Here is a 144,038-nt window from a genome sequence, read left to right as displayed (position 1 = left end):
TTCATGGCCTTCTCACAACTTAACATTCCGGACTTGAAGTGTGTTGATTGCTTATATGCTATGAAAGCTACTGGGTTGAAAAACTACGGAAAAAAAAAAAGTCAAAATGTGGTCTAGTAGACATTCAAACAGATAATTAAAATGCAAATAAGTGTTATAATCAAAGGGAGCAACAGAGTTCTAACCCAATTCTGCCTTGAGAAGGTAATACATTTCCCAGAGCTATAGGGACATGTAACTGATCCTTCTTTACTTCTCTCCAGCAGACTTCGCACATCAGGTTGAAAGCAGTAAACATTCAATACTCAACTTGCTTAGCCAATGCCATATTATCCACGTCCTTGCTCAAAGAAACCTAAGGTTTACTTTTGATATTTTCCTCTCCCTTGACTGCTACAGTCAATCCATCATTAAGCCCTCTTGAATACCCTTTAAAAACACCACTTGTATCTCCACTACCACCACTCTAATCCAAACTACCATCAATAATCTCCAATTACATAATCAATAATAACCCAAGTTACATACAGTTTCTAAAGAACCCCCGGGCCTATCAGGCGTGTCCCTTTCTTATAAGCTTTCAATGTTTTCTACAAATGGCAACTGAAATTTTCCCACTGTAGAGAAATAAAACCTAAATGCCCACCATGGGCTGCAAAACCTAAAGAAACTCGTCACACTGCATCCTGTACTGTAATACCCCCAGTTCACTACATTGGTCCCCTTTCCACAGCTCCCACCTCAGGGATTTAGAACAAGTTTAAAGTGGTTTTCCCTGGGCTTCCAGGTGTTGGAGTTGCCGCTCTTCAATGTTTTTGGCCTCGCCTTAAAGATGACTTCGTCAGACGCCCCTCTCCTCTCTCAGCTGTTTCCTACCCAGCACTCGTTACAACTATACGTTCAGGCTGTAAACTTGGCACTGAGCACTGATGAACACGTGGCTATCTCTCAAACCAACCACAGAGAGGCTTGACGGAAGCAGCAGGGATAACCTGTAAGTACTCTCAGAGCAAAGTGGTAGGAAGAGCAGCTTAAATCAGCCCTCGTCGCCAGACCCCTGCGAATCCACAAACTCGCGGAATTCAAATGGCCACCGAAGACCGCCCAGCGGCTGACAGGTCTGCACAGCTCTACCCTCTCCGAGGTCCGAAGAAACCCTCCCGCCCCAGGGCAGAGCCGGGGTGAGAATATCTACAGGAGCGGAGGCTTGGTCCGCGGCACTCACCTCACACGTGGGGCCCATGCAAGCACGGATCCCAAATCCGCCGCCGCCGCTTCCGCTTCCGCAGTTTGGCCCGCCCCCGGATCCACGTTTTCCTTTTCCGCAGCGGGGCTAGCAGGGAGCAACGGAAATGCGGCATTTCTATTGGTCCGCCTGTGTTTATCTCATCTAGAGGCGCGAGGGCTGAGCCGCAGGCAAATTTGTCCCTCGGAAGGATCCGTCGGACAAGGACGTGTTAGCGGCTCCTGAAAGTGACGTCATTAACCCTGTCGCTTCTGGGCGTGGGAAAGGCCCGATTCTTACCGCGAGGGCTGGCTGGCTGGTTTGTGAACCGAGACCTCTCTGGTGCGTTTAATAAGAGGCAGTTAATCCTGTGTCCGGTACTGAGTGGCCCATTAGTGTCTTTTCTGGGAAACTAGAGTGGCGGATATAAGGGATCTCTCGGGGTCGCTCTGAGTTGTAATCCCGACTTTTTCGCTTGCCAGCTGCGTGGCTTTGGGCAAAGTACTAAATTTCTCTGTGCCTTGGTTTCCTGACCTCCATAGTAGAGAGAGCTAGAGCATATGTGAAAGGTGCTGGGCACAGTGGATGACCAAAATGTGTTGAGTAAATATTTGCTGTTTTTAATGTGTGCGCATTCGTCCCGACTGTAGTAATCCCATTTTCCACTTGAGGTGAGACTGTAGTTAGGATGTCATTCTCATTTTACATTTGAAGAAACTGTAAAACAGCACCCAAACTTGGTGTTGTCAAATAACAGAAACTTATTCTCTAGCAGCTCTGGAGTTTAGGAGTATCAACTCAAGTTGTTGGCAAGGCTGTGCACCTTCCAAGGCCTCAAGGGGAGAATCCTATGCCTGGCCAGCATTTGGTGATTCGTGATTCCTTGGTGTGTTGCTGCCATGACTTCAACCTCTGCCTCTGTCTCCACAAGGCCTTCTGTGTTGTGTCCTAAGGACAGTTGTTGGGACCCTCCAGGATGATTTTATCTGGAAATTCTTAATAACGCCTTTAAAAACGCATTTCCCAAATAAGAGTTTCACAAGTTCTGGTTAGAACGGACATCCCTTTGAAGGGCCACCGCTCAACTCAATATGAGGAGTAAAGAACTGGGAATTAATCTCAGTGTGTCATGCTTTAGATTTTACTGTCTTCTAGTTGGCTGTTTCTTGCTTTTTAAGGTTTGAAACCAGTCATATATCAGACTGGATGCTTCTTGAGGGGAGAGGCCATTATTACTTCTCAGGCACCTATCTCACTATTCACATAGATTTCGATAAGTATTTATTGTCTGCCTTAAGTCAAAGTATGTTTGCATTTCAGCTCTCTCATAAGGGCAGCTTAAGTAGATCTTCTCCTCTGATTTTATTGAGAAGAAAATGTGTAATAGCTTTGGGTGAGCCTGACTCTAATTCAGCATGGCTGGATATGAACTACTTTTCCTAACCCTTCTCCAGTAAATGCTTACAGAAGAGAATACAGAACAGGAACTGCAGGAAGTCCATCAGCGATGTCTACTGGGCAAATAGTATGGTAAGTGCTAGCCAAAAGCAACATCTTGACAAAATAGCACAATACCTGGAAGGGACAACATCTGTGTTCAACTCCACAGAAAACAGCACCCTGCATCCTTGCGAACACATTCCCATAGCTGTAGCTGTCTTAAACATATACATCAAAACTCTACTATTTGCCTTTCACCAGGGAGGAAAAAAGTTATCACATACCAAAGTCCTGGATTATTATAAATAATTAACTCTCTTTGCTGTAAAATAATGCATTGACTTGAGTGTTTTGTTTGAAGTGAATTGAAAATATCTTGTGATTTTGCAGAAGAGTGACAAAAGAGGTTTATCCTGTAATATTACAGGTAATCAAGCTAAGCCCATTCTACTAATTTCTAATAATCCGATGTCAAACATTATATGCACTCCTAGAAACATAAGATGCTCTTCCTAAGTAATACAGCATTCAATTCAATCAGAGCCCCTAGACTCACACATCCAAGAGGTGAGTAACAGTATCACGGCAGTGCATTAGTGCATTAATCTCAGAACTAATTATTTCATAATAATACATTAATCACCCGGAGGAAAAGATCATTGGTGTTGGATTCTGGCTTCGAATATAAGGTCTGTATGACATTGAACAAGACAGTTCATTTGTATGGGTCTGTTTTTGCATATGTAAAATGGAAAGAATAGCACTTATCTTTTGGTGTTGCTGTGGCTCAAAAGTGATAACTGTACAGTTATTAACCAGTAGTAAATGTTGATTGATACATAACAAGTTGTAGCCATTAGAAATACTTTCAGTTGCAAATAATGGAAAGTTCAGCTAATAGTGGCTTAGGCAATATATTTCTTCATGCAATAAAAACTGAAGATAGTGGCTGTAGTTCTGTGACTTGACAATGTCATCAGTGATCCAAGTTCCTTCAGTTTATACTCCACCAGTGCATTGGCTTTTCCTTCTCATACTTACTGATTTTTGACTTTGTTTTTGTAATTTTCAACCATCTTCATTCATTTTCCCACTCCCTCATCCCCAATTCTGACAACCACTAATCTGTTCTAAGAATTAAGCATTTTAGATTCCACCTATAAATGAGCTCATACAGTATTTGTCTTTAATTTCTTTCATTGCTGCTTTCTAATTGAAAGATGTATTTGTGTTTCAGTATTTGTATCAGAGTTCAGGAAGAAGACAATAGTGAAAGGGATGAAATTCACTTTCCCCTTTCTCCCAAGATCTCTGTCCTTTTATTCCAGGTGAAGACCTTGCAGGGTCCCTCCCTTCTATTTCAGTGCCCAGAACTGGGTCACAGGGCTTCCCCCACAACTGGAAGACCATCAGACATAATGTTAACCAGGAATTTGGATTTTGTTCTTTTTGCAGTACTCTATTAAAATTAAAGGTCCGTTGTCAAAAATGTTTCCATTCAGTAGTAGAGATTTAATTTGTAATTTAATAGGGTTTAACAGTTAAAATAATTGTAGTTTCCAAAGTGGGGGACCTCAATCTTGACCACACATCAGAATTACCTGTGGAGTTCAACAACAACACAGTAATTCTGATTTTATTAGTCTGATTTTTATTAGTGGGATTTGGGCATTAAGAGTTTGGAAAATTCCTCAGATCATGCTAATGTCCAGCTAAGATTAAGAGCCACTTGTTTAAGGGATAGAATTGTTGATTTGATTTTCTAGTTAACTGAGGATTAAACCCTATAATCTTCTGGTCCCTCTTTTTGTACTTACCCATTACCCGGTTAAAGAATTAGATGCATAATATAGTTGTTTCTGTAAATAGAATGTCGGAGACATATAACTAGCGATTTACCCTCACTAGATATTGAAAGTAGTTTAAATTTGCACTATATACACTTACAAATGTATTCTGGAGAATATTTGCTTTTTTCCTAATTCCTCATGATTTTTGTGCAATTTTTCTCCTTTTCATAAAAAATAAAGTGTGTTAGGTCTCAGTCCCCATCTGTCTCCCCCCACCAATTAGTTCTTTCGCGTTTTAATTAATGGATTTTTAACTAATCAGTGTTATTTCTCTGTTTTCCAAGCATATAAATAGGGATAAAGGGCATGTTATTGATATAAAGCATAAATAAGATTTTGGCAAAGATTCGGTTTTATTTTCAGGACCTATTAGTATCATAAATCCATGGAAACAGAGCAGTTGCCAGCATATTTTTCTTTAGTAAAAAAGAACTCTTTCTGAGAAGGGTGGATTATGTTTTTCTATACCATAAATTTGCTAAAACGTACACAAATTTAGCCTAAACATGAATTGCACATTCTTAATGTTCTTATTGCTGTTCCATAAACACAAAGTCACCCTTGTCCTAGTTTACTTATTTGGTGCCATGCCAAGGAGCAGCAGAAAAATCATATGACCAACATGAAAGTTTACATGATTATAGCATAAAGTACCACCTTTAATGAGAGATCATGTCAATATGTGATGGAGAAATAAAAACAGATTAATTAACATCATTGAAAGTGCATGAATTGTCACTTTTAGAGCACTTCCAATACACTAGGGTTTTGTAAAACAAAACTCAAGCATCAGGTTTTAGCTTTCATGAGAGCAATGAACATGTTTTTGGTTTAAGCTTTTATATTAAATTTTCTTCTTATGCCAACAATAGATATTTCCTTTGGAAAGTAGTGAATGGTTTTGGCTTGTCATTTCCTTGACTTATGAGCAATAAAGACTTGATAAAGAAGCACACTAATAATACTTTTCTAATTATTCTTCCCATTTACTTTTAAAACATATAGAAAGGCTAAGTCAGGACTTATAATGATGACCTAGCTCTACCCACCTACCCAGCTTTCCTCTCATTTAAGATGAAAAACAGATTAACCAACTAGAATGAACTTATTATGTCAGTTTGAATTTTTTGGGAAGCAGATTCTAAGATAGAATTAAGAGGCCAATATATTTATTGTGAGACATCTATGAAAGGCAAAGAGATACCGGAGTAAGTGGGAAGAACCTCAGCTCACAATAGCGACCTGATACCTGTGAAGGGAGAGGCAGGAGGAGGATGTGGTGGAAAGTTTTTAGATTGTAATACAGCTCTGAGAAAATCTTGGCCAAGCCTACATGGTACTCCAGAGCAAAGACTGCCCATTAAAGGGCACCCAAATTCGGTAGGAATGGCCTGATCACCTTTTCAGTCATTGGAGAATATGACCTCAATGTGGTTCTGTGTGGAGCCTCAGGTGTGGTGGCTGTAAGATGCCAGCTCACTATATTGCTTGCTGCAGTTCTCTCTTGAAGGAGACTGGTGCAGCACTCTGGTGGCCACCTTCATTCCTGAGGGGTCTGCTACCCAAAGGTTGCTACCCAAGTCTCTTTGCAGTTATACTGGGGGCCAAGGAGCACCGAGACACCTTAGTGGATCACCTGGGGTCTACATTTCTCCTCACATCCCCACTGTAGGCAAGCAGCCCTGCCTCCACCTATGAATGAGGGTAAATCATACCTGCATTAGGATGGCTTCTTTTCTCACTGTTAGTCTTGGATAAAATAGTCCAAGTGTCTCGGAGGCATCTATAGTTCAACAGAACTTTCACTGTGTTTCCTCACCAAAACAGTTCCCTTTGGGGACAAGGACTTGTAACCCAGTTACTTAGGGAGCAGAAAACACAAATTCCTACAGAAGGTAATTGAGGATGATGATAAGAGGAGCCATTCCTGCTTCTGCCCCTTAGTTTTCAGGCCTACATATCTTACAGCACCATATTGAGATCCCTGATTGAGATTTAATATTGTCCGCATTCTCGAGGTTAGCACCTCAGTTTTGCAGATTATTGTCTCTGATCTGGTGCTTCCTTTTGCATTCGACGGGGCAGTATGTGCCATGGCTTGTGGATTGCATGGCCACTCCTGCAGCCCCTTTGCTGTGAAGTGTGCCCCTGTTCAGATGCTATGTTAGGTAGGATTCTGTGTCCCTAGGTCTGGCACTTCATAAGCTTGTGCTCAGTGGTGCTGGCTGAGGCTTTGTGGATAGGAAAGGGAAGCACATACTTGGACTGGGCCTCTATCCTTATGGGGAGAAACTGCTGACCCTTCCAGAATGAAAGGAGCCCAATGATGTCAACGTACTACCAGTTGACCTGTTGGTTTCTTTGGAAAGTAGTGCCATATAGGGACTAGCATTAGTTTCTATTGCTGTCAGTTTTTACATTCAGAAGTAGTAGTTAGATTGGCCGTGGGAAGCAGAAGTTCATTGTGTGGTTGCTGGTTCCATATATAGCCTCCATCCACCATCCTGGTCTCTTCACTGATGTGTCCTTCATGCCCAAGACAAAAATTAATGTCCACTGGTTGAGTCATTTTGTCTACCTGGTTCAGTATTCATGGTAGATGTTTATAAATAGGTATGTGTGCAAAAATGTGGACACATGTTTTGTGTCCACTCCTGTAAGTCCATCTGCATGTCTTTACCCTGGGCCATCTTAGCTTCCATTGTCCTTTCCTTCCAGGCTCCTGGCTGGGCTACTGACCAGTGATTAGGAAGCTCTATATGTTCTACCTTGGGCCACTTCTTCCACATGAACTGAGTGCCACATGCAATGCTTGCCTGTTGGAAGATCTCCTCTCTTTGTGAATTGCAGCCTGAATGGGGCTATCTTCTGCTGTCTAGTTTCACTTTGAACCTACAAACCAAGTAAGCTCATCCATATACTATGCTTGGGCATTTTACTCCAGCTGTTGGTATGGCCACCTGCCATTTGGGTCATAGGTGAGAGCTGAGGAAGGGAGGCTGCTGCAACCATGGGGGTGACATGGGCATCCTGGCTCTCTGTTCATGCAACCAACTCATGCTGTATGATCTTCAATCCCTGATACACCAGTTCCTTCTTTTTTTTAAAGATTTATTTATTTATTTATACAAGTGCCAGGGTACAGTCAGAAGCGTGGGAGGGTGAAAGAATTCACCAGAGCCAGAGCAGGGAACAGAACAGGCAGACTGACAAAATACACTGCTGAGGGGAGCAACGGGCATGGCAAGAGAGGTCTGCTTTGCCATGTGGACCCTCGCCAGTGGCCAGGGATCGAACCAGCACTGCAGAGGCTGCGGGCAGCTTTACAGCCCAGTGCTCAACCGCTGCACCACCGGGGAGGCCCCCTGATACACCAGTTCCTTCTTATAATGATGGGCCCATCTGACTTGTGAGGTAGGGCTCAGTTGATAATGGGCAGTAATCAATACATTGTCACTGGCACCTGTAGATGATACTAGCTCTGACAGGGCACAGAGCAAGAAAACAGCTCTTGAGAAGCATAATATTACCATTACAGATGGCATCACCTTGCCCCAGAACCCCAAGGTCTTGGATTGGGATCTTCCTACTTGGGTCTACCATGAACTCTTCATGCATCCTTTTTTCACCACTCATACTACCCTCACCAAAAGGTGAGGATCTGCAAAGGATCTGCAAGACATTCTTACCTAAGTGGGCAAGGCTGCTTTCCCTGCAGCCTAGATCTGCTAGCCAGCTCTCTCCTAATGCAGGCCCCACTTAGAGCTGGCAGCCTTGCATGTCCTCTGGTGTATGGACCAGAGCAAGAGTCCTGGGTGTGGAATGTGTTACCTCCGGAATCTAGAGAGACTTACCAAGTATTGCACTTCCTTTTTTGTCAAAGGGAATACAAGATGCAGCAATGTGTCTTCCCTTTGGGGAGATGTCCTGGCATGCTCCTGACCTAAAAATGGGCACTTTCTTCTGTTCAGTCCTAGCTTTTAGGGTTCTTGAAAGCTTTACTGAGGTGGCCCGATCCTGAATCTTCATAGTTTGTCTTCAGTCTTCTGCAACACATGTTTCTTACCAAGATCCCTAGCACATTATACATGCCTTTATTTTATTGATGTAATGGATCAATGTGATATTCTGTGGGATGTCCAGATGGTCCAGATCTCTTCAGACTATATTAAGACAGAAGGTGGGCGAGCTAACATAGCCCTAGAGCAAAACTGTAAATGAATATTGTTGTTCATTCCAAGGAATGTGAACGGATCCTATTTTCCTTCTACTTGTTCGCTTCTATCTTGCCATCTGCTATGGTAGCAGGCATTTCACCTGTGCTGTCTAGGTTCAGAAAACCACATAGTAATGTATTTTTCCATCTCCCTTGATCCTCACCAGGGTGTTTAATCTCATGTCCCAGATTGTGACCCCAAGTCAGTGTTTTCCTGTTTGTTCATTGTTACCTTCCAGCCCCTTGCTTAAGCACCCCCATAATCCAGTCCCTGGGTGCTGTCCTGCTCTTGGCAGTACATGCTTGCCAATTCTTCTGTGTCCTTTGGGGTGTAGTATCTTTTCCCTCACCAGGCCCAGCATATCCCCAACTGGGTTATGCTGGGATTAACCTGAGTTATTGACCCGGCAGCCAGGAGAGAAAGTGTGGGGAGCTCCTGAGGGGGGAGGGCAGCAGTGGGGAGCAGGTGTAGTCTGGCGGAGAGGCCTCTACAGTGTTTTCTTGCACAAAGGGAAGCCAAGCTCTGAATAAGGACTGGGCTACTGCTGCATGATCTGCATCCTCAAGACATTCAGTGCAGCCAAAGTCTTTAGGGGGCACCTTCCCATGTCCCCATCGTGTATTTTTGGGTCTCAAATTTTCTGTGGGGTCACTGGCTTCAGTCTAACAGATGACCGTGGCTGAGCATTTCAATAATTCTAGGCATTTATAACTGAAATCTTGCACTTGCTCTGCACATTGGCTTCTTCCTCTGCAGAAGACAGAAGCCCTTTATAAGCTACCAGAGTGGCCTCAGACTCTTCCACTGGCATTTAGGTTTCTAACTGCTTATAATTCTTACTGTCACTTTACAAGGAATCATAGAACTTCTCCGTCCCTATATGCATTGCACTCGTGGCTTTCACATGCCTCAGCTATGGCACTAGGAAGAGCATCCTCTCCAGCAGATGTCCCCTGGATAGCAGAGATGATTTTTCACTAGTTGAGCAACCATCTTGCACTAAGAACTAGTTTACCACACATACCTGTTGGGTTAGGACCCTCCTTGGCCTTTTAGGATGAATGATCCATTCTCAAGACCAAATCTTAATGTCAACTTTTCTGGCACCACTTCAGGTACCAATTATATTACTTTAAGTTTTCTGGGAAGCAAAACCAAAGAGAGAAATGTAAGAGATTTCTGTGGGGAATAGCCTGTGAAAGATAACAGGGAAAGGGGATGGGAATTTGGGAGAGACTCTGACTAGCTATGAGATGGTAGGAGTGTGAAGGGTGGGGCCCAGTTAGGGCTCTGACCTGCAGCCAAGCCATGGGGAGCCCCAAAGTCTTTCTCATGGCACCAAAAGACTGAAGATTCTATATTAGTAAATCAAGAAACACTACCTAGGAATAGCTGAGATAAAAAATAAGGTAAGCATGATCTAACAGTTTGTTCAAAGATTTCACACAGAAACTTTTGAGGACTCATGCAAAATGGAGGCACGAGAATCATTTACTGAAATAATAATTCAGTCTCTTTCTCATAACTAAATGAATAAGAGGCATTTCTCCCCCTTTCTCCTGAACTACCCCCCCCCACTTGAAAATAAAACAGACTTAAACAAAGAAGAAGAACCAGGCTCCTGGAAGAATGAAGCTAAAGAATGAAGATGGAACGCCCTGCAGGCCTAGAAGGCAGTAGCAGATGAGAGGTGAAGTGGAGGCAGGATCTGGGAGGGGGGCTCCTGGAATGTGGTCCCCTAACTTTAAATGGCACATACTTGCAATGGACAAGGAGAATGGAGAACGAGAAAGCCCAGAAAGAAAAAAAAAAAAAAAAAAAAACACAGAAGAGAGGAGAAGAATGGCAAAGGGAACTGGAGAAAAAGGCAAAGAGCAGAAAGGCTCAGGAGGAAGAGGGAGAAGAAAGAAGATTGTGGACCCTCTGAGTGTAGCAAATACCATATATGCTTGAATATATGTGCACCTTCCGCTCAACAAGAGAATCCTAGTAGTGCCTTTGGGCCAACTTGATTCATTAAACTTTTACAGCTATAGGTGAACTAGCCAACATCTCCTTGTAATACTTATTTAGTGACATGTACCTATTTAAAGTCACATTTAAAATAATATACAAGTTTAGGGATTTTGTTCTTACTCTCATATTTCATTTTCATATTCATTTTTGAAGGAAGTATCATTGTCGTCAATAGAGGCACTTGTGGAGTGACCCATACTGTTTTAATGTAAGAAAGAACTTATTAAAGATTACAACTCAGGAATAATGACTATCATTTCTCTTTGCCTCTCTTTTTTAAAATCTAGTATAGGTGTCCTCCATAAACATCCAAAATCTGCATGGACCGAGCTAGTTTATGGCTCCTCTTCTACAATCAATATGGTAATTTTCAACTAATTAAGAGAGAACTCTCTGAAAAAGAGGGTTTGTGAGGATTGGATTCAAAGGTGATTCACCTTCATTTTTCTTTGAAGTAAAATTCAGGTATATATGATACATTTTTTTCTACGTGGCAGAATCTTGCAACTCAAAGCTAGATCTGATTAGTTTCAGCTTAAGAAGTCCAGGACCTTAGGACCTCTGCTGAGAGGGTAGGCTTGGGACAAGCCCTAACAGAATCACACATCCTCCCAGGGGACACTTTTAGCTCCCACTAGGTTTGCACTATTCTCACCATGTTCGGGTCCTCTAGGAACATGGCCTGAGAGAACACCAGCTTCACTGTCCACACTGCTGATGCGCCACTGAGACAGCCTTGGCCCTCCTTCCCTTGCCCTCCATGCAGTCACCTAGCAATGCCTAGGGAGTTCTGGGTTGTTACTACTGGGGTGTATTAATCAAAGTTCCCAGAAACAAATCAATAGGGTCTGTGTGTATATAGAGAGACTGATTATATTATATAAACCCACAGAGAGATTGGTTCTAAAGAACTGGCTCACACAATTATGGTGGCTGGCAAGTCCAAAATCAAAAGTCCATGAGGTTGGGGACCTGGGGGAGGGGTGCAGATAAAGTCCAAAGGGTGCAGATAAAGTCCAAAGGCCATCTGTTGGCCAAAGTCCTCTTGCTTTGGGAGATCAGTCTTTTATTCTATTCCACTTTTCAACTGATGAGTCCTACCCACAGGATGGACAGCCATTAGCTTTATTCAAAATCCACCAATTTAAATCTTAATCTGATCCCAAATCACCCTCAGAGAAATGTCCAAAATAATATTTGACAACATAGCTAGGCATTGTGGCCCAGCCACGTTGACAGAAAATTAACTACCATCAGGAGGTGGTGTGCTTACTGGCATGTCATGGGTAAAGCTGGAGATGCTGCTACAATCCTACAATGCACAGGACAGTCCCTTTCCCCCCCATCACCATCCAGCCCCAAATGTCAATTGGGCCGAGAACCCCTGGTTCACAGGCTCCATTCACAGACTTGGTAACGTGACTATGACATTATCACCAGCAGGTGGAAGGACCTTTCCAGTTTGTGGGGAGCCATTAGATTCATCTGGAAAGAAACTGATCAGTAAAAACATCTTAATAAATATCATTCTTCCCTTCCATCCTGGCCTCCTGGGAAAGAATTATTCCACTGAGACCTACTTACTTATGACAATCTGCTGCGTGGGGATTACTGAGCAGTTATACATTTATGTTCTTCAAACCAGTGATTAGGTCAATTTTTCAGTGCAGAAATGTTAAGGATAAAAGGTTTGTGTTATGGATAAAAAGTTCCCGGTGGCTCCTGTGACCTGAGGAAAAGGTGAGCATTTGGGCATTTGAGCATGACACTCACTGGGCAGTGTAGCCACTAACGCAGGACAAGAAAGCCAAACTTGCAATGAATATGCTGAGTACAATAAAGCAAATGGGCCAAAGACAAGACTGTACTCACTTGTACATTCATTCATTCACTCAATAAAAAATTTAGGGTGAGGATGGGGCTAGAATGTGCTAGGGTGGGAGGACAGATGGCAGCCTAGTTTCTGCTTTTAAGTTCTGCAGTGATAGAAAAGACACAGTGAAATGCAATCAGAAATACATTATTAAGGAGCAGTAGAGGCTGTCATATATGTCTGTACAATCCCAGTGTGAAAAGACTTTCATTCTGCCCCACTGGAGCAGAGGTTTTTGTTTTTTTTTTTAAGATTTATTTTATTTATGCACACAAGAACTGGAGTACAGGCCAGAGGTTGGGGGTATGGGTGGGTGGTGAGAGGATTCACCAAAGACAGAGTGGGGCACAGAACAGGCAGAATGACTGAAATACACTGCTGAGTGTGTAGGTCTGCTGCGCCATGTGGGTTGCTCCCTGGCTGGCCGGGGATCAAACTCATGCTGCAGTGGCTACGGACCGCTTCATAGGTTGTGCCTTAAACCCTTGCGCCACCAGGGAGGCCACTGGGGCAGAGGTTTTGAGGGCTGGCTTTGAGGCCTGAACTGAGTTAGGTTCACTAGCTCCAGTAAATAGGGACAATCTCACCTGTCACGTGGACTTGTGAGAAGCAAATGTGACAAAGCATCCAAGGGCTTTGCCAGTTGTGAAGTACTGAACTAGTGTCTCTCATCTCTGCTGGTACATTACAATCACCTAGTAGCTTTTAAAAAATAAGGTAAATACAATCTAACCGTTTGTTCAAATATTTCAAGTAGGAGCTTTTGAGAAAATTTAACCACTGTCTGAAAATCAGAAGTGAGTGGCATGGAAGAGTAATTTACTGAGGCATTAATTCAGTCTCATTACTGCATTTCAATATGCTTTGAAGAACAAGAGGTATTTTCTTCTTTGGGGAATGCCTGAACACTAATTCAGACTAATGGAGTCAGAAAGTCTTAGCAGAGGGGTCTATGTTGATATTTTTAAAAGTCCCCACAAAAATTCAAATGCAGCAATTCTATACAAACATTGTCAATGTATATAGTTGCTTTTCCCAGACTAATATGTCAAAACTTATAATTTAGTGATCTTTGTGCTCCGAGTTTGATTCAAATTTGACATGAAAAGTAGATTTGGTTCATTCTACTTTTCAAGGGCTTGCTTTAATGCCATCAAGGAAAGCTGCTATAGCTCTTGAGGGTCATTGGATGACCCTCAGGAAAGCCTGGGTGAGGCTAGGGAGCAGATTTTGCTGCAGGTGTCGCTTGAGAGACAGTCCACCCACCAGGTAGTGTGATCTCCTGATGGCAGGAAATATGACTCTTTCATCCAACACATTGGGTTTTCTGCTTTGGGACTAGTGCCCTTTTAGACACTAGGATACCAAAATAAACTGAAGAGAACAATCACTACCCTCACGGAAATGGTGTCCTAGCAGGAGGAGGAAAATAAAAGATTAATAAGTAAAATATATGTAGAATGTTAGATGGTAACAAGCATATGGAGAAAAAATATGGAAGGGTTACAGGTCTCTGACCCTGTGAAAGAATTGAGGGAATGAACCCTGTTGGTATCTGGAGGAAAGCTAGTTTAGGCAAAGGAATAGCAAGTGCAAATGTCCTGAGGTAGAGGCATCCCTAATTTGCCAAGGAATGGTAAGGAGACCAATATTGTTGGTAAGGGTGAGTGCAGTAGGAGATTACATATGAGAATTATCTGCAAGCCTGTTTACATGACATTATAATTACTTTCTCTGCCATGGTGAGAAAAAATTGTGGGGAGGGGACAAAATTAAACAAGGGAGATTAATCAGGAAGTTGGTGGGAGAATCTGAGAAGATCTGAGATGGGTAGAGATGGAAGTGGTGAGAAGTAGCAAAGTCCAGTGAAGGAGCCAGCATTACAGCAGAGGATTCAAGGACACATTAATGGAGATATGGAAATAAATCCAGGGTATGTCAGAAACAGACTCTACTAAGAGCACCATCACCTGAAGCCTCCAGACAATCTGCAATGACTTCCCTCCAAACCCTCCTATCTCTTTGTGCACCTTTCATTTGAAACGCTCCAGGCACTACCACAAGTGAAAATATGTTTTTGAGATGAGAGGGACCTTCACTGTTTTTGCAGCTTTGTGAGAAGTGGAATTCAAACACTGCCAATCACTTCTCCCTGCCAAACAATTCTAAAGAGGAGACGTCAAATTTGCTTTTGCAGAACTTTGCAAGAGTATTATTGAGCCTTGAAGCTGTAAAACTGGGATCTGGCAAGACTGAACACTTGCATTGGGAAGAGAAGGTCTAGGGCTTTGCACTGACCATTCTAAAAGCCAATGTGTGTTACATTCCTATCTTTACAGGATGAATAGCCAGCCGCATGCAGCAGAGAATCACATGCCACCAGATGGCACCATTTCCCCTAAAATGCCTGACAATGACAGCCCCACACCATCAATTACTCCCCAGGATTCTTAGCAAGTTAGAAAGCAGAGTCCTGGTTATTATTAATCTCTCCAAAAGTCAAGAGCCTGGAGCCGTTTGAATGTGGTTCTATCTGTTCTTAGGCAATTCTGCAGGCTCCCCTCCCCTGGCATAGAATAACTTGAAGGATTCTGTTCTTTCCAATCGGCTCTTGACAGAGTTTACAGGGTTCTCAGTCCCTTAGGCAGTCTGCTTTCTCAGCAATGCATTTTTATTTATTTATTTTTTTTACATTTTAAATGTAAAGGTTTATTAGGAAAAGGAGAAAGAAAAAGAGAGGTACCTGCATAGTCAGGTGGGCAGGAAAGCTGTGTGTTTCAGCAATGTGTTTATAAATGCATAAAACAGAATTTAAAGTATTACCAAGGAGGGCCTCCCCAGTGGCGCAGTGGTTGAGCGCTGGGTTGCGAAGCTGCCCGCCGCCTCTGCGGTGCCGGTTCGATCCCCGGCTGCTCCCCGGCCACCGGAGGAGGGTCCCACATGGTGCGCAGACCTCTCCTGCCGCCCGCTGCTCCCCTCAGCAGTGTACTTTGGTCCTTCTGCCTGCTCTGCTCCCCGCTCTGGCTCTGGTGAATTCTCTCACCCTCCCACGCTTCTGACTGTACCCAGTGCATGTATAAACCAAACAAACAAACAAATAATAAATAAATAAATAAGACATGCCTCTAGAAAATTAAAATTAAAAAAAAAATAAAGTATTACCAAGGAAACCAATTATGTTGAAATGTAGTTATCAGAATATTTAAGAAAATGTGAAATATAGTAATATATGTGCTTCCTTATTAATTCAGTAAATAATAAGATCCAGGGGTAAAATAGTAAGGAGCAAAATATTATTTTAAGAAATCTACAATTGTAATGTGGCATTTGTAGCTTGCAATCATGTTTGTTCACATTGCTTAATTTTCACTTAGAAGTTAATAAAAATAAAGAAGTAGTTTATTTTCTTTTTTACCATTACGATTCATGGATCTCTTGAATTCAGTCCAAGAACATTTTGGAGACTGGAAGACCTCAGGTTAATAATCCTTGGCTTGATGCCTCTTTCACAAGTCTTTCAAACATTTTACCAACTGAATGGAGCAACACACACACACACACACACACACACACACACACACACACACACACACACACACACACACTAGCCAGGCTCAAGTTAAAGAAGAAATGAGTTTGTTTCAGAGATCTAGCATTCCCTTTTCCTTCGCACCTCTCCTTGCTATCACCCTACCCCTACCCCACCAAATCTTCCTCTCCTGCTCCTTCTTTTTGTCATACTGCTGAAGCACTAAGATTTCTCTATTACCTTCTCGAAAAATAGAAATATTGAATGGTTTCACTTATATGTGGAATATAGAGGATATGAACAAAGGATCAGCAAAAAGACAAAACTTGTAAGCTGACCATAGATCTGCGGCATATAGCAAGGAAGAGGTGTCAAAACAGGGAAGGGAGGAACATAAGGGACAGGGGAGATGGATCCTGGTGCTGTGGTGGTGAAAGAACTATGGGGACTACACCTGATGGGAGAAATCAAATACTTCTCCCAAATGAACAATGCTGTAAGAAAATAAACTTAAAAAAAAAAAGATTTATCTACTACCTTCTATAGATAATACACTACGTATGAGTATCTTAATTTTATGGAATGCAAACACATTTTGCCTCTGATATAGGCTAGAAAATATTTAATAAAAACAAATGTGTCCTTATTTTGAATTATGGAAATAGAAAACCTGTATTTCACATTATTACTCTGCAAAACACTTGTTTTGTGTCATGAGTGAATTATGTGATAAGGGTATATAGAATAGTACAAATTAAAGTTGATGCTTTATTAATAATTTCTTTGCACATTTTCTTTCTCATCATGTGCAAAATGGGTATGGATGTTGAATTATTTTGCCTTTGTTTGTGCTTCCCAGCCCAGGCAAATCAAGGTGTAGTTTACAGAAATGGAAATGCTGCTGGCAGGGCTTTTGTAACTTCATGGGTAATGTGAGTAACAGAGGTCAATAAGTGGGAAATGTGCACCATGCAAGTTTTCTAAGAGATACAATTAATTCTGCAAACTACAGACTTGGTTCCAGGAACCAAGTATCATTTAATAGGGTTGAAATCTAAGCCAGCCCTGAGAAACTGTAAAAGACACTGACGCCAGTAGGTGGAGCAAGCAAGCAGTGATCAAGGAGAAATGGCCAGACAGACATTTTCTTTTCTATTTCCTGGAGTTTTGAGAGCCTGGACCAGCATACCAAAGCCTCGCTATTATCCTACCCCTGCCCCACCAAAGACGCTTGAGGACCTCACAAATGGTGTATTTTCAGACTAGTGGTGACTGTAGACTAACCCCATTTAAAAAATAACTGGCCATTCTCATATCCAATTAAGTTATAAACCTGCTATCCTTCCATGACCAACCAATTTCTAGATACACACTGGCACATAAACTTGTTGTCATCTAATGGATTGAAAATTGCCAGGCTGATTTTGACATTTTTAGGTTAGATTAAGTGAAATGGTATAATATCTAGAATGAGAGCAATAACGGGTTTACTGTGTTTTGGGCAAGGCAGATCTCTGTAAAGTTGTAATCAGTTCACAGTATCACATTTTTAAAGTGGATACAGACAAACTGGAGTTATATAAGCAGAGTGACGCGGATGCTGAGGGCCTGGGATGTAGATGTCAAGCACACAGAAACACCTGGGGATGTTTAAACACGCGGAGCAGCGGGGCTCCTGGAGCTGGGAGGGGCTGAGTGTGCTGCTCCCGCCTTGAGGCTGCCAGGCTGAGACTGGACAGTGTGAACATGGTGCAGTCGCTGAGCTAGGATCAGGAAGTGACAGAGAAAGAACTGGAATTAGGTTCAAAAAACAGAACAGTCACAGATGTTGAAAGATGAAGCAACGTCACTGACAGCAGTGACTTCCCATCACCAGAGGTGTTCAAGCATAGAAGATTCTAATAATACTTCCTCGGATTTGAGGGAGAAGACCCAAGTATTAGATGAGAGGTACATGAAGTGAAGTCTCACCCTATGCCAGGGGGGACTGGTGACAGTTCAGTATTTTAAAAAGTGCCTGGAATGATACAGATAATATAGCTCATAAATCTTACTCAATTTACAGCATTATCATTTATTCCAATTTTCTTTCAGAAAATTGGAATATTTTATTTATTATGTTAAAAAAGACAGGATCTTGTCAATATGAAAAAGAATATGAAGAATATATAAGCAGATTTTTAAAAATTTATATATTTTAATGAATTACTGTTTTCTTACTTCCTTGTTAATTTTTTGACAGTATAGGATTTCTCCCCTAAGGTGTGGTCACCATAGTCTCCCACCACCAAAGCACCCATGTGCTCTCTGTTCTGTTCAACAGATTATGAGATGATGAATATATTCTACTTGATTGTTTTCTGAAAATGTTATTGCTTTACCTTTCACATTTAGATCTTTAATCCTCTGGAGCTCATTTCTGTATATCGTTGGGAGTAGGAATCAAGACCCTTCCTCACTCTCCCCTTCTCTCCCTCCTTCCCTTCTTCCTTTCCTTCCTTTCTTATCCCTTTCTACCTTCTTTCATTTAATATTCAATTGCTATAGCACATTTTATTTAAAAAAGACATCCTTCCCCTGTGACTTTGCAGTGGTTCTTTAGTTATAAATTGAGTGATGATTTATGCATGGATCTATGTCTGGGTTTTCTACTTTGTACCACTGTCTACTTGTCTATTCTTGCACAGATACCTCACTGTTTTAATGTGTATAGTACTATAATTAATCTTGGCTCTGTTAGAGCAAATTCTCCCATCGTGTTCCTCCTTAAGAGTGTCCTGGCTATTCCGCACTCTCTTCTCCCTCTTCCCACTAATTGTTTGCTTTTAGGAAACATTTTCATCCAAATCTATTTTATAAGACTCTACTTGCTAACATAATCCTTGTTACTTTTATTTAGACTCAGCAGAGTGGGGAGCACCTACACAGGGAAGAGATTTGGTGAAGGATACAGTGAAGCTGTCAAGAGGGACATGTGAGGCTAGTAACCATCAATTTCAGAGCTGCAGCTTTTTGAGTAGAAGTACACTCCTTTTCAAATTCCTCAGATTTGTGGAGTGGGTTTTAGTAACAAGGATACTCTCTAAGCGTCCCTAACAATCTGAATCTTTTCTTTCCAGCTCTTTCCCAACAAGGATCTAATTCATGGAAGGAAGTCCAGGCATCTCTGTTGCCTGTGTTACCTGAGAGGAAGCTACAGTCTTCCTGGTGTTGCTGAAGCTGTGTCACAACAGGCGCACTCCTGAGGACCACTGCCTGATACTTTGTGTTTAGGTAATCGTGTGTTTTGGTCACTGATACTGATTGGCCTGCCCTTATTTTTTATCAGTTGTTTCCTTTGCCTACATTTGGAGACCAGTAAGAGTCATCAGGGGGAGGTTGAGTTACATTTAAAAAACCAGGCAAAATACATTTTACAGATGTTCTTTCCATTTTAACTTAAAGCCCACATCTGCTCACTCTTGTGTATTACTTGGACAGGACCTCACCATGCATCATCGACTACCTGCTCCAGAATTGCTACAGAACAACCTGCTCTGAAAAACTTAACTAGAAAATGAACTACTGGGTGATTAATGAAAGTTTCATAGTATTTCAGGAAATGAGTGTCAGACTCACCCAAATGCTGCAACCAAAGAGAAATTCATGGCAAGTGTGCTGGTGAATGGAGCTGACGACGTTCAAAGCTTTTATTAAAAGCTTTTAGCTTTAAATTACATTTGACAGCTGGTAATCAGGGATGTGATCTAAGTGACTTAAACAGAAGAGGCCTATGGTTTTTGATATTCAAAGAAGCTCCAGAGGCAGGCAGTGCAAGTCTGGTACTGCCAGAGGAAGGTAGGATCCTTTTTTATGCCTCACCAACTTGGGGCAAGGCTTGCATCCTTAAGGTGCTACTTCATCCTTCAAGATGATGCCAGAACACAATTGCCCTTCTTGTAGTTTTAGCAAAACCTGAATGAAGGTTACTATTGGTCCCAGAATGGGTCGATGGAGAGACTTTGCCAATGAGAGCAAGAAGAAGGGAGAAGAGGTGAAGAAAATCTCCCCTGACAGAGCAGAGGTGGGAAAGTCAATAGATATCACAAATCTTTACCTGTATTGCTGTATAGATCTCTAGCTACTAGATCAAGGGGATCTTTATTCATGTTTTAAAATTGCTGCCCACAGATTTTGTAAGCCAGCAATTTATAAGAGTGCCTGAGTCAATGCCCCTCCTTCGTAATACTTGGTCTCATCTCTAGGAACCCAGTGTATTCGTACTCTGTCTTCTAAGTTTTCGATCAAGTCTCCATTTCAGGCATTATACTAAAATCTGTATCACTGATAAAACCCAAAATTCCTAGTGAGATTTCTATTTAAACCTCCATCAAAGATGTCACTTGAAGATAACGTGGACTTAAGTATGTTTATACTGTACTGCAGTCTATTAAGCATGCTATGACATTATGTCTAAAAAATACTGCACAAGCCTTAATTAAAAAATACCTTATTGCTAAAAAATGCTAACCATCTGATCCAGCTGAAAAATGGTGCCAATAGCCTTGCTCAATGCAGGGTGCCACAAACCCTCAATTTGTGAGAAACACAGTACCTGCAAAGCACAATAAAGCGAGACATAATAGAATGGTGTGCCTGCAATTGCCTTACATCTTTTCCAAATTGAGTTTAAAGCAGTATTTCATTGCTTTATTTTATTTACTACTAGCAAGCTTGACTTTTTCATGTTTCTTGGCTTTTTCTATTTCCATTGGTTATTTTTGCTCATATCCTTTGAATATTTAAAAATTGTAGGGTTAAGGGGTTTTATTTTCAATTTACATAGGTGTTTTTTATCTGTGAAAGCTATCAGCTCATTTTCTATGTGTTGCCACCTGCTCTTCCAGTTCATGGATTCATTCATTAGCTATCTCTGCCCCATTATTCATGCCATCTATTATATTTTCTATTTAATATATTAGGATTTTTTAGCTGGTTCTTTTTTGATTTCTAGTTTCATACTTGTAACATCCTTCCTCACAGATATTTTTCACGTTCATTTTAACTGTCTATTCCAGCAATCCTGCTTTGGATGGAATCTGAAGAGCTCATCTGTGTGAGTTCCGCTGAGTTTGAAAGAAAGATGAGACCCACGGTGCAGTCCTGGGCACCACAAAACCACGTGGATCTTTGTTATTTACCACCATCTTACTAGGCAATACTCTGGTCAGGAAAGCAACCTCAAGAACTTGAGGAGCAGCACTGTGGGGAAGGAGTCTTCTCTCTAGGTTATAAGCAATAGCTTTGGGGTAGAAGGAGGAGGAGAGGAGTGAACCCTCTAAGACTATGCTGACCTATGCCTCCTTTCATTCAGTACCCTCCTCCTCAAGGATTTTGTCCCCATGTCCATGTTATACAGAAAATCTGGCAATTACAAAGATTTTTGCAATGAAGAGTCAGTCACTGATTTCTCCAAGTTATGGGGGGAGAGGCAAGTGCAGAATTTAATAGACTCCTGCAACTTCTCTTTTCACTATTGCCTCTGGCCACCCTTCTGGCTGTAGCCACCCACCTGTGCAGCCACGAAACAAGACAACTTTCAGTCCTCAGGGACAGCTCACACTTTTTTGTATCAATAGTGTCTGTCCTTTTTTTTTTTTAAGCAAGAGCACATCTTTGCTCTTGGTTGTCGAGTTTCTCTGGGGTTGATTTGGGAGAAGGGAACCAGCAGCCTGAGGAGTCAGTTAGTATATAGTTTCCATGGGTTGCTGTAATAAATCACAACAAACACAGACCTAAAACAACAGCAAGAGTTCTCTCACCATTCCAGAAGCCAGAAGTCCAAAATCAAGCTGTGAGCAGGACGGGTACCTTCTGGAGACTGTCAGGGAAATTCTGTTCCATGTTTCTCTTCTAACTTGGGGTTTGGGGTGATTTGGAAATTCTGGCCTTGCAGATGCTTCACTCTGATCTGCCTCCTTCACAAAACCTTTCTTCCTTGTCTGTGTCCTCTGCTCTTGTTATAAGAACAATTTGTTATGATTTAGAGGCCACTTGGCTAATCCAGGAAGGTTACTTCTAGAGATAATTACATTTGCAAGACCCTTTTCCAAATCAGGTGACATGCACAGTTTCCAGGGAGACCTTTTATGGGACCACCTTTTAACCCACTAAACCCATCTTGGCAAAAGCTAAACGCTCCTAGGGCAGTTGGTTCAACTGTATTTGTTTTCATCAGCTCATCCTAGCAAGGTATTTGTGCTACTCTGCCCCTCTTGAGAAATGTATTCTTGAGCTCACAGGCCAGATTCCACCAACTGCCACCATTCCTCTCTCTCGTTCAATCTTCAGGACATCATAAGAATTCTTGTTAAGGAGACATTTCTCAGCTTGGCTTGGAGGAAAGCCAGGCATTTGTCCCAGGACCTTTGACCTTCTCACTCCTCTGTCAACCTTAATAGAGACTTAATAGACATGCCTAGTGGAGCCAGACTATATAAAAATCTATAAGCCATTAACCATAGCTATATTAAACCAATAAGAATCAATTCCCCTACTTGCCTCCAAAGCACGCAAGGTTTCAGAAGTGACCTGAAAAGTGACAGTCTGCAGCTGGGCCTTGATCGGAGGGGGCTGGCCAGGAACAGTCATGGCTTCACAATTTACAAATTGTCTGACTCTCAGGAGAAGGCTCTCTGGCTTAACCTTAAGAGAACGATTCATCAGGAGTTGAGAAGGCCATTCCTTAACACAGGGAATGACGGCCTGGGAAGGATTTAACAGGGAATTAGTAATGGCCAAGCTTCTGAAATAATTGGGCTTTGAAAATCCTGAGTTTTGCTTTTCTAAATGACTCCGGGTTGCATTATGCCTATTGATCTTCCTGAGCTTTCGCAGCCTGTAAATGATGAGCCTTTTACTGCGCTCCATGACTGAAGGGCACACAACTGTGAGAACAGCTCATTTCATTTTTTTCGATTTATACAAAAGATGCTGTGGCCCAAGCCCTCTAGGCACCCATCTCAATACATAAATATGCCAATTAAGCTAAATGGAAATCCTGCAGGTTATAAGTGCCTCAGAAAAGAAGGCTTTTTCCAAAGCCAGAAAGTTTATCCACAGAGGAAATACCAAGTCAACAAAAGTGGGCTTGTGCCAAACCATTAAGGTAAAAAAAAAAAAAAATCAGAGTCCAGGATCCAGAAATGAAGAAAAACATCTCCCTTACCCCCACCAAAGCAAACAAAGAGAAAAAAAATCCTTAAGCTGTGAACTCAGCATTATAAGCAACTATTCTATTTACTGCATTTTCCCAGGGCAGGGAGTGGGTAGAGGTAGCGGGTTAGAGAAGGGGAGGAGAAAGCTGAATTGACTCAAATACAGTCTCAAGTGTTCACCAAATGTCACGATGGTGGATGTGGACAGACCAGCATCAGAAAAGCCTCAGCCTTGCTATTCAGAGGAAGGTGATAGCTGTGTAAACATCAGCACCACTTAGGAAGTTGTTAAAAATAGCCACTTTCAGGTCCCATTCTAGATGAACTTGGGCAAAATCTGCATTTTGGCCAAATCCCTGGGGGATCCCGTACCCAGGAAGGTGTAGAAAGTTCCGATCTGCAGTCACTGATCTGGCTGGTACTCACCACTGCCCTGCAAAGCTCAGGTCTCTTCTGCCTACCTGGCCAACAGCACTCATGGCGTCCCCATTCTCTGCGGCAGAGAATGGGCTGTGAGAACAGAAAATGGTTTTCAATTGGCCTCACTCAATTTGAGTGTAAGAATTTCAAGACACTCCTGAATGGATTTCAATTCTCAGACTCACATTTCTGCATTTCCCAATTCTTGATGAGCAGCTTCCAACATTAATCTGGCATTCTTGGGTCTTCACTGACTGGCATGTTATTTCAGATCTCAAATTGGAGGCCTTCAGAAAAAGTTTGGCAGTTTGGAGAGCCACAGGGGTAGCAGAGGAAAGGATTTTTACTAATGCTTCGTGTAAATGATTTTTTTGGACTGAAAATATTGTATAAACCTCTCAATTTTCTCCTATCACAATTACCAAAAAGCCATACAGATGCCACAGACCCAACAATGTCAATATTATCAAAATCTTTTCATCAAATCCCAAACATCTTCTTCACTCAGTTGCTCTTTCAGCCACTAATCACTGAACACTTACCAACCATCTACTTGACATAAACCCATCACCCTCGGATTGCCCTCTAACTTTTCTTTCTGCTAACTTGACTAAAAGTCATAAAAAATTGCCACTATTTCCTTTAGACCTTGCTCTGTTTCTCTGCCTTCTGTCTTGATCTCCACTTCTATACAGAAACACATCCTGAAAATCTCTTGTAACTTTACCAAATACAAGACACTCTTAGACATCACTAGGAAATAGGATCTGAAGATAACACTTTCCATGGCTTCCATGACACTGAATTTTATTTGTTCTCTTAAAACTCCATGACTTCTTTCTTGGATGCCTCCATTTCCTCCAATTGCTCATGTTGTCCAAGTAAAAACGGTAATCAGTTTTCAATTCCCATCACAGACTGACAATAGCTACTAGAGTGGACCCTTGCACAGTGCCCGATCCTTACCCCCAGTTTAAAATGTGCATATGACTTCTAGTTGGTGCCCCAGAGCCTGGGGTTTTCTGCAACTGGAGAGTCAACCAATCAACATTCATCAGAACTTGGTTTCATTTATGAATGTGAAATGGCTGGTAAAAAAAAAAAAATCCACATATAAGTGAACCAAAATCAAACCTGTTTTGTTCAAGGACCAGCTGTATTTCTGAGTAGAAATGAGATGGGGCAGACTCTGCCCTGAGCACTTAATTTATACTCCCAGTTAAACTCACAAAACATTATCATGGACTCATTCTCTTTTTAAAGTTAAGAAACTTGAGACTAACAGAGTTAAGTAACTTACACAAGGTAAGTAGGGAGCCAATTACATCTGAAAAATGTCCAGCAGACAACGGTTTTCCTGTCAAGGAACAAGAATAACAGAAGCTGAAAGTAGTGACGGAGGCTTTTGGACAACAGGAGTCCTACCTGACTGTCGCGTTTAGTGGAGAGGGCTGAAGGGAGTCTGCTCTGCAGGTGGCGTCAAGCAGGAGTCCTCATGGGATTGCTACGCTGCTGGAATGAACCTGGGAAGTGGAGCTACTTCATGCAAACCTACGCTGGGATAAGAAGTCAGTAATGTCAGCTGAGAAGCTTTATCTCTATCACACAGTTTTACCCATTTCCAGGTAGGCGTCATCACATTTTGTTTCAGTCCAGTGCATGCCACTGTGGCCATTTTCTGTACTAACTGATGTGTAGGGACAAAACAGGTAGATCACATACATTAAAGTGCCCAAGCTTTGGTATCAGAGAGACATGGATTCCAAGCCAGAATCTATTACATACTTGCTCTGTGACTTTTTACATGGTATGTATATCTCTGAGCCTCAGTCTCCTCATCTGTAAATAGGGATAATAATGGTGCCTAGTTCAGTTATTTGATGCAATATCCAAAGGGATCACACCCACAGAGCACTTAGTATATAGAAAGTCCTCCTGGAATATTAGTAGGCTGGAAATTGGGAAGGGCAGGGAATGAGGCATAGTCTTTGTTCTCAAGGGACTGTAGTGGGGTGGGAGAGGGGAAGAAATAGACCTTGAACTGAACAATTTGGGCATTTATTCAAATTTGTCTTGTGGGATTCTCATGGGGAAGCATTTGTTGAGTTCACAAGTAAAGGTGACCAAGCCTGTATCACACAGAATGGTGGAATGAATAAAAAAAAAGATCTGGACATGGTGGAAAAGCAGATTTTAGATCTAAGTAATAACTTTCTAACATTAAGGCTGCCAAACAATTCTCAACAATTGAGTGAGTTTCCCAACACTGGGATTATACCAGCCAAAGATGGAAGGCTCCCAGGAGAGACTGCTGTAAGAGGGTCTTCAGAGGAATGAATGACAGAATTTCTGCTTTTTGCTCCCATATCTCTGCCTGGCCTTTATGTTGAGAGACCCTCAAGGTGAGAGCACTCACCTCCCCCTCTCCTCTTCTCTTTCATCCACTCCTACCGACCACTCTGCCAGTTCTCTTTGGCTGCGGTCTCTCTTCTGAGCTCCAGACCGCGCTGCCCACTGAACGTGCATGGCTCCCATTCTCCAAGTCCCAAACACAGCCGATGACCCTCCCCCCAGTGCTCCTCCAGTCTGTGAGCAGGGACTCAAAGGCATTTCACAGCCATGGCACTTTCAAAGGACTTCCCTGCTGGGCTGCCACGGGATAGTGAGAAGCCAGCAGTGTCAGTAGAGGGAGATGTCAGACAAGGAAAGGATCTCACAGACCCTGTCAGTGCACTTTTAAATCTTTTTTCCTTTAATTAAAAAAAAAAACAAACTTTAAAATTTGCTAGTTTTTGAGCTCTAAAAAAATCGTGGCTTTAAGACTGACAATGTATTTTCTATCGATGGGTGGGTTCTTCCTGCTAACTTGCCTTGTACAAGTGAAGCAATACTTGCATTTGTGTTTTAACATGTACAGCACAAACTCAGTTTGCCTTTCCTGCCATTCCTTGGATCCCATAAGACCACTTGTGTGCCAAGTCCATGCAAGACTCAGCCAGAGAGAGATGTGCAGAGGAAGTCACAGGTCACAGGCCGGAGTCCCGGGTTTAGCAAGATGCCTTCTGTGGCTTTGTGTGTGTCACTGTCTCTCGTTGCCACCAGCAGTTCCTCAGAGCAGCACAGAATCCAGCCTTGGCAAGCATGTGTGGTCAGCTTTACCTTTGGCTCCATTTTGTTGCCATCCTTGTGTTCTTTTGTTATTCTTCCCAACTATAATTTTCACTATATCAGCATATAGTTTCTCCTTGGAAACTAATTTAAATCCTTTTGGGAAAAGGTAGGGATAGGCTAGAGAAGAGAGAGACTGACTGATACAGATACTCTTTAAACCTTTGTACTCCGCTGTCCCCTCTCAGGGGACATGGGAATTCTAGCATATCACTCGGATGTCCCCTCTCAGGGGACATTGCAATTTATTAGTGATTACGGGGAATTGAGGTTATTTCAACACAACTTTTTGAGACATGCATGTTTCCCTGAAGTTTTATCTTGAAATGGCACAAGAAATTAAATCAAAATATCGTAAAATGGTTCGGAGTGCAAAGGGTTAATTGCCACTTAGGAAAAAGATGTTGATGAATGCTTACTATTTCCACTTTCTCTAATTTAACCTCTCTTTGTACTTACTTTCCTCTCCTGTCTCCTGCACTCCATCCTTGTTCCATTATATCTCCAGGCCAGGGTAAAACTTTCCAGAAAAAGCCCCTTCAGTGTGTTTCAGAAATGCTCACTTGAAAGGCAAGGCCTGTACTAAACTGTCAACTTTTCCACTCTTCCATTCTGGTCTTCTGGAGAGCTCACCTCCACCTTGTGTGCTGGCCAGGATGGCCTCAGTTTGGTTTGCTCCAAGAACTGAGATCAATTTTTACTTGTAGCATTTGGGTAACCACTGTCATAAGGTAGATAGGAATTCTGGAAGGAGGGAGTCTTAAGAACTGTCAGAGAAGAACAAATTCTAAGTGTTTGCTTCTGGTGTGAAGGATTACATGTGGGGATGTTCCTCAGTCCGGGAATAAATTAAAATTCCTAAGCACAAGCCTACAGGAATAAATTATAATTCCTAAGCACAAGTCAGACTCACCACATTTCAGTCATGCCATTAATCCTCACACATTTCTACACCTTCACTCCCAAGGGGGAGAATCACCTCTCACTTTCTCATCAGAAGAGTGGCTTCATACGGGAGGCTTCTGTGTGAAACACCCAAGGAGTCAGGAAAACAAAGCAGCCTCATAGAATTTTGACCTCCTTCAGTGGAGGCAGCTCCCTCAAGGCCACCCGCCTGCAACCATGCAGGCCTCTCTTAGCCAACCTGTCCCTTTCAGGGCAGCTCTTCCTGCCTGCTTATGTCTATGCAAGTGTCTTTTACTCTGCTGTCCCTTTCCCTAATAAACCTGTTCTTTAAATATATATTAAAAAAAAGAGAGAGAACTTTCATTCTGTAAACATGCATTGAGTACCCACTGTATGCAAAGTAACCGAACAGGCAAATGAAGTAAGGGTCAGGAGTGGAAGTACAAAGGTGTGCTTGAGCCAGTTGGGGAACACGTTTTAGGGAGAGGACCATAAAGAAAACGTCCATTCAAAGTTGGCATATGGAAATGACTCAGTGTAGAGAATCATGATTTTGCTGGGTATGCACTGTCGTGATATTAACAGATAGTTATAGTAAGGAGAATTCTTTCACAGCTAATGTAGACATATTGCGCAATTTGGCATGGTATATAAAGGTAACTATGAGTACCAACTCTCCTGGAAAAGCAGTTATGCTCAATTACTGAGTTATCAATGGCTAGGGAAAAGTTTATTCCCAAACCAGTGGAAAATGGGACAGGCTGAACAGCAAGGCAGTCAGTAGGTTTCAGGAAAAGCAGCAGCAAACTAGGTGGTGTCAGAGGCAACTCTCCAAAAATGTGGCCTTAAAGAGGCTGGACAGGGAAGTCTAAAAATGATGGCTTATTCTCTTTTGGTTTATCTGCAGTTATGATACTTTAATACAGAGCTATGTATTACCTAGGTAATAAATAAAAGAACACACAATGTACTTGACTGACAGTTGTTCAACAGTTTCCACCTTAGACACTTGATTACAGACTTCAGCCTGGCTGACCTGCCCCATGGCATGTCTCTCTCGTATTGGCACTGCTTTCACCTTAGCCTCTCTGGGTTTGGTACTGGCCATGCTTACTTTTTTGCACTTAGCTCTGCGGTCTGCTTTGGATGTTTCCTTTTGTAAGAACCTGTCTGTTTTCTTCCTACTCCTAAGCTTTAGCAGCAAAATCATTCAGTTTTGTTCTCTCCTTAGAGCTACCATCATTCTCTAACATATTATGACAGTGTGCAGAAAACCGCTGTATACACAGTAAAGCAATGTACAGATGTTAATTAATGTGATTATAAGTAGCTGTTCTAAGTATCTCAAGTTGATTTCCAATCACAATTCCTGTTAGCAGGTCAAATAGGAAATAAAATTGCTCTCCTTGCCTCTGTGATGGCGAAACCATCCAGGCACAATGCTGTTATGACAGCCAGGGATCATCTGAAAATGAGCTTCATTTAATCACTTAGCATGTCAGATGGTAATTTTTAAAAACTGGATCTTTTTTTTTTTTTTAACATTAGAATTGTTCACATTCAAGACGCCCATGTCCCGTGTGAGGAGAGGGGCTCGGTCATGCAGCTGGTGGTGGGACTTCAAACCAGGAGCATGGGGACCTGGTGACACAATAAATCCCAATGGGAGCCCTGCAAGGATGGCCCACCAAGAGGGAGGCATTTGCAATACAAGGCCAGATTTGACAGGAGACAGGTGGTGATCTTGGCAGCCTGACTGACTTCAGAGAGAGCCAAGCCAAGGATCCCTGTGGTATGCTGGCAGGAGGGCAGAGCCTTCCCCGAAGTGTAGGAGGGGATGGGGTGAAGGCGCAAACACATCAGTGATGACAAGGTTCCTTCAGTCCCTGGCAACTTGTGTAAGAAGGCCTCCGCACACTTCCTCCCCCTGTTCTCCCAGGTACCTCTGTCTCCTCACAGGGCCACAAGCTTCAATGGACACTCTGAGACAGTGAGAACTCAATTTAAATGTCATTTGTCATGTCTATCACCTAATAAATACCTGCTTTCCTAAAAATATTCATGAATTCAATAGCTGTTAGCTGAAGCCACAAAATTCCACTTCTTTCCATATTGCCAAATTCTTGGCTTTGTCCATGCAAGAGAGTATTTAGGGCATAACAGCACTTCTGCCAAAGGGTGGAGAGAGGGAAGAAGGGATATGCATTTAAACGTGCATTTGGTAGACTGGACAAGGAACGCATAATGTTATTTTGCTTTGGGGATCTGAAGTGCAAGGATGGGGACACAGGTCAGGTGGAGACTTCATTGCATATCCTCTCTACCTTTTTGAATTTTGAGCCATGGGAATGTATTGACAATTAAAAAAATTAAATTTAAATACACCTTTTCTTATCTTGGGAATACTGAATTTTTCTTTATTTTTTTGTCCAGATCTGTCCTGGGTATGTGGTTTACTCTTACTGTGAATAGAGATCCTGGCAGCGGATGCTTGTTCTTGGCATGTTCTGGTGAAGAGCGGCACCTTCCCAGGCTGGGATGAAGATTCGGAAAAGGAGTCCGGCCCACTTGTGATCTATATGAAGTCAAGGCCCACATCTAAGCAAAGCTGGAGAGAGTGAGGGGTTATACATTTTGTCAGGCAGAGATTCAAATCCAGAGATTCAAAACCCAGCTCCCACTTCATTTTTCTGCCATTCTTCACATCAAAACTCCTGTGAAGAGTAGTCTAGATAAATTGTCTCCATTTTATCATTATCCCTTCACTCCTCATCCCTAAAATGGCTCGTATCACTTCCATGTTACTTATTCCAATGGCCAATTCCCTCTTTTTAATCATATTTGACTTCATGGGCACATGTGACACAAATCGGTCATCCTTCCTCCTTGAAGCAATTTCTTCTTTGTGTCACTGCATTCCTCTTACCTCACAGGGCAAAGTACTCTGGATCTTTCTTGCTGTCCATTTTCTGTCCTGCCTCCCCCCTCCTCTCTTCTCCCTCTCCTCTTTGCTATGCTCCAAGGAATCTCATTCAGGCCTGTGCTTTAGCAGCCATTTGTCAATTCCCTGTCTCTCCAACCCCCATCTCCTGATTCTGCAACACCTGAGTCCCTGATGCACCTGTCTAACTGCAGTGCCTGTTCCCACTTGGGGACTGAGTTCAGTGGGCAAATGTGTGAGGCCCTCTCACTCATTGCCAACCCAGGGACTGGGAGGTTACAATTTTGGGGGGTCTGCCTATCCATTGGTGTTGGAGCGATAGACTGATGAAAGGAGAGACTGACGTATCACCCAGGCAGAGTCTCTGCTTGTTCTTTTTGCACAGGGTGGTGAAATAAATGTAGCCTGCTGACTTATGCTCTCTGATGCATTTATTTAAATATAGTGAAAATGTCAAGTCATAATAAGAGTGTGACATTAATGTTACCTCCAAGGGTACTGAGTGCAAGACACTAACAATTTAATAAGTTGGACTTTTGCATTGACCTATGTTAATGTGTGATTTAATGCTATTTTGCATGGCAATAGAAGTTTCTCAGAATTCATTTGATTGTTAGATCAATGTGAAAATGCATTATCTGCCTGCCTTGAGCATGGCCAATTGTTGACCTCTCCAATTAAGAAGACTTGAGAATAAAAATTCAATTACAATGAGCAAATGTTTCTTGAACACTTTCTATGTGCAAGGCCCTATGACAGACCCAGTGGGGAATGTGCAGATTTGTGGCATTTGCTCCTGACTCCAGTGCGCTTGTAGTAAATGTGGGGAAGAGGGCTACATGCATGGGTCACTAAAGGTAACATGCTATCTCACCTTATGAAAGCAGAGGAAATGCACTTAGCAATGCAGCTGGATGTATGTAGGCAGTCCCTCTAAGCAGGTGATACTGGTTCCTTGCTTTGTCCATTTCCTCCTTTGAAAATATACCCCTGCTTTTTTTCCAGGGTCTTTCTCTTGGGAAAGATGAATCTATCTCCAGCCTAGACATAGATCTTGCTTGGTTTACCACCCACTGGTGATTGGTTTAGATGTGGGCACATAACTCATTTCTAGTCATGGTCCTTGGCATAAATCATGCCAAGTCTCTAGGTTGCTTTTGAAAAGGTTTTCAGACTTTTGCAGCCAAGGGCACAGATTCTAGAGTGGATTACCTGGTTCTACCACCTGGTAGCTGTGTCCTTGAGAGAGTTCCTTGACCTTCCTGCCTTTATTTCATCATCTGTTAAGTATAATTAATAATACACACCTAAAAGCGTTGTTGTAAGGATATAAAGTAGTCAACATTTGCAAAGCATTTAGAATAGCATGTGGGACATAACAAGTGCAATTAACAATTAACTGCACTAACTATCATTGTTATTTTAAGAGAAGACATCAAAAGCGAAAACCTCATTTTATGACTCTAGACATTGGTTTGTCTGGATGTGACTCCTGTAACTTCCATGGTCACCTTTAAAGGGGACTGGTCTATGAGGGAGGGTGGCAGAGCAAAAGGAGGGGAAAAATCATTGGATCACTGAACCTTCAACCCCGGAGTTGATGCTATTGTGGACATCTTGTTACTTGGATATAAATTTCATTATTTTAATGTATTTTCAGTCTGGTAGTCAAAGATGCACTTTAACCTCCATAGTGACTTCTGGTCTGTGTCCTGGACTCTCAACTTGCGCGACTCCAAGTTTAACACCAGTCCTGGCTCCTGACATCAGTTCTTGCCCAACATGAGTCTTCAGAGTCCCAGTCTTATCTTAATTATGGTGACAAAGTTTCATGAAGGACTCAGATTTCCCAGATTTTCCTAAATTCAGAATCTACTCTTGGTACTCACAAGAGGCATGCCATGAGATCCCTTCCAAATTTGCAATTACTATAGTGATATAATTTCCCCACAAAACACAATAAATTACATTAAGCAATCCCTTTTGATTTCCTTTCTATAAATACAGGACTGAATAGTAAAGTTACTACATTCCTCCACTAAAGTAAACTCTATCTTATTTTACATCTTATCATTTAAAAAGCAACACTTACTAAGAATTTACCCAAATTTACCCAATTCTTACTATGAATTTACCTAATTTACTAGGAATGCACTTTAAATTGCCAAAATTAAGATGAAGAAGATGAAAAACCATTGTTACAATATCTATCAACAGGGATATTGATCACATGGAGCTGTATGCTCTGAATGACTGACAAAGAGACATCTTCCACACCTGCTTGCAGCAGATATCTGTATCAAATTTGTGCTCCAGCAAAACTATAGATATAAATTCATAAATATCACAGATCTTTGGGATTGTTCATGGATTGAGAAATAATATTTTTTGGGAATCCTTAAAAGGAGTGGGTTTCATCTCTTGTGTCTACTACTATAGACAGATAAAGGTTTCCTGCAGGGCAATGAGAAGGGTTCTGAAAGACCCTAGAGTGTCTGCCCAGGGTGTGGGTTGAGGCAGAGGTGGCAGCCATGTTGTTTTTGCAACCCAAGGTTTACAGATTCCACCTAATGTGACTGAAAGGCAAATAGGATACTGTCAGGCTGGAGTCCGTAATTCCAGTTCCTCTTATCTTCATGATAAATTTAATTAATGTACATTTATTGAGCATCTTCCACACATCAGGTTACTTTTAGGCATTATGAAAAATTAAAAAATGAATCAAACTCAGATCCAAATAGCTAATGGGAGAGAAATACATGTGCATATTTAAGGGACAAAGTGATAAAATGCTGCAAGAAAGGATTAGATAAGTGTAGGGACAGGAGGTATGTTAAAGATGGGGAAGGGTACTTCTAGTGAGAATGGGAGATTGTTATCCAGGCAGGCTGGTGAGGGGGTATAGGAATGGAGCCTTGCAGCAATGAGAATGACTGCTAGAATGAAAAGAAGGGGAAGGCGATTTCAAATTGAGTGACCAGAATGAATGAAAGCACCAGGGTAGAAAGCTGAGAGCTGTGGGTGACTGACTGACTGATGAGAATATGTAGTTGCTGTTTATTCCAGTTTCCCCCACCGAGTGAGCAGGTTGCCTATTGGGCTTCAATAAATAGTCTCCCTGATGTGACATCCATTTTTATGAGGGTTGTCTGGGCCAAGGGAAAACCTGCTCTTTGGAAAGATCATCTTTCATCACCAGTTGATGTGTGACATATAACAAATGTCTTAAAGGAGAGGCCTCACTGGTATCTCATACTGTACATTTTTATCGTAAACTTACGAGAACTGACAAAGGGTCCACCTTTCTTTCCTTAACTACATATAGAGTCATCAGATATTGCCAATGAAGAACATTCCTGACATTGTATTATTTCATTATATGAATAAGGGAAACTTTTTTTTAACACATTGCTGAGCTAAGTAGTAGTTGATTTGTTAAAAAATATTTGCAAAGAAAGTCATTAAAATTGCAAGTAAAAGATCATTGCTAACATGTTCTTATGTTATGTCATACATACACATACATGTAAACATAAGGTAGGGGTTTGTTAAATTTCTTTTTTAAAGTACTTCAAAAAATTTAAGCAATGCTTCTGACTTTCCTTAAAACAATAAAAATTGAGTGTTTGCTTCGGCAGCACATATACTAAAATAATAAAAATTGAGAGAAATCAAAAATTAAAAAAATATTTTCAACTATATGCAGAAAATTGTAAGGAGCCAGTCCAAGAAGTATGAAGGAAGAGATTTGTCAATAAAATTATGATGCACATTTTAGAGTTAGAAAAAAATTTAAACATCTTTGCAAAAATGAAAACGCATATTTGGAACATGAAGTATGAACTTGAATGTCAAGAGACTTCTCAGGCCTTCATTTTACGTATTGCTTTGGCTTGTCACTATCTTCTAAGCAAACCTAAAACAGAGAAGACGATTTGATGACACCAACATAATTACGTTCTATCCACATCCAAAGCTAGAGGCAAGCTGGCTTGGAGTTCACGTCCTCTCCTTCCCTCCTCGCCCCCTCCCCGATCCCTCTTCCCATTCTGATGCCCTTCTCTGGAGGTTTTATGGGCAGCCTTAGATCTATATTTACCCGCTATATTTAGTAAGTTTGATTATGCATAGCCTAAATTCAGATCTGAGATGATGATCTAGATTTTTGTTCACTGAAATAACTTTTTCTTTTTCTTTTTTATAGATTTATAACAAAGACTAAGCACTGACTTATTTCTCTCTCTTCTTGCTATCAATAGGCTCATTTGGCCTCAGGCCTCTGCCCTTAGTGTTCTCTTGTAGAAGATTCTGCTTACACATCTGCCGGCATAGTTCCCTTCTGACATTTAAATCTCTCTGCACTCTTCAGAGAGGCCTCCCAGACCACTCAAAGTAAATAACACCCACCACCAGCCCTGGCCTTGTCTCTGTCTAGCGTATAATGCAGACTGCTTCCTGCTATCCCTTGATGTAGTTCATTTCTTATTTTGATAACTTTTTATATATTTAAAACATTTCTTACATACAGTAAAATTCATCTTTTCTGGAGTACAGTTCTGCAACTTTTCAAAGCCATGTACTGTCACCACTACAATCAAGATAAAGTTCTATCACCTGAAAAATGTTCTATCACCCAGAAGCCCTATCTCCCAGGTATGCAGGAGGCACTGCCATGTTGGTTAGTGTAATGACACTCTGTGATGTTCACACAATGATGAAGTCTCCTAACTCTGTGATGCATTTCTCAGTATGTCATTAAGCGATGCATAACTATAGTTTTTATTTCACTCTGTAAATACCTAAGAATGTGATTACTGGATCTTATGGTCACTGCATGTATTGTTATTTATCTTAGTTTTCTCCAACACACACACACACACACACACACACACACACACCCTTTTGTGCTTCCTCTGAATTGCTGCCATAGCAAATTGGAATTGAATGCCAGGAAAAAAGAGAATTGTTGAACACCTTCACTGAGCATCTACTATATGCTAAGCAGTCTTCAAAGATTCTATAATTTAACTACCATGTGCATTAAGGAAACTGAGGGGTAGACATCAGGAAAGAAATGATCAAGAAATACAACCAAGATCTGGAATTCCTAAGGGAGAAACATTTTTAAACACTCTCATCTGCTTAGTTACATATGTCAGCTAAATATGCCGCTGAAAGAAAATGGGAGAAAGCATCTGCCTGCACTCAACAGCCTTGCTGTTTTGACAGGGTGATCAATGGCCATGTGATGTGGCACCAGACCTTTGACAAGTTCTCACTCTGCCTTTGTGGGCACTATGTTTTGCCTTCATGGGAAGAAGGGACTGGTTAAGGCAAAGGCCAAAGACCTCTCTGGGTGGTTTTCTGGTGAAGACTTTGTTCTTGTAAGGTGAGGAGGGATTCAAATGTTACTAGTTTATTTGGTTCTTGCATGTGAAAGTTTTGTTCCCTCTCCCCAGGCAATTTTTTGGTCCAAAAATCCAAATGATTCTGTTTAGAATGAACCACAAATCATTATCTACTTATTGAGGGAGTAAGAGGGGACAGGAAGAAATGGGAGGAAGAAAGAAAAGCAGCATTTATTGAGCACTAGTTATGTAAACTGTTAAGTCCTTGAACATGGCATGGAAATGCCTGACATCTCCCAGTGAGTATGCGTTATTTATCTCATTTTGCAGATGAGAAAACTGAGGCCTAGGCAGGTCAAATAGTACTAGTGAACAGTCAGCCTGTTTTTAATGAGGTCAGAACCTCATTTGCTTTACATGGCCTGACTGAGTACAGGAGGGATGGGAGTGAAAATTCCTTCCTTGTCTCAGCATTAAAAATGAGCTCTATTTCCCTAATTGGCAATGCGTTTCAAAGATCCCCACCAGGCAGAAAAATTCGCACAAAACATACATAATTGCAGCTTTGTCTGTTTTTTACTCCTTTTCTTTAATATCAAATTTAATTTTCCCATTTCTGCCAAAGAATTCTTGGTTTGGTTGCCTGTGTTTGCTCTTCAAGCTTTTCAATGTGGTATAGACAGGAGGCTTCAGGCAAAAGCCTTGAGGAGACATTATCTTATGAGAAAAGTTTTTTTAATAAAGAACTCAAGAGTGACAATGTCCAGAAGTTTTTTTCTGCATAGCTGATTTCACATACATATTTTTAATTGTCTCATACTGACTAGGTGTAAGGTTGGGGAGTTTTCCAGAAACACATGTTGTAGCCATCTCACTGGGCAAGTTTTTGTATCAGACAAAATCTGCATAGCTTCTCAAGAGAGGTATGTCCTGACTCAACATGATCTACACATCTCCAAAATGTACTTTAATGGATTCATGTTTTAGATGTATTGGAGTAACTGTTACATAAAATCATTCCTTTGTGAATGAAGGTGACAAGAGGTCATCTTCAAGCTCCACATCTTACAGATGAGAAAACCAAATGCCAGAAGGAGAGTCACTTTGCCTGAGGTCACACAACTGTTAATAGCCTAGTTGGGATGGAAATTCACTTTGTAGGACTGCCCAGTATCCACTGTCTCAGTATCAGGTTACTACCTATAGAATTCTTTTTTTTTTAAAGATTTATTTATTTATACAAGAACAGGGGCATAGGCCAGATGTGCGGGAGGGTGAGAGGATTCACCAGAGACAGAGTGGGGAGCAGAACAGACAGATTGACTGAAGGAAGCAGCAGGCAAGACAGGAAGAGGTCTGCTGCACTATGTGGGTTGCTCCGCAGCCAGTTGGGATTGAACTGGCACTGCAGAGGCTGCGGACAGCTTCGCAGCTCAACCGCCTGAGACACCAGTGAGGTCCCTGCCTACAGAATTCTGTTAAAAGGAATGTGAAGCACTCAAGTCCATCAGGATCCAAGTCTCCTCAGTAAAAGCATCTACTCTTCTTTTTTTTCCTCTTAGAAAAGGCGGAATTATTCTGAACCTCTCTATCTTGTCAGTTGGTCAATTGAGATTTTATATACATAAAAATGGACGACAGTATCTCTTACCTAAAAAAAGGATTCTTTAAATCGAGGATGTTCCCAGATCTGAAACCCGTCTGGTTAACCAGCGCCACGATCTGAATGTCATAGCTCTGTCTGTATGGAGGGGGGGAGGGGAGGGAAACAAAAAAAACAAACATGTATATATACTGCATCTTCTTTAGCTACTCAACTGTTCTGGGGCATGTAGGTTGTTTTCATAATTTGCACTGCAATAAATATGGGAATGCATGTTTCCTTTCAAATTAGTTTTTTTGACTCTTTTCAGTAGATGCCTAGGGGTGGTATATATACAAAATGGAGTATCATGCATCTATCAAAAAAGTAACTTCATGCCATTTATGGCAACATGGATGGAGTTGGAAGGGATAATGCTAAGTGAAATAAGTCAGAACGAGAAAGATAAATACTGGATGGTGTCACTATTATTTGGAATATAAAGTAACTAAATTAAGAGATAAATACTAATTTAAACCCTAACCCTTGATAGCTAACTACTGAACTGAAGAACCAAGGTGGGGAGGAGGTAGAAGAGGGAAGAAAGCACAATGAACTATGGTGGTGACTATGGGTGAGCTGTTGGTGGGTGCCCGATGGTGGTGGTAAGTGACGAAGGTATTCAAATATTGTCTCAATTAAAAAGTATTTCCTCTGATTATAAAAGTGCTACATATTCACAAAGGAAAAATTGAAAAAATAAGGAAAAATGGAATGAAAATAAATAATTCCTAATGCCACTAGACAAAGATTCTTTCAGCTAACATTATAAAGCATTTCTCTTCTAGGTTCTTTCCCTCTATTTATAGATATAAATCCTTAACAAAATGATGCTTAAGTCTTTTTTTGTAAATTCTTATTTTATTTAGCACTAGCAAGTGTTTATCCTTTATCATAAGATAATTCTTTTTTTTTTTTTTTTTTTTATAGAGGCATGCTTTATTTATTTGTTTGCTGGTTTGTTTGTTTGTTTGTTTTTACATGCACTGGGTACAGTCAGAAGCGCGGGAGGGTGAGAGAATTCACCAGAGCCAGAGCGGGGAGCAGAGCAGGCAGAAGGTCCGAAGTACACTGCTGAGGGGAGCAGCGGGCGGCAGGAGAGGTCTGCACGCCATGTGGGACCCTCCTCTGGTGGCCGGGGAGCAGCCGGGGATCGAACCGGCGCCGCAGAGGCCGCGCGCAGTTTCGCAACCCAGCGCTCAACCGCTGCGCCACCGGGGAGGCCCATAAGATAATTCTTAAAAATATAGTTTCCAATAGTAGTATATGAATACAGCATTTATTTAATAATTCTCCACTGTTAAATACATTTTTAACATTATTACTTATTATAACAAAAATCTAGTTTTATGACAGAAATTCAGCTGCAAAAGGACATTCTTTTAACAGATATGTTGTCCTATTTGTGATTATTTCCCTGAAATAAATTCTTTGAAGTAGACTTACTGAGTTAAAGGATACAGACATATTTAAATTTCCCAGTACCTATTTCTAAAATGCCTTCCAGAAAGTATACCAAAATACTTCCTCACCTAAAAAGTATAAAAGTGCTAATTTTACTATACCTTTACCAATTCAACATTTAAATTCGGGGGTTTAAGATATTATTAATTTCATTTGAATTTCTTTGTTTTTCTAGCCTTCTTTTTTAAGTTCCAGAAATAGGGTATAACACAAATTTCTCTACTCCTACTCTCCACTCTGTAATTGCTGGTAGCCTGGGCAGGCTTAAAAATAAGTTCAGATTGGATGAAACCAGTAACTCAATGCTAGATTTTATTGGGCCCAAACAAAGACGGAAAAAATGTCATTCATTGAAACATGAAGATTATGTCTCTTGATCTTCAACTCATTTAATTGACTCAAAGCTCTTTGTTTTAAACTTTTTTCTTCTATCATATACAAATGCCATAGTTTACTGCATTTGTGCTATTCAAAGGTAGACAGCAGAACCAGACATTGACAGTGAGCTCATGAGAAATAATCATACACAAAAATTAATTCAAAATGGTCAAAAGAGTTGAATATAACACCTGGAGTCATAAAATACTTACAATATACTCCAGGATGCCAACCATAGAAATGTATTTAGGGAACAAGCCCAATGGCAAGGGAAACAAGAGCAAAAATAAACAAACAGGACTATATCAAAGTAAAAAGCATTTGTATCTTGAAAGAAACCACCGTCAAAACAAAAAGGCAGCCTATGGATTGGGTGAAGATGTTTGCATATCACATTTCTAACCAGGGATTAATTTCCAAGATATATAAAGAATCCATGCAACCCAACAAAAAAACCAAACAACCCAATCAAAAAAGGGGCAAAAGACCTAAACAGACTCTAATGCAAACAATGGACTCCCAAAATACAGACTGCCAACAGGCACATGAAAAAAATGCTCATCATTACTTATTATAGAGCAAAAGAAAACCATAGTGAAATATCTCCTCACTATTGTGAGAATGGCCTGTATCAAAGGGACTGGAAGCAACAAATGTTAGTGATCAGAAGCAACAGATTTTGCACAGCCTCTATGTAAAATGGTAAGAAGAGTCCTTAAAAAAAGGAAAATATCATATGAATGAGCAATACCACTGCTAGGCATTTACATAAAGAATACGCAAACTGGAAATATGAAAAGGTTTAAATTTTCCTATGTTCATGGCAACATGATTCACAACAACCAGGTCATAGAACCAAACTAACTGTCCAATGACAGATGGTAGGATAAAGAAATTGTGGAGTATATACTCAATGGAATAAACTCAGCTCTTAAAAATGATGAAACAGTGTCTTTGGGGACAACACTGATGGATCTTGATGGATGCTACGTGAAATAAGTCAGAAAGTGAGAGACAGTTACCAGATGAATTCACTCATTTGTGGAATAAAAATAACCAAGAGAACAAATTGGTCAAGTGCAGCAAAAATAATTCTTAGACTCTGTGAAAAATACACCAGTTGCCAGTGGGAATGGGGGGGAAGGGGAGAAAGACGGAAGGGAAATCAGACCTTGGCAAGGGAACTTTGGTGAAGAGTGAGTGAGGTATGTGCACATATGGAGGTGTGAAGTTGTACTCCCAAAATTATACAGTATGTATACAACTGAAAAATTAATAAAATTTGAGAAAAAAGTAAGATACGTGAATATCAATCCAATTTTTGGTATACAATCTTTTTGTTTTTTTAAAAAAAACTTTTTTTCCTTAAAGATTTATGTATTTATGCATACAAGAACTGAGGTACAGGCCAGAGGTGAGGGGGTGAGAGGATTTACCAGAGACAGAGTGGGAAACAGAACAGGCAGATTGACTGAAATACACTGCTGAGGGGAGCAGCAGGAGAGTCAGAGAGGTCTGCTGCGCCGTGTGGGTAGTTCCCTGGCCAGGGATTGAACTCGTGCTGCAGTGGCTGTGGATAGCTTCATAAGTTGCGTCTTAACCCCTTGCGCCACCAGGTAGGCCCCAATTTTTGGTATACATTCTGATGCTGAATAAAAGGTGCTATTTATTATTGTTCAAAACCAAAAAACTCATAACAATGTTTCCTGTTGTGGTTAGGAAGAAGAATTAGTAAGTTCTTGCTATAGGATCCTCAGCAAGTCTTTCTCTGAATGCTATTTATGATCACATTGTCACTTTACACTCACTTTTCACAACCCATCATTCTTCTTTCACCTATCTTCAAAGTCCTACTTCCCCTATGGGAAAGAGAAAAAGAGTTTCATGTCATGACATGGATGTTTGCTCAGTGAAAAGCTGAGATTTTTTTCGTGTGTGTGTGTGTGTGTGTGTGTGTGTGTGTGTGTGTGTGTGTGTGGTGGGGAAGCAGCTAGGGGGTAAGGGAAGGGCACAGTTAAATTCACTCTATTGATAGTGATTCTTCTCACCAAGGGAAAATGTGTCCTCACCTAAAATTTCCAGAGAATAATGCACTTTTCTATTCCAGGAGTAGCATCATACTAGTGCCAAGAGATCCAGGATGCTAGCTCCAAATCCAATAATGAATGTGCAGTGTTCATAAAGCCAGCAGTAAGTCATAATGTTCCAAAGTTGTGTCTACAGGACCTTAAATAACTGCTAATGTTTTGGAAACCAGTTATTTAGTGATGTGTATTAAAAACTGACTGAAATCTTAGACTTACTCAAACTCTGACAGAGAAAACAGGAGAATACAAGTGTGGATGTACCTTAGTTCAAGGTTGAATACAAAATAATTTGTCCACCAACAATTCTTTTATAATATTAAAGAATTAGACAGTTGGAAACAACACATGTAGGATGTCTTTCTGGGGAATGTGGTAATGGATGATAATTTCATCTTGGAGAATCCCAATCTTGGGATTGGCTTAGTGCTGATCACCAAGGCAGAACAGGATGGAGAAGCAGAAGTGGCAGAAAGCATGGGAAATTTGGCCCCAGTCACTGAGGATTTACTGGAAGATAAATGAAAGAATAAGATTCTCAGCAGGTGTGGAGGCTAGACCAGTGTTTTTCAATTTTTCAAAAGAGTTTAAATGTGCCCGAGAGAGGCATACACTGGTTTATAGAAGAAAATCTGAATGAATATTTTACACATTTTCAGTTAGTTTGTGTGGAGGATTTAACCACTTGCTGTCAAAATTTTTCCTCCTGTCTAAACCTGGGTACCTGTGAATGTGACCTTATTTGTGACCTTTGTACACATAATAAAGTTTAGATAAAGTCATACTGGACTACAGTGAGACTCAAATACAATGACTGGTGTCCTGCTAGGAAGTAAATCCGAGTAAAGACAGAGGCAGAGACTGGAAAAGTGCAGCTACAACTCCACCAGGATTTCAGAAGCTGAAAGACATGGGAACACTTCTTTTCTGGAGTCAACAGAGTCAACATGACTGTGCTGATACCTGGATTTCGTACTTCTAGTCTCCAAAACTGTGACAGAAGCCACTCAGGCAATGGTTGTCACAGAAGCCTTAGGAAATTAATATAGTTATTGATCAAATGTATATTAGACACTAGTAATTCACTAAGTAAACGAGAGTTCTAAGCACCAACTAAGAGTTAAGATATTTACTGCCTTAACCAAGTTCCTCAGGTTATACCTTAAGTAATATGGTACAACATAACTGAGTAAACACGAATTAGCTGATGGGCACATGGATCAGAGCTAAAAGATTCTGAGTAGCAAGGTAAAGTGAAGAAATGTCCCAGAAAGCTGCACCAGCACGCACTGTTACTCCGCCGCATCATGCACAACAGCTTCACTTTAGAATTCCTTCTGCTGCAGCTGTTCAAATACATAGTTGCTGAAAGATTTCCACTTAGGGGAAGTCCAAGGCACAACATTTTATTTTATTTTATTTTTTTAAAGATTTATTTTTTATTTATATAAGCACTGGGTACAGTCAGAAGCGTGGGAGGGTGAGGGAATTCACCAGAGCCAGAGCGGGGAGCACAACAGGCAGAAGGACCGAAGTACACTGCTGAGGGGAGCAGCAGGCGGCAGGAGAGGTCTGTGGGCCATGTGGGACCCTCACCAGTGGCCGGGGATCGAACCGGTGCTGCAGAGGCTGCGGGCAGCTTCGCAGCCCAGCACTCAACTGCTGTGCCACCAGGGGAGGCCCCAAGGCACAACATTTTAAAGATGACCACTAGGAGCAGAACTTGAAGCTCCCCAAACTTTAATTATTTGATCAGGACTTTTCCTACTTTATAAAATATGAAGCTCATCAAACTCTCTGGAAACCAAATCCTCTGAAAATCTTGGGCACAGACTCCAAATTTTAAGTTATGTTTCAAAACATAGTATAAGGAATCTAGGTTAATATAACAGTTATGTTTCATAGTACAGGATATGTGGTTGAGCTAGATCCAATAATCAGCCTATATATTTTTCCAATGATTTTTATATCTGTTTTCATGCCTTATAAAATACAGATTTCATGAATTTCTAGATATGTATATATACACAGAAATGTGCATACATAGAGAGACTAGAGTACGTAGTAAAGTATAGGAGTGAGGACTTATTTTTGTGCTTCATATTATTATTGTTATTGTTATTTCTATAGTACAGGAATATAATTAAAAGATCAACATTAGTATTCTTGGGGGACACGAGATAAAATATTTTTACTCATAGATGCACATGATCAAAAAGCCTTGGAGACCACTTCTGTGAACTTTAGGGATATAAATTTCACAAAGTTCATGAAAATGATAACTTCTATTTTATTGTTTGGAGCAATAAAATTAATGACAGCCCAAGAATGATGGGAGGTTGTCAAAAATAAAATGCTAACTATACAACCACAAATGATCTTGGCAGGGAAGGAAAGGGCAGTGATTGTCACACCTATGTGGTTGCTCAGGGAGTTCTCCCCGGAGGTCAGAGTTGAAAAGAACATTTGACAATAAGGGAGGGGAAGAGCCTATCCAAGGCAGAATAAAGAGGTTGCACCTTACTGGAAAAAAAAAGAAAGAACATGAAAACACAAACACTGACCTTCAAAAAGCACTGAGGTTTGTAGAAAATAACAAGTAAAATCAGAATTTTATTTTTTTCAGGGAACAACAACAATGGGATTTGTTTTAAAATCAGAATTTTAAAACACATTAGCTGATGAGGTATGATCGCAGGAAAGAGAAATGGAATTAAGTTTCAGTGTGAACCTATTCTGTATTATTTACTATCCTCCTGTACTCTTTCTTTTAATATTTGCAAAAGCTTGGCAAGACAATCATTATAAATTCTACTTTACAGATAATGAAGTAAGCAAAATGAGGCGCGAGAGAGATTCATTAGCTTGCCCAAGGTCATTCATGTCCAGAAGAGATAGGTACCGAACCAGGGTACATTAGAACCCAAATTCTGGTCTCCTGTCTCTACCCAAGGACGCTGCTGTAATATAAACATCTTCCTCCCTCTCTTTCTCCCTTTCTTCTTTCTCTATCCTTTGCCAATGATTTCTTCTTTCAATTCTGCCAAACTAAGTTTTTTTGTTTGTTTACATATTTTTTACATCATTCTTCATTTTGTACAAAGTATGCTTTCTCCTCTCCGGTGTAGTCCCTGTGAAATTCCCACCACCAGTTCACCCAGGCACCATCACCACAGTCCCTTGTGCTCTTCCCTCCCCTGTCTTTTTTTTTTTTTTTAAAGGTTAACAAAAGGTTTATTTACAAGGGAAGGGGAATGAGGAGATGTGCAACTCAGGGAGAAAAGAGGGAGATAAATTCTTAAATGGTCCTACCTGTTCCGCCGACCTGGAATCCTAAATGACCTGCGGAGACCAAACCTGCCTGGCCAAGAGCATGAGCCAAGTGTGCCCAACCCCACTAACATGGCTGGTTTTTATTTACAAACAGAGAAAATGGCTGCTTAACTCTGCCCTTAGGTCCTCACCACTTCCCTCTGGGGATCCTGGGATTTGTAGTTCCTGGTGTCTTGATGGAGTCCCTCCCCTGTCTTGATCCTTCTCCCTCCTTCTCTCCTGCAGAATGTCTCTGATTTATAGCTCCCTGGTGATTCTGATTTTTAATTTATTATAACGACTTTTTTTTTTGCCAAGCTAAGTTCTTAACAAGAGAGGGATCATCCACTCATGCCTCCTTCATCCACTCAGTCATTCCACAACATTGCTGAGTCTCTGAATTATATTAAATGAGGAGGGATCCACCAGCCAATAAGGCCCTCTTTATAAGGATGCTCACACCCAGGCAAATAATAACCACACAGTGTTGGTGTATAATGAAGGCATGGAGGGCTACAGGAGCCCTGGGGATCATGAAGAAGGAGCATTAAAGGTGATAGTTTGCTTTCTTTTTAGCTATCAGAGGAACAATAGAGAGAAGGATATGAAAACATGACTGATAAGGATGAGACCCAATATATGTCAGAGGATATAAAGGAAAAATATGACCTAAATTAATTCACTCACCTATTACATTCCAAGATACCTTAAAATATAAGTATTTGAAAACAAAGCAATGTTACCCTGGCTTGCAAAAAGCAGAAAAGGCAACATTCAAAAACATCAGGCAGATGTGGGCTATTGCTCCTTAGCACTTCTTTTCTTTTTTAGAACTGGTCATTAAACAGATGGTTTATGAGGAAGAAAGTGGTAGCTTCCTGGATGAACATGACACAAGTCAGCATTTTCCATTTTTCCTCCTGGAAGTCATCCAAAATCAGGGAAAACAGAAAGACACTGCAGACCATAGACCTCATGTTCTGCAAAATCAGGAGAAAAATAAATCTGCCGTCTCCAACGTACATGGAAAGGCTGCAAAAGCACTTGAGATTGGTTGGGAGCCACATGGGAAGAAGTAGAGAAGAAGTGCAAAGGTTGTTATGAGAACCCAGGGGAGAGCTCAGAAAGTGCTGGCAACAACACACTACCTGAAAGTGAGGGGCATTTTCTGAAATGTAAGCAGCTTAAACAGGATTGCTTGTAAATCTTGTGTAGGCATTGGGGTGAGCTAGGCTATAGAGGTGGAAGTGCTCCTGGAGCTGGAACGTGCTGGAGCAATCTAAAGCCTCAGGAGGGGAGCACTATTTTTAGGAAGCAGAATGATACATAGGAAAAAGAGCTGGCAAAACAGCATGGAGACTCCTGAAATTGCTCTCTAGGAATTTATCACCCATTAACTGGATGGTAAACACCAAGGACATCAATACAAGGACACTATTAGAAGAAGAGCAGAACTGCCATTTGGAAGTTGGAAAAGACTTATTTCCTTTTAACTGAATTCAGAAACACAACTAAGGACAATGAATAGAATATATAGGAATGTAAAGGATCAATGGCAAGAATAATCTTTTAATAATTGAGATGTCTATACTAGAAATCATCAACAGCTGATGACCATATGAAAAGTTACCTAGCTTTACCAACATTTTAGGAAATGTAAATCAAAACAACTAGATGCAACCTTGAAAAATTGTTTTGGGGCTGATTAGACTGGTTAAAAAAAAACATGGGGACTGATAAGTTCCAGTTTAGAGAAAAATGTGGAGAAACAAGCTCGTTATCCATGGCTGGCATGGCCACTGAGAGAGGTGGTATCTATCAGACTGTGACATGTACAGTCCCTTTGAACCCTGTCACCATTTCTAGCCATCTCATTTAAAATATTCATGTCACTATGCAAGCTATATGTTTAAGGATATTTAGTAAAGAATTGTTTGCAATGGTGAAAATAAAAAATTAGAAGCAAAAAAAATATTGATCAGGGTTTTTTAGAAGATACTATCATATATCCATACTCTTGACCAGTATACTTCTATTAAAAAGAGCACAGCAGATGTGTCTGCAGCCAGGACTTATTACTAAGTGAAAACTTGGCAGTACAGACTGCCTTGTGAAAAACGATAGCAACAAAAACAACACAGAGAACTAAACACCCTAAAATGATGTTATTTGTTGGTATCTGTACAGAAAATAATACGAAAGGCTGCACACCAAGAAGTCACATCTGGGAGTAAGGTGAGGGATGGGAGTGTGAGTAGACTTAGATTACCAACCTCAGAGTTTGGTAGCTTTGAATGTATATGTGAGCATGTTAGGTTTTAATAATGAAAGAGATGAAGACTCTCAAAAGTGAAGGGTTCATTTTTGAGGTGGTGAGCTCTCCATCCTTGGTGTGTTTAAGTTCTGGACCAAGGAAGGGAGGGAGGTAGGAGGGCAGAAGCCTGAATGAGATGACTTCTGAGTATCCCTGATGTCCCAGAAGTCAGTGAACCACTCTGCTACTCCTTGCTTCTCTATCAAACTCAGGTGAAGCTCCAACAAGGTGAAAGAGAGCGAGCATTTTTAAAACGAGATAAATCAAAGTAATTACTGCAGAGAACTCATGAAATTCATTATGAGAAGGAAGCAGCCAGTTCTGACACTGTCCCTGCAATGCCTTTCCCCTGCAGTACAGATCAATTCTGCTCTTCTAAATTAGGGGTGTGTGGCTAGATATAGGTAAGGGAGGCCAGGAAGGTGATGTGGGATATAAAATGCTTGGTAATTAAAGCCTTTGGCAAGCTCCCACGAGCTGATGGATTGATTTCCTTCCTTCTTCCATGGCCTCATGGAGAACACTGACCTTGAGTTATCTGAAGCTCCTCTTCCTTGCCACATTCAATCTGAGGCTTTACAGCTGAGGACACCTGTGCAAATTGGGGCACACCTTTACAAAGCCTGCTGTCCACTTCTAGTGATGGAGTCTCAGGGGTTTGCTGCCTTCCCCCAACTAACTCCTAGCTGTCAGGGCTTGAGAGGAAGAGGTGGGATGGTGTCATACTTTCCTGCTTACCGTTTGTTGGCTACAAACAGCACTTTCCCTGAGAGTGTCTCCCCTTCCTTGGCAAAGAGAGGAGTCTGAAGAAGGCACCGCACCTGATACCAATGGGTCAGAGGTTCAGTTGGGGCTGTTGACAGCCAAACTGTTACCCTATGGGACAAGAAAAGAGTTAAAATCCAATTTTATTTCAGGCCCATATTAATGGATTGGACTGGAGACCTAGGTTGTGAAGTGGTTTCATTGCATTTGACTCATGAAATCTTTTTCAGATAAGGATAGCTCAATTTATCAAGCAATTATTATGTGCTGGGTACTACACTGAGAGTATTATGCATATTATTCTGTTAAATCTGTACAGCCTATAATATAAGCCCAGAGTGATTAAAGGACCTGCCCATTGTGACACAGAGGATTGCTGGAGAGTCAGGCTTCAAAACCATGAACTTGCCCAATCTGTCTGTCTATATTTCTGAATCAAGCATCATTAGAGTCTAATGGATAAATTAGGAACTGATCTGTTTGAAATTTTGGCAGCATGAGAATTCTGGAGTCTGGATTCTTATTGTCTCATGCTAACTTGTTTAACACAGTTTCTGGAAGCAATAAAAGCTACTGGAGCACATGGCCTTTGCTGGTCTTCCAGCTTGGGTTCCTGTATTGGTAAATGTGTGTGTTTGTGTGTGTGTGGTTAAACTGAAGTTCTTCATTTTATATGGCAAAGTGAGAATGTCTTTCTGTGCTTTGAACACAGAGGGGACGTGTCCAGGGGTCAGGCAGTGGTCACTGGCTTACAGGGGAATAAGGCACATATTAAGCATGGGGCCAGTTCCTAAAGGGTCAGTTATGACTTGAAGTTTCTTGGGAAAAAATTTATATAATGTAACCACCAAGTAAAATAAACCACTTTTATGCAGAAATATACTCTGCTATATTATGGAGTAGAAAGCAACGTTCTACGGATTTTAGGATAAAACATTTAACTACAAAGAAATGTCCCCTCTTGAAGCTTATTTCACTCCTACAGGACAAAACGCCTTTCCTTGTGATATTACTGGGGGAAAGCAGAGATTCCTTGCACAAACATGATATGCGGAGTAAGAATCATTTACACGCATCATCTTCTTTCCTTCTGATTGTCAGCCCAGACAAGGCTTCTGAAAATTCCCTCCTCCCCTGAGGCCCTCAAATCCCCAGAGCTTCATCATGGACCATGGGCACTTCTTTTGCAGCAGGTGTAATGATAAGCCTGGATATTTTTATAAGGATATTTTATACTAGAAAAGTATGAATGAACTTTTTTTAAATATATGAACCAGCTTAAACTTCTTTACTACTTGGAGATATGGGGATCATGGAACAGGTGCTATCCTTACAAAGATACCAAATGTTGACAGCCAACTTGAAGGTGCTGGTCTTTCTACTCTTTTCTCTGAAACTTTCAAATTCTTAAGGAGAGAATGGAGAGTACATGGCTGGAGAAGAAACCTAACGTTACAATTAGCATTAGCAACACATGCCTTCTGATCATGCAAAAGGGATTCCAGCTTGTGAAACGGAAGACTGTGAGGGAAACGGAAGATGGTAGAGGAAAGTGAAGTCCAGGTACCACTCAGACACAAGAGGCTCTATAATCAGGTGAGAGGGAAATCAAGCTGGGACTTGGGGGCTCCCAACTATTCTGGAAGAGATCAAAGAGATAAAGCACAAATCCATTCTCATTTCTCCAGATTCCAATCCAACTGGTTTAAAAGGATTTACAGTATTTTAGCCAGGGCTAATATGTCACTTTGGAAAACTGTCTCATGTTCCTTTCACCTGAAAATCTAGAAGAATAATTGATATCAGTGCTTATTTTTCTGAAATGTGAGAAGCAAATTTTGTTGTAAAAATTAATTCTTTTTTTTTAAAGATTTAGTTTTATTTATACAGTAGCTGGGGTACAAGCCAGGGACGCGGGAGGGTGAGAGGATTCACCAGAGACAGAACAGGAAGCAGAACAGGCAGATGGACCAAAAACACTGCTGAGGGGAGCAGTGGGCGCGACAGGAGAGGTCTGCTGCGCCATGTGGGAATCTCCCTGGCTGGCTGGGTATCGAACCCATGCTGCAGAGGCTGTGGACAGCTTCACAGCACTGTGCTCAACCCGCAGCACCACCAGGGAGGCCCTCTGTAGAAATTAATTCTTAAAACTTTCAGGTTGTTGTTAGAAACAGTAAGGATAGCCTGGGATAGAGTAGGCAAAGAAAGGTGGTGATACCTACAGAGATCCAACAAAGGCCACGTCAAACCAGAAGGCCAGGCCGTGGACGAGGCCAGACTGTGCCATCTGAAACACAAAGGGGATTTCTACTCTGCAAGGAAATAAAAAAGGAAAGAAAGAAGAAACACTTGGAGTCATTTTTTTTTTTGGTTCTTGACACTAGATACATTTGTGAGAATGGTGGGTACATTTACAGAACATTTCCTTTTTCTCTTAAGCACTTTTGCCTTGGCAGCAAGGTTCTTTTGGTATGTGATTAATGCTTGGGTGATGCCATACATTTGAGAATGGTGCTTCTTGGCAGTTCTGCAAGGCTCACACGGCTGTGCTGCAATGACCCTGAACTCCACAGGGTGAGTGCAGCCTCCAGAGCTGGGTTTGACTACTGAGGAGCAAACGACACAGGACAGGTGACAACCATCCTTCAAGAAGTGAAAACATGGGCTGTGGCAGCTCCCTCACACAGTTGTTCAGAGGGGAAAGGCTTTTCTGCCTCTAAAAAATGAAGTGGATCACAAGGGGGGACATCAAGCTCAGAAGGTCATGGTCATGGTTCATTAGTTGTTCCAGGGAGGCAATATAACTGTCTTCCCTCACCTCAGGTTACAGCTAGACTCTTACAGAAGCAGTCATGGTTTATGCCAAATGCAGAATCACTGCGAATAGAAAACATATTGGAAAAGATGCACTAAAATATAGATGCTGGACCTGTTTTAGGCATGGAACCTTGGTAAAACAATTATCTGAACCCTAGTTTCCTCATTTATTGAAGGGTTACAAAGTTTTTCCTTTCTTCATAAGATCCTTCAGCAAGTCAAATGGAAAAAAATTTGTATATGGTTTGTAAGGTTTAACGTGTTTCATAATTAAAAGGGGCCTTGATTAGTTCATTGCTAGGGCTTCATTGCTGTAAGGAGACTTATTTTAGCAAGTGTTCCAGGGATTTTCATAGGAAGTTGTGTATTATTTATATTTATGTGTCTCCAAATGCCTGACTTCTACCCTACAACAATCAGAGTATTTCTAATGTTTTCCTATTGTAGTTGTGGAATCAAATTTACTGGTATTGCATTGTAATGACTTCTTCCCATTTTTGCATTCCTTTCAATGGACCATGAGTTCCTCAAGAGCATACTTAAAGAAATAACTTATTGTACTTGTGCCTGTGCCAGCAAAGTACCTGTCACACAGCAAAATTTCAATAAACACTTGCTGAATCAATGCACAAGTGAAATGGATGTTATCTCTGGAAAGCCAACATAGATGCAATTTAAAAAAAAAATACCTGGTTCCCAAAAACAGCCATGAAGTCAGTGGAAGTCAACATTGTCTGGATCTATGGTCATTATTAAGAATTGTTTCCAAACCCCAGTTAACTTCCTCTGAGCATATATTAGGATTGCATTTCCCTTTCACTGGAACTCAGGCACTGACACACGGTTTACACTGAGCAATTAAATGTAAACATAAATGAACTGTACTGGGGCTTATTGCTAGTACACTTTGCCTTGCTACTTCTGTTGCCTCAGTGATCAGTGTTGTTCCAAATAGAGGCTGTTGCACCAGCCTGAGTGCTGGGTGTGTGATGCTGCGCAGAAGTAAAACTGGTGCACAATCAATAAATGGTGGAGAGCATAATAAAGACACTTGAAATTATTATATGCCACGAGTTTTCTTTTTGTTACACAACACGTTCTAGCCTGTGCTCAGTGATATAGCTTCCTCAATCCATTGTGGTCTTAATACAGATGATGGTTTGAGTTAGTCAGTTGCACCTTCCAAAGTCAGCCTGTGCTTCCTCAGTACCTTAGGCATATTTTAACCTGGTTGGGTCCTAAGTTTTTGCCTACAAAAAAAATTTTGACTATAGACCTTCTCAGGGATAAAAGAGCAAAATACTAGTGAAAAAACACCTAAAGGGGATTCACATCACCATCTGAGAAATGAATCTTTACTTCAGAGTCTCTTCAAGTGGAGGGCAAGAAGATAAAAAGTAACATTTATCAAGTGTCCTCTCAGGATAGAGCCAGTGCCTTATAACACCTAGCACAGTATCGTACCTGGTATGTGCAAAAGCACTCAACAAGTTGCAGCTCTTCCTCATGTCATTATTTCAGCCACTGGCCTTGGTGAGTGATTAATATGTCCAGGCTCTGCGGGGTTCTGAATGGAGAAAATCCTAGTTCTAACATCCTTATTAATTCTGTGACCTCATGCACCTTACTTCTCCATTCTGCCTCATATTTGTCATTGGTAAAATGGGGATAACAACAGTACCAATTGCACATATTTGTTGTGGGGATTAAATGTGACATGACAGGTAAAGGGCTCAGAACAGTGTCTGACTATAAAAGAAAAAGCTACTACTATTTTTTTCACTTGTTTCTTAAAAGAATCCAGTGAAGGAGGCATTATTATCTTCAATTTGTGATAAATGGAATGAGTACTGACGAAATCATTTGTGTGTGCAACTTACACCTAAAATCTCTCCCTTGTGTGAGCAGTAAAATTCTGCATGAAGTTTTGGGGATGGGAGAGGTGGAGAGGAGATTTTAAAACTCAAGAGTAACATTGATTTGTACAAACCTTTGGAGGTCTGCTTCCTTGGCGTCCATAAAGTTTACTGTGTACTTGACTGTCCGAGCCATCAAAATCCTAATGTCAAATGTGTCCTTGGGGGGGAAAAAGGCAACATTATCCTTTTGTCAGGGTAAACTGAACTCAAGCAAGATCATGGTCTAGCATTCCTCCTGAAACAGTAGGTTGGTAAGAGGATTTAGAAGACGTGAGCTTAATAGTAAAAGCTAGCACTTATTAAGTACTTACTATCTGCCAAGTATTAAGTGTTTTGTGCTTTATGAAGTGCTAAGTGCTTTATGAGGTTATATCACGAAATCCTCATGATGTCTCTGCATCAGGTATCTGATGTTCTTTCAACTATATAGAATTTACCTCTTCTCCATATTCCAAGAAGTTCCTTAGGAATTTAGTCCCCCTTCAACTCCAGGTGTGGCATGTGGCTCTAGATTGGCCAATCAGAGCATTAACTTCCCCCTGAAGACAGTGATTGGTTCACAGATAGACACATGAGCCAAAGTAGGGAAATCAGACTCTAAACTAATTACAGGGTGTTTGCCCAAGTTATTAGGAAAGGTAGGCACTCTTTAGAACCTAGAAGTGTGAGCATCTGAGTTTGGAACCCTTTGCTACCAGGAGAGAAGAAAGTTAAGTCAGAGTAAACTGAAATAAATGATGAGAATAGAAAAGTAAGCTTTCAGTGACACTGTCTGAACTTCTGCCACAGGTCCCTGAAGCAAGCTCTATTTCAAGGCTTGGCAAATTTTGAGGATCTGTAATTTCATTTTAGTAAATGCCATTTGGGGTTGAGATTTCTTTCACTTACAATGGAAAGAGTTTGAGATAATGCAAACTTAAAGTTCTCCAAGGTTACACAGTTAGGCGGAGCCATAATTGAAACCCAAATCTGTTTGACAGCTGTTTATTATACAATGCCTCCTATTCTCTTATGCCTTGAGCCAATAGAATCAACAGATGATGTGAATTACTGAACATGGATGAGGGCTGAGTGTGTACATGGGGTGAGTCAGGGTAGTAGGGGAATCAGACATTACTTGGGGTGAGTCAGGGTAGTAGGGGAATCAGACATTACTTAAATCTCCTTGCTCTTGACAGTATAATTCTCTGAGAATTTTCTTAACTGACTGGAATATCAGAGCTGGAAGAATTCAAAATCCAGTGTTCTAAGGAGCTTTTTCTTGTCTTTATGATGAATCAGCAAAATCTGGCAGCACAGTGCATCCCATGTACGTTAGTGAATGAATGAATGAATCAACAGAAAAACATGTGGGGGGAAAACTGTAAAAAAATGCACTTACTACTATTGGCTGTCTGAAGTATTCATCCACTGCAGCACCTCGGAGACTGGACAGGTTAACCCCATAGAAGCACTGCTGATACCTAGAATAGGCAGGACAAAGAAACACCTTTCATCTTCTCTTTCACCTCAGACCCCAAGTCCCTTAAAGCTGTGAAGAGCTGTGAGGTACTTTAAGTCAACCCTGGAGTGAGAACAGGTGAAGGGCAAATGGTCTGTAAGGAATGGCAGAGGAGTACCTGGGAATTCAAACTCTCTAGAGAATCTATACACCTGTACTTAATCTGAGGTGGAGAAAGAGAAGGTGGGTGGCAAGCTAGTCAAGGTGAAGGAAATTATTTGTGGTGAGATGACTAAGAATGGTATTTAGAGCCAGGCAATTCTTTGGGTTCTCACCCTTGACCTCAAGCTTTGTGACAAATTGTCCAAGTTCCAACATATAATTCCTTGGCCCACTTACCATCCCAACCCAGGGTATGACTTCAGATCTCCAGAGCCTCTGGCTACTCCTGCTGCTTTAGGAAACAGATTTCCCCTTTCTGTTCTTCCCTGGCACTAACTTGCACCTTTGCTTTGGTGGCTGATACCAGGCAGAGTCACAAGTGAGGAAGGACTGAATCTTCTGGTGAACTTGAACTGTCTCATCACAGTCCATTGTGCACATTTCTTTCTGATTCTATGGTCAGTAACATCTGAACCACAGAAACCGGCAAACTCTACAAATCACATATCCTTCCCTCAGTGAGCCAGACATAAAGCATTTACCTTCATACCTGGCTATTTGTTACCTTTACATACCTATTGCAATTCAGGCCTGGACAATTCAGGATACGTCTGGAGCATATCAGGCATACTGGATCATCCTGACTAATGGTTTTGACTATTTAGAGCAGAGACCTAAAGTATTAAGAGGACCTTTATTCACAGGGCCATTGACAAGCTGTGCACCCTGGCAAAGTAACCTAAACTGTGCCTCAGTTTCTTGTCTCTAAAATGGAAATGATTATAAGCTCACTCTGTAGCATTAGAGTAAGGGTTAAATGATTTAATACAAAACAAAGCAAAGCACTCTGAGCAATGCTTGGTACTTTTGTTACTACTAGTATAGGCTATTATTTTCTGAACTTCATCTCAGATCCACACCAGAGACTAGGGCAGTGTTTCCCAATCTGACTGTGCCTGGGATTTCTTGGGGGAGGTTGTTAAAAACTCAAATTCCTAGGTCCAATTCCAGAGAGGCTTGGGGTCTTACCACTAGAGACTGAAAAACCTTATTCTGAAATTGAAAAGAGACTTCCTTAATAAGTGTAGGGGTGTGTGTGTGTGCCTCTCTGTGTGTAAGCACATGCACTACATAGCCTGTGAATCAGATAGTAATTCAATTCATCAGTGCCTTTTCTCTCTCAAGCCACATCTGCAAACCTACAGGGAGAAGAGAAAAAACCAACATGGAATAATCAAACAAAATTTGGGTACAGTTAGATTTTGGTGCAGTTGAGCAGACAAACAAACTGAGGCTCTAAATCAGAAATCAAAGCCTCAAATACCCTCTGGGAAGAAGTGAGGCCGGATGTCCTAATGCTGTTAAGTCAACAGTTGGTCCCGCACACTAAATGCACACTACTGACTGATGTATGGATTCTAAAGGGCTGTCCATTTCTCTTCTCTGAGTCTTTGGTTATTGTCCTCACTACCTAGAAGACCCCTTCCCTTTTTTTGCCCTGTTAATTCCTACTCAGTTTTTAAGACACAACTCAGATATTTCCATTGAAAGTTTTAAAACTTGGTGTTACATTTAAACAGTTAAGTTTTATCCACGTAAAACAAATACCAAGTCTTACCCAGACATATTTTCTTACTCATCATTGTATATTAAGCACTGAGCATGGACCTAACACACTGTTAAAGCTAAAATATCTACCTATATGCATTTATTTAATTAATGAATTGAGAACTTGGTGCCCTAAGTGTGGGCACAGGTGCCAATAAGGATAATGGAGAAACCAAAAGTAATTCACCCAAGTTTTGGGACATTATTACTTGTTTCCTATTCTTTTTCTACCGAGCGTTTGAGCCAAGCTGACTCACAGGTAAAGCCAGGAGACTGTTGTATATAATTTTATAAATATACATATTAAAAACAATTTTCCAATCCCAAGGCTGAATGGACCATTTAGCCCCAATCAGCTCATAGCTTGCACAGGATTGGTCCATTCTATGATCCTGGTATGTAGTATAAAAAACAGGCTGCTGGGCACTGAGGAAACAGACAGAGGTGGCCTGTGGTGGAGCAATAGGATCAGACACTGCCCCTGCTGCTGCACTCTGGTTTCAGAATGGCAGATCCATTTTTAATCCTTCCATAAAGTCTGGACAAATCTGCATTCCAACCAGCAGCATGGGTTTCCTTTTCTCTACATCCTCGCCAGCACTTGTAGTTTCTGGTATTTTTGATACAGGTCATTCTCAACGGTATAAAGTTATATCTCACCGTGATCTTGATTTTCATTTCCCTGCTATAATGAACATTTTTTCTTAAGACTGTTGGCCATCTGTGTCTTCTTTAGAGAAGCACCTATTTGACTCTTCTGCCCATTTTTTGATTGCATTATTTGGAGGTTTTTTTGTTGAGTTATATGAGTTCTTTGTAGATCTTTGATATTGCAGTGCTATGTCCAATAGCCAAATTATGGAAACAAATGCTCAAAAACAGATAAGTGCATCAAGAAGATATTTATAAATACACACTGGAATATTACTCAGTGATTAAAAAAAGATACTCATGCCATTTATGGTAACATGAATAGAGCTGGAGGCAAAATGCTAAGTGAAGTAAGTCAGAAGGAGGAAAATAAACACCAGATGGTGTCACTAATATGTGGAATATAGAGGAACCAAACTTACGATCAGAGAAAGACAAACTTAAAAACAAACCCCTGAAAGCTGGTCATAGAACTGAAGCATCCAGAGGTAGTAGGGGTGGGGGAAGGGCATGAACAAAGAGCGAAGGAAGCAAAATGGACTGTGGTAGAGGACTATGAGTTATTTGGTGGTGGATGCACTATTGTGATGTCTGATGTGGGGATCCAGTGTTACCTCAATTAAAAAAATATTAAGAAAAGGAACCTCAAAAAATAAAAAAAAGTTCTAATGCCTAAATTCCATTCCCCAATTGTAATGTATTTGATTTATGGTGTAGCTCTGTGCTTGTTTGTTTCTAAACAGGTGATTCTAATGTGCAACCAGGGTTGAATAATACTAAGTTAGCTGTTCCAGAATCCTTGCCAAGTAGATGAAAGAGAAAACCTCAAGGGCAAAGATATCCCTCTGCCCAGTATGAATGAAGTAGAAAACTTCTCTCTATTCTTTGCATACAACCTCAGCTCTCAGAGGGGATGATTCTGTGCCATTGGCTTTGTGTGTTTGGTACCAATTAAAACCTATCAGTGTGGTGTAACTGGGCACCATTCCTGGGGCAGACGGAGAGCTGTGGGCAAAGAGCCCAGTGGCTGGGTTATAGAAACTTTCTGGCTGAACCATATTTCTAATTCTTTGAAATCCCAAATCTCCTTCTGAAATGCATCACAAAATAATTAAAGCAGATGGGAGCTGGCATCGCTCTGGGTCTCCTAAGATGCACTGTGGGGGAATGGATTAGGAAATGAATCTGTTGACTTGGAAACTGGGGATCATTTCCATTGTTTTTATCATATGTGGTTTTATTTTCTAAGTTTACTTATGGCCTCTTTATGACTACATAAGGCTGTCTGTGTACATGCTGCTTCCTCCTGGCTTTAAATTTCCAATTATACTCTTCTTTCCCCTTTCCCTTTCCCCTCTGTCTCCACTATAATATATGCAACATGTGGCAAGTCTAGAAGGAATGCAATCTTACCATCAGCTATGCGTATATATATCCAGAGTACAGAAAGAAGTCCCCCATTTCCCATCACATTAGCTTCTCCACATAGAGGTCAGCTTCAAAAGGCATCCAGGAGAATCTTTCCTCTGTTTTCTCTCCTCTCGCCCACCACGGTCTTTTCTCATGCCCTCTCCTTAGCATATCTCCTCTCTCCACTATGTGCTCCACCTGTCTGAGAAGAATGGTGGCACCGCCTATGGTTCTTTTGTAGCATTCGTCAATCCGATTAAACAGAGAGGAGCTTCTCTAATGCAAGAACATCTTTCTTTTGCTAATATGAACATGTTCTTTCACAGCATAACTCAATTACTTTAATAAAAATCTTTGCATCTTCATTCCATTATAACAAAAAATAATCCACTTCCATTAAGAATGTTTCTTCCTTGGGCCTCCCTGGTGGTGCAGGCGGTTGAGCGCAGCGCCGCAAAGCTGTCCACAGCCTCTGCAGCGCTGGTTCCATCCCGGCCAGCCTCAGAGCAACCTATATAGTGTGGCAGACCTCTCCTGCCTCGCCCGCTGCTCCCCTCGGCAGTGTATTTCGTCAGTCTGCCTGTTTTGCTCCCCGTTCTGTCTCTGGTGAATCCTGTCACCCTCCCGCACCTCTGGCCCATAACCCAGTTCTTGTATAAATAAATAAATCTTTAAAAAAAAAAAAAAAGAATGTTTCTTCCTTTGAAAAGACCAAAGGAAGAAAGAGATAAAAGAGAGGTAAAATCTTTTTCTGCTGTTTGACATTTACAAAATGTTGAGTATCTTAATGGATTACAGAATTTACAGAATTAACAGTCAAGGCTAAGCCAACCAGATGACATATATCTATACCTGTTATCTACAGCTATGACTATATCTTTATCTCTAGGAAGCATTTCTACTAAAGAAAGGATCCAAGAATGTCACCAGTGGCACACATAGTGCTGAGGATGGCACAGCAAAAGTGCCAAAGAGGAGTAGGATACACATCTAGAAATATATTGCATCTGTATTTTATTTCTTTTACATTCCATCTATATAACAGAGCTTGAGATTTAGTTATTTTTGGTAAGTTTTATGTATGAGCAGAATGTCGACACACCATGGGGCAAAGTGCTATCTTTGTAAAGATGCTCAGTTAATCCTATCTCTAGTTTTACTGCATTAAACCTCAGCAAATTAATGTAACATATTTGACATATGCTATATTAAATACTTTCTGTATCTGTAAAAATGTTTTTTACTATGAAAAAGAGGGAGAAATGGTACACAGTCTTTAATAAAAATCAAGTGTCTAACTGTGCCTCTTTTGTAAGAAGGGAAATACCATGCTTCTATAAAGAAATCCATGGAGCACCACAGGTGAGCCAATGTATAGATAGATATTGCTGGTTTGTATAAGAAGTGCACCTATGAAAGCATGTATCAGAAAGAAAACTAGATCACTCAAGACAACAAGATATCTGATGGACATCTTTTGCTTGTTCTATCCAGCAAATAGCTGTTCTGAATCTTCTGCTAACAGTTTTGGTACTGTTTTCTACTGGGAGGCACCTCTTCCCCAGTGTAAGTTCTTGTACTTTGGGAGATCCTGACTTTGTTTTTGGCTCTATAGATTGGCATGTGGCTCAGTCACAGCCAATCAAGCGTCTTATCACTCACGCCTTGATAACTGCCACAGGGGTAAGCATTTGATCAAATGAGAGTAAAGTCTAAGACTTTTGTTCAAACCTGCAAAAGAGAAGTAGACATGAAACTATGAATCTATAAATATGGATTTGCTGGGAACACATTGCTTCTACAAGGGGAAAGTCCATTCAAGAGCCGAACTGAGCTAAGGGATAGAGAGACCAGGACCCAATGACAATGTCTGTGTCCTGGAATCCATTTGTGCCTGAGAAGTTGAATCTACTCTTGGGTTTTTAAAATACATTAGTCAAAAATATTCTTTTTCTTAAGTCTTTCTTCAATGGAATTGGGCACTTAACACCAAAGTGATAACTGAAAAGAAAACAGTTAATAAATTGAGTCTGCCCACATATGTGCTATAAACATAACTCTGAGAAACTAGTTTAGCCTAATTCAGTGAAGTCCTAATTCTACAAGGATTGAGCTAAATTGCTTTAGACTAGCATGTACAGAACAAGATCGGTGGGTAGTGAGGTGGATGTCTGCTGGACTTAGCAATTCTGTCTGGAAATGGATCTCTTTGTGTCAGGTCAGTAATGCACCTTTGCATTAGCTCTCTCTTCTTCCCTGCCTCTCTCTTGTTTCTCCTCATTCTTATTTTACTGGGATTGCTTCTGTAATAAAGTTGTAGCTTCTAGGTTTACAGGGGAAACCAAGCTAAGTCAATCAATATGAGGTTTGGCCCTATAATCCAGACTCTCAAAATGGAATTACTCACAGGTTTAATGACCAGAGGATCTTCAATGCTAGTGGGGGTGGGAAGTGAAACCCTTAGAGTAGTTTCCTCACAATTACTCATGGTCTCGCTGATCATTAATTACAGTGCAGTCAAGGTAGAAGGTGAAGTAATAGGGTCAATGATGTCTGGGTATTTGAAGTTTGAGAGCAATGATAACTGTATTGAGGAGTAGGCAAGTGTCTATTGAGGAGTAGGCAAGTGTCTATTAACAGCATTGAAAGCTTTGCAAAAAGAATTATAATCGCAAAACAGCAAATTGTCAAATTAAGATATATTATGAAATCCAGAGGACTTCTTAAGCAGAATCTAAGGAAATTTCAATCTCTTTGGCACTCCAAGTTCTGTTCTATCAGAGCAAACTGAGATGCAGAATTTGACAAGTAGAAGCCATATTCCTAAAACTGTTGTGCCTCCCCAACCTAAGCAAGGTAGTTCAACATTAATAGCAAAAGAGCTGCAAATGAGATTGGATGTGCAACCTTCACAGTTCTTATGAATCAAAGCTGGACCTGACAGGGAACAAGCAGGGTTCTGAGACCTGGGATTGGTACTGGGAATGGACAAGGTAGAGAATACTGGAAACAGCTTCCCAACTCACCTGAATCCTTCAGGCCTGCAAAAACAGAATTCTTTTCATCTTGTCAGAGGAGAATAGCTTTCCCTTGCTTAGAGACTACGCAATTTCTCCTGAAGTGCATGCCTCATAAGATAATTCTGTTCTCATGGTCTGCCTCACTGCCCTTTGTCTTCGAAATAATGGTCCCTTACTGCTGTCAGACAGATAACTCAAGCAGAGTCTGAGCAGAAATTATAAGTCCTATTCCAGGAGGAGTTAACTTACATACCTAAGGAAATGCAGAAAGTGGGTATTTTTTGCTAAGAAGCAGGGAAATAGGTACAGAAATAAATTTTAAGGGTGTTGAACAAGGGAGGGTAATATAAGTAGGACAGGATATGGGGCACTCAGGACACTAGGATGTCACTTTGAAACTGGGTCATCATGATGGTTTCTACAGTCAATGAGATAGAGATTGCAGGATTTCTGGGAAAATGGTATTGAGGAAATGGTCAGAAGGCTCAGGAGGTAGAGATGCTACATGGATTTATGCTGCAAGACTTAACAACATTTCATCTGACTGTTCATAGAAAGGCCCAGGAAACTGTCCTTTCATAAAGGTAACAGAGAATGAGCCAGTGAGAAAGAAGTGGCCCCTTCTGCATCTGCACAGCAGAGATGGTGATACTGCCATTAAAACTCTGCTCCCATGAACACAATCTGGATGGAATTTCAGAATGTCAGAAGGAAGAAAGCTGTAATTAACTTAGACAGGAATGACATAATCACAGTGTTGGGAAGTAAGGTTGCAGTGGCAATCAGTATACCTTGACCTACAGGGATCAGTGGGGGCTGCTTATAGATTCTCGTGCTATCGGAGGTGAAACAGATGCGCAGTCAACTAGGATAGTCTCAACATGTACAACAAAAATGTTAGTTAGTGATCAGCATGTTGTCAGCTGTCAAATGGAAAGATTAGTTCCGCCCCCCACACTCCCTTTCCAGAACTAGTTTTCCAGATCTGATTTATGGATACAGATACCACAGGTCCATGACCAAAGTAGAGGCCCTGACCCTTGAGGAAATTCTACCACAAGCACATATGGTAAATATTTCCCAGTTCTTCTCCAGAGGGACCTGTTTCTATGACAAAGCAACTGTGTTGGAGGAAGAACACCTTGATTTTTTGAGGTGTATTAGCTAAGAAGTTTGATACCAGGGAATTCTGAATACCGTAGTTAGTGAGGACTTGTAGAGGTTAGGGAGTAAATGAAGTTTTGAATCAAATACGTCTTACATGCTATCCTACTGGGTTCATATTTATCCTGTGGTTAGTTGCTCAGTCCCTGATCTATAATTAGGATAGATGCATTTAACATCTGGCAGAACTCTTACACTAGCCTGTGAAGAAAGGGGTATTATAGTAGGAAGGTTTAAGTAGAGGACCTATCTCTCAAACTAAAACTTCCCCTTCTCCTGGAAAGATACTATTGAATGTTATATCTACATTACAATTAGGAAAATTGTATCTCAAAGAGATTAGATAAACTTGTCTAAGGTTTTACAGCTAGTAGCTGACAGAAGCAAGAACTGAATACTGTTCAGTCTGGCCCCTAGCAACTGATTCATCCAGATTTTAATTATTGCCTGACTTGGTCATGCTTTTATGTTCTATAAACATTATATATGACGTATAGCAAACTAGTCCATCTCAAGCTTCTTGAGAATAGGACTTCAGGAAGAAAGAGATGATCATTTTTAATTAATGTCTTGGAGGTAAGGACACACCACAGGCTATCTGTGTTTCAAGCAGTGAGGTGGGATCAAGCATGGTATGGACAAGAGAACTAACTAAGGAAACCACTGTGAAAGATAAAGGGAAGAGTAGGAGATGATGGAAAAAAAAAACAGGAAAAAAAAAAAAGAGTAGGAGATGATGATGTCAGGGGAGTATCAGGATGGAACTAGATCATGTAGACCCTCACTGTTCTTTGTAGGAGCTTTGGCTTTTATTATGCATAAAATTGGAAGCCCCTGGAAAGTTTTGAGCTGAAGAAGTTGAATAATGTGTCATCAATAGCATTTTAATTATTTAAAAAGAGAAAATGGATTAGGAGGCTATTGCAAGACTGGTAGAATAGCAGGGTATTTTGTTTTTCTTATTTTGTCTTTGTTTTGTCTTGCAGGGGTAGTCAGGGGGTGATGGTGAAGAACAGGAGTTTGCCTTTGGATATGTCAAATTTAAGATGCCCAAAATATATCTAAGTAGACCTGTCAATAAGCAGCTGGACCTCCAAGTCTATGGTTTGAGGAGAGGTCTGGGCTGGGAGTGAGCAACATAAAGATTATTTGTAGTACGAGACTGATTGAGATCAGTAAGGAGGTGAAGGGGACAAAAAAGGGAAGACATCTAACAACAAAACCTGGAGTCAATCCAAGGTTAAAGATTTGGGTCATGAAGAAGGATCAGCAAAGGAGACTGAGAAGTAGGGGCCAGGAAGGAAGGAAAAAAACCAGTTTAGGCTTCAGAAGGGAAGTGAAGAGTCAACAGTGTCAGGTGCTGCAGGAAAGTCAGGAGAGGACTGACACCTCATCATATCTGATCATTTTATTCATTTAGCCCATTACTTATTCCTCTAGTCTCTTATCTCATTGCTTCAGAATACAGCCAAGTCATTTTTTTAGCCTCTCTTTCTCCTCTCAGCCATATCTACTTTACCTCTTCTAATGGAAATCATACAATTTTTGCGTATGTTCTCTGTTGTGTATGCAACAAAGGCCCATGTGCTAGTAGTCTAGGTAGAAAGCTCATTATAAAGGGAGGGAAATTAGGAAAGTAAAGGCTGTGAATTTTGATAACTATATATATTTAAAACATTTTTTGTGTTTGTTGACTAAAAATAAAACCATTCAAATACACCAGCTATCAAAGAAATAAAGATTAAAAATAAATTGGCCACCATTTTTTTTTTTTTGCAAATCAAATTGGCATTTAAAAAAACATATCCCGTATGGGCAAGACTCAGCAGACAGTCTCATAGACCACTGGTAGAAGTGTTAATTGGCAAAACTTTCTACAGGGCAATTTGGCAATATATAAGAAAAATTTTTTTAAAGTTCTTTCTTCACACCTTTTGGTCTAGTAACTCTACTAGTAATTTATTGTAAAGAAATAATCAAAATGCACACCAAGTTTTTCACAAAAGAATGTTCACTTTAGCATTATTTCTTGCAGAATAGGGAGAACACAGTTTTATAAAATTTTATTGCCTTTTAAAACATAAATAATACCTGAATATTGCTTCTTAAAGAATTTATAGAATTAAAATAGTAATTAACTAGAAAATAATAGCAAAAAAAAGATTAAATATAAGAAACGTGCAAAATCTGAGAGGAAAAATCATTAAAATGCTTCTAAGGAAAAAAAAAGTGTATGAATAATATCCTTGGTTGGGAAAAGTAACATTATAAAAGTACCCACTGTCCCCCAGATAATTTAGAATTTACTAATAATCTTAATAAAAATGAAGACTTTTTTATTGTTATTTAGACAAACTGATTTTCAAGATCATATAGAAAAATAAATAAGTGCTGAGAGACAATAATTAATTAACCTCTTGTGTTTCTGGATGACCTCCTCACCCCTCCCTGGTTTTGAAAAGTACATTCAGCCACTGCTCCTACAGTCAGAGTAATTTTCAAGGATATAGAACTGAGAGAGCAACCTGTTGTTGAGACCATCGGGACAGTCTATGGGACCAAAGGCCTCTATGAACTTTTTTTTTAAATATTTTTCTTTTTTTTTTTTTTTTGCTAAAGATTTATTTTTTATTTATACAACAGCTGGGGTACAGGCCAGAGGCGTGGAGGGTGAAAGGATTCACCAGAGACAGAATGGGAGCAGAACAGGCAGACAAACTGAAAGCACTGCTGAGGGGAGCAGCAGGCAAGACAGGAGAGGTCTGCTGCGCCACATGGGAATCTCCCGGGCTGGGCGTGTTATCAAACCCGCACTGCAGAAGCTGCGAACAGCTTCACAGCGCTGCACTCAACCCGTTGCACTATCAGGGAGGCCCTCTCTATGAACATTTTTAAGATTCTGGTGGGAAGATGTAGAGATCTGTTAATTTTGTAGCCCCCAAAATAAGTCTTATATCTAAATTCACTTGCTTATTAAAATTGCTGCCTACTAGTCTGGGGTGGTCTGCTTTTTCTTCAGTCACTCCTGGCCCTCTCTATATAAGGGTCAGTTTGCAAACCAACAAATGGTATTTGTGTTTTGCTTGTGATTTTGTAAAGAAAAACTGAACATATATGAAACAAAATTCTTAATAATAATTATTTCTGCACAAGCTTGAGATTACTGGAGTCTTTGCTTCTTGAAAAATATTTTATGAGAACCTACCATGTCTCAGGCCCTGTTCTGGGTTCTTGGGATATATTAGTGAAAACAGATAAAATTCTGGCCCTTGTGGTAATTATATTCTATGGTGGGTGGGGTAGGGAGCAAGTATAGTAGGGATACAAATAATAAACAGTAAAAAATAAAGAAACTGTTCATCTTTTCTATATAGGAGATATGGTAGGATTACAAAGAGAAAAAAAACAGAAATCAACTTTGGATATACTTGAGTTGGAGGGCTCTGTAGACCTCAGCAGGAACTACCAGTTTACAATTTAGTATCCATCCTCACCCATCTGCCAGCAGATGCCCATGCTCCTGCCACATGTAGCATTCTACTCAATGCTATTTGTTTTGTTTTGCCCTCCCAAGAGTTCACTATCTTCCAATATCTCCTTCCCAAGGGTCCAATTTTCCTTCTTTCTTTCTTATAATAGCAGTTCTTAGAAAACAATGTCCGAAGGAATGCAATTTTAGAACTGTCAGAGGTTTTGTATTAGCTGTCATTTTACAAACGAAGAAACCAAGTCTCAGAGGGAGAAGTAAACTGCCCCAGAGTTAAGTCAATTAGTGTAAAACCTCCTCCAAATCTGATCAATTCAACCACATCAACATAAATTGATTGATATGTTCTCTGACAAAGGCACATTCCAGTAGAAGTCATAGATATGAACCAAAGGAATGAATGGTGCAAAGTGGAAAGGGAGGGACAGCGGGGGTGGGGGTAGGGAGGGTAGCTGTCATGTTAGTAGCAGGGTAGACTTTTCGATGTTTGATATTAAATACATGGTTCTCCAATTTGTCTACTCAAGGCAGGGAGGTTTTGATCCTAAAGGGGAAGTTTGGCAATGTCTGGAGACATTTTTGTTGTCACAACTGGGGGGAAGGTGCTACTAGTTAGTAGAAGTTGGGTATGCTATGCAGTAATATCCTAGTACACAGGACAGGTTCCTTTTGAGCCCCCATTATATGACCTAAATGTGAGTAGGTTGAGAAGCTCTGGTTTACTCTAAAGGAAAAGGAAGTGAAGAGAGAAGAGAACATTACCAGAAGTTGGCTCTGGAGTAGTGCTCCATGTAGAGCTGTTCATCAGAAAAGGGGGCCAAGTGGATATCACTGAACGTCGGAAACATCATTCCTAATGAGAAAAAGGCAACAGTTGACACCAAACATCTTCTGATTGAAGGTACATTCACTTGTCACTTAATCAACCCCACTGTTTAATTTTATTTCATCTATTATACAACAGGTTAAAATATGATTTTACCTCAAAGCAAAGTTGAGAAAATGAGGCAGAAGACTGGAGGAGATATGAAAAGGAATATCAAAGCAAATAACAAAGCTATGTACTGAGAAAAGCTTGTAGTCTTAGGTAAGGCTTCTGACCTGACATATCGATGTTTATCATCTCAGCTTTTGGCTTTTTTTCCTTTCTTGATATCCTGTGCTTGGAATCTTGGATATTTTATTTGTTCTTTTACACATTGTAAAATCACTTACTTTCGAAAATAAACAACATTCCATCATCCTATAACATTATTTTTATTCTTAGGCGTTGAATTCATTACTTGCCTTTTTAAGCACTGTTACAATCTATGCATATAGAGAGGTTCACCATCCTCCATGCTGAGAAACCCACATTTGTCTCTTGTTCCTGAAATTTACACCAGAGAAAAGGCAGATTCTTTAGTGGGCAAATAAACACCTATACTTGCATGCCTGAAATTCAGCCTTTTTGAGTATGTAGTCTGGTGATCAACATTATCATCAAAGGGCAACTTTTTTGTAATCATTTACTAAATTGCACATGAAAGAAAGATGGAATTTAACCCAAATCAGAAATGAGGATTGCCTATGAAACTGGAGATACTATTATCATATAACAACAATTATAACAATAACAGGAATAACAATAGCTAACATTTTTTGATTATGTTAACTCTGCCATGAACTGTTTTTGGGAGCTTTTCATGTATTAACTCAATTAGTTCTCTTAATAATATAAATTGTGTTCTATCTTTATACCCATTTTGTAAGTGGGAAAACTGAGGAACAGGGAAATTTAAATGACTAGATCACAATCACAGAATTAATAAGTGAGAGAGCAAAATCCAAAGGTGTAATCTCATCCACTGGTCAATAACCTCATACTTTATGCTTTCAATGTCTATTAAAATAGAATAATTTTTTTAAATTTAGGATCTTTTCAGAGGTGCTCAGAGAAGGAGCATGATAGTTACACTATTTGCAGGTCCCTTTCTAAATCTCTAGTATTGGTGTCAAAACAATGATTGCTTGGTAGTTTTTCAATATCAAGATAGAAGGATATTGAATAATCTTAGAAAAGTAGTAAGTATTACTGCTTAAATAAATTTGGGAAGCTTCAGAGGAGGATATTCGGAGCATCAAGGAAATGCAGAAATATCTGATAAATGGAAGGGAAAAAAATCATAAAAAGTAAAATACAAGAAAAATTCAGAGTTGAGGAAATGAGACTTCTGATTTAACATTCCGAATGCCCAGCACAAGAATTTAAAATGTTTTATACTAAAAACACTGGAAATAGAGAAGATACTAAAAGTGTCCAGAGATAAAAACTTGGTACACTCAAGGATCAGGAGTGAGTATGTGACGGGACTTCTCCAATAGATGTAGTGGAAACCAGAAATCCCAAAAAAGATATCTTAAAAATATTGAGGAAAATGTCAGAAGAGATATTAGGGATAATGGGGATGAAGGTGGGTGTGACCATAGAAAAGTAGTATGAGAAAGATCTCTTGGTACTAGAATAGTTCTGTATCTTGACTGCTGTCATGCAAAAACTACATGTGATAAAATGGTACAAAAGTACACATACTCATTTTACTGATGTCAATTTCACAGCTCTGATAGTATAGTTATATAAGATACAAGCATTGAAGGATACTAGAGACACTTGTCTTTGTAAATTCCACTGGATGTTTATTTAAAAATAAACAGTTGAAAAAATAATGGACGAAAAAATTTTGCAAGTTAAATGCCTTACCCAACAAAATGATAATACAACAATTCAATAAAAAGCAAATCTCAAGCACCCTTTCTCTAAAAGCTATGAGAGAACATACTTTACTGAAATGATGGTGTAAACAAGAAAAGAAGATAAAAGAATGATGATGGAAAGTCAAAGTAAAGTAGCCAGGCAATAGGACTGGAGACCCACCTTTCATATATGGTAGAAGAGGACAGAGAATTATAAAGGGAAAATTTATAAAGAATAAACACTAATCTGGCAGTCATGTTAGCTCATGGAACCCTTAGTCATAAGTGCATAGAAAACTCAGCTAATGAAAAAGCCAGGCAAACAACATTGTACAAAAATAAACAATGATGTAAAATATATTAATTAATTAAAAAAAAGAAAAAGAAAGAAAAAAAAAAGCCAGGCAATAAACTCCAAGAAGGAAAAATGAAGAGGAAAATACACAATCACATGTACTTAGTATACCACCTCACTCAGCATGGGACAATATTTACATTGTCATAATAATGTAAGTATTAACTGACTTAAAAAATGATCTAAGTTCATCTTTCCTTATATTAAATTCTGAAATTCAAAAAATTCTGAAAAGCAACAGATTTTTGCACGTATGCAATACCATCACTTGATAGTTAAATATGACCTGAACTGATGTGAAGTGTCTTTTCGTCTTTTTTAATTCTACTTGGTATCCACATTCACATGTTTTGTTGCAGAAATATGTGTTTCATTTGGGAGTGTTGCCTTGGATCCCACTGGAGATGTTAAGTAATACATAGGAGAAGACTGTATTACATTTCCAAAGTCCTTCATATTCTAAATTCTGAAATGTATCTGGCCCTAAGGGTTTGCATTGAGGACCTGCATAAATATATTGAGATGAGGGTGATTCAGAAAAGGAAGAAGCTGCTATGTAAGAGAGCTTACTTCTCAGAGAGTGACAAGAATAGCAATATAATTTTATACAGAAATATGTAGGTAAATAATAGAAAAAACAGCAAATAGGAAGGGATAGTATTTGGAGTGCAGTCCCAGTTTAGGAAGAACTGTGACTGAGGGTTACTATTTTTCATTACAAGCCTTTTTTACTTTATTTGATGCTGTCAACTATGTCTTATTTTGATGGAAAACACAAATAATTAGAAAAGAATCAATCATCCTTCCCTCAGGAACACACAGGCTAGAAAACTGATAAAATCAGTATTCATTTCTATTGTCTAGTTAAAGATGCATAGCCCAACATAAAATTTCATATTCATTTTATATCTGTGGGGAATTGGATGCCCAGATATTAAGTCTAAATATTCAGTATTCAGTTTAGAGGAACTTAAATGGATGCACATTAACTATGCTTAAAATCTCATACAGAAGAATTTAACCATTTGGAAAAAAATCTAGAAAAATAAAAATTCTTTCCAGGGGCATTAGAGAAGAAATTCAAGCAGCTTTGTTGTTTACTTTTTCTTTTCAATTTTATCACAAGAACACAAGGTTTTCAAGATCATCCCTGGTTGTTGTACAAGAGAATGCTAATGAGGTTCTTTGCATTAGGCATACTTGGTCTGTATATTTATTTACTTTTGCATGAGTTCTTTTTTTTTTTTAAGTGCCCATTTCTGAGCCTCTAGATGTTTAAGCATGTAGGAAATTATACATGAGCCTTCAGCTTTACTTAAATACATAAACATATGTGTATACACATGTGTAATTTGGTGAGCAGGAGCTGAACTCTTCACAATTTTGCCTTCATTGGGTATCAAGGTAGGGTGCTACCTGGTAATTTCAATAAAACTGGGGTAAGAAGCTGCAATTCACATGAAAAGGGCAACTTTCTTTTTAACCGATTATTACCTTTTGTGCCTTAATTGGAAACAAAGTGCTGATGAAATGTGTCCACTCTGGTGCAGAGTAGAAAGTTGCAGTGGATGCAGGAGTTGTGAGTGTGGGCTTCAAGGTCAGGGTTAAATTCCTAGTCACTCATTAGAGTTGCGGCCTTACCAAGTTGCTTTCCCCCAATGAGTTTCAGTTTTATCTTTAAGTGAGCATTCTGATAGTACCTCCCACTAACTCAAGTCTCAGCCAAGGCATTATTAACATTTTGGGCTAAATAACTCTTTGATATCCAGTGTACTAAAAGAAATTTAGCAGCATCCAAGGGCTTTATCTACTAGATGCCAGTGTACCCCTTTCTCCAATTATGATAACCAAAAATGTCTCCAGACATTGCCAATGTGCCCTGCATGAGGGATACAAAATCATTGAGAGCCTCAGTATCAACCCTTCAAATACATTTAACACCTTTATCATTCACACTATCAGGGGTTCATAAAATAATTTATGCAAATTGATAAGCACATGCAGACAGTTGGTAGGAACAAAAAGAATACTGGATTTTATATTAGTATCTCAATTATACACAGAGGTCACAAGGAAAGAGAGACATACAGTAGGAAAAGAATTTGTCACAAAACAAGCAAACCCCAGAGAGTTTCCCAAATTATAGAGGGTCAACACTTGCAAAGGCTTTAAAGGTTATTTTTAATAATACAGTCAAGGAGGGCCTCCTCGGTGGCGCAGCGGTTGAGCGCTGGGTTGCGAAACTGCGTGCGGCCTCTGCGGCGCTGGTTCGATCCCCGGCTGCTCCCCGGCCACCAGAGGAGGGTCCCACATGACGTGCAGACCTCTCCTGCCGCCCGCTGCTCCCCTCAGCAGTGTACTTCGGTCCTTCTGCCTGCTCTGCTCCCCGCTCTGGCTCTGTTGAATTCTCTCACCCTCCCGCACTTCTGACTGTACCCAGTGCATGTATAAACAAAACAAACAAACAAACCAGCAAACAAATATATAAAGCATGCCTCTATAATAAAAAAAAAAATACAGTCAAGGAAATCAAAGTCAAAAAGTCAAATGTTAGGCCAAATGTCTGGAAAGCAAGCAATAGAAACAGGAAGAAAAATGTAATTTGTAATTAGTCTTCAAGGCCATGTTGAAAACTACATGGCATAATGCCCTTTATAGTTGAAGATCATTTCATTTGTTAAAGAAGAGTAAGAGGAGAAAACAAAGAATTGGTGTAAAAGAAATGTCCTCTCCTCCTTTCTATCTAGGATAAATAATGGGGGGAAAGTTAGCTTATTTTCTATACCACCGATTAGCCAACTCACCATTTGCTTTCAGCCATTTTTTGGAATGAAGGTAACTCTCCAGCATCCTTTCATTGAACAGCATGTATCCCATTGGTTCAGAAATTATCACATCTACAGCCTCAGGAAGTGAGATTTCCTCAATTTTCCCTGGCAAAACAATGATCTTGTCTGAAAGGCGGTTATTTTTCACAAGCATCTACAAAAAAAAAAAAAAAAACCAGAATAGGATATTATTATTATACACAACCTCCTGAAAAACTTAAGTTTAATAGATTAAGGAGGGACAGTACAATAGGGGTGAGAGGGAACCAATACATTTTTTCCTGTAAAATCTTTTAAAAATAAACTTATTTTTCTTGTATAAATATTTCCTGTTTGCAATAAATAGAAGATACATATATGGAACAAAATCACCTAGAATCATACCACATGCAAAAATAATTACTAACAGTTTGACATATATGTGTATATGTGGTCCTGGGTAAAGTTTATATATACATATGTATTTGGGGAGTTTTTTTTTAAATTAATGGTTTCAGCTTATTTCCCAGTGTTCTAGCAACAATAAAGATGCCAAGAAGCTCTGTATAATAATCTTGCACAAATTAACGATTCTGATCCTTATTAAATTATCCCTTGGTCTTTTGATTCCAAAAACTAATAATTCCATATTCATTAATTAACCTTTCTTTAGAAGTGCCTTTTACAGGTTTGTATTCATTTACTTTGATGTCCTCTTTATCCAATTTAATAACTTTGAACTCTCTTAAAAGAGGGAGCTTGAGGAGGTGTCTATTTAATATATTTTTTATATATTTCTTCTTAATGCCAAATAGGACATGGTGATGGCATTATTACATTTGTCTATGTCCTGAAAAATATTTCCTAATAAATAGGAGATTTACTTAGTATCTTATATGTACCAACATAGATAATACAGTACATTCCTTTTCAAGTATGGTTCCCTACGACTGTTAGATAACTGTATTTACATATAGTCAGAGACCTTCTATTTTCTATTTTTGTAACTTGATCTCTTTCTTCATGCAGCATATCATGCATTTGTGATATTCCTATTGCAGCTTCACAGTTTATGAGCACTCCTTTACATGCTTAAGGAATTTGACTCCTAGTCCTATCTTCTAAGGTGTTACTCACTAACATTGACCTGATAAGCTTAATAATTGTCTTTTCTTTATTTTTTTCTTACATTATAATAATTTGTGAATCATTTACCTTCCTATGTCATTTGGGGGGTACAACGCCATCCTGCCATATGTGCTTATGTTTCACACACCTGCCACTAAAATGCCCTGCTGATGTTTTACCCCCTTTCCTCCTCCCTTTGCCTCTGGTAACCAACAGAATCTAAGAATTATTTTTGCTGTACTTGGCCAGTTTATTTTGATAATAACCCACAAATAAGCAAACTATCCAGTGACTCTCTTACACTTACTGGCTTAAAAATTTCACTTAGCAAAATCACCTCAACATCTCCAAAGCTGTCATTATATAAATGCTAATTTTAAACTCCAAAATAATTTCTGATTTAAGGGAAAAGGATGAAGAAAAATATATGAATGTCATCCAATATCAACATTTATTCATATGCAAGGACTTGAGGAATTCCAGTCTATCATCGTTCCACAAATGAAGTCAAGTTTGTGGGTGTCTGTGGAGGAAGGTCTGAAAGGTAATGCTCGGGTGCCCTGCTGTTCTCTGTAATTTCTCCTCCAGGAGAGTCCACTCATCTGTCTGGCTCTAACTATGACTCCACTGTGGGTGACTGTCCAAACTACACCTTTATGTGTGTTTTCTCACTTGTGTTCCAGCCATCACCTGGACTTCTACTCTAGTGTGCTTGGTCATCAACTCAACATCATCAAATGAAAACCAACCTCAATTCTTTAATACTAGTCATTCCTCTCAATTTCTCTCAAAGTCTTTACATAATCTTGTATTTCCTTGATTTTCTTTTGGTTACTAATGTCCAATGGGGAGCAGAACAGGCAGATCTACTGAAATACATTGCTAAGGGAGCAGTGGGTGCTGTATGTGGGTTAGCTTAGTTCCCTGGCCAGGGATCAAACTCAGGCTGTTGTGGTGGTAGTGCTGAGACTTAACCCCTAGACCACCAAGGAGGCCCTACTTGTAAGGGTTTCTTAATCATATTGCTCTACTGCCTGCCAGAAAGGTAATTTGATTTCTAAATTTTAAGTCCTATCTAAATTCTGTTTATGGGATGGAAAGTTATTTATACAATCTCAGTTTATAAAACTGCATTGTTGACTAGATTGGGATGTTAGAAAAGTAGTTTTTCTGTCTAAGTTTTGAAGGAGGGCTCAATATAGAATATATTTGGACTTCATATGGAGAATTTATAGAAAATAATCCTAGACTCTGGAATCCTCAGGAAGATCAGATAAATGACTTCTTCAAAGAAGACTTTATGAGCTGTTTGAATGTAGGTTCCTATGAGTTGGCTACAAATTGGCCACTCATGGGCAACTGTGACCTATTTGCTATCTGCAAATCACAGCAGAGCATTCCTTGACTATCTGTGTCCCAGGCAGCCCCTGGGATGCCTAGGCTGCTGTAGAACTGATTATATGACTAACTCCACAGTAGTCTCAGGATAACTCTGCCTGTGATAACATCAAATACTTTGCTGATGCAAATGTCTTGACATATGGTCCATGATGTCCCCTTTCTGTTCCTTGTAAAACTTTGCCCCCCATTCCAATCCCACCCTCCAGAACTTGGATCTCATACTATTGTCACATGATCAGCTTTAACTAGCCTGTATGCTTTCAGTAAATGGCACAAGAACTATTGCTTGAGTAGCAGAGTCTTGCCTTGTAAACCTGCTCCACGACTAGTGTGCTTCATTCATCATCTTTCCCACCACTGCAAAGTGGCAATGTTACAAGGCAATTTGGGTTTCACAGGAAGAAATTCTGCTTCTCATTAGTCTCACTAGTAAAGAAGACCATGCAGAAAAGTGAGCAAATGGGCGTGCTTATTGGTCACTGAACCTTATTACTCACCTACTTTTAGGCAAACTCTAAGAACACTAGATCAGGAATCTGAAGATATGGATTGTGGCCCTACCTTCACTACCAAAGTGCTTTGTGGCCTTGGAGAAATAATTTGAACCCTCTAAATTTTAGCTTTTTGTCCTGCAAATTAGAGTTAAAACTTAAGTTGTTCTATGGCTCCTTAGTTCTAACACTTTACACTTAGAAAAAAGCAAAATTGCCCCAAAAATGTGTTCTAGTAATGTGTGAAGATAGAATTTAAGATCAAATAATTTTGGAACTTCCTTCTAATATATATTCCTCTTACAAACTTACAGAATCCAACAGCAAGTTAATTAATAGATTTGAGGAATTCTAAAGTAAAGAAACTGTTTTTTTACTTGGTTAAGTCAAAGGCATCCAAGCTTATTTGAATATTTTGTATTTTTTCTCTCCCCTGAGTTTTTATTTACCTCTCATAAATCAACCTTCAGGAAACAATGAAAATAGGTATTTGATTATCTTAGGCTTGAATACAATTCCCTGACAAACATATTTGAAAGTAGGTCATAAAGTCAGTAAGAACAATTAATTGCAGATACGAAACATGCTATTTGACTAAGTCTTGCTGCCTCCCTCATCTTTGGTTTACAACAGTCTCAACACAGATAATTTTAGGTTAGCCTATCACTTCATGTACATTGTCCCCAAACTGAAATTAGGTAGACCTATCCTTTTCAGGAAAAAATGAACTTCAATAGTTCCCTCCAAGTGTTGGAAAAGGCCTTTAACCCAGAGGAAGGCTTCATTATTCATTGCTGCACAGGTTTTCCCAGTGTGATTTAATCCTTCTCTAAGAGATCAGGCTAGAGGGAGATTCCCAACAAATGCTCTTTTTCCCCAAAACCCATCAAGATACAAGATACATCATATCCTCATTTTGCTCCTGTTTCCTTGTTATTAAATTGGTTTTTGAAAGTCTGTGTCAATAATTTTGTCACTCTTACCAGTTGTTTAAAGAATACACACACACACACACACACACATGCACGCACAACTCTGAGGTGGTGGCAGCAACAGAATTCATCTTTTCAGTTTCATAGTAACAAAAATGACAGGACAGTAGTTTCATTGGTATGCTGCTCTTCTTGTCTTATTTCGGAGGTTTTTCATTGAGCTATGTGTGTTTAATGTGTTTATTTATGCTGTTCAGTTTGGAAGATTAATTAGTGTTCAAAGATATAGGATTTAATACATTCTGTCTCAAGGCAAAGAACGATTTTTTTTGGGTAAGAGACTTGGGTACTAGCCTTAAGTCCTCCACTTACACAGTAAGACTTCCAAGACACAATTTCTTGGAAGTTCATTTCTTTGCCCCTATAATGAGAATAATGATAGCACGTACTTCTTAGTGCTATTTCAAGGATCAAATCAAATGACAGAAGAAAAGGAAAATATAGATGAAAGAGACTAGAAATTAAATAGAGTAAGAATTTACAACTGGATCAAGAAGACATGGTATATATACACAATGGAATACTATTCAGCAATCAAAAAAGATAAACTAATGCCATTTGCAGCAACATGGATGGAGCTAGAAGGGATAATGCTCAGTAAAATAAGTCAGAAGGAAAAAGAAAAATATTGGATGGTTTCACTTATAGGAGGAATATAGGAGAGCCAAATAAGGGATCAGGGAAAAAAATAGTAACCATAAAAAATGCAACAAAACAAAAAACAGCAACTATAAATAAGAGACATTCTGTGGTGTTGGAGGGGGTAGGGATCAAAACAAAGGCAGGAAGCACAAGGGACTATGGTTATGGTGCATGGATGAATTGGTAGTGGAAATTCTATGGGGACTATGCCTAAGAAAAGAAAGCAAACATTGTACAAAAATGAACAATGATATAAAATATATATAAATAAAAAAAGAATAAGAATTTAAAGATGAGGTGATAAAGAAAGAGAATTCAGATTTAAAGGAAAGAATTTTAAGCCCAAGGAAACAGAGCTACATACTTAAAGAATAATATCAACATATAACCAATATACAGGGAAAGAATATTACCATTGGAAAACCATTTGGCATTATTCAATAAACCAAAAAGGTGCTTATCCTACATCTTAGACATATTACCCACTAGAAGTATATATTCTAGAAAGATTTTGAATGTCCATAATTTTTTTATAATACTGGTTGTTATAAAACAAAAATTGTAAACTAAATCAGAAATAACAATTAACAAGGAAATGAATAAATGGCAGTATATCTGTACTATGAGTACCATTCAACAGTGAGAAAGAATTACAGGGACATGTATTACAATAAATAAATTTGATAAGCAAAATTTTAAGGGGGATAAAAAGCAGGTTACTGAATAGGTAATATGATTACTTTTATAAAAAATGTCAAATGTATTTAAAAGTTACCTATTGATTAGGATATACTAAACTATTATTTAAACTCCTATGTTAAACTAAAAACCTCATGATGTTGGCACCTTTATAGGAGTAAATGGAAGGTATAGAATCTGGGAGAGGCATGCAGGAATTTTAATATATAGTCATATTATCTTAGTTCTTAAGCTGGATTGGGGGGATATATGCATTTATTTGGTTAGTTTCCTTTACACCTTGTATTTATATTCACTTTTGTTTTCTGTACACAGGATATATTTTATAGTAGGAAAATTGAAACTGTGTTATTAACAGAAAGGTTTGAGATTATCCCAATGAATGCAGATTTAAAAAGACAAATGAAAATCTGCAAGCAGAAAGAAGATAATAGTTCAAAGCAAAGGAGCATAAAGTTGTATTAAAAATTTAGAAAAATGGAATAGAAAAATAACTCAAAGATATATTAAAGAACATTTACCTGAAATAAAAATCTAGATCTGTTCACAGAAAAATATAAAGTAGTCAAAGGAAATTTTCATACTGTATTAATAACATGAAAATATACTCTGCTAAATATTTTGAATTTAAAGAAAAAAGAATGAAATTTGGGGGCATCTAGGCAAAAAAAAATCTTGAAAATTAAAGAAAATCAGTCTAATTTTGATTCCTCTATAGGACATCCATTTTAAGAAGGCAACAGGACATCTACAAAACTTAGAAGAAAAACATGTGTTGAAGAAAAGATTAAATCCATAGAAAGTAATACAGTTATGAAAGAGCTGAGGGTATATAGCACACATACACCCTTCTTCAAAAAATGCTTTGCTAAAGAGAAAAAAAATCACATGATTAAGAAATAAATAAAGAACTTTAGTAAAACTGCTATAATAAAAAGATTAATATTAGAAATCAATCCATTTGACAACAGAACAAATGCTGAACAACTGCAAGAATTGTGGTTATATTTCAATGGCAATTACATTATCCTGGCAATATGAAAATAATATATAACTAACAAATGGGAAAGTGGAGGGAGTTGATGAGGGTGTTAATGACTTAATTTCTTTCATAGGAAAAATCAAATTTTTATCAATAGGTATTAAAAAATTCTAATTTCTTAATGTTTTAGAAGAATCCTTTAGAAATCAATTCTTTTGGTGAAGAAGCACTGATTTAAAGTTTAACAACTTTTTTTATCTGTTTATTTTCCTCCTTTTATATTCAGTAAAAGTATTGAGTACTTTTATTTCATATATTACAGGTCATATAATCTCATTTTCCTAAATGAGCCATCTTATCATTGTATATTGGCATAGAAAAAGTCCAGTATGTTTACCAATAATAATAATGATTACTATGGGTGGCTTAAATCTTCGTCAAATTTCTGAATTGCTTAATTTCTTTATAATAAAGTACTATTTTAATAAAACTACCAAAGTGATTTTTCCTTAACAAAAAATATTAGTGAAATCAGAGATTTCAGTAAATATATCTGGCTCCTCTTTTTTTTCTGAGATTTCACAGAAATGCATGAAATTATATGTCAGAAAGAAATCTTAACATGCATACACCGTAAAAAAGGCTAGCAATGGAGAAGACAGTTTGAGAGAATCCTACGAGAGTAAAAGCAGATTGGACTGGATTGGATTGATGGAAAAAACAGAACACATTATGAACTGCTTCTCTGTCAGATCTAAGGAAGGTTTCCTGTGGGGGAGTGTCAGATAAAAATTCAAAATTTGAATCAGTAAATGCCAAGAGTACATGCAGTGCATCAGCTGGGCCAGTACAGCCCACCTTCCACTTCTCTCTCCACCTCAGGTATATGCACTCTGTCAGGCTAACATCACCTGATTTTATGCCCTGGCAATACTTCCAAGTACTGCTTTTTGTGCTGTGTCTTAGTAGAGATCCTAGTGTGGACACTGAAGGCAGAAAGAGAGACAGAGACAAGCTTGGGATAACTCTCAATTCAGATTTCAAGAGAATACTATATGTGGAAGTGCCACTCAAAGTTCCATTCCTGAAGATAAAACAATTATATTGGTATTAGTGCAGGTCCCTCAGCTCCAGCGAGGGAAGCTTACTTGTCAGTCAATACATCCACCCCACGCAGACAAAGGTTTTGGTCACTTCTCCCTTTTAATATAAAGACCTGCGTGGAACACTGGTCCATAGTGACTATCTATTGTCAGCAACCTTGCTCATTCTTCATTCATCAACTACAAGGGTCTCCTGACACTGGAGGAAGGAGAAAGTTGTAGCTTAATAAATAGAACAAGTGACTCCAAGGGAAACAGAAGACAAATATAGTTTTAATTATTAACCTTATAAAGTAGGATTTATATGGTCACAAAATAAGAAAAGGTGACTAGAAAATAAAAACTATTACTGGAAAATAACTCAGTTGATGAACTGTCAAACATTTTTAAGACTGAGGTAATGACCTGTAACAAAAATTTCAGGAAATATGACAACACAGCATACTCCAAAGAGATAGCTACCATAGAATAGTCAGTTTCATATGAAAACAATATAGTTAAATAAATAACAGGAAAAAAATTCCCTGAACTCATGAAAGATTAGTCTTTAGCTTGAGCATGAAGCAGACAGGTAGTTAAAAATGTCAGTCCACATCTAGATACATCATGGCAAAATTTGACAACCCTAGGAATAAAGAAAAAGACCCCCAAATGTTTAAAGTCTAAAAAAATCCACATGAGCATCAAATGAACAAGAAATATACTAATACCAGATTCTCATCAGCAACACAAGATTATGTTTACACAATGTTGGTTCACAACACTGTAAATGACTTAGAGGTACAGGTTCATACCTCTTCAGATATATGTTACCACACCACACTTATCACGAAGGTACTCATAGTCCTCCTCCACCATGGTCCACTGTGTCCCAGCCCCCACAATAATCTTGACAATCTAGCAAAATAATAAAATCAAGCAAAACTGGGAGTTAGGTCAGAAGAGGAAAGTTCCTCCTCTAATCTCCCAGGGGTGAAGAGTATATCCAGAGAAGGCAATTCAGGAAGCAGAAAATATGGGCAGTATAATGTTATCATGGTAATCAGCTAACAAACTTAATTTAAGTTCAGAGCAGTTCACACTAGGAAATGTCATTGGTAATGAGTGGGGTAGGTGGGAGATGATTCCTTTTTTTAAAAGGCCTTTCCATACTTTTGACTCCCCTTCCTCACATATAAGTATTACTTTCCCTTAAACAATGAGTAGTTCCCCAAAGAGCAGGCTCTCTAACCAACCTTTTCTTTATTCTCTCCTTTCAAATCCCATTCTCTATAGGTAATTTTGAATAACTGCTCAAATATTTTTTAAAAGCAATATTAAACTGTTAAAAATTTCACTGGCTTCCATTCACTTAATTAGAATATTTATGCTAAAGTTCTTTACTAACTGCCTGTTCTGACCATGTCACTATATAAATCAGGAAACTGAATCCTAGAGAGATTTTTGTCCAAGCCGAGGACATGTCACCAAGCAATGGCAGACTTGGAGGAAAGTGGTTATAGTTAGCAATGTGTGGTTTTTTTTTTTTTTTGTGGGACCCTCGCGGGCGGCTGGGGAATGAACCGGTGCTGCAGAGGCTGCGGGCAGCCTCGCAGCCCAGTGCTCAACCACTGCGCCACCAGGGGAGGCCCAGTTAGCAGTGTGTTTTAACAAGTTTAGTTCATAACTATTACTTGAGCATTATGACTTGGCTTTTTTATAAGAAGAGTCTGAAGAGGCAGAACCTGTGGTTAACTGTGTCTTCCTCTTTTCCCTTTCCCTCCCTCAGTGCACACCTGCCTCCTGCCTGTAATCAAGGTGAATGCTGAGCATTGCACATGACCCCTCCTGGGCCACTGGTGCTTAATTACCAGTGTGCAGAAAACAGGACCCTCTGAAATCTGCTGCCAAGAAAGAGTAAATGGGCCCCTGGAGGAACCAGCCAGAGATGTGAGTGCAAAATTGCAAACAAGAACTACTTGGCCAGGAAATGAGACAACACCCAGAGTGAGAAATACAGAGGATAACAGATGAGGGAGACAGGTGCAGAAGGAAGGGGGAAAGGCAAGAAAGAAACTTGTTCTTGTTTCTCTTTGGGGGTGATTTAAGAGCTGAGCCTGAGGAATCCAGAAGGTTTCTCTGTACCAAGCAAATAGTTGCCCCCCTGATCACTGCAGAATCTCCAAAGATGACAAAGGGAAGTCAGATGAAGCTTATATGAGGAAAATGCTGCCAATTCTATAGTTTGGTCATCAGCAAAATACACACACACAAAAAAAAACCCACATTGGCATTTTTAATACACATTGTTATTTTCTTTTGATGATGTTCCAGGATGCTCAGCAACCAGGGAAGAAAAACAGCAGAGAGGCAGATAAACTCTGTAGACCTGGAAAGAATACTTTGACTACGGTATAAAGTGAACACTAAAAATTTATAATATCTATAGAATTCAGAAGTGTGTGTGTGTAAAGGTGGATCTTTGTATAACCTATTAGGCAGCTTATTTGTTCTTGATTGGAAGGTAAGTTTTCCCTTCCAGATTATTAAGTATCTGGCAGCAGGTGCCATGTCTACTTTGCTCAGCTAGGAGAGTATCTGGCACATGGAAGGCATCCAAAAAGTAGCTGTTAATTACATAACCAAAGAAGATATGGCAGCTCTTGGAATTCAATTTTCTATCTTAGTTTGGAAAGTTGTTAGGCCACACTGGGTCAAGTTCAAAGAAAAAAATCATTTTTTGCCCTTCCCTCTTCTCTCTGTGCTAGTCCTCTGGCAGCAGGTAAATGGAGAATAAGTAGGTAAACAGAATTTTGAGAATTTTTTTATCCTAAAATGTTTGTGTATCTGGCAACATTTTTTATCCTAAAATGTTGGTGTATCAACCAACCCTAAATGTTGATGTATCTAGGAGACTTCTAAATGCATAAAAATGTTACTGAGTATCCTGTAAAGCATATCTATCAAGTATCTTTGCCTTACAGTGCCTTAGAGCTATTTTATAATTCTAAGAAAAACTAATGATATTGCAAGCATTTTTTTCCTTAGAAATGGAAAGGAGTTTTGTCTGTGGAATGCAACTGATTACTGATTACTGCCCTACAGATAGGCCATTCTTTTATCTATTTGTAATTCTTTTCCAGCATTCTTCATTGCCTATATATATCTGAATTCTCCTTTAAACAGGTTCTGACTGGGACAAAATTTTTGCACTCCATAAAACTGATAAGGAACTGATCACCAAGATACACAAAGAACTCAAATGAAAACAAAGTAACAAACAAAACAAAGTAACAAACAAAGTAACTCAACAAAAACAAAGTAAACAATCCAGTCAAAAAATGGGCAGAAGAACTTAAGCTACTACTCCAAAGGGAAATGCAAATGGCCAACAGGCATATGAAAAAATGTTAAACATCCCTCATAATCAGGGAAATACAAATTAAAATCACAATGAGATATCACCTTGTATCAGTAAGAATGGCACGCATTAAAAAAAAACTAGCAATGACAAATGTTGGCAAAGATGTGGTCAAAAAGTAAATCTATACTGCTGGTGGGAGTGCAAACTGGTCCACCTACTATGGAAAGCTATGTGGAGGTGTCTTAGGCTACTAAAAATGGAGCTACCCTATGACCCAGTAATTCTTGTAGGGATCTACCCAAAGGACTCAAAAACATTAATTCAAAAGAATACCTGTACCCCTATGTTTATTGCAGCACTATTTACAATAGGTAACATATGGAAATAACCCAAATGCCCAAAAATTGATGACTGGATGAAGAAGATGTGGTATCTATACACAACGGAATACTATTCAGCAATCAAAAAAATAGTGCTGCAATAAACTAATGCATTCATAGCAACATGGATGCAGCTAGAAGGAATAATGCTCAGTGAAACAAGTAAGAAGGAAAAAGAAAAATATTGGATGGTTTTATTTATAGGAGGAATATGGGGGAACCACACAAGGCATCAGGGGAAAAATAATAACAATATAAAACGCAATTAAACAAAAATAAATAAACAACTATAAATCAGAGACATTCTACAGGGGAGAGGGAGAGAGAAGGATCAAAACGAAGGAGAGAAGAGCACAGGGGATCATGGTGATGGCTCACAGGTGAATTGGTGGTGTAAATTCTATGGGGACTACATCTGAAAAAAGAAAGCAAAGACCATAAAAAATGAACAATGATGTAAAATATATATAAATAATTTATATAATAAAATATTTAAAAACTGAAATACATACTGTATTTCAGAGGATGAAATGAAGGTATCTATTTAAAAATAAAAAAAAAAATAAACAGGGCCTCCCAGGTGGCGCAGCGGTTGAGCGCTGGGTTGCGAAGCTGCCCGCGTCCTCTGTGGCGCCGGTTCGATCCCCGGCTGCTCCCCGGCCACCGGAGGAGGGTCCCACATGGCGCGCAGACCTCTCCTGCCGCCCGCTGCTCCCCTCAGCAGTGTGCTTCGGTCCTTCTGCCTGCTCTGCTTCCCGCTCTGGCTCTGGTGAATTCTCTCACCCTCCCGGCTTCTGACTGTACCCAGTGCATGTATAAACCAACCAAACAAACAAACAAATAGATAAATAAATAAGACATGCCTCTAGAAAAAATTTAAAAAAAAAATAAATAAAATAAACAGATTTAACATCTTACTGCTTACCTAGTAATAAGTTAAATACAATATTTGATAAATGTTCATTTAATTTTTATGAATCACAATTTTAATCTTAAAATGATCTTTTATCATATTAACATATCATTTTTTACTTTAGATCAGGGACTCAATTTATTTTACACTCTCTTCATGACTTATTTCCCTTCTCTTCTGTGTATGATGTGGTACAGAGCAGTTAAGGGTACTTGCTTATGAAACAAAAGACCTGAGTTCAAGACTCTGCTCTTCCATTTCCTAGTAAGCGTGGTCAAATTAATGAATCGCAATTGTCAGTTTCCATATATGTAGCATAGGAATAATATTAGCACTGGCTTCATGGGGTGCATTGCTTGGCAAGTGGCAGTGCATAACAGATGCTAGCTGTTATCCCTTCTTTTTTTTTTCCCTATTATGCATGAGCCAGGCTTTTAGAGACCAGTTTTTAGTTGGAGAGGGGCTATCACTATAGAGTTGAGGTTACCAGGCAATAATTCTCCTTGATCATAGGTTTTTCTTTCTACTTTTTACCCTGAAACCCTCAAACAATTTTTACTTTGTGTGGCAACTGATAACTGCCTATCCAACATCCATTCTTCCCTTTTATCTTACTACTAAAATACCTATATTACTGGGGGCAACAATGTATCAACTAAAATAATGTATTTCCAGTTTCCATTGATGGGTAAACATGGATAAGTAAGATCTGGCCTATGAGATGTAAGCATAAATTATTTGGAGGGACTTCAGGAAGGTTTTTTTCAAAAATTTGGGAGGGGAAACCCAGAAATAGATATTTTTGAGTCTTTAATTCATCCTATATCATAGAACATGGATTTGTTGGCTAAAGCTCCAGCAGTCTTGGACATTAAGGTGACTTTCAGGCAATGAACTATATACCAGATAGTGTGGTAGGAAGATCTAAAGAACCTGGGCTCTCCAGATTTTGTAAAGCTGCCATGTTGCCTTAAAGTTCCCTTCAACAGGCTTCTTTTACAGGAGTTTAAAAAACCTCTTCCGGGGCCTCCCTACTGGCGCAAGGGGTTAAGCACTGCACTATGAAGCAATCCACAGCCTCTGCAGCACCAGTTCAATCCCCAGCCAGCCAGGGAGCAACCCACATGACGCAGCAGATCTTTCCCATCTCGCCTGCTGCTCCCCTCAGCAGTGTATTTCATTCAGTCTCCCTGTTCTGTACCCCACTCTGTCTCTGGTGGGTCCTCTCACCCCCCACCCCCACACTCTGGCCTGACCCCAGCTCTTATATGCATAAACAAATCTCAAAAAAAAAAAAAAACCTCCTCTGTGTTTAAGTCAGTGTTAATTTGGATTTTCTGTTACATGAGGATGAAGCAACAGATAAATGTTGAAGGCACTATTCAGCCCATGGAGCTTCTCAACTAAGATGGTCATAACAGAATTGTAGCAATTTCTACCTTTTGCTACCTATATTTGAGTTACTTGGGGGCTCCAAGAGAGCATGCAGGGGTAGGGGATATGTATGGAAGAGCAAAGTGTCTTCTTTTCTACCTATATCTCCTTTTATACAAATGAGTACATTTCCCCATTAAGAAATTTTTTCTATCATGAGTAATCCTCATGGGGTAGTGGATGTGAGTATCCACCACAATTGTGGGCTTCAGAATAATGTTACATTTGGTATATGAATAGAAAATCAATTTTCATTTACTCCTCTGAGCAGATATATCAATAGTTATATGCTTATATAACCACAGTTACAGTGACATATGATTTTACATATACATTTATATTTGATGACTTTGCTTTTGGTAAAATCAATGATAATAGTAGACCTTGACCTCTCACAAATTATTATTATCTCATATATACTCTAAAACACTGTGAGAGCCATTATTATTAATGCTTCTACTTATAGACATGGAAACTGAAGTTCAAATTGATTAAATCTATCATGGTTACTATTTCTTTATAGCAATTGGTCACTGAGGAAATTCAACTGAACTGCATTTTTTTAATAGAAAAAGTGATTTTAAAGTTTATACCATAGGACTATTACAAATTAGAGCTTTTAATACATACAAATGACTGACAAATTATATGCTTGACTTGGCTGATTTAGAAACTGTCAAAATATACCAGCAAACTAGTTAGGCCAAAAACAAAGTAAAACTTTAAAAATTATATGTGTCTATAAAGTAATTCTGACAAAGCAACATTCTGATAATTTAAATGTGAATGAACTGGGGTTATTTGGATTTTATTTGCCACCAAATGTTATTGTAAGTATATAAACTGTCTCAGGTTTTACTGAAATGCAAATGATTCATCTTCTCAATTGGTTTCTCCTCAAATGTGAAATTCAGCTAATTAGCCCATCCTTGGCTCTGAGAATAACCAGAGACTTGGGAATATCTGGAGGCCAAATCTGTAGCCAGCACTGCAGAGCTTTGAAGAGATAGCAGATGAGTAAATGGAATCATTCCTTCATAGTAAAGGCTGATAAAATGCATATGTTACAAAAACGTAGGCAAGGCATTGTGAATTTTTCTTCTTTAGGTCCTTCTTAAGTAGAGTACCTAGTCTAAAAAAGTTGTTCATGAAAATAAATCACTTTTCTAAAGGGTCAAATAGCCACTGTTATGAATGGATGAGAGTATTTATGACAACCCAACACAGTTACAAAAGGAAAGTGTTAGCTCCATGGCTCTCCATTATAAAGAGAATGTAATTAGGAACTTAAAGATAAGCTATAGTGGTGCAGTAGACCTCTAGTAAGTAATTAGGTCTGATTAAAACACATTTACTCTACTCTTAAAACAAGACGCTTAGAATCTGCATCTTGATTCCTCCTTCTCCATGCCACCTCCCTTGTAACAGGATTTTTAACAAGACCGGAGGTTTCAAAAATTCTTCCACATTGACATTCCCCTCTGCTTCAGAGAAATATGTAGTCACGATTTGGACAGAGTGACCCAGATCAAGCATCTTTATTCCACGATGAACCCAAAACATATTGCCTCACTTAAGCTTGCCAAAAATTTTTTTCATACATAGCCAGTTAAATGTCTTTCTGAGTTGTTCCACCTTCACTGTGTTTTGGCAAGCTCTTTCGGCAAGTGAATTGCTGATATACTTCTGGAAGACCCATGCCGATGTATCCCCTTCCTTCTCCTATCTCTTTTCCCCTTACCTCCTATTCCCTCTGGTAACCAATATCTTTTCCACAGAGTCTAATGATTATTTTTGTTGTGTTTTGCCAGTTTGCTTCCTTTAGTTATTTATAGTCCACAAATGAGTGAAACCGTCTGGTGACTGTCTTTCACTTTCTGATTTACTTCATTTAGCAAACCACCTCAAGATCCATCCATTTTGATCCAAAATGTACTATTATATCTTTTTTTTTTTTTTAACAGCTGAGTGCTTCTTTATCTAGCCATCTGTTAGGGTAGCCTCATGATGTGGCTATTGTGTGTAATGCTGACATGAACATTAGGGGTGCATCTCTTTCTTTGTACTAGTTTTCACATTCTAGCAGTGGTATTGCTCATTAACATTTCCATTTTGATTCTTTATAAGGAATATCCAAACCATTTTTCCATAGATGATGCATCAAATTACATTGCAACCAACAGTGGACAAAGGTTCCTTTTTTTCCATATCATCACCAACATTGTTGTTTCCATTTTCTTTGACATAGGACATGCTCATAGGGGTGAGGCAATATTTCATTATAGCTCTGATTTTCATTTTCATTGTAATAAGTGATGTTGAGCATTTTATCACGTGCCTGTAGGTCATCTGATTATCTTCTTTGGAGAAGGGTCTATTTAAGTCATTGGCCCATTTTATTTTCTTTTGCCAATTGTTTGATTGGGTTGTTTTTTGATCAGTGTAACTCACCATGTCAACAAATTAAAGATAAAAATCATATAATCATATAAGTAGATGCAGAGAAAGCATATAGTAAGAATCAACACTGACTTATGAGAAAAACCTAAAAAAATGGGCTTAGAAGGAACATACCTCAACATAAAAAAGGTCAGATGTGACAAACCCACAGCTAACATCAAACTAAATGGTGAGAAACTGAAAGTTTTTCCTCTAAGATCAAAGACATGTCTGTCTACTTTCACCACTCCTTTTCAACATATCACTGGAGGTCCTAACTAAAGCAGTTAGGTGAAAGACAGATATTAAATAAATTCAAATTGAGAAAGAAGTGAACTATCACTACTTTCAGATGATATGATGCTCTACACAGAAAATCCTAAAGACCACACTAAAAATCTGTTTGAAACAATAAGCCAATATAACAAAGTGACAGGTTACAAAATCAATCTACAGAAATCAATTGTGTTCCTACATGCAAACAACAAACTAGAAGGAAAGAAATAAAAAAAAATCCTATTTAGTATCACATCAAAAGGAGTTAAATATCTGGGAATAAACTTAACAAAACAGGTGAAGTATCTGTATGATGAAATCTATAGTACACCGTAGAAAGAAGTAAGATATAAGAAATTGGAAAGATATTCCTGTTCATGGATTAGAAGAATTAACATAGTCAATATGATCATATTACCCAAAGCAATATACAGAGTCAATGTAATCACTATCAAAGTTTTAATGTCATTCTTCAAGGAAATAGAACAGATATTACTGAAATTTATATGGTACCACAGAGGATACTGAACAGCCAAAGCAATCCTGAAAAGGGGAAGAACAGAGGTATCACACTTCCAGACTTGAAAGTATACCACAAACCTATTGTAATCCAAATAGTGTGGTATTGGAATAAAAATAGACAACAGATGAATGGAACAGAATTGAGAGCCCATAAATACATCCGTGCTTATATGGACAGTCATCTACAACAAAGGAGCCAAGGATACATATTGGAAAAAGAAAAGTCTTTTTAACAAATAGTAATGCGAAAACTGTAGAGCCACATGCAAAAGAATGGCTAGAACACTTGACCACTCTCTCATACCATATATAAAAATAAACCAAAAATGGATTAAAGATTAAAGATTAGATATAGAAGTGGAAACCACAAAACATGTAGAAGATAGGAAAACATTGACTTCAACATTGACTTCAGTGATTGACTCTTTAGAGACTCAATTCCAATAGCAAGTGGAAACAACAACAAAAAATAAACAAGTGGGACTCCATCGTACCAAACAACTTCTACACAGCAAAATCAGCAATCATTTAAATGAAAAGAAAATATGATGAATGAGAAAAAAATTTGCATGTCATACATCTGACAAAGGGCTAACATCAGAGTTCTACAAGAACACATGTAACTGAACAAGAAAAACCAATAAAAAAAAAATGAGCATAAGAGCTAAGCAGACACTTCTCCAAAGAAGACATTCAGGTGGCCATTAGGCACATGAAAAAATGCATAACATCACTGTAAATCAAACCCACCATGAGATGCAACCTCACTCTTGTGAGAATCGCCCACATAAAAAAGACCAGAAACTACAGTACTGGGAAGGGTGTGGATAAAAAGGAACCCTCTTAAACTGTAGAAATTAGACTGGTCTGCCCCCTGTATAAAACAATATTGAGGTTTCTCAAGCTATTAAAAATAGTTGACATGAACCCCCATTCCTCCCCTAGGTCTCTATGTGAAGATAGCAAACACACTAATTTGGTGGGGCATATGTATACCTACATTCATTGCAGCATTATGTATAATAGCCAAGTTATACTAACAATCCAAGTGCCCAATGAAAGCTGAGTGGATCAAGAAGATGTAGTATAAATACACAATGGAGTATTACTCACCTTTAAAAAGATGCACTCTTGCCACTTGTGACAACATGTAGGGAATTTTAGGGGATGATGCTAAATGAAGGTCAGGAGGTGAATGACAAATACCAGATGGTTTCATTCACATGTGGAATATAGAAAAATCAAAATAAATGGTTGGGCATTACCAAACCAATAACAAACCTTAGAAATCTTACTGCAGAACTGAGGCTACAAGAAGGGAATTCTGGGGACAGGGGAGAGCAAAGGGAGAGAGGGGCCAATGGTCTATGGTGACGTATTAAGGGTTCCTTGGTGGTGGATGTAATATGGTAACATACATATAAAGAGGTATGAACTTATTGTATCTCTAAATCATATACAGTGTTGTAAATCAATAGTATCTAAAAAAAGCCCAAAGGAAAGTAAAAGAAAGTTTTAAAACACAGGAATTGATGGTAAATAATCTTCAACATTACAAGTGGAGACACCTTGCTGAGCCATTGAGATAATTTCTCAGTATTAAGAAACAGAGTTAACATTTAGGGTTCCTGAATTAACATTATCAAAACGGCCATCCTACCAAAAGCAATTTACAAATTCAATGCTATTCCAATTAAAATTTCAATGTCATTCTTCAAAGAAATAGAAAAAATATTGATGAAATTCATATGGAGCCACCAAAAACCCCAAATAGCCAAAACCCTCCTGAAAAAAAAAAAAAAAAAAGAAGAGAATGGAGGAATCACACTCCCAGACTTCAAACTATACTACAAAGCCATAATAATCAAAACTGCATGGTACCGGAACCAGAACAGACACATGGACCAATGGAACTGAATAGAAAACCCAACAGGTCTATGGTCAACTAATCTTTGACAAAGGAGCAAAGAATATGCACTGGAGCAAAGAAAGTTTGTTCAATAAATGGTGCTGGGAAAACTGGGTTGCTACATGGAAAAGAATGAAGCTTGACTACTACCTCACACCATGCACAAAAAACAACTCAAAATGGATTAAAGAACTAGACATAAGACCTGAAACCATAAAATATATAGAAGGAAATATAGGCGAAACACTACATGACATGCACCTCAAAGACATCTTTACAGACACATCACCCAAAGCAGTGATAGTGAAGGCAAAGATAAACAGCTGGGACTACATCAAATTAAAGAGCTTCTGCACAGCAAAAGAGACAATAACCAAAACAAAGAGAAACCCCACCAACTGGGAGAACATTTTTGCACACACTAATGATAAAGGACTGATCACAAAAATCTGCAAAGAGCTGATGAGACTCAACAAAAACAAAGAAAATCATCCAGTCAAAAAATGGGCAGAATAGCTAAAAATAAACTTCTCTGAAGAGGAAATGCAAATGGCCAACAGGCATATGAAAAAATGTTCAACATCACTTGCAATCAGGGAAATGCAAATCAAAACTACAATGAGATACCATCTTACACCAGTGAGAATGGCACATATTAAAAAAACTAGCATCAAATGTTGGCGAGGATGTGGAGAGAAAGGAACTCTCCTGCACTGCTGGTGGGAGTGCAAACTGGTCCAACCACTATGGAAAGCTGTGTGGAGATTCCTCAACCTACCAAAGATAGAGCTTCCATATGATCCAGCAATGCCACTCCTAGGTATTTACCCAAAGGACACAGAAACATTAATTGCAAAGAGCACCTGCACCCCTATGTTTATAGCAGCACAATTTACAGTAGCTAAGCTTTGGAAACAACCCAAATGCCCAAAAACAGATGACTGGATCAAGAAGATGTGGTACATATATACCATGGAATATTACTCAGCATTCAAAAAAGATAAACACATGCGATTTGCAGCAACATGGATGGAGCTGGAAGGGATCATGCTCAGCGAAATAAGCCAGAAAGAAAAAGAAAAATACCGTATGGTCTCATTCATAACAGGAATCTAGAAAACCTAAATATGGACCAGGAAAAAGAATAACTGTAAGAAAGAAAAAAATCAAAATCAACAAGTAACTATGAACCAGAGACACTCTTGGGGGTGGGGGGAAGGAGGGATTGGGGTCAAAATCGGGGTTGCAATTGTACGGGGAATATAAAAATAAAAAAAATAAAAAAACAAAAAAAGCATTTAGGGTTCCTTGTTTCATATGATTCATTTGTAAAGCAGGCTCTGGGGTCTTATTCAAGTATTGAGTTCAGTTTGAGCAATGCAATTTAGAAAAATAAACTGATAAGGCATAGTACTGAGCTCCAGGAGAGCAATGCAAGAACAGGTTGTCTGACTAAGTGTTTCTAACCATTCAGCAACTCCAAAAGCCTTGGAGTCTGAGGCCATTATATTTATTATATGTGATAGAGGAAGCAAAAGCATAAAAATGACAGACATGATCATAGTCAAGTTCAACAATCTCACTGTACAAAAGAAGAAAATGAGATGCAGAAAAGTGATGTGACTTGTTGACATCAAGAAACAAATAAGTAGCTCAATCAAATCTAGAAGAAAAAGTCACTGTTCCCCATGCAAATATTTTCTCATTCCAGCACTTGGACTCCCACCTAGAGATGACCTCCTCTGCTGCTGGAACAAGAAAAGGTGAGTAGCTGTATCAGTGAGAATCCAGACCATGCCTCAGACATTCGCTGAATGACAACTGCGCATTGTTTCCTTGTCCTTGCTTTATGCAGAATCATTCAGCTATCTTTTCCAACATTAGCTGTTATTCAGCCCTTCTAAGGAATTCTCATGCTGACTTCTTAGTCCCTATTGGGCTGTGTTCCACATAATTTTCAAGTAAAGGAGAGAAAAGATTTCCATCAGTTATGAAGTTGTGTGAAGTACAGAGGTTAAAACAACATCTCCCCTGAATAATACATTTAAAAAGTCACCCAAAGCATGTTATTCAGTCTGGTATCCAGATTTAAAGATTGCCAGATGGCCCACCCAGGCCTCTGAGGAAGAAATATCATATTGCTCTTCCCTTTTTTTTTTTGCTGCCTCGCACTGATAATATCACAACTGATAACAACAGAAGTACAGCATTCAATTATATCAATAACCAAAAAAAAAAAAAAAAAAAAAGGAAGCAGCTTGGGCTGAATGCTCTCTCTATACCTGGAAACAAAACAGCATTTGTACATGTAGTACCAAATTTCCTATATATGTCTAAGAAAGTCAGAAACCTCTCGAAGAGACCAAGAAAGACAAAGGATTTCAAATTTCTCCCAGGGCAAGTCTTTGGTACCAACTATGTGTGATTTACCAAATGCACTATCTCATAAATGCACAGACTTTTAATTTCAATTCCAGGATCACTCTATCTCTACTTTACATTTGGTTTAATCGAATCATTTCATAGATTATGTATTAGACAAAAAGTCCTCTTTATGATGTGATACCATTAAAAATACAACCAAGCAGAGACCTTACCCACAACAGGTTAGTGAAAGAGACAGACATAAACACAGCTGAAAATTATAGCTAACATCACCACAGGGCTTATTTGTAGATGCACTGTTTTCAGTGCTTTACCTAAAGAAATTGATTTAATCACAGAACATCCCTCTAAGGTAGGCTTTATTATTATTCTATTTTATTAATGAAATAAACTGAATTTCTACACTCTATTAATGTAGAAACTGAAACTAATTTTCTTATGATCACTGTTATGGGCTGAATACAAAATGTGTGTGTTGATGTCCTCATTCAAATTCCTCAGAATTTCACCTTATTGGTTAAGAGAGTCATTGTAGATGTAATTAATAAGATTGAAGTCATACTGGAGTAGGGTGAGCCCTTAATGCAAAATTCCTGTTCTCGTATAAAAAGAGAAATTTTCCCACAGGCACATGCAGACAAGGCCATGTGAAGATGAGAGTAAAGATCGGATTGATGCAGCAGAATCCCAAAGCAATTAAGACTCCAGCAAGCCACCAGCATGCCTAGAGAGAGGCATGGAACAGATTTTCCTTCATGACTCTTAGAAGGAACCAACTGTGCTGATGCTCTGATCTCACACTTCTAGCTCTAGAACCTGGAATGAAAACAATTTCTGTTTAAGACACCCAGTTTGGGCTACTATGTTACGGCAGCCTAAGCAAACTGAGAGTCACCAAGCCAAGTCAGCACAAACCCAAGCAGTCTGGCACTGCATTCTTTATCATTTTGCTAATCAGAAAATAGTACTTAAGGTATCTGGCTGTACACCAGACACGTTCATACACACAAGGCAGAATAAGATGCACATAAAGGGACACATAATCAAAAGTTCAATGACAAACTTCAACTCAAAACATTCACTGAATGTTAAGAACTTTTGACTATAGGGATTCAAAAGTGCAAGACTTACATGATAAATGTCAGGATCTTCCAAAAAGTATAAATCATAGACTGTATTTTCTACAATGCAGTAAGAATTCAAGTTAGTAAAATAATTTAATATTCTATGAATGAGAGCCTTTAAGTAACTCACAATAGGGCCTCCCTGGTGGCGCAAGGGGTTAAGCACCACACTACGAAGCAATCCGCAGCCTCTGCAGCACCAGTTCAATCCCCAGCTGGCCAGGGAGCAACCCAAATGGCACAGCATACCTCTCCTGTCTCACCCACTGTTACCCTCAGTAGTGTACTTCGGTTGATCTGTCTATTCTGTTCCCCACTTTGTCTCTGGTGAATCCTCTCACTCCCCACATCTCTGGCCTGTAACCCAGCTCATGTATGCAAAAATAAATTTTTTTAAAAAATACAGTAACTCACAACAATAACAAAAATTATGAATTCTCTCTAATCTCATAGAATTCAATAAACTTTTATCTCTGAACAACTACATTAAAATATATTTAGTCAGACTTTATATTAGAAGATACATGTCAGCAAAATCTGGATGGTCAAGCAGGAGTTATCACGTTAACTGGAATGGAAGGGGATTTTTTTTTTTAAGATTTATTTATTTAGGGCCTCCCCTTGGGGCGCAGGCAGTTGAGCACTGTGCTGTGAAGCTGCCCACAGCCTCTGCAGCCGGTTCAATCCCGGCCGGCCGGCGAGGGTCCCACAAGGCACGGCAGACCTCTCCTGTCTCGCCTGCTGCTCCCCTCAGCAGTGTCTTTGGTCCGTCTGCCTGTTCTGCTCCCCGCTCTCTCTGCTGAATCTTCTCACCCTCCCGCGCCTCTGGCCTGTAACCCAGCTCTTGTAGAGGCGCGGGAGGGTGAGAGGATTCACCAGAGATAGAGCGGGGAGCAGAACAGGCAGACGGACCAAAGACACTGCTGAGGGGAGCAGCAGGCGAGACAGGAGAGGACTACCGCGCCATGTGGGATTCTCCCTGACCGGACGGGAATTGAACTCACGCTTCAGAGGCTGTGGACAGCTTCACACTGTGGAGATCAACCTGCTGTGCCACCGGGAAGGCCCAGGAATGGAAGGGGATTCTGGGCAGAAAGAGGAAAATGTATACTATCACGTATCATAAACTAGAGATGACAAGGAAAAGAAAGCTCAGCTTTTGAATAAATCATTTAAAACGAAGTTAATGTCCATTCTATCTCAGGTCCCTATGTCACAAACTCCTAGAAAAGCTGTCATGGGCCAGATCCTGCTAACTCTGGTGCTGACCCAGACTGCCCTCACAGTGCCATTTTGATTGGTGGTTCCTCATGTGTCCTCTGCCTAACTTCGTAGAGCAATACTACAGCTTTCTGAGGAGCATTTCAAGCCTGTCCAGTGTTTCACCTCCTGCTTCAATGGTTTCTTGGCTTTATTACTTGGTTGTGTAAAGGGGAAACCATTTGTTCCCTCCTCTGGGACCTGAGTCAGCCAAGTTCACTTACCAGAGGGGAAGGCATGAGGCTACCAGTCAGGAAAAGGGAAGAGAGATGGGTTGTTATGGATTAATTGTGCTTCCTCACCCAATTCATATATTAAATTCCTAACCCTTAGCAGCTCAAAAAGTGTTTTATTTGGAGGTGGGGTCTCAAAAGAGGTGATTAAGTTCAAAGGAGGTTATTAAGGTGTGCCCTAATGTAATATGATGATGTCCTTAAAAAAAGAGGCAATGAGAGCAGATGTGCACAGGGGAGAAACCATGTGAAGACAGAGAAGACAGCCATTTACAAGCAGGAGAGAAGCCTCAGAGGAAGCCAATCCAGTTAATGCCCTGACATCAGATTTAGATCCTCCAGTTCTGTGAGAAAATAAAGGTCTATTGTTTAAACCATGCAGCCTGTGGTACTTTGTTATAGTAGCCCTAGGAAACTAATACGTGAATGATCAAGGAAAAGGAAAGGGAAACAGTTGTCAGAATGCTCACCACCAGAGAAGCAGCAGCTCCAGTTCCCAGAGTATAATCAAGATCGAGACTGGGCTTTTCTGGAAGCCAGCTGTGGAACAAAGCTTCCAGCGAATTAAGGCTCCGGAAGTAGAAGGCTCACAGGGATGGGTCCCATAAGCACCAGTCTTGCTATACAGACTGAATGAGATTCACCCTCAAAACTGCTGCCACAATAAGCTTAAGCGTGGTTCCAGACACCTCATCCATTCCGTTTCTTCCCACTCCTTTTCTCAGAAGCTATCATCTAACCACAGTCAGAAGTCAAGGTCTAATAGGCAATGTTGATTAAGAGGGTGAAATTCATTAAGAATAACCCAGTTGTTCTGTCAACAAGGGAAAATAATTATTTCTTTGTCTCTGTTTTGATTGGAAAAGCAGGAGGCACTGGGTGCTGGAGGCACAGGCATCGCTCACGGCAGAGACGGAGGCACATGTGTGCACGCTTAGGGATGTGTGTGTACTGGGAGACAGCCGAATGGCATTGGAGGTACAGCAGTCAGAGTTCTAAAAATTCTGCCTACTGTTGGCCTTACTTAGTTTCATTTCAACAGGGACATTTGGAAGAATTTTGGTTTCACATACAATACATGTCGCTGGGCTTGCAAGGATTTCTGAAGATTTCTTTTGTGACTTCATTATAAAGACGTCTCCTTCTCAAGGGATCCATTCATCAAGGTATCACGGCAGTGTGCTTCCTGCCTTTGGCCTTGCCGCAAAAGCCCTTTCAAACAAACCGCACAGCTGCAAAGCAGAACGAGCTGCCTGGAGCACATGAATTAAATTAAACATCAATTCAGTAAGTATGAGAAACAGGCTGTCAAGGCATCAGGAGGAAAAGTGAAAAATTCAATTTGTCCTGATCCTTCTTTGACATAATCTGCATATTTGGAGCTCTTGGGAGCTGGATGGAGAGAAACATTTCTCTAAGCGAAGGGCTGTGTCTTATTCTTCTAGAATAGCCCCTAGCATCAAGTCAGGGACACAGCAGCACTCAGAAGATGCATATGGCAGAACTCTTGATGTTATCAGTGTATAGTTGTTGTCTTGCTGGTGCAACTTGTATCTGAAGTCACAGCACCTCTTCTAGGTTTAGTACTGAAGAGTTTTTTGTCATTGACTTACTGGATTTGCTGGTAACCTCTTGCCTATTTACTGCAACTTTACTTTCACCTAAATAAGTGTGTGGAACAATACTTGCCTGTCATCAGCATTAATTTACCCTAGTAAATAGTGGGGCTTTCTATTCAACTTGGAAGGAATAATAACAGCAATTAGCATTCAGACAATGCTTTACAGTTTACAAAAGGCTTTCATAGGATTTATCCTGTTTAGAGTGAAGCAGGTATATGTTCAAGTCCTCTATGCTCGACTGATTGATTTCATTTGTACAGGACCTTCTCTACATGGGAAATTCTTACTCTCTTATTCTCATTTGTGATGCTGGTGAGACTCTCAATTTGAGCCATCCTCTTCCACCCTCGCACAGAAGCAGGCATATCACCCAGATCCAGGCAATCATAGCAGTTTCATTCCTCTGACAATAACAATCAGAAGGGCAGGCAGCTAGATTAATTGAAATCCTCTTTCAGTGTAGACCTGGACTGTCTATAGTAGAATAGCTCCAACGGAGAGAGGAGAAAGCAGTGGTATGGTGGGGCTGATGAGGGAGAAAAGGAAAGAGAGGAAGAGGGAGAAACCCCATTTAGATGACCTGGTAGCCACACTTCTTCTGGACCACCTGATTATTTGAGTCAATAAATTCAATTTTTTCTTAGGTCAATGTAAGTTATCCTGTGATTTCTAACCAAAAGCCTGATTAATAAATTTTACAAAATCAGATGATTTTTTAATTTGAAAAAGCCAAACTTTTCCTATTTTCCACAAATATTCTCTTCTCTTCTCTGTGGTAACATCATATCTTTTTTGCCCCATTTACATCAGACTTGGTCATTTCATTTGCTTTATAGTCAATACAATAAGACCTAGGCATGTATTTGAGCAACACATAAATAAATAAACCTTTCATTGTTGTTAGGCTTGAGAAGCTGGAGTCTTGTTCCCATAATAGAAACTTGCAAAAACCTTGCCTATCTCAATAGATACACCAATAGTAAATGCTACAGCCTAAAGATGAACCTAGGCTGTTTAATTCAAATTCTACAGTTTTTAGTAATACTATGCTAGGTTGCTTCTCACAAACCTAAACTCTCCAAGTTTTCCAAAGCATCTCTAAGAAATTAACATCACAGAATCAAAAAACAAAATAAAGGTGCTTTGGAGGTGGGAAGATTATGGTGACTACATCTGAGGGGAGAAATCCTATACTGTGAAAAAACAAACAAGGGTACTATAAAATAAGGGCATGCCATTAAAAACAAACAAAACACTGTGGTCTCATAACCCTCAAGAATGCAAGGATGACTGATATAAATAAGGACAATGATAATAAAAACTGCTAATATTAATGTCCACTCTTGCTCATTGTCATGTAGAGTTAGCACAGGATCTGGCACACTACAAAGTTTAATAAGTATCTGTTCCTTGTTAAAAGGAATAGTTACTATTTATAGCCACAGAGCTAAATGTCTCATCCCACTCATTATAGGAGAAAGAGAAATACACAGCATACCCCCTATGTGCCAGGAACATTGTAAACACAATCTGGACAGCTATGTCTCTGTTCTTCTGCCACTCACAGGGTTTCTCATGTCAGAAATATTGACATTTGGGGTCAGATTGTGTTGTGGGAGTCTGTCCTGGGCATATTAAGTGCTTAGCAGCATCCCTGACTGCTATGCCTTTCCTTCTGCATGACAACCAAAAATGTCTCTAGACATTGTCCTGTGTCCATTAGGAGGTAAAAATCACCCAAGCACAAGAACCAGTGGGCTTATGAAAGGAGGCAGGCAAGAAGGTTATGGATTTGAAATGTGTTAGTTATAAAAGTGCCATTTAGGAAATCTAAAGCAGAGTAAAGGAATGGAAAGTGATCCAAAGAGGGGTGTTTCTTTAGAAAGAATGGTCAGCAAGGTCTTTGCTCTATTTTAAATGGTGTGAGTGCTAGCCCTGTGGCTGCCTGGGGGAAGAATTTTCACAGAAGAGGGAAGAGTCAGTGCAAAGATCATGAGGTAGAAGTGTGTTTGTTGTCTCTGAGGAGAACCATAAGGGCAGAAAGACTGGAGCAGAGTGAGCGAGGACAGGAAGGTGGTAGGAATATGGACCTGGAGCAGAGGCCAGTGTGAAAGGCTTCAGTTGGTTTCAAGGCAAGAACTCTGGACCTTATGCAGAGAGGGAGGAGAAATCACTGGAAAGTTTCAGCTTAGAAGTGCCAGGTTCGAATTGCACTGTTAAAGAATAACACTAGTTGTTATATGGAAAACAGAATATGAGGACATGGCAGAAGCAAGAAGGCTAGTTAGGATGCTACTCTGCAGTTCTAGATAAGAGATGGCCCTGCCTGGAGCAGCGTGGGAGAGGTGCATGGATTCTAGATCTATTTGGAACGTAGATTTGATGTGCTGGATATAGAGAAAGAGGGAAAAGAGCTGAAAATCACATGTACTATGATTAATTTTCATATTTTACAGATGAAGAACCCAAGGTGCAGAGTGTAAATGGCTTATGCAAACCACAGAGTTAAGTAAATGGCAGAGCCAGTTTCTATGCAGACACTCACTCCACAGCCTGTGCTCTTACTATCTATACAGGCACACCTTACTATCTATATGGCTCCAATAATTATAATTTTTAGCAACAAATTATTTTTAATATATATATATTTTTATACACAGAGTTATTATGCACTCAATAGACTACAATATAGTGTACACATAACCTTTATATGCACTGGGAAACCAAAAGCTTCATGTGACTTGCTTTATTTCAAACACACAATTTCTGAGTTGGGGAGAAAAAGAGTAGACTGAGGAGCTCCAGCCCCTTATTTCATTCCTGAATTGCACTGCACCTGCCCTTTCCCGCTTTCAAGACATCCAAGACATGCATGTATATTTAGAAGACAAGCAAACAACATGAAAACTGCAGACCTGACCCTTCTCATTACAGCTTAAAAAATTAAAATTTACCCAGAAAAATTATTTGAAATATATTAATATATTTACACCAAATAAATACCATGAACAAAAGCTCACTTCAAGGGTACTTATTGTGTTAGTAAAAAGCATCTGGATATGTAAGATATTTAAACTCACCCCACCAACTGGGAGAACATTTTTGCACCCAACACTAATGATAAAGGACTGATCACAAAAATCTGCAAAGAGCTGATGAGACTCAACAACAACAAAGAAAATAACCCAGTCAAAAATGGGCAGAAGAGCTAAAAAGAAACTTCTCTGAAGAGGAAATGCAAATGGCCAACAGACATATGAAAAAATGTTCAACATCACTTGTAATCAGGGAAATGCAAATCAAAACTACCATGAGATACCATCTTACACCAGTGAGAATGGCACATATTAAAAAAACTAGCAACAACAAATGTTGGCGAGGGTGTGGAGAAAAAGGAACTCTCCTGCACTGTTGGTGGGAATGCAAACTGGTCCAACCACTCTGGAGAGCTGTGTGGAGATTTCTGGACCTACTAAACATAGAGCTTCCATATGATCCAGCAATGCCACTCCTAGGTATTTACCCAAAGGACACAGAAACATCAATTCCAAAGAACACCTGCACCCCTATGTTTATAGCAGCACTATTTACAATAGCTAAGCTCTGGAAACAGCCCAAATGCCCAAAAATAGATGACTGGATCAAGAAGATGTGGTACATATATACCATGGAATATTACTCAGCATTCAAAAAAGATAAACACATGCAATTTGCAGCAACATGGATGGCGCTGGAAGGGATCATGCTCAGCGAAATAAGCCAAAAAGAAAAAGAAAAATACCAGATGGTCTCACTCATAGCAGGAATCTAGAAAACTTAAATAAGGGATCAGGAAAATGAATAACTATAAGAAAGTGAAAATCAAAATCAACAAAAAAACTATGAACCAGAGACACTTTTTGGGGGGTGGGGGCCGGGAGGGGAGGGATTGGGGTCAGAATGGGGCATGTGCAGGTGTATGGGGGAATATAAAAATAAAATTTATTATTTAAAAAAAAAAGGTTCTGCATAAATTTTCTCCAAAGTTTGTAAGCCACTTTTGAAGTTCCTTCATAACAAAGGTACATTATAACAAAAGATGAAAGCCACATGTCTATGAAGATTATTTCTTCTTCCTGCTGTGGTTAAAAACTGCTGAAATAATATGTGGAAACAATGTAGCAAAACACTAAGATACATTCATCTGTTAGAAAATACTATTGACAGGTGCAGACAAAACATTATTGATGATTTTAAGAAACAACTGAGAAAAAAATATGATATAAAAGGTTTGCTACATACATTTGTATTAATTAACACATGTTCCTAACCTATGCTATATTTCAGGTTCTGTTTCAATAACCAGAACAACTGCTTTTGTGAGAGACAACAAAAGTATCAATGTACTGAAGATTACCTCTAATATCAATGTTTCATGGGAAAATTGTGTGTATATAATTACTGATGGGAATATCTAAAAATTTCTAAACATTCACATAATGAGAATGTTTCAGGTAGCTGCACATGTGAAATTCATGCATAACATCATACATCAGCAATTTATTAGATACAGTTTAACTTAGACAAACATGTCATCAATGTGGAAAATTTTATATGTCAAAAATAAATACCTTTGAGAGTAGGCTATTTTCAATACTTTGTAGTAACATGGAGACATACTTGAAAAAATTTTTAAATTTATTTTTATTTTATTTATTTTTAAATTTTCTTTTATATATTTTTTTACTTGGATGGAGCTGGAAGGGATCATGCTCAGTGAAATAATCCAGAAAGAAAAAGAAAAATAATGACTGGTTTCACTTATAGGAAGAATTTAGAGGATCCAAATAAGGGATCAGGAAAAAAATAGTAATTATAATAAAGTAAAAATCAAAATCAACAGGCAACTATAAACTAGAGACATTCTGCAGGGGGAGAGAAGGGAGTATACTTGAAAATCTTTACAGCAATGAACCTCTGCTAGTTATTTCACAGCAAGGTATTTGGAACAGATGAATAATGGGATTTTCTTATAAAGAATTATAATTTGTTGAAATTTTCTGAGATGACAAGTAGCTGTCAGAATTATTCTACCTAGCAGGCATTTAAAAATAATAAACTTTATTTGCCCTTGCAGAATAAAGATGACCTTTAGTAATGAATGATGGAGGAGCTATTTTTCAGAAGAAACTCTTGCTATGGAAAAAACATTTTGGAAATGGTTATTAGTGTATTTCATTGTTACATAATGATTGATTCTGAAAATGACATAAAAAGTCATATCTGAAAAATTTTTAGAAGTTGGGAATATAATTTTCCAATTTGTTAAAAAAAATATTCCAAGAGAAGAATTTTAGTAATTTTAAACCTATTTCTTAAAAATATAAAATGTAACATGTTCTGATTAGTTTGTAAGAACTTCTGACTGACATCTGAGAAAAGATAAGTGTAATAACTGAATTTCATATGCATAACATAATGATAGAAGAGTGAAAAATGAGTACTGTAATGTATCTAGCTGAACTCTTTTTGCCTTGCTTCCATTTGAATTTACATACTTTGCTGTGTTTTAGATATCCAGTGGCAACAGCATTCACAGCAATCAAAACAAACTTAATACTGAACAAGAACTTTAAATCACATTATTACCAAATATTAAATCAATATTTTATATCATATAACTATAGTTTTTTATGTGTCATTAATGAAATATATGTATTTAAAAGTATTATTGATTTTCATCCTTCTCTCATCTTTTTTTAAAAAGATTTTATTTATTTATTTATACAAGAACCAGGGTACAGGCCAGATGCATAGGAGAGTGAGAGGATTCACCAGAGACAGAGCGGGGAATAGAATATGCAGACTGACAAAAGACACAGCTGAGGGGAGCAGTGGGTGCAGCAGGAGAGGTCTGCAGCGCCATGTGGGACCCTCACCGGCAGGCCAGGATCGAACCAGAGGCTGCGGGCAGCTTCACAGCCCAGCGCTCAACCGCCTGTGCCACCAGGGGAGGCCCCATCCTTCTCTTATCTTACCCTTCCCTTTTCAATCATTTTATTTCTGGTTCTTACATTACAAAGATTAAGATCTTCAGTACAAAAGTCAGTGGAAATTCACTTTTGTCATTAGAGAGCATTTTTATGAATGTGGAACAATTTACATACAATGAAACACTCATTTTAAATGTACAGTTTAATGTGTTTTAGTAAATATTATGTACTCATGTAACACTACACCAATCAAGATAAAGAAAATACCCATTATCCCCAAATTGCCTTCATGCCTATTTATAGTCAATCCCTTCTCCCTTCATTTGGCTCCATCACCACGCTCAGGCAACCACTGATCTGCTTTCTATTCCTATATTAGCTTTGCCTATTTTAGAATTTATTACAAATAAATTTACATGCCCTTTGTAATGATTTCTTTTACTCAGCACCCATATAATTATGTGTATTAGTAGTTCATTCATTTTTACTGCTTAATAATCCGTCACTGTTGGGATACACAGTCATGTGCGGCCTAAGCCCTGGGATACATTTTGAGAAACACATGCTCTTCATGCAAACATCATAGAGTAGGGCCTCCCCGGTGGCGCAGCGGTTGAGCGCTGGGTTGCGAAGCTGCCCGCAGCCTCTGCGGCGCCGGTTCGATCCCCGGCTGCTCCCCGGCCACCGGAGGAGGGTCCCACATGGTGCGCGGACCTCTCCTGCCGCCCGCTGCTCCCCTCAGCAGTGTACTTCGGTCCTTCTGCCTGCTCTGCTCCCCGCTCTGGCTCTGGTGAATTCTCTCACCCTCCCGCGTCTGACTGTACCCAGTGCATGTATAAACAAAACAAACAAACAAATAAATAAATAAATAAAACATGCCTCTATTAAAAAAAATTAAAAAAAAAAAAAACAAACATCATAGAGTCTAGTCACACAAGCCCAGATGGTATGGTCTGCTCACAGCGAGGCTACATGGCACAGCCTGCTGGGACCACCACTGTATATGTGGTCCATTGTTGACCAAAAAGTCATTCAGCAACTCACAACTGTACTACAATGGCCTTGTCATTTCATGTGTTGATGGACATTTGGATTGCTTCTGGGTTTTCACATACAAATTTCTGTGTGAATACAATACTTTTATTTCTCTTAGGTAAATGCCAAGGAATGAAATTGTTGGGTTATAGGAAGAATGCACTTAACTACCCAAATGCTTTTGAAAGTTCTTGTGTCCTTTCACAGTTCAATCAACAATGTCTGAGCATTGCTCTAGCTCATTTGTTTTCATAATCTTGGAAGTTTTAGTAATTTGTGAGTGTATAGTGGTATCTTATTTTAACTTTAGAGCATGTTATATATGAAATGAGTACAGTAGCATATATATTGTTTTCAAAAAATCAATCAATAGCTAAAAATGTTTACCATTCATACACCCACCAAAATCTTGCAGATGCATACACATGCTGATGACCAGATCCCTGCGTTAAGGATTGGTCGCTCCAACACCTAGCAATATGCTTTATGCGAGGCTTCCTATGGAACTTTTGAGGTTTAAAATATTATAATTTTAATAAGAGTTCAGGAAGGGGAGAGACAATTTCCTGCTTTCAATTTTAAGTCTGGTACCTGTGCTTCTGGGGCAGCGGGGAGACTGTGCTGCATGTTTCACTCCAGTATTCCATCCCTTGAAGGACCAGCTTTCGTTTCATCCATGATTGGAGTTCATTTGCACAGAGGGTGATCCTAAAGAAAAACATGTTTCCCCTTCCAGCACTGCCCCAGGAGGCAGCTGGGCCCCAGCAGTTTCTTGGACACTTTACTTGCTATTCACACTAAAGTTTAGGGACACTCATCTGTCATTTCATGCCTTGTTGGCAGAAGAGCTGCCATGCAAATACCAAGAAACCTCAGCGTAAGTTTGTTTCAAGCAGGTCAGATGCCCCGTAATATACCTGTTGTGATAGTTTAATCAGAGAATCATGAGATATTACTGCTTCTGCCGAGATGAACACACTGTTTCTTCTCAAGAAGAGCTTTTCTTTCAGATAGCTATTAGGCGGTTGAATGAGGAACTGTACAAAAGAAATGCTGGCTCCTTATGGTCTTTCAGATCATTAAAAAGTCACCCAGGTGGCAAAACCATTTATCATTTCCTCAGCTACAGTAGATGAAAGAGCAAGATTGGACACCAATCTGAGGCTACATGACAGCCCAGAGAGAATGCGGATTCATCAATTCCATGGAAAATAAAGAGTCAAAGTGACTACTTAGTATTGTGTAGAGAAGCCAACCTGTTGATTTGACTGGGTAGTTTGCTCTTCAGACATTGGTCTTGTCTTGAAGAGTGTCATACAGCCAAATACTGCTTTATTTATCTTTTCCTACAGGGTGAAACTCATAGTTACCAGGAATTGACCAAGAAGAGTAAAGTTGGCATGGGGACAAGTGTGAAAAGCAAATTCACTATTAAGTTTGAAGGCAGTTGTAAGACATCAAGATTACTAGCAATAATTAGTAACCAAACACTTAAAGGTTCTTTATTTTCATTTCCTGAGAAAATGATGCCTTTCTTATTTGGTGAATTTAAGACAACCTGTCTCATCTACCCTGCTCTGCAGCCAAACTAGTGTGTGGTATAATAACAACTCCTCAATATGTAGGTGCCAAGGCAGAAAAATGCTTTAAGTCAACAAGCACTTGGTGCAAACGTATAGCTTGTCTTCTTCATTTATTTATTTATTTTTAAAGATTTATTTATTTATTTATTTATTTATTTATTTATTTATACAAGCACCAGGTACAGTCAGAAGCGCGGGAGGGTGAGAGAATTCACCAGAGTCAGAGCGGGGAGCAGAACAGACAGACTGATGAAATAAACTGCTAAGGGGAGCAGCGAGTGGCAGGAGAGGTCTGCGCGCCATGTGGGACCCTCACCCAGTGGCCAGGGATTGAACAGGCGCTGCAGAGGCTGCGGTCGGCTTCTCAACCCAGGGCTCAACTGCTGCGCCACCGAGGAGGCCCTAACTTGTTTTCTTTAATAAAGAGCCCAGAATCAAACCAGCCCTCACAAGGGGGCCGAGGGCAGCCACGTACAGTGAGGTAAAGAGAGGGATGGCAAAGAGGTGAGGGACTTTGAGTTAAGACCATAGTTGAAGGACAGTAGTTGTGGGAAGCTGCAAAGTGAGTTAAGGAGTTGCTTGCACCATGGTTTAAATATCAAGATGACAGACATGTCAGTGCTGTAAAAGAAGACAATTTCTCAGGGCAGAAGAAAATCAACTGTGGATTTGGGCAAATGCCATCTGTAAATGGAGGAAATTGGATACCAGTTTCAAAAGATAATTTTTGGCCTTCAGATCCTTCTTCACATAAAAGTTGATCCAAATGCCCAGTAAATAAAACTCTTGTAACCCTCATGGAAATGCAGATCTAAACTATAATGAGATTACACCTTACATTTGTTAGGATAGCTATTTCCAAAAACTGGCAACTGTTGGTGAGGATATAGAAAAATTGCAACCCTTATACACAGTTAGTGTAATGACACAGAATGACACAGACACAGAATGACACAGACACCACGGAAAACAACGTGGGGTTCCCACAAAAAAAAAATTAAAGCTAGAACTACCATGTGACCTATCAACCCCACTCTGAGTATTTATCCAGAAGAACTGAAATCAGGATCTGAAGGACGTGAAGCTGCACTCCCATGTTTACTACAGCATTATTCACTTTGGTCAAGATATGGAAATAACCCAATGTCCACTGATAGGTGAATGGATACAGGGTTCTATATATATATATATACACACATATAGGGTCTCTTTGGTGTACCTTTCAAAAAAAATTGTGGGTAATCTCTTTCAGACAGTTTCATCTCTGATATTATGTAATATCAGTGGTTCTCAAAGTGTGGCCTATACTCAATAAGAAGCATCATTATCAGTAGAATTTAGTGGCAATGCAAATTCTCAGACAACGTCCCATACTTACTAAATCAGATATTCTGTGTTAGAGATACCCTGCAGGAGAGCCTGATATGTCCTGTTTGAGAGTATTATTTCTTGAAGCTGAAGAGGTTGCGTTGTCTCTGAGCAGTCACCAATAGTGAGGCTATCCAGGGAGAACACAGTAGATTTGAATGAGCAAAGTAAATACCTATTGGGAAAGGATTCAGGGTCAGCTATGAATTTCCCCTGAGAACTGGATTTCAGTCCGCAGAATTTTGAAAAGAATTGGCAATGATGTGAAGTCTCTGTGTCTTATAATGTTTGGGCTTTCAAAACTAAACTTCTCTATTTGGTAATAAAATTTCAAAAAGCAGTTTACACACATTCTTGGAAAATGTGCTCTACAGGGCCTCACACTTCCCACTGTTGCCTGGTGACCTCCCTCTTGCTATCTGTTCAACTTATTAGCATAGAGACATGGATGAAATGAGGGCCCATAAAGACATTGACGATAAAATGATGACAGTAACAATAGCTAGAGGATGTCAGGCACTGTGCTCATTTTTATGTGAATTTTCTCATTTAATCCTCGTAATATCTTCATAAGGGATTACGACTATCTACAATTTTAGAGATGAAGAAAATGAGGTAGAGAAAGGTCAAGTAACTTGCTTTGGTAGGCAGAATAATGCTTCTCTTTCCATTCCCACCCCCCAAATATGCCCATGTCCTAAATCCTGAGAAGTGTGAATATGCTACTTTATACAGCAAAAGAACTTTCAAGGTTATTGAGATAGGAGATTACACTGGATTACCTCGGGGAACCAATATAATCACAAGTATCTTTATAAGAGGGTGAGAATAGAGAGGAAGACATGATGATGGAAACAGAAGGCAGAGTGATGCAGCTATCAGCCCAGTGTGCAGGCAGTCTCTAAAGGCTGAAAAAGGCAGGAACAAAATCTTTCCCTAGAGTCTCCAGAAAGGACAGTTTTGTGACAATTTGATTTTAGCCCCATAAGACCCATATAGTATTTCTATCCTCCCAAACTGTAAGGAAACACATTTGCATTGTTTTAAGCCACTGGCTTTATGTTAACTTGTCATCACAGCTTTAGGAAACTAACACACTTGTCAAGGTCACACAGCCACTAGGCCATAGAGCAAGGATATAACCTCACACTATCTGATTCCAGAACTTGCACCCTCAATTCTAACTATGGCAAAAGTTTTTAGGGTCTAGCCTACACGGAACTGAATGTTGAATGAGAATAGGAGGCAATAAGTCAGAATCAAGAAGGGGTCTGCTTTCCTGGTTGGAGTTTTGTAGTTAATGGGGTGGCATTCTACATGGACTACCTCAAACTGCTTATCTGTAAAGTGCATTACTGATTTTGCCCAATGGGAGAATGTCTGATTCTTACATGACAGATCTGAATGCCTGTTTAAGAGCTTCACAGTATGTTTCTTAAAAAGAGAAATAGGGTTTTTTCTCCTGGTTCATGGGTGAACTATTTACACCCATGAATAACAGAAGTTACACTTGGATAGTCAAGAAGAATTGGGACTCATGTCCTAGCTTCAGGACTGAACTTCTCTAAGGTTCTTCTTTATTTGTAATGTAGGAATGATATTATCTATTCCAAGCATTTCACAGACTCTTCCTAAAGATCTATGAGTTTATAGATGTGGAAATGCATCCTAAATTCTAAACCTTCATCTGTGCAAAATGCTTATTATTGTTTTTTTAACAGATTCCTTACTGCCACCTTTTAACTTCATTTTCAGTGTAAAAATAAAAAGCGTTGATGGGCTGGATGGAATTTTGTGACTCAGGCATTTGGTGTCTGTGGGAGAGTGAGAAGGAAGTAGAAGTTAGCACTGGGAGATACTAAAGAAGCTAGAGAAAATGCTAGCTCAAAGAGTTGAAACCAGGATAAACTCCTATCAGAAAACTTCAAAATGCATGACTTTCTGATGTTCAAAATTAAAAATTACCAGCACCCTTTCCAACAACTGTCCTTCAAAGAATTTGTGAAGAGGTTATCAACACATTTAAGACAGGGGATCCTATGAGAACCTAAGGGTTTTTAAAAATTTCATTGCTGGAAGTAAGAGGTAAACAATGAAGAAAGGAGCATTTCATTTCTTCTCAATCTTTATGATTCAATTCAAATTGCATTTCTTCTCTAAAGACTTCACTAATCAGCCCAGCCCATGGGAACTGTTCCTGTAGTGGCACTTCATCAGATGCTTTTGGTGTCATAGTCTTGTGTCAAGAATTCCACTTGTTTGAAATCCAGTTGGATTACATGACTTGAAGGAAAGACCAAATTTCCTATGTTGCCTTGTGTCTTCACAGCAGTTAGAATAGGACAAAACACATCAGATCAGGTGATATATTTGGCTTCTAGAAAGTTTGTGCTCACATTTAGAGCACACATAACAAATCAACCTGTGGTCTAAGATTTTAGTATGATCCCATTTGCTTTATCACTTCTATTTTCCTCCTTAATTTACTATTAATCTTTATTTTACATCAGCTTCCAGTCTGGAGCCCAAAGTTAGGATCCTAAATTTAAATCTTGTACTACTTTCTTTTTTTTGTTTGTTTGTTTTTTTTCCTCCTTTTTTTTTAAATAATAAATTTTATTTTTATATTCCCCATACAATTGCAACCCCCCCATTCCGACCCCAAAAATCTTGTACTACTTTCTATGGTGTATCATGCATTTCCTTCCTTCTAGACCAGGGCACTCATTCCCCCCATGGCTGGCAGATGATGGCTCAGTTGAGTTTCATTCTATGAGCTTCCCTCATCCCAAGAGAGTCACCTTACCCAGTGTCACACATCCTGCCAAAAATGGCCCCCAGAAATATAATTTGGGTGAAAGAAGAAACATATAGAAGAATACATACATTATTATGCCATTTATGGGAAGTTCATAAAGGATTTGATTTTAGGGATAGAAACATGTCACAAAAAATCATGAAAAATTACAAGAGAATGATATATAATTCTTAAAAATGAGTTAGAATTAGAGAAACAATTTTACAAAAAAATGCAAATATCTATATATTAAAAAGTGTGGACCATAAAGGCCTTTGCCTCAAGGTAGTTCAACTTCTCTGATGCCCCAACTCAAGAACCCCTATGGAGCTGGCTGAGTCCTTTATTACTACTTTATCACAGCTTAACTCCTTCCTCTATCCAATCCTGTCCTGCTTCCTTCACCTCCCCCTGAATAGGCTCCTGAGAACTCACTGTATAAACTTCCTGTATATAAGTCTCTGCACCAGAGTCTGTTTCTTAAGGAACATGTTCTAAGACAGATCTTTCACATAACTAAGGGAAAGATAAACAATGATCACAGCAAAAAGAACGAGGGAGTGCTGCCTCATCTAACTATTTGGCCCTGGCTCACATTATCTGGCAAGGAACATAGCCATCAGCCTGGCTATCACAGGCCAGAAGAGGAAGGTGTGGCCACCTGTGACCTCTCATGAGTGTTGTCCATTAGAACTTCTTGCAACGATGGACATATTCTATATCTACATTCTCCAATATGATGGCTATTAGCCACTTATGATTCCTGAGCTCTTGAAATATAGCTAAGTATAAGCAGTCACATGTTGGCTACCATTCTGGACAGATCAGTCCTAGATTATGAACTTAGCAGGTCTAGAAAGATAGCACCACAATAATTCTGTTTCTATCTGCCTATATTTCTACCATCCTGTGACCCAGAAACATTTGGTCTGATTGCTTAAAAGTCATTCTTATGAGGCATAATATAGGAACCATGTACTCATGAAGTCTAATTATTAAGTGATCATGGGCATTGTTAAACCTACATATCAGAGAGTTTTGCTGTAAGTTGATTACAACACAGAACTCTATTTATGATTGCTCACTCTGGGCCTTCAAGAAGTTTATCATCTAGATGGAGATGCATGATATGTATTTGTACACAAATTTAAATCAAGGAATACCTCCTACATGACACTATATGTCTGGAAATTTGATAAATTCTTTTCTTCTTTTCCATTTGGTGTGTTGGATCTGGGGATTACAGCTTTATATTTCAGATATAAGAAAGGGCAAAAGAGAGCAGGAGATAGCTGCCAGCTTGAGACAGGCAGGCTCATAGGTTGGGAACCCATGAGAGACCTTTAGTTCTGCTCTATTCCTTAGACAAGGAGAATCTCTTATTACTGACCCAGAAATGTCATCTGGGGGCCAGGGTAACCACACAGCACTGAACATGCGAAGTTCAAGGCCATTGCAAAAAATGACTCAATGTTCATGCCCTCCAGACAAGGAGTTATTCAAGTTATCATGTCATCAGAGGGTCAGCTCCTTCACAATCAGGCTGGGCCACTGAATGCAACTGAATTGAATTCAAAGCAATCTGAAAATACTCCATTTACTTAAACCCCAGAAGGCTGGCATGAGAAGAAGAATCCAGACACAGGCAATGGTAGTTAAATTTGTACATTTTTCTTTCTTGTTGCAATTTTATCTTTTCCAAGCAATTTAATGAAGACTCCAGAGGAAAGAATTAAATGTCTGCTGGTTCAATTACCAAATAATGAAAAGGTCAAAAGGAGCACCATACACTGTGTGCCGAGCTGCTATAAAAGTCTATCCTTAGAGTGAAAATCTTTTGTGTGCTGTTCACACTCGCATTTTGCCACCCAAAAACTGTACAGATGAGTGTTAGAGTAAGAAGCAGAGATGAGGAGTTGTCCTGCAAAGGGTGAAAGGTCCTTAGCCCATGGGGAGCATCTCATGACACCCACGCAGGAGCCAGGGCTGTGGTTTTCATCAGGAGACAGAAGCTGCAGTTAAATTCATCCTTTGAGAAGATTCTAATCATTCTTGTCCCTGAATGCATTTTTAACCAGCCTGTCCTTAGGACCACATGCAGGGAAGGCCTCCTGGGCAAAAGAGACTTTCCAGCAAGGATTTCAAGGACTCCCAGTCTTGACAGAATTTGGAAAGCCACTCTTTCCCTCAACTTGCCCCAGCTGTGCAAAAAAAAAAAAAAAAAAAGAAAAAAAAGAAAAGGATTATGGTGATACAAACATCCTCTACTGAAATTAAAACCAAAGATAAAAATGAGACACGTTGGAATGCATGAGAACTTGTTTTTAGTGCTTTAAAATAAATCTCCCTGGAAAAACTATGCAAGGCAAGAGGCAGTTTAAAAAAAGAGTTCTTTTCACCTCAACACCCATGGTAACAGTCTCTCTATTCATGCCGGGGGCTCCCCACCACATTTTCATCAGAACATGGACTCAATGAACAAGTTATTACTGCTTTTTTCACATTTAAATTAAATTATTTTTTGGTTGCAAAGGAAATGTTTTCATTCCTGGGAAATATACACTGAAAAATTTAAGGATAAAGGGCTATGATGTATATATCTGGCCCATAAAACTAAGTATATGTATATATATCTAATTCTAGCTCCATATATATGTAAATATATCTATGCAGACATATGTGTGTATATATTTGTGTGTGTGTGTGTGTGTGGTGAAAGAGGAACAAGAGTAAGCGATAAAGGAAATGGGGTAAAATGTGAATAATAGGTGAATCTAGACAAAGAAAATTTGGATAGCTTTGAACAGCTTTTATTTTTACAACTTAACTGTAAGTTTGAAATTATATGAGCTGTTGGAAGTAAAGTAAAAGAGTTCAATAGTTTTAAAAGTTTTAAAATACTTTAAGAAGCTTCAAAGCCTTAACATTTTAAGTTCTTTCCCCTTTCTTTTCTGGTTTGGCTTCTTGTTTGAGCTCCTTATAATGATGCAGCAGCCACACTGGGTAAAAGTGTCTGTGAGGGTCAGCCCACTCTGAGAGGAGGCAACGATCCTGCTGATGTGTTTAATCAGGATAAGAATTCTCTTGGAGAAACCAATCAGTGAGACAGTTCCAGAATGACTCCTCCCATGGTGTCTGGTGATTGTTGAGAGTTTATGCTGGGGTTGGAAACAGAACTATGACTATGGAGTACAAGAATCTGTTTAGTCAATTTCTCTCTTTATTCCCTTAATAGTATGACCAAGGTCATTAGATTTTTAAGGTTTTAAAAATAGCTATGTAATGTGTCTCAGACTACCTAAAACATGAAAAATAAATTAAACTCATAACACTAAATAAGAAAAAGAAAATATTATATATATATATACACACACACACACACTATATACACATATATATGTGTAAATATATATATATGCCTAACACAAGAGATAACAGGGTCATTCCCTTATTAGAACAGACACTCTTTGAATACTGCAGCAGATACTAATCATTACACCTATATTCCTCAACAGAAAGAACTGTGGGATGTGATTAAATGAAGAGTAAATAAATGAATTTAAATGAATGAACAGCACATGAGACAAAGTTGTAAACAAAATTTCTGATCTTTAAGAATGCGTTTTAAGATTTATTAAAATCGAAGCAGAGGCATTTTTATGTATGGGGTTCTCTCTATATTAGTTTATAGCCTCCTCTTCTCTATTCTTATTGAGAAATCCATCATTATTGTTCACTAGGACCATAAAGAAACAGAAAATATGAGGTAAGAACTGGGAGAAGATTTCCATACATATAACTGAATCAGATTAGTATTATCCAGAATAAAGAAATTATTTCCTATAAATAAATTAGTAATACAAAAACAATTCAAAAGAAAAAATTTCAAAAATCTTAAACAGGTATTTTAGAGAAGAGAAACCAAAATAGCCAAAACACTTTGAAAAGATGCTCAACGGGTCATTAATAAGCAGAAAACACAAATTAAAGCCCTACATATACTGCCATTAACATCAGATTGGCAGTAATCCCAAAGCCTGACAATATCAAGAGTAGACAAAGCTGTATACCACTGGCAGCAGTGAAAACTGGTACAACCACTTTGGAAAACAATTTGGCATATCTGTAGAATGAAGTTGAAGGTATGCATGCTCTTTGACCCAACAATTCTGTCAGATACATTCTGAGAAACTCTCGCAAAGACTTGGTGAGAACTGTGTATAAGGATATTTCTAACAATACTTTCAGAATGGAAGCCATCCGAAGTTTGTCAACAGCACAGCAAACTAACAACTTGAGGAACTTCAGTTCATGGAGCAATATCCAGCATTGAAGAGAAACAACAGCTGTATGTGTATCAACAAAATGGAACATAATGCTGAGTGAACAAAGCTTATGATAGAAGAATACATACATTATGATACCATTTATGGAAATATTTCATAGATGATTTATTTTCAAGGAGAGAAGCATGTCATAAAACTATAAAGAGCAATAACAGAATGATAAACAAAAATTCAAAGATAGTGATAGCCTTGGTTTAGGATCATTTGGAAAGAGATGTGATCAAGGGGACAAGACACATGGACCTTTAAAGAATATGCTAATGGCCTATTTGTTAGAAGAGGCAGTGGGCACAGGTTCACTGTACTGTTATTTTTGGCATTATATAAATTTTAAAAATATGTTTTTGTGTGTACCCAATTTTTTTGGGGGGAATGGTATTTATTATTTTTTAAATCCATTTATCTATTTTTTCTTACAATGTTTGCTTTCTTTTCTCAAATGTAGTCCCCATAGCATTTCCACCACCAATTCACCTGTGCACCCTCTCCATAGTCCCTTGAGCTCTTCCCGCCCTAATTTTGATCCCTTTCCCACCCCCTCCCCTGCAGAATGTCTCTGATTTATAGTTGTCTGTTTATTTTTGTTTTGTTGTGTTGTGGTTTTTGTTGCTGTTATTATTATTTTTCTTTGATCCCCTATATTCCTCCTATAAGTGACCCAATATTTAATAAAAATGATTTTATGATTGGTGAGAAAGCAATTGTCCCAAAATATTTTGCCCAAGACTTGGTTAGACAGAGAGTACAGCAACATGCCAGCCATTAGACCTCCCTGATAGTCTTTCCCTACAAACATGCCCTACTGGTCTACATATCTCTGGTTCGTTTTTGCTCACTCAGTCCAAAAACCTACAATATTGAAGAACTACTAGTTGTCCAGTGTCAGAAGAAAGTTTTACAATGTTCATCAGAAGCAGCAGCTAAACCTTCCTTTGTCATCCTGTTCCTCATTAACATTCATGCCTCCTCGAGGTGTGAATGACAAGTACATTACCCTGTTCACGAGCGAACACGCATACATCCAATCTCTGCAGCTTGATTGGGTTATTATTATATCCAAATATTCCTGAAAGCCATTATTATCTGACTCTTGACTTTGACTTACTCTCTAATATTTGTACACATTTCACAATGTTAATAGAGTGCTATATTTAAAACAAAGCATCTCCCTGTCCTCCAATCAGAACCTGAAACACAGATACCTGTCTGTGTGCTTTTAACTACAACCATGTAATGACAGACCCTAAACAAAAATAAACAAAATAACCTGAGTATGTTGTGCTGCTATTGTCAGTATTTAAAAATAAATTAGCGTAACTCCAGGGCACTCTGACTTCACTTGGTAGACCATAAAAGATAAAAGAAACATTTATCTCCATTCCCCCAACTGCATTCCAGTGGAATGGGAAGAAAGCCATACTACATTTTCAGTATCATGAATTTTTTAAAAATAAGTGTTTTCATATCAACTACGACAGTGAAGTCAGGCTCTTTCAGGAATAACATACAAACAGAAACAAAACAATCAGACTAGTAAAAAAGTTCTTTTAAAAGATCAGTCCAGAAAAGTCCATTACCCAGTTCTCTGAAATTTACTGAAGGCCTTGTTAGTAGCTGCTGTAAAAAATATAACCACCTACCTCGGCATATTGTGCCACTGAACTGGCTTCCACTGCATACACTCTCCTAGCGCCAGCCTGCGCGGCGAAGAATGACAGTATTCCTGATCCACAACCAACATCTAGAACAACCTAGAAGAAGACAAAAAAGGGGTGAAAACAAGAACAGGTGGTTGACATTGGTATAGTGCCAACTCTGGGCATTGAGGTCAGACTCACTTAAGTACGTACCTTTAGTATTTACAAGTGGTCTTACCTTGGCCAAGTTATACGTCTCTGTGAGAGTCCTTTCTTCTCATATGATAAAGGGGACTTGTCAGTCCATATTACAAATAATTGGTTTCTTTTTTTTTTAAATTATGGCTACTATTATTATAGTTTATTTGTAAAATGGATTACTTTTAGGACATTTAGGGGCAAGTAGCATGCCATGAATGATCTTGTGCCATCAAATCTGTCAGCAAGAATAATATAAAAGTCTGAAATAATTTCTTAAATGAGATATATGTATATATTCCAAAAGAACTGGTGATAAAGTCTTGAAATCACAAATAGGAGGCGTGTGCTTTTTCACCCATCCACAAAGCTGGGGAGGCTTATCTGAAGTGTAGGAAGGCATTAAGGTCGTAGATGGGAAGAGCTTACTGTAACTTTTCATCTACTATCTGTATGTAGACCTGACACTTAAATAAAGAAAACTACCATTTACTTGGCAAAAAGGAGCCAATACTCAGACCTGTGTGCTCTCAGAGGCAAGGGATGGATGGTATGTATTGGGATCTCTAACTCCACCACTGCGAATCTCAGTCTGCTTTTTGAAATGTCAGGTTATTGGTTTCTAGCTCACTAGTGACTTTCATTCTTAGCACCCTAGCTTTCAGCAAGTATTTTCCTTGGCTCTAAATCATCACAGTAAATATATAAATAATAGTATTTCTATGCCCACTTTATAGAAGAGAAAACTGAAAATCAGACTTTGAACAATCAGCCCAAGTTTATCTAGAGATAAGTAGGCGAGCTAAGAGTTGACATTTCTGTCTTTCAGGCTTATGTTCCATAAAATCATACATTGCTTACTAAATTCAATCTTGATAAATCTGACATTTTAACACAGCAATCCCAATAAGCAATGTTTGACAAGGAAATAAAATCTTACTTTCTGTAGGAAAATTTAGAAAAGTTTTTTTTTTTTCACTTTGATAGCAGGAAAATTTTCCCCCAAAATAGGAAATATCAAGAGGTTGTGTGTGTGTTCTAACTGCAATATCATACTGTGCTGACACAGATACTGTGCCATTATTCTAAGAGAACATGCTGTTAGTAATGGGTTCACAGTGCTCACTTATATTAATTCTAAGCTGTGGCTGTATTCCATATGGCTTCCTAGGGTTTGGGTAATTAGGAGCATTACCAATTTAAAATGTCACCTAGTCTCCGGAACTGGTTGTCAGGCTGCCTATACTTTTAGAAATACCAATATTCACTTCTCCTCATCCTCCCCATAAAATACATCATGTTCACATGGCCCTGGTCCATTACAAAATGCCCATGACTGATGTTAAGGAGTGGAGGACATTAAGTTGGAGAGTACAATCTGTTGTTCCTAAGAAAGATGTGCCACATTCAGAAGAACTTTCCAAGGCTTCTTTAATTAAAAATATAATACCTTAGATTCCACGTTTAGTTCACAGTATGGATGCAAAATCAGGAGGATGGAAATTGCACCTCCTTACTCTGCTGACAGATACCCTAGAGAGGGATGGATGGAGCTCTCTGTCTATTTTTTTAGGGTTTTATGAGGCACATCATAGAACAGCATTTTCAGTTCTTGATCCTGAAGACCAAAAACCAAAGAAATGCTTTACCACTAAAAGAGAGACAGAGGAGAAAGGAGAAAGGGACCAAGAAGGGAGGAAAAATGACATCATCCAGCTTGTGCTAAATTAGTCTATTGGGGGGAGGATACTTTGATAGACCCACACCATTATCTAGAAAAGTGAAAAATTACAAACTCAGGTAATTTTCCAAAACCTTATTTCAATACTGAATTTCAAGCCCAAATAACTTCTTCTGTTTGGCCATTTCAAAACAGAGCCCACGCCTGAAAAGAAATCATTTGATGTTTTTGCTAGTATTAGATAGATAATCCCATCTGCCTCCTGAGTGTCTGTATATTAAATAAGTTAACAAGTGAATTTTGAGTTGTGAGGCTGGTAAGAAAGGGTGAGAAAGGAGAGGGATGTTTTGCCTTGTCTACATAAGCCATGCAATGTTGCAAACAAAGCTGTGGAGGGCTGAGAATAAATCTTCTGGTGAAAAACCAACGGTCAGGGCAAATACTTAGGTTCTAATGAAAATATACTACGTCAGACCTTTCCAGCTGCCGTTTCTAAGACTGCAGGAGAAGAAAGAACATTAGCACATATAATTCTGTTACACTTTCTTACATGGCACCTTACAAAGCCTTGGGGCTACCTCTAATTGTATTTCCTATTCCATACAGGAGATTCTATTGAGCCCATTTTTTATCCTACCACTGTTAACAATCACAAAAACTGGGCATCTGAAGACTTTGGCAGACATTAAGTTATACTTTCATGTCCCTGGGAAAGTATCTCCCCTCAGGCAGAGGCAAAAAGAGAATAAAATCCCCTTGTATCTATAATGTAATTTGCAGTTTCCAAAGGATGCTCCTGACACTGTCTATTTGACCCTTGTGCCTCTCTGGGGTGGAGATAACACAGTACTGTTCCCATTTATTATTTGGGAAACTGAGGCTCAGAGAAACCAAATTTCCAGACCAAGCTAACGTAACTGGTCAGAGACAGAGCTGGAATGAATATCAAGTGATCAGCTCTCCATACCATTATTGCCTCTTTCTTGCAGCAAAAACAAGAATAAAGGATTATAAGAGATGCAAACATGACCATATAATACACCCCAGCAAACACCTCCAAAGAGTCCACACAGCTGGAGAAGAGCCCACTTTCTTTGCTGTGTTATCCTTAGTCCTGAACTATCCAACAGTGACTGGGTCGTTTTCTGTATTCTCTCCCTTTCTCCCCACAAACCCAAGGCTTGGCAACTGGGTCCCTTTCCTTAGGGGCTCACTCAAATGCAATCTCCTTTGGTGGAAGAAACTAACCTCCCAAGATTAATGCTATCTCAGAGTAGTGCTGTTGAGGAGAAGCTGCCCAGCCAGCACTGCATTTCCCTACCCCACCCCCGTGCTACTTGTGACCATGTGACTAGTTCTGCCCGGTGGAATTTGAGTGTTACTATCAGGCCAACATGGTTAAGGGTCTAGATTATCTTTCCCACATTTTCTGCTCCTTACGCAGTGGTATTTGGAACCATATATTGAAGATAAAAAGAGCCTGAATGACCAGATATTCGGAACATACTGGGCATGGCATGACCAAGGAACAGATTTTATTTTGTTAGATCAAAGAAATATGGGGAGCAATAGTTTAAGTAGTTTGCATACATTGACCAATTTATTTTCTTTGGGTGAAATCCCTTCTCTAATTTTATATCTGAGAAACTCATCCTTTAAGACCCAGCATGGAGGTCACATTTCAGGGGTGCTTCTTCTGACTTCCCCAGTCAGTGTAGGCTGGGCTTCCTGAGGTATGGTACTTAACTCTCTCATAGCACTTATTAGACAGTATTTTATTTTATTTATTTTTTTAATAAATTTTATTGTTATATTCCCCATACAATTGCAGCCCCCCCATTCTGACCCCAATCCCTCCCCTCCCGCCCCCGCCCCCCTAAAAGTGTCTCTGGTTCATACTTTTTTGTTGATTTTGATTTTCACTTTCTTATAGTTATTCATTTTCCTGGTCCCTTATTTAAGTTTTCTAGATTCCTGCTATGAGTGAGACCATCCGGTATTTTTCTTTTTCTTTTTGGCTTATTTCGCTGAGCATGATCCCTTCCAGCGCCATCCATGTTGCTGCAAATTGCATGTGTTTATCTTTTTTGAATGCTGAGTAATATTCCATGGTATATATGTACCACATCTTCTTGATCCAGTCATCTATTTTTGGGCATTTGGGTTGTTCCAAAGCTTAGCTATTGTAAACAATGCTGCTATAAACATAGGGGTGCAGGTGTTCTTTGGAATTGATGTTTCTGTGTCCTTTGGGTAAATACCTAGGAGTGGAATTGCTGGATCATATGGAAGCTCTATGTTTAGTAGGTCCAGAAATCTCCACACAGCTCTCCACAGTGGTTGGACCAGTTTGCACTCCCACCAACAGTGCAGAAGAGTTCCTTTTTCTCCACACCCTCGCCAACATTTGTTGTTGCTAGTTTTTTTAATATGTGCCATTCTCAATGGTGTAAGATGGTATCTCATGGTAGTTTTGATTTGCATTTCCCTGATGACAAGTGATGTTGAACATTTTTTCATATGCCTGTTGGCCATTTGCATTTCCTCTTCAGAGAAGTTTCTTTTAAGCTCTTCTGCCCATTTTTTGACTGGATTATTTTCTTTGTTGTTGTTGAGTCTCATCAGCTCTTTGCAGATTTTTGTGATCAGTCCTTTATCATTAGTGTTGGGTGCAAAAATGTTCTCCCAGTTGGTGGGGTTTCTCTTTGTTTTTGTTATTGTCTCTTTTGCTGTGCAAAAGCTCTTTAATTTGATGTAGTCCCAGCTGTTTATCTTTGCCTTCATTATCACTGCTTTGGGTGATGTGTCTGTAAAGATGTCTTTGATGTGCAAATCACGTAGTGTTTCGCCTATATTTCCTTCTATATATTTTATGGTTTCAGGTCTTATGTCTAGTTCTTTAATCCATTTTGAGTTGATTTTTGTGTATGGTGTGAGGTGGTGGTCAAGCTTCATTCTTTTGCATGTAGCGACCCAGTTTTCAGCACCATTTATTGAACAAACTTTCTTTGCTCCAATGCATATTCTTTGCACCTTTGTCAAAGATTAGTTGACCATAAATCTGTGGGTTTATTTCTGGATTTTCTATTCGATTCCATTGGTCTGTATGTCTGTTCTTGTTCCAATACCATGCAGTTTTGATGATTATGGCTTTGTAGTATAGTTTGAAGTCTGGGAGTGTGATGCCTCCATTCCCTTCTTTTTTTTTCAGGAGAGCTTTGGCTATTCGGGGTTTTTTGTGATTCCATATGAATTTCATCAATAATTGTTCTATTTCTTTGAAGAATGACATTGAAATTTTGATTGGAATAGCATTGAATCTGTATATTGCTTTTGGAAGGATGGCCATTTTAATAATGTTTATTCTTCCAATCCATGAGCAGGGGATGTCTCTCCATTTCTTTATGTCTTCTTCTATTTCTTTTAACAGTGTTTTATAGTTTTCTTTGTATAGGTCCTTTACCTCTTTTGTTAGATTTATTCCCAAATATTTGATTTTTTTTGTTTCAATAACAAAAGGGATGGTCTTTTTGATTTCTTCTTCTTCAGATTTATTGTTTGTGTATAGGAAGGCTACTGACTTTTGCGTGTTGATTTTGTATCCTGCCACTTTACTGAACTGATTGATGAGTTGAATTAGCTTTTCTGTGGAGTTTTTGGGGTTCTCTATGTATAATATCATATCGTCTGCAAATAGTGATAGTTTGACTTCTTCTTTTCCTATTTGGATTCCTTGGATGTCTTTCTCTTGTCTTATTGCCCTGGCTAGGACTTCCAGTATTATATTGAAAAGCAATGGTGAGAGTGGACATCCTTGTCTTGTTCCAGATCTTAATGGAATTGCTTTCAGCTTTTCACCATTGAGAATGATACTTTATCTAGCTTTGGGTGATTGTAGAGTTGTAGGAATTTGTCCATCTCCTCTAGATTGTTAAACTTGTTTCCATATAACTGTTCATAGTAGTTACTGATTATTCTTTTGATTTCTGCTGTGTCCGTTGTGATTTCTCCTCTTTCATTGATGATCCTGTTTATTTGTGCTTTCTCCCTTTTTTCCTTTGTGAGCCTGGCTAGGGGTTTGTCTATTTTATTGATTTTTTCAAAGAACCAGCTCTTGGTTTCATTGATCTTTTGGATTGTTTTTTTAGTTTCAATTTCATTTATTTCTGCTTTGGTTTTTATTATTTCTTTTCTTCTACTGGTTTTGGGGTTTTTTTGTTGTTCTTTTTCTAGATCTTTGAGCTTTGAGATTAGGTTGTTTCTTTGCGTTCTTTCTTGTTTCTTGATGTGAGCTTCTATTGCTATATATTTTCCTCTTATTACTGCTTTTGCTGCATCCCATACATTTAGGATATTGGTGTCCTCCTTGTCGTTCAATTCAAAAAATTTTTTAATTTCTTCTTTGATCTCCTCATTAGTCCAATGGTCTTCCAGTAGTGTGGTTTTTAATCTCCATGAGGTATGAAAGTTCCTTGCCTTCTTTTTATGGTTTATTTCTAGTTTGATGCCTTCATGGTCAGAAAAGATGGTTGATATGATTTCAATCTTGGTGTATCTGTTGATGTTTGTCTTGTGCCCCAGTATGTGATCGATCCTGGAGAATGATCCGTGTGCGCTTGAGAAGAATGTGTACTCCGTTTTTTTGGGGTTTAGTGTTCTATAGATGTCTGTTAAGCCCAATTGCTCTAGGTCCTTATTTAGAGCTTTGGTTTCTTTACTTATTTTTTGTCTTGTTGATCTATCCATTGTTGATAGTGGTGTGTTGAAGTCTCCCACTACGTATGTGTTTTCTCTGATGTCTGTTTTCAGAGAGGACAACAGTTGTCTGATATATTTTGGTGCTCCTTCATTTGGTGAATATATGTTTATGAGTGTTATTTCTTCTTGAAGCATTGTCCCCTTGATCATAATGTAGTGACAGTTGGGGTCTCTTTTTACCTTTTTGAGTTTGAAATCTGTTTTATCTGATATAAGTATAGCTGTTCCTGCTTTCTTTTTTGGTCCATTTGCTTGTAGGATTGTTTTCCATCCTTTAACTTTGAGCCTATTTTTATCTTTTGTAGCTAAATGTGTTTCCTGGAGACAGCAAAAGGTTGGGTTTTGTTTCTTAATCCAGGCTGCAACTCTGTGTCTTTTTATTGAAGAGTTTAGTCCATTTATATTTAGAGTTAATATTGATATGTTAACATCTGTATTTGCCATTGTGTTTGTCTTTCCTTTGATTTTTTTTATTTATTTATTCTTTTAATAACTTTTTTTTTGGCCTTCTTTCATTGTTATTCGTCCCTCTGAGGTTCTGGCTTTAGGACTCCTTGTAGTATTTTTTGGAGTGGGGGTTTAGTTGCAATGAAATTCCGGAGTTTCTGTTTGTCTGGGAAGGTCCATATTCTTTCTTCAAAGAGGAAGGAGAGCTTTGCGGGATAGAGTATTCTTGGTTGGCATCTGTGTTCTTGGAGTCTGTTGACGATGTCCCTCACTCTCTCCTTGCCCGTAGTGTTTCTTCGGAGAAGTCTGATGTCAGCCTGATTGGCTTTCCTTTGAATGTTATCTGTTTCTTCCCTCTTGCCAGCTTCATTATTTTTTCCTTGTCCTGGATTCTTGGGAGCTTTACTATTATGTGTCTTGCTGTATTTTTCCTTTCGTCGTGGAAGTTTGGTGTTCTTCTTGCTTCTTGTATATCAATTTTCAGCTCCTTCTTCACATTTGGGAAGTTCTCTTCAATTATCTCTTTGAATATTTTCTCTGTTCCTACATCTCTCTCTCCTCTCCTTCTGGTATTCCTATAACTCTTATATTTCCTTTCCTCATGGAGTCAGATAGTTCCCGAAGTCTTTCTTCGTTCTTTTTCCTTCGTACTTCTCTTTCCTTTTCTGTTTTGGTTCTTTTTATTTCTGTGTCTTCAAGATTACTTATTTGTTCTTCCATTTCATCTATTCTGCTTTCATTGCTTTTCCCAGAATTCTTTAGTTCTTCCATTAATTCTTTGATCTCCTGCATTTCTTTTACTTCCCTCTTTAGGGACTCAATTTCTTTCTTCTGACCATTGTTTTCCCTCTTTAGGGACTCAATTGCATTCTTCTGATCGTTGATTATTTTTCCCTTATCATTGTTTTCCTTTATGACTTCTGTCAGTTTTTTAATCACGGCAATTTTAAATTCTCTTTCTGGAAGGCTCAGAAATTCTTCCAAGTTATTGTCGTTGCAATCTGGGGGCTGGCTTTCTTTTTGTGGTGTACTTTTTCTCTGGAGAGTTGCTAGGTTGCGTGTGGTTCTTCTCCTCCCTACTGTCTGTTTTCTAATTTGCCGTATGCATTGGGACACTGTGTTGTTGGGACTGGCCGGCATCTTGGGTGGGCTTCTCTGTTCCCCTCTGGTTCCTCCAGGAGTCATCTGTCAGTTTCAAGCAGTCTTTACTGGAGAAAGGTCCCTTTCTAAAATGCCCATGTGGGGACACACTCCCCTGTGCGCCTGGTCTGCCCCGGCGGTGGGTTCCTGCTCCCCTCTGGGCTTGGACTGCAGGCCAGAGGGGGTCTGGCGTGGGCGAACTTCCCCCGCTCACCTCTGGCTCCTGAGGAAGCCTTCTGCAGGTAGTCTTTACTGAAGAAATGTCCCTGTTCTAAAATGGTGATGTGGGACACACTCCCTGCGCGTCTGGTCTCAGGCACACTCTTCTGCGCGCCTGGTCTGCCCCGGCTGTGGGTGCTCGCTCTCCCTGTGGGCTCAGACTACTTGTTCGGAAGGGGCCCGGTGTGGGCTAACTCCCCAGCTGGCCACTAGCTCCTTCAGGAGCCTCTGCTGGCTTCAAGTCGCTAGGTGGCGCCAGAGATCTCTCCTAGAGCCCTTGGGGAGCTGATTTTCCACCCCGTGGGACAGGGAGCAGAGCGGGGATGGTAGGGTACACCTCAACGGCTTTGGGGTGCTGTGTCTGCCTTGTGCCCCACCGTCGTGGGGAACCCACGCCCCTAATTTCGTGCCCCGGGTCTCAGTTCCAAAGCCCTCAGTTCCAGGACGCGGGCTGTAGCCCAGATCAGTGGCGTGGAAATGGCGCCTTTTGAATCCCGCTCCCCAGCCTGGGCGCCTTGTTCCTGCTCACTCAGGGAGGGCCTCCGCTGTCTCCCCGCAAGCCTAGGTCGCAGGCGAGGGGACCTGGGCAGCTGCGATCCGGTCCGGATCCGCGCAGCTTTCGGCGCAAGCTTACCGGGCGCGGCCGGGGCTGTGTGCTGGTGCTGGTCTCCTCCTGGGGGGGCGGGGCTCTCTTTAATGGCGCCTGGAGCTCACCTCCGCGGCGGATCCTGCAGGGTTCGCCTCAGCTCCCGTTCACGGGCTGTGGTGGCTGAAATAGTTCCTTTCCACTCACAGTCCCACTTGCTGCGTCCTTTGTTCTTGTTGGCCGTTTTGGTTTGTTGTTTTCCTCCTCTCTGCCAGTTGGAGAGTGCCGCCTCTGTGGGCGGGGGAGGGGAGCAGGGTTCTGCGCTTCCCTCCCTTCTCGTCCTCTTTTATGGCAACTTTCTTCTTTGGGCAGTTTGCTGGAGTCGTCCGTTTATCTTCCGTGTCCCAGTTCTCACTGGGACCTGCCGCTTTTCCTCCCTATTAACTTTTTTTAATGGGAGATCTTACTCGCACGTCTCCTTGCTGCCATGTTGCTCCGCCCTCCACTAGAGAGTATTTTAAATATTTCTTTACATGTTTATGTTCCTTGCTTAGCTGGTAAGCTCCCTAAAGATGAGAATTCCATCAGTTATCTCTTACTACCCAGCACAGTGGGAAAAATAAATATTTATTGACTAAATGACTGAATGTGAGGACCCAATATGGCAGTTTTCTAATGTTAGCATCACCTTGAAATATGTCCAGAAAGATTTCATGACTTTATCAATCATCTGGCCTCTGGGAGGGCTCTTGCATTACAAAGCTAGCACCCAAAGAAGATGAGTTCAGGATGCCTTGGATATAGTCAAACTTTATATATTTATCCTGATTGCTTCACTAAATCTTTTTTATCTTCTGCTTCCTAGATCATTTCTTATTTGTTGGTCTCCAAGTCACCTCACAAGCCTGATCCTTTATACTCTTTCTTCATGATCTCCACCGTTCCTCCTTTATGATGATCTGAGCCTGTCCCTTGTCTTCTGACTATCTGATTAAGCCTTATGTCCCAATACAGGCCATCTTCGAAGGTTCCATATCCTTTCCACAACAGGGCTTTAGTACACACTTCTTCCTTTGCTTGAAGTGACTCCCCATTGCATACTCTATGGTATCAAGCTATGATCTTTTCTCAAAAAACCTATTCAGGGCCTCCCCGGTGGTGCAGTGGTTGAGCCCTGGGTTGCAAAGCTGCCCGCAGCCTCTGCAACGCCAGTTCAATCCCCGGCTGCTCCCCGGCCTCCAGAGGAGGGTCCCACATGGCGCACAGACCTCTCTTGCCACCCGCTGCTACCCTCAGCAGTGTACTTCAGTCCTTCTGCCTGCTCTGCTCCCCACTCTGGCTCTCACCCTCCCGTGCTTCTGACTGTACCCAGTGCTTGTATAATAAATAAATAAATCTTAAAAAAAACCAAAAAACTATTCAATGTCCATTGTGCTACATATTTCCTATTTATTTCTCCAAATCTATTTTTCATTCTTCTCTATCATGTTCTTTGTAGGAGACTAAACTTCATGGACTACATTAACAGAGTTCTTTGCCATTGGACTCAAGTTAGGATAAATCGAAAGACAAGTGTGAGTCAGTGGGAGTGAGGATAGTGAGGTTAGATCATTTATTCTTCTGGTTTCCTTCTTCCTTGGTCTCCCTTGTCTTGTTGTGTTCCCCCTTCTAAAAGCCATAGCCCTTTTTGGGTACTCATCTCCTACAGCAACCATTCTCTCAGGTGTCAATTACCCACATCCCCCCTCCTTTGTTTCTTAATTTAGAGGGGTGGTGACAGGTCCATCCATTTTAATGCCAGGGTGCTTCACCATGTACTGGTTCTTTTAACTCTGCCCACACTTTTGTAAATAGCTCCATTTATTATCTTCTCCAAAACATGCTACCCAGTGTGCTATCGCTCTCCTGCAGGGTCCTTGGCCATACACCAATTCATCCTTTAGGATCAAACATCTCTTCAACAGGGATGACTTTCCTGATCTTTGCTCCTCTCTCAGGCTAAGCAAAGTCTTCTTGTTACATGATTTCTTATCATCTCTTTCTATTCTTTCTTCGTAACAATCATCAGATATAATTCACTCAATGAGTGATTATTTGATTAAGCTCTGCTCCCTCTCCTGGATTATAATCTTCATTAATAGAGAGACCCTCATCTGTTTTTTTGCTCACTGTTGAATTGCTCACACATAGCATGGGGTCTGGCACATAAAGGAAACATTCACTAAAATCTCTGCTGAATGAACAGATAAATAAAAAAAAATCTCAGTATCACAAATAGAGAATAGATTCATGATCCAGAAAATACAGTGCAAATCCATTAACTCCCTGAGAAATTACCTTTTGCCAGCATAACAAATTCACATAAATCTAGTGATCTTAAAGTATCCTTCAAAGAATGGCTTTCTTTGACTTTGTTGTATTATCATTACATTGCAATTCAGTTAGCTCTTGAGTACAAAGTTCCCCTAAAGAGAGAATTCATCCTCAGCCGCCCCTCAATAGACAAGCAATAACTGCAGACATGGCTAACTTGGAGCTTTTAGGTGCTAGCACCAGAAAACAGTATGAAATCCCTGCAGAACTATAGGGAAAAGTTAAAAATTGGTCCATGTAACATAGGCCAGAAGTTCTATAAATTTATTTGCAAATAAATTTTGAAAAAAGTGAAAAAAGTCAAGGTCATCATTTTGCTGTACAGATGATTATAATTACATGTTCTTGTGGTTTCTGAAGAAAAGAAATTCTGCAAAATATTTGGACAGGGATAAAATAGCTCCAACTGGGTTCAACACTATGTATTTCGGTTTATTAGGTAAAATAAACCTAAAAATTATTAGGAATTTCAAGTCCTCATTAAAGTGTAAAACAAAATCACCCTTAAACGATAGAGTAAAAATAAATATGTAACATTTGTTTTATTCATAGAAGGTGCTATGTCTGTTTAGCATTTTGTAGGCATTACCGTATTTACTTGCAATGACAACTCTACAATGTGGTATTTTCTCCATCTTGTAGATAAAGACTGAAAATCAGATAGAGTTAAAGTCATGTATAATAAACGGCATAGATGAGATTCAAAAAATAAATATGTTAAATTCAAACTCTATGCTCCTAGCCACTCCATTCACCTTCAGTTCTAATCTAGTCTTTCTATTGTTTAGGTTACAGTAATGCTGGTCACAATTATCCTTTTTCACCCCAGCACTTTTATAATTGTCTCCCAATACTGAGGTCTTGATCATCACACAATCAATTCTTCAATTTATCCAGTAATTATTTGTTCATTCTTTCCTTGCTTGATGATATCAGTGGTTGCTCTGAATTACAATAACCCAATCGCCATTCTCTTTGCTGTATACCCTTAAACTCTGTGTCCATCTACCTGTGTACTTCCACTCTCATCATTGCTTCTTCCAGGCCCAATTTTATTACATCTGTAGATACACCCACAGAAACACCCAAAGTTATGCATACCTCATATTTTTTTGCAGAGTGATGTACTTTGTCATCACTGTTACCTGCTACAGGCTACCAACTTCCCTGGATATCTCTTCCAATATCAAAACTATTGACTGACAGAGTGATTGCCTATGCATCCAGGTGGGAACAGAGTGAGAGAACAGTACATCTTTTTCAGTCTATCATATCTTTGACTCTGGATTTTTGGGAGAAGAAATAGTCTAAATAATTTCAGGAACTTTAGAAGCTATCCCTTTATGGTCTTTGCTGTTTAAAATTAAATATTTTTCAGATAATTAGTACTTTCACTACGGTTGAATTCTTCAGTGGCAGCTCCTCACAAGACAGACTCTATGTTTGATGTATAGTGTATAGTTTGCTTTCAGCCAAAGGACAGCCTGGATTTAGGTAATACAGATTAAGGTTTAGGGTAATCTGTTCCATTCTGCCTGGTCTTCTGGTAGAGGATGAAAAAAAAAAAAAACATCATCAATCTTTAAACCTCCCTTTCACAAGTTCCAACTACATTCCTCTAATTTATAGAATATACAAAGATGTTGATTACTCTTAGCTTATCTCCCCTGGCTCAAACCCTTTTATGTGCTGCCAATAAATTCAGTTGTAGCTCACTCAGTTCTTAACCCTTAAGCACCCATTCATTTATCAGACATCAGACATCTATTAGGTTCCTTCTATTACCCTTGTGCCAAGAACTGCTAGGTGCTGGCTATGCAATATCTCTTCCAATATCAAAGATAAACGCAAAGATAAAGCATCTGGTAGGGAGAATGAGAAATGCAAGAAGGAAAAAACACTACCATGTTGTAGTGGCAAAGATAGAATTACATAAAGGGCACAGTGAGAATATGAAGGAGTAAAAGTGTGTCCTACCAAGGGGTCAGAAAAGACAACTGAAGCAACCTGGGTAGTGAAAAATTGAAAAGTGAGTCAGTATTTCTTCCATTTGAATGGAGGGTCAAGATTTCAGGAAGAGGTAGCTGTATGAACAAAGAATGACAGAATAAGTGGCATTTGGGAGTTAGCCGATTTCCTCAGAAGCATGATGTGTGTGTTAGGGGTAGAAGTAGGGATCAAGTTGAGATATCAGTATGACAAGAGGAAAAGCTGGAGGAACTAGCAGATGCTTTATCACAGATGGTCTTGTATACAATAATAAGGAGCTTGGACTTGATCCTTAAGCAAAGAAGGAACATGAAAAAAAATTTCCCTCGGACAAGTTATTTCATAGCTGCTTTTCAGTAGCATCCTACTGACAATAAAGATTGGATGGGGCACAAGATTAGAGGTGGCAAAGCAGACAATGGTGGTTCTTAACCACCATCAGTCCCTTCCTTCTTCCCATAAGAACTTCAATTTTATTGAGCTTTACCCTTCTCTATGTGTTTAACCAATTCCCACCCCAGGGAGGGGATTCTGACTATTGACAGCAATCATAGGTGATTCCATCCCTCTTAACCAGTTGTGCTTTAGGCTTAGGTGTCATACATTTTTGTTTTGAATCTCAGCAAAAGTCCACTGGGGCCTCCCTTTTGAAAGAGATATCTTTTATGTAAAAGATGCCTCTTCTTTCCTGGATAGCTACATTTGGATGTGATGCTCAGAGTAATTGGATTAAAACACCTTGGAGTCATACTGTCACTGACTGTTTTAGCCAATTTGAGCTGAGATTTACTCCAATTTGAAGCCAAAGATGTCTTAACTGCTACAAGCAGAGAAACTAATTGGAAAACTTTTTGGAATATTCCAGGAAAAGACAATAAGAATGAAAACTAAGAATTAGTTTTGGGACAGAAGGGAATGGAAGAGTTGCAAAAATGCTGAGTTAATACAAGCTAGAGGCTTTGGAGAATAGAAAGTGTGGGGGGAAGCCTGCCTCTCTCCCCTTTAGCCACTCCTGCTTTCCTAAGATTGCACTTCTGCCTAGATTATTTCTGGCTTGGGTATAGGTTATAATATATTTAGTCTTTTTATTGTGCCAGAAAGGAACACTTGCTTTGCTGTCTGGCCAGAGAGCCCCTAGAAATTGTCACAGACATTTTTTAAAACTGGAGCTGGGTTTTATGGTTGCTGCTGCTGCTACAGCCACTACTGCCTAAGGAGACTATTGTGGGGTCTTCTAATTCCTCATATTGTTCATAGGCAACAGAACAGTGGATACCATGCTACTGCCACATATGTTTTGTCTCCCAGAGTTTCCTTGCTCCTGCTCAGGCATGAGATGAGCACTATTGCACACATCTGGCACCCATGCATATATACCTCCAAGTGCGAAGCAGTAACTACCCTGTGCAGACAGTTTTTGACCAATGAGAGATGGCTGTCAAGGGGTCAACTGTTCTCCTTTTCTCCCCCTGGGAGAAGATGGAGTGACTTCACACGCCCTTGTTGAAGACTTATGACATTGTAATCAGGTTTTCATAAAGTTTGGCCAGCTCAATAACGTATTCCCTTGTGCTGGCTTTTCCTTCCCTGCCTCTCTCCCCTTTAGCTACTCCTGCTTTCCTGAGACTACGCTTCTGACTAAAGTACCAGCAGGTGAGTCTTGGCCCCATACCTGTGACTCAGGAAATCTAGGCTATTAACATGGTAATGGTTATACAAAATTCAATAAATTTATTGGCATTTTTCTGTGATTCTATATATTATGGGTTTCTGGAGCTTCTAAATTATACAACTAAGCCACCACTCCTGAAACTGAGTGGCTGTGTTAACACTTTCACATTTAGGAAACTGAATGAAAAGAGAATTTAGGTAAAAGTTCCAAGTTCATTGGAGTCCAACTCCTGATGTAGTGTCGGTAGAGACCAGGTTCTAGTACACCAGTTTGAACTACTTGTTAAATTGTTTTGCCCAATTTAACTGAGTCTCACTGGTTTTATTCTCTTTATCTACTTAAATTCATATCCTGGAAAGCAGGCATTGAAATCAAGTCATCTACTTTAGGAGTTATTGTTGCACAGTCTTTATAAGATTTTAACAAAATCAGTAGTTGCTCCAAATTGACTTTTCATGGCAATGTCTTATATGAAAGGTTTAGAAATTCAACCTTAGGAATTTTGTATAATGCTTTGCATTCAGTGAGTAGGCACACTTCACCAGGCAGAAGTTAGTAGTAAGTTAACCAACTGAATTATGAAGTATTAATCCTTCAAACCTCCTCCTTGCCATGCACAGTTGATGCACTGAGAATGTCACCTTAACACATTGCCCTCCTTCAATGATTTTGCAAAAGTGGCATCTGGCATGATAGTCCTTAGTGCCATTTACCAAATATTTCTGGATCTCTTTGTGGGCACATGGTAGAATTACACGCCCTTGCACTCTTAAAATTAGAAGTGACCACATGTCTTCTTTGACCCATGTAATAGTCAGAAGTAACATAGGTCATTTTGAGGGGGAAGATGCAAGAATTAGGGGTGTTATTTTGTTTTACATAGAGTCTGCTCTTTTAGCCTGGATCTTAAAATGAGAATGAGGTAAAGTGCAGCTCTTAGCTAACCCATGACGGACATGAATATGAGCAAGAAATAATACTCTGTTGTTTTAAACTACAGAGATTTGGAGAAAAATTGTTACAGAAGCATAACCTAGCCTAATCCTAACATGCCTAGGTAAGCTATATCCACAAAGCTCACATGATTTCTGAGTCAGGTTCCCCAGGTATGTCTATACTATTTCAGTGCTGTGCTGAGTCTCTGAATATGGCAGCTCACTAAATTCTTAACAGCCATCAAGTGGTTAAGTATTCAAATCTCAATATAAAATTTGCCTCAGAAAGGTTAAAGTTACAGTCATGGGTTTTGAGCACAGATACATTGATTACAAATTCATCTATTTAATGAAAACCCCCAGTTATCTCATTTCCAAATGCCCTAATATATCATCTGTGACTATCACTTACTCGGTTTTCCTAATTCTAGAGAAGTGTTTTTATGATATATGACCTAATTTGAACCATGGCCACTGTGGGCTGAACAGTGTCCCAAATAGTGTCCCACATTCATGTCCAGAATCTGTGACTATGACTTATTTGGAAATAGGATTTTTAAGATCAATCAAGTTATAACATCAAATTGGATTAGGGATGACTCTAATCTAATATAAAAGATATAATCGAGAGAAATTTACACAGAGAAATAGATAAATCAGAAGAACACCATATAATGATGGAATCAGTGATTGGAGTGATATGTCTACAAGCCAAGGAATCCTGAGGCTTTCTGTCAGCCACAAAAACTAAAGCAGAGGCAAAGAAGTCCCTCCCTAGAAACTTCAGACAGAGCATGACCTCACTGACACTCTGGTTTCAGAATTCCAGCTTCTAGAACTAGAAGATAATACATTTTTGTTGTTCTAAGTTACCTGGTTTATGCAAATTTGTTATCATGGCCCTAGGAAACTGAAATAATCTCCAAAGACCAAACTATAGAATTTTATCTGTCTCATTATCTATGATCTAATCTATCTACGTATCTACACATATAGAGATTATTTTTCACTATTACATCCTGCCCAAATAAACATTCCAAAAATCCCAGGGATGTAAAATTTCATTTGATTATCAAACTTGAATATATAAAGACTGGCATTTTGTTGCTTCCCAGATCACCCTGCAGTATAAGCTTTGAATCTTAAGTTTGCCTAGAGCTCTACCACTTACTACTCGTGTCCCTAAAATAAATTTATGTAGCTCTGGATCCTCTATTTATGCTATTAGATTAACAATATACATTGCATTGCTTGTTGTACTGCAAAGTGGAAATCTGTCATTCTTTTGTGCCTCTTAGGATCTGAATCCCTTTCTGTTTGAAGAGTGGGCCCCTTAGAAGGCAACACCAATTACCCACTACCAGAGAAGATGAAGATATCTGATGCTTTTTCTAGCACCCTTACAGCTAAAGCACAGGCATGTTCAGGACTCTGCCAATAGGATGAATTTGCTATGCAAAGCTCAGGGTGTAAAGACACAGGGAATGTAAAGACTCAGAATCCAAGTGGATGGGGTCACAACTACCTCCAGCTTCCAGCGTATCAAAGGGAGGGTGTTAAGGACAACATTCAAGGGTAGCTTAGGTCGAAGGCTGGCATGCTGTGTCCATGTCTGGTGCTTCTACTGTTTCCCTGCAATCAATTCTGTAGCATGCTTTGGGATATTATTTTTGGTTATACAGCCTCCAAGCTAGTTCTCTGATGTCCCTGTGTCCTTTTAGGAAATGCATTCCTTGTTTTTCCCCTATTTTTTCTTTTTTGATTAAATTCATAGAGTTGTTTCTGATGCTGGCAGCTAAGAATCCTGACAAATACACAAGGATGAGGTGAGATATGCAAAGCACCTAGAAGGACTCCTGAGTCACATCCCTCTCTTACTATATCCCTAACAAGCTCTGAATAAGGATTTTATTGTCACTAGGTTAACAAACACAGTGAGAGGATTCAAGTAGAGGATTCAAAAAGTTGTATTAAGAAAATGTGACATGCAGGGCCTCCCTGGTGGCGCAGCAGTTGAGCGCTGGGTTGCGAAGCTGCCCACAGCCTCTGCGGCGCCGGTTCGATCCCCGGCTGCTCCCCAGCCACTGGAGGAGGGTCCCGTGTGGTGGCACACAGACCTCTCCTGCTGCCCACTGCTCCCCTCAGCAGTGTGCTGTGGTCCTTCTGCCTGTTCTGCTCCCCGCTCTGGCTCTGGTGAATTCTCTCACCCTCCCGTGCTTCTGACTGTACCCAGTGCTTGTATAAACAAACAAACAAACAAACAAATAAATTAAAAAAAAAAGAAAATGTGGCATGTAAATGCAATGGAGTATTATTTTGCCTTTAAAAAGGAGATACTGGCATGTGCAACACGGAAGAAGCTGGAACACATTACACTAAGTGAAATAAGTTAAACAGAGAAAGATAAATATGGCGTGATTTCACTTTATGAAGTATCTAAAATAGTCAAACTCATAGAAGTAGAGAGCAGAATGGTATCAGAGGGTACAAAGTTTCAGTTATACAAAATGAATAAGTTCTTAATTTTTAGAGATAACCTGCACAGCACAATATTGTATTGCATATCTAAAGCTTTGCTAAGAGGGTTGATCTTATGTTATGTGATCTTATTGTAAGAGGAGCGCCACAGCTTCGGTCAGCAGCAGAGTATGCCTGGCTTTGCTGCATCCTGTACACCCATCATCAGACTGACCCCAGTGTAGATTGGGTTTCACACACTTGGCAGGGTTTGGGTTTTGAAATCCAGGTCAATTGGGTTGCAAAGATGTCAACTGGGTTCTGAAACCTGCACCAGTTTTGAAAACATGTCAGTCAGATTTGAAAGCCATAAAAAACAGGTTTCCAGGAGGATAAGAATACTCTCGTAGGACAATCTTCCCTTCAGATCTCTGACTTGCTGCTTCGGGATCATTGCCACTCCTTACTCTGGCACAACTGGCAGTGCCTCTAAGAGCTGTTCACAGCTATGTAATGCTTCAACACCACCTCTTGACCAATGCTGCCTGCTCCTCCAGCACCACCTCCTGTCTGCTGTTGCCTGTCTCTGGCATCACTTCCGGATCAGCACTGCTGGCCTGTGCCTGTACTGCCTATAAGAGCTGTCTACAGTTGCCTGATTGGTGGCACTGGTCTGTGCCTGCACCACCTCTAGAGCTGTCTCCTATTGCTGTCACCTCCAGTGCTGACCACTGCTGCTGGCTGCTGCCATGATGTCTCAGCAGTGCCACCTGTGATTACTTCCAGCTGTAACTCTGAGTTGGATGCTGGTCTACTTCTTATCCTTGTGCCATCAGCCACAGACTGTCATCGAAGGAATAACACCATCTTTCGTGAGCAGCTTTTGGTTTGGACTACTGGACACTGCAGACACTATCTGCTGTGGGATGGATGGCCGCTTGTGTCCTTAGAAACACTTTCTTTTTTCTCTTCTAACTCTCCATTTGTAAATAAATCCTGTTGTTGTTACACTCTGTTTGAGTTGTGTCTTGCAACTTTAAATGCATGGGTGAGGACCCAAAAACCATGACATTCCCCAGGTTTTGCATAGTTTCATTATCACAAAATAATAACAATAATAATAATAATAATAATAAATAATACACAAGAGGACAGGAGGAAGTTTTATAATGGATAGTTTATGGCACAGATTGCATTGATGGCTTTACAGATCTATACCTATGTACAAACTAATCAAGTTGTATGCATTAATATATGCAGCTTTTTTGTATGAGATTGATACCTCATTAAAGTGGTTTTTAAAAATGTAAGGAAGCAAGGCTGTTTGAGCACACACAGAAAGGAATATTTGGCAAGTATGTAGCCTTTATTCCTGTTGATGATTAAGGTCAGGCCTCATTAATGTGCCATGTTTACGCAGGGTATGCAGTGATTTTTTAAGAGGGCGGGGATTGGAGTAGGATCTCCAGGATCTTCAACCAAACTGATGATAAACTCACACCAAAGAAAACCCACATAGGAAGGGGCTGTTGATCAGGCTCTGCAAATCTGTATATGAGCCGACAATCTGAGCAGGTTGCTTTGCGTGTTTGTTGTTATTTATGTTTTCTTTTATGCCTTCAAATCCTTGAATTCCATCTGCCTAAACCAGCCTCACATTTGGATGCACTAAGCAGCTGTTGCGACTGGGGATCCTTTTCTATGTGAAAATGCTGATTTAAAAAAAAAATAATAAGCTCTAGGCTCCTGCTTACTCTCACAAGTTTCCGGCAACTGGTGCCCTGACAAATGAAGTGTCAAAACATTTCCAAATTAAAATCCTACAGCTCATACAGCCCCACACCCTCAGCAGGATGGACTTCCCCTGCTCCTACCTAACATACACTTGAAAAACTAAAAATAGCCAGATGGCAATTAACAGAAACTCCGAGGAGGGAGTAGGGTGGGTTCCAGCAGGTCAGTTTCCTGGACATATTCCAAATGGAGTTCTCAGCCAGCAGTGCTCTGGCCAAGAAAGGATTTTCATTAAAACTGCATGGAAGAGGTAGAATGAAAAATCAAGATTTGAAAGATTTAAAATCACAGGAGAGGTGGAAACCAGCACAATTCCCAGGGCCATCAATAATAATAATACTCTATACTGAGTTCATATGATAGGCTAAGAACTGAGCACTTCATATTTGTTGAATTATCTTGAAGGTCTCTAAGAATTAGCTACTACGTTAATATATAGGAACACTGAAACCCAGGGACAGTTGATAACCTGCCCAAGATCTCAAGACAAACAGGATAAAGGTCTACTAATGGGGTTTAAATTATGACCTTTCATTTACTAGTAGTACAAAATCAGACAAATTATCTATATTGCCAGGTCTCAGTTATATCATCTCTAAAATGGTTAGAATATTAGTATATATTGCATACATTTGTAATGAAGATGAAAGGAAACTGCAATAGACAGAATGGTTGTGCACTGCAAATTCTCATGTTGAAACTCTGATCTGCAATGTGATGGTATTTGAAGATAGTGTCTTTGAGGTAATTACATTGCAAAGATAGAACCCACTTGGAGGTATTAGTGTCCCTGTAAGAAGAGACAAGAAGCAGCTTGCTTCCTCTCCCGCTTAGCCATGTGAGGAAACAGTGAGAAGGCTGATGTCTATAAGCCCGGAAATGAACTCTCTCCAGACACTAGCTCTACTGACTTATTGATCTTGGATTTTCAGCTTCTGCAAACTGTGGGAAGTATTTTTTTGTTTAAAGCCACTCAGTTCATGGTATTTTTATGATAGCTCACTGAACTCAGACAGAAACAGTGTATGGAAAGCTCTTACAGCATAGGGCTTACATGAAACTAAGTTCCTTAATAAATAACAGCCATTGATATTGATCATTTTAAACCCATGCCCTTTTAGGGAATCAAAGAATATAAGCATTTAGTGAAAATGTAGCATGCTCCAAACAGACTTCCAGGGGTTATTCTAGAATGAGCTTCAGTATGATTAAACAAACAAACAAAGGATTAAAAAAAAAATTAGATTTTCAGTGGATTTGGTAGATGATGTGGTGGATAGGGGTCCAGGCGACCTTGGCATGGATTGTGGAAGAATCTGCAGAGATTGAGAAGTTGGAAGTAAAACAAAGTTTAGTAAAAGTACTTTTTAAAGGAGGAAAGGACAGGTAACAAATTGAGAATCCAGGACAAGAGTGCAACTTGCTTTTCTCTCTCAGCTTTCTCTGCATTGCAGTTTCTTTTTACTTACTTAGCAAGTGCTGGGTTAGCAGGTACTGGGTACTTTTGTTCTCAGAAAAAAGGAACAATTGAAAAAAGAGCCTTTCTGTTAAAGCTACGGGATAGGAAATATTGCAGGTGGCTGAAGCGCTGGTATGGGCACTAGCTTACAGGAAGCACCACTAGTGACTAGGGCTGGGAGGAGTGACCAGCTTACAGGAAAGCTGCCAGTGGTTAGGGCATTGATGGGAGTGCCGGCCCAGAAACCAGTTTTAATTTTGAAGTTTAATTTAACCCTCTCAGTAGATTACTAGTTAGGGTCCCTGGGACTTTAAAACCAAGAGAGTTTCCTCATTCAGTTTTCAGAGGGGAGTGGATATTTTCTCCCAGGAGAGGGCAGTACTGGAAACAAAGGTTGTCCTATTCCCTTCCTCATTTTCCTTCTTAATAGGTGTAACCCACCTGATTGGGTCACACTGGGAAACAGGACTGAGTATGCATAGCTCTGCCACTGGGAAGGAATCTGCCTGCCCACCCCCTACTCAAGGATCTGCTTCTGAGTCCTCATGTGGAAGCTGCTGGGCAGGCACTGGATTTGTCTGGGAGACCAGCTGTTAAGTATACAAATAGATAGAAAGGTTCAGTTTTGGGGGAAAAAGTAACAGGCCACACATCCAAGTCCTATTCTCCAAATAACATTACCAACAATAAAACTGATACTGTGATTTCTACCTCACATCTGTGTCTATTTCTAAATCGGTTCAGAAATCAGAGGGGGAAAGGGATATAATTAATGATCAACCATGTGATTAATTATCACCTTCCTAAACCCCAACAGATGGATGCCTATTTTATTTCACTGGCAGATAAACCCATTTCAGGTTGGCAGGAAAAGGGTATTTTGTAGAATCAAATGAGGTCAGAACTGGGAATTACCTAAAAGGTGGTCCAATATCTTAATTTTTATAGACAAAAGATATATAAATGAATGATCAAGTGAAGTTATCCATGTGAAATTCTGTGAGTCATATAATACAAATTGTTAGTGTGATTAGTAGTTATGGACTGGCTTTAGAAACTGTAACCAGAATTAAAAATTATTATATATCATAAAATATTGATTAAAAAGTCACTCCAGAGCGAGAAAAGTTTTCATAAATGAAGTATCATCTCGGGGCCTCCCCAGTAGTGCAGCGGTTGAGCGCTGGGCTGTGAAGCTGCCTGCAGCCTCTGCAGCGCCGGTTAGATCCCCGGCTGCCAGCGAGTGTCCCACATGGCGCGCAGACCTCTCCTGCCACGCTGCTCCCCTCAGCAGTGTACTTTGTCGGTCTGCCTGTTCTGCTCCCCACTCTGGCTCTAGTGAATTCTCTCACCCTCCTGTGCTTCTGACTGTACCCAGTGCTTGTATAAATAAACAAATCTTTAAAAAAAAAAATAAAGTATCATCTCAAGGAAACATCTTCAAACCATGAAGAAGCAATCAACAGTTTAATTTTTTTAATTACCAAAACCCCTATATGGTAATTAATACTTTACTTACGATCTTGAATACTAGCTAAGATATAAAAAGAAACAAGCATCCCCCTCTGCCTTAATCTTGTTCTCCTACATAATGTGGTCCTCCTCATTAGGGGTATCTCCTTCCGAATGGTTAGCTAAACATGCTCCACTGGCAAAGGATGATTCTTGGGTACCTCAAAACATGGCAAAACATGAATAATTCATGTCTTTAATTCATTGAATTCATGAGTCTATGGTTAAACATGGCTGTTGATGGTCTTACCATCATTCTCACCCACAAGAATAGCTAGATCTAACTTTAAGAAAGTACATTTTCCCTTTCCTATTTTTCTTCTTTCTCTTCCCCTTTCTGCACTTCTATTCTCCTCTTTCTTTTTCTTTCCTTTCTTCGCTTCTATGCTCCAGTCTACAGCAATCTTTTAGTGACAGCATCAGCCTACAGGAGGCAGTATTATCAGAGAGGGGTGTCTATCACTGCATTCGATGGCACTGCTGTTTCCAAATGCTGGGGCCAACCCCCATTGGGTTATTTTTTTCTTTTTGTTCTCTCTCTGCTAGGCTAAGAAATAGGCAGAGTCATGGAAATGCATGGCAGAGTGAGCTTTTTGGTCAGAGACTGAAAAGCAGTATCTGGGAGCCAGAAAGAACAATGATCATGAGGCTCAATGATAGGACGAAGTTTAGAGAAGCTACTCAATGAAATTGTTTTCTTAAATGAATTTGTGGACTCACCCTCAACCTAACCCCTGCTTGTACGAATTTGATCTTAATTAGGCATACCAAAGCTCTGAGATCTCCCCACAAGGTACCAGACTAACAACTGGGTGACACTCAGATGGCAGATTCTAAGAGCCCTGCCAAGGCTTTGAAAACTGAACTATTAATAATATAGGAACCACAGTCCTCAGAAGACCATTTAGTGGCATGGAACTTGTAGTCAAAAACCTAACCAGGTTGAATGATGACTAAAACAAAAATTCCAACATTCACCCTAACTTTTAAACAACAAAATGTCTCATAACATAATATTCAAACATATGGAAAACAATAAAACTTTTCTTGGCATATAAAGGATAAGGAAAATCTCAATTATCTGGCAAAAGATAAACAACTGAAGTAGCAGAGTTCTGACACTGATATTAGAATGATCTGACAAGAACTTTCAAGCAGCTATTACAAAAAACACAAGAAAAATCATGAACACTACTGAAACCAATGGAAAAATAGTCAAGAAATAGATAATACAGAGCCAAATGGAAAGTGTGGAATTGAAAAATGTAATAACCCAAATAAAAACTTCTCTGACAGGCTCAATGGCAGAATGAAGATGACAGAGGACAGAAAGTCATGGGCAAATCAACTTCTATTTGAGGTCTGTTTATCATTGCTTTTTCATGTATCTTCTCTCTGCTTTAATTAGCTATTGCTGCCTATGCATAACAAGCTACATGAAAATTTAGTGGTTTGAACTGGAAACAATTTATTATTTCCCCCAATTCTGTGGTAGGGCTGGGCAGTCTTGCCTGAACTCCAGGATTTATGGACTCAGATGGAGAGTTGGATGGGCTGGAAGGTCCAAGATTATGATGTATAATCTGTTTTTAATTCATAGGTCTGGCAGTTGATGCTGGCTGTTGATTGGAGTTAGCTCTCCAGCATGTGCAAGATCCAATAGTCTAGACTGGACTTCTGTTCAATATGGTGATCACAGGCTCCCCAAAGGAGGAGGACAGAAGCCACAAGTCCCATTAAGCCAACTCTAAAATTTACACATAATCTGTTGATCAAAGCACATCACGAGGATTGCACAGAAATAAGGGATAAAAAATTTGACTATCTCTTAATGAAAGGAGCAGCTACATGACTTTACAAATAGGCATGGACATAGCAAAACAGGAGTCATTGGGATTATTATTCCAATGTTGTCCCATGAGATTCCTGAGGGATTAAGATTATGAATCTCAAAGACCATACATCCACAATTACTATGACAGTAAAATATACTGTGAAGTTTGAAGAAGCTTAATGTTGTGCCTAAGACCACACACCTAGTTAGGTGGAAAATTTGTGACTAGATCCCACGATAGTGGATTCACTGACCAATGCTCTCGTCTCTGAGATGAGCTATTTAGTGTATTTTGAACACTGGTGATTTAACAGATTTAATAGATTTAACATTTGTATAATGTGTGAGCAATCATTCATCATTCAGATCCATTTTGTGAAGGAAATAAATGCAGGCACTTGTAGAGTCTATGGGAAAAAAAAACTGAAGTAAAGGGACTCAATAAAAGCTATTCATTATGTAGCAATAAATCTACTAACTTGTTCTATGCACCAAAATATAGTGAATCTCTTGAGCTCCTAGCATTCAAAGCTTAATTTCTTTATTGAGGCAAAATTCATATAACATGAAATTAACCATTACCCATTTTAAAGTATACAATTCAGTGTCATTAAATACATTCATTTTGTTGTGCAACCATTTCTTCTATCAAGTTTGAAGACATTTTCATTACCCCAGAAAGCAACCGTGTATCCCTTAGGCAGTCATTCCCAATTTCCCCCTTCCCCAGCCACTGACAACCACAAATCTGCTTTCTCTCTATGGATTTGCCTGTTCTGGATGCTTAATATGAATGGAATCATAGTATGAATTTTTGTAACTGGCTTCTTTACTTAGCATGGTTTAGTTGTTCATCCACATTGAAGTATGTATTGGCATTCTATTCCTTTTTTTTTTTTTAAAGATTTATTTATTTATACCAGAACCAGGGTACATACAGGTCAGATGTGCGGGAGAGTGAGAGGATTCACCAGAGACAGAGCGGGGAACAGAACAGGTAGACTGACCGAAGTACACTGCTGAGGGGAGCAGTGGGCAAGAAAGAAGAGGTCTGCCCCACCATGTGGGTTACTCTAAAGCCGGCAGGGATCGAACTAGCACTGCAGAGGCTGCGGACAGCTTCACAGCACTGCAATCAACCGCCTGCACCACCAGGGAGGCCCTCTATTCTTTTTTAAGGGATAATATAAATCTGAATATTCATAGTATTACACTATAATATTATACTGTATGAGCACACCCATATTTTGCTTTTTCTTTTCATCAGTGGATGGACATTTGGATTATTTCCATTTTTTTTTTTTTTTTTTTTGCTTTTGGGACTACAGCTACTATGGATATTTATGTACACATAGTTGTTTGAATACCTGGTTTTCAATCTTTAGTGTACAGTTAGGAGTAGATACCAGGGTCATATGAAAATTTTATCGAAATTTAATTTTGATTTTAGTTTTTGACAAGGTTTCTTAATATAGCTTGGGGTTAATAACCTGGTGTCGACATTACCTTGTCTCTAAAATCAATGTGATTCTGGAGGATGGCTCTGTGATAAGTGGCTGTCCTCACGAAATCTTGCATCATATTCTGCTGCTGGGAAATGCAGCCATAAAACTGTAAGGGAAAAAGGAGGAGAAAGAGAGTAAGCAACCTACAAGATTACACTTTTGTGGGTGTCTGGCCTTTACAGCCATCTTGGTCCAAGAAGGCTTAGCAGGGAAATTGAAGCTCTGAGAGACACAGTGATCTGTCCACATAAAGAACTGTAAGCAGAGCCCAGATTTCTGACTGCTGTACTACATAACAGATTCGGGTATAGATCTTTCAGAAAAGATGCCCAGGTGCCTTCCCAAAGAGAGAGCACCGATGCAGAAAATATCAAAGTGAACTGGGCCAGGCCAAAGTGGGTGGTCCCACTGAGTCCCATCAACCTAGCAAGGAATATAGAATTGGGTAGAATTCCTGGGTAAAGGTGGGGGTGGGGAAGAAAGTATCCTTATGAGGGAAGTTATTTGGGTGATATGGCTCATATAAATCCAGGAGCAGTGACAGTTATAAATATCATCATTGTAATTGCCACCATTTGGTAGCCAAATATGCCACATGCTTCATATAAATCAACTAATCAAATTATATAGTCACAACAATCAGAGGATTTATACTCCTCAGCTGAAGAAACGGAGGTTCAGAATAATAGAGAAACTTGATAGTTTGATAAGTGAGAGTGAGAATTCCAATCCAGATGCAGCTGCTGTTGGTGTTCAGGGGATCACACTTTGAGAACCGCTGCAGTACTGTATCAGTTGTTTCCTCTCCACGCACTGGCCTACTTGGGTGTATTCAAAGGTGTGTGATACTTGAAACAAGTTTATTCCCCTGGGGCAACTTCCCTGACCTGGAAGTATTGTGCAGCTGATGCCTCTTCTGTCCGCTGATTAAACACCGAGTATTCCTTTTTCTCATTCCAGCATCTCTTCAAGGTATTTGAAAATGCACTGAATTCTGCAAGGAGAAAAAAAGCAGATCTATTTCTGCAACTTAGAAACCATAGAACTAGAACTCACCATTGCACGCTTTACAAAAATGCCTGCTGTGAAAAATATAGGAAGATTAAAGTGGCACATTCATCCATAAATACATGCATGACAAGGAATGGCCAGGTGGAAATGGGTACTGCTTCGATGTGTGACACCCTTATTTACACTTGTCAGACATATTTGCATTCAGAAATGTCAAGTGAGAAAGCATAATGGAACACAGAGGCTGGGCTCACTAAATTCTCTTGGTACTGTGCTCACAAAGTTCACAGGCTTATTCTTAGTATATGCTTTGGAAAGTGATTGTGGATGACAAGGAAACAAGTATACATGTGAATACAAAATGTGCACATATATACACACACACAATCTCATTCCATTATAGTGACAGGGTTTTTTTTTTTTTTCACATTTAGTATTCTCTAGGTATATAGAGAAAAGGTAAGTTAAATAACAAGGGATATGTAAACACAAGGGAATGCATTCTCTATTATTTGAGGAAAAAATACAGAAGTGAAGGCTCAAAACCCCAGAAGTGAGGTTACTAAGAGATAACACAGCAAACACAGTTGTCAGATTACCTGACTTCTGTCTTGGAAGTGTCGCGCAAATTGTGCTCAATGGTCATCACTGCCTGCAAATTCTTCTCACTGGCACTGTGACCAGGTCTCTCCCTTACATTCCATGTTAGATACCTAATGCTCACACTCACTTTGGGTTTGCCACAGTCCACCACATTCCATCTATGCTGCCTGTGTGCCCTCCAAAGCTG

At 39.4% G+C, this 144,038-nt stretch overlaps 1 protein-coding gene across 1 annotated transcript; it reads right to left on the bottom strand.

Annotated features, from left to right (window-relative positions):
- Nucleotides 1-37,776: 37,776 nt before the first annotated feature.
- On the bottom strand, nucleotides 37,777-142,328 carry LOC311172851 (histone-arginine methyltransferase CARM1-like; the record flags this gene model as incomplete). The annotated part of the gene is made up of 9 exons (XM_084236384.1): nucleotides 142,239-142,328; nucleotides 115,682-115,792; nucleotides 71,660-71,837; nucleotides 66,530-66,620; nucleotides 54,206-54,287; nucleotides 52,896-52,981; nucleotides 50,311-50,400; nucleotides 48,062-48,199; nucleotides 37,777-37,870 (listed from the first exon to the last, which is right to left on the bottom strand). Exons 1-9 carry the CDS (start codon nucleotides 142,311-142,313, stop codon nucleotides 37,777-37,779), a joined length of 945 nt encoding a protein of 314 aa, XP_084092510.1. The 5' UTR covers nucleotides 142,314-142,328.
- Nucleotides 142,329-144,038: the final 1,710 nt, after the last annotated feature.

The sequence above is a fragment of the Talpa europaea genome, assembly GCF_964194135.1.
Source record: "Talpa europaea genome assembly, chromosome: 7".
In the NCBI taxonomy this organism is placed as follows: Eukaryota; Metazoa; Chordata; class Mammalia; order Eulipotyphla; family Talpidae; genus Talpa; species Talpa europaea.
This window is presented reverse-complemented; position numbering and strand designations above follow the sequence as displayed.